This window comes from Antechinus flavipes, chromosome 6, assembly GCF_016432865.1.
Source record: "Antechinus flavipes isolate AdamAnt ecotype Samford, QLD, Australia chromosome 6, AdamAnt_v2, whole genome shotgun sequence".
Taxonomy (NCBI): domain Eukaryota; kingdom Metazoa; phylum Chordata; class Mammalia; order Dasyuromorphia; family Dasyuridae; genus Antechinus; species Antechinus flavipes.
The window spans coordinates 37373266-37517444 of NC_067403.1; the positions used below are offsets into that span (position 1 = coordinate 37373266).

At 37.5% G+C, this 144179-nt stretch overlaps 1 protein-coding gene across 2 annotated transcripts; it reads right to left on the reverse strand.

Annotated features, from left to right (window-relative positions):
* Positions 1-47860: 47860 nt before the first annotated feature.
* USP46 (ubiquitin specific peptidase 46) lies at positions 47861-107995 on the reverse strand. Of its 2 annotated transcripts, XM_051967493.1 has the most exons (9): positions 107900-107995; positions 83425-83505; positions 79594-79807; positions 74779-75008; positions 67787-67863; positions 61853-61936; positions 57128-57325; positions 55396-55474; positions 47861-52870 (listed from the first exon to the last, which is right to left on the reverse strand). In XM_051967493.1, exons 1-9 carry the CDS (start codon positions 107933-107935, stop codon positions 52769-52771), a joined length of 1101 nt encoding a protein of 366 aa, XP_051823453.1. In that variant the 5' UTR covers positions 107936-107995; the 3' UTR covers positions 47861-52768. The 2 variants fall into 2 exon arrangements, with proteins under 2 accessions (XP_051823453.1, XP_051823452.1); XM_051967492.1 differs by lacking the exon at positions 47861-52870 and having other exon boundaries at positions 52963-55474.
* Between the last annotated feature and the right edge of the window lie 36184 nt (positions 107996-144179).

The following is a 144179-nucleotide window of genomic DNA, read 5'->3' on the forward strand; positions in this document are numbered from 1 at the left end:
ATGGAACCATAAACTTCAGTGTCTCAGAAAATGTCTATAAAATTCCTTAACGAGCATCGATTCTGTGTTAAACAGATGCTTTCACTACTAAATTGAGTTGATCTCACTCCTCTTAATTCACTCGTTATAATATCTATGTCAAACTAGTTTATCTATTAGGTGACTTCTCTGATTGGAAGTTTTTGATACATCCTTCTGCTGAACCTGACTTCTAGCTTCAGATTTAACTGACACAGTTCTGAAATTTGTCCTTTTACCTTTTCTGCTCTTAATAGGTTTAGACTCTGGATCATGTCTGTGAATGACCTCAGGTCCTATGATGATTAATAGCCAAATTATCATCTTCTTTTTATAACAAAAAAGATTACAATTTTCCACAATCACAAGCCAATCCTGACGTCCATTTCCCCCATATGCTATAGTGAGTCACATTCAAAGTGAAATAATTAAACGACATCACAGAAGTCTTGTTTATAATTAATTGCTTCTTTTGGAAATCTGAGCAGATTTAACTCAGCAACAAATTACTCCATCTGAAAAGGACAGAATCTTAAAGGAATAGTGCTTTACACCATTCTAGATTGTGTTTGGATGTGGGATTATTAACTTACAGAATACAGTGTGATGCTTTTCTTCTTAGAGCATGTTTCTTCCTGGAGCTGTCTTATGGAAAGCTGTTTTGTTTTTTCCCCAGGTAGCCACAATTATCCAGAAGTAGCATTTTTAAGTCCTAAGTCCTTGACAGACTGAGAAAATTTTAATGAGAAAAATGACTTGCAATTCAAGGGTTTTTTTTTTAAGGTATATATCTGTTGATGTCACAATTAATTAAGTGTGACAAAATGGCTATGTAGTTGCTAAATTTAAGAAGTGGGAAACCTCAATATTTCAATGTAATATGCTTCCCACATACCCACAGTAACCCCCATATGCCTCCTTCCTACTTATCCAATTAGGTCCAAAGCTCCTTATCTTGGCATTCAAGACCTTCTACCTACTTGAGAGACTGAACATTACAAATAGTGTGCTGCATGTAAGGCTTGGATTTGAATTCCCTCTCAGACACTAACTTGGGCAAATTAATCTCCCTGAACCTCAGTTTACTCACCTGGAAGATGGGGATGATACAAATACCATTTCCTCATGAGACTGCTGTGAGTCTCAAATGAGATAATGTATGTAAAACATTTTACAAACCTTAAAATACCATGTAAATACCAATTATTATTATTCCTTACATCTAAATTATTCCTTTAGCTAGTGAGAAAGGAAAAGGCAGGAAGAAGCAAATTATTTCAGCTTCAAAGAATTCGCCATCAAAAGGAACAAAAGAAATGTTGAATACAAAGGAAAGTGAATGTTCTTGGGATAATCCCCCGGCTTCCCTTGTCAGTGACAGCACAGAAGGAAAAACACACCTGGCTTGGAGAAAGGACTGCTTGGCCCTGGGTCGGACAGTTTGCAGATTCTCTTCTCTCATCTAGAGCTCGGCTAAAAAACAAACACCAAAATAATAGCTTAAACACACACACACAAGCAAAATTGTCTTAAGTGAAAGGGCTTCAAAGAAATTCTCTATAGATAAGAAATGCAGATGATTACCCAAGAGACCTTGAATTTTAAAATTCAAAAGACAAATCCAAAATATTGATATTCAATCAAAAGCCTCAAAGGGTCAACAAGCATATATTATAGTTTAAGGATATAAGGCTTCTAAAATTTGGATTGCTTCACTAAAAGAAGATAGGAGTTTTTGTGGAAAACATAAAATGAGCTCCTTTTATGCTTCTTGAATTGCACATTTATTAAAGGTTTGGAATAGAATGCATGATTTGGAGTCAGGAAGTTCAAATCCACTCCTGACACTTGAGTACCCATTCTTAACCTCTCTGCCTCTCAGTTTCTAAATCGGCAAAGTGGTAAAAATAGTAGTACCTCTCAGGATTATTGTAAGGTTCAAATAGGATGATGCAAATAAAGTGCTTTGAAAAATGTCAATCATAATAGATAGTGATGATGTCAATCAATGAACATTTATTAAGTGTCTACTGTGTGGCAGGTCCTGGAGTTCACAGAGACAAAAGTAAAAATGACTCCTACTTTCAGAGAGTTTTCATTTTATTGAAGGACACATGGACATATATACAAAATCAATATAAAGAAGCTTATGGGGGAACACTGAGATCTAATCATTGGAAGAGTATTAAGTACTCGTGGGTAGACCGAGCTAATATAATAAAAATGACAATTCTGCCTAAATCAATCTACTTATTCAGTGCCATACCGATCAAACTCCCAAGAAATTATTTTACAGAACTAGAAAAATAATAACAAAGTTTATCTGAAAGAGCAAAAGGAACTGATTTTAGAGAACAATTTAGAACTATGTCCAAATGACTGTCAAATTGTGCATACCCTTTGATCCAGCAGTGTCTCTACTGGGTCTGTGTCCCAAAGATATCTAAAAGAAGGGAAAAGGACCGACATGTGCAAAATGTTTGTGGCAGGTCTCTTTGTAGTGGCAAGAAACTAGAGACTGAGTGGATGCCCATCAGTTGAGAATGACTGAATAAGTTATGGTATGTGAATATCATGGAATATTATTGTTCTGTAAGAAAGGACCAGCAGGAAGATTTCAGAAAGGCCTGGAGAGACTTACATGGACTGATGCTGAGTGAAATGAGCAGAACTAGATCATTGTACATGGGAACAGATTATGTGATGATCAATCCTTATGGATGTCGCCCTTTTGGGTGTGATGATTCAAGCCAATTTCAATAGTGTTGTGATAGAGAGAGCCATCTGCACCCAGAGAAGGACTGAGTGTGGATCACAATATAATATTTTCACCTTTTTGTTATTGTTTGCTTGTATTATGTTTTCTTTCTTACTTTTTTTTCCTTTTTGATCTCAGCATGATAATTGTGGAAATATGTATAGAAGAATTGCACATGTTTGACATTAAAAAAAAAAAAGGAGTTTGTGGGGGAAACAATTCTTTACACTCTGAGACAGTGGGACTGTGATCCCATGGTTGCCTGGGAGGCTCCTCAATCCTCATTAGGGAAAAGAGGCTGGGAAAGCACTGACTTCAAGAAGTCCTTGAGCAAACAAAGCATGAGTCTGCTCTCTGCGTGTTCTGCAGATTCTCTCCTGGTCTCCTTTCATGTTGGGTCACTGGCCACATGCCAGATCCTTCCTGCCATTCATTGCTTGCCTCATCTGATGTGACCCACAATCTAAGGGATCGTTTCTTAGAACTTAGAAACAACTTCCCCCAGAGAAGATAGAGCTCCTCTCTTCATACACAGTCTTATTTTCTCTTACAGTTCTAATGTTCAACAATCTTTCTTGTCGGCTTCCTTCTCTGAGCTGTGTTCTTCACCCTTTATTCTCCTAATGAGGTGATCACTTCCTTTTTGCCTTTTTTCTGTATACTTTTACCTTCAAGCACTATTTCCATTCTTGAAAGGAACACTTTATTCTTTCTGTTAACTAGACAATAGATATACTTTCTTCCAAGAATCTTACTTTCTTCAAATAAAGATGAGTTTTCACTTTCTATATGCATAGAAGACACAGAGAGAGAGAGAGAGATGCAAAAAGAAACAGAGGAGAAAGAAGAAGGAAGGAAGGGGAGGAGAAAGAGGAGGAGAAAGAAGAGGAGAAAGAGGAGGAGGAGAAGGAAGTGAATAAGACAAAGAAGAAGAAGAACAAGAACAAGAAGAAGAACAAGAAGAAGAACAAGAACAAGAAGAACAAGAACACAAAGAACAAAAAGGGGGCAGCTAGGTGGTGTAGTGGATAGAGCACTAGCTCTGAAATCAGGAGGACCTGAGTTCAAATATGACCTCAGACACTTAACACTTTCTAGTTGTGTGATCCTGGGCAAGTCACTTAACTCCAATTGCTCAGCAGGGAAAAAAGAAGAACAAGAACAAGATGAAGAACAAGACCAAGAACAAAAACAAATTTAATGAGATCCAACCAATTTATTTCTCTTTACCAATCACCTCCAGATACATTCCTGCACTTCTCTGGATGATGGGCTCATTGTCCTTTCTTGGGAGGATGGTGAGACTTAATTCATTTGGTATTCAGAAGCAAACAAGACACAAATTCATGAGTCATAAGGACACTAGAGACTAAAATACACACACACCCACACCCACACACACACACACACACACACACAATTCATTTATTTAATGGGATCTACCTCTTTTGTTTTACCTTGTTGCTGTTCTCCATATTCTTTCCTTACCTTCATGGACATTAGCCTCTCTCAATAGAAGTTTTGTCCTAGACCAGAAGACAATAGAGAATGAGTCATTGTTATTTTTAAAAATTAGCGTGGATAACTCATTCAGGTTGGCAAGGAGAGAAAGAAGGCAAAGAGATCAATGAGGAAACTATTATAATAATATGGTCATGAATTGTTGAGGACCAGCTCTAGGGCCTGGGTCTCAAGAGACACTGTTTAGGAGGACTTCATGATATATATATGAGATATGAAAGAAACTGAGAGTCCAAAATGATTTGAAGGTTGTGCTTAGTCCTGGATTGAAGTACTGGATTTGAAAGAGTATTGGATTTGGAGTCAGCTCCAAAGAAGAAGAGCTGGTTTCAAGCCTTGGTTCTTTCTGTAAACTTGGACAAATCACATGCCCTCTGGGGATACACTTTCTTTATCTATAAAATGAGATAGTTGAACTAGCTGATCTCTAAATATTCTTTCAGATGATATTTGATGATGCTGTAATCTTGAGACCAAGACCAACAGCCATCACCCCAAACTCACAGCTCCTTTCCCCCTAGAGAACCTTTGCAATAGCCAGAAGTCATGCCCTACAATGGAAAGTTGTCCTTTCTATGCCCTGTCCATGACAGGCCTGGAACCAATAGCCTACACATTAAGGGCACAGGGACACTAGCAAGACTCATGGGAATGGCTGGATGGCCCAGCCCCTACCATGTCCAGTTCTAAGTAATATTATTGCTCTGTTAGTTTCATTAGCACTTTAGAAAGATTATTTCCAAGTCTTTATAAATCTTCACTGGGTATTTCCAAGAGAGAGACATTAGACTCCTGAAATAAATCTGCCTCAAGTGTTTTGTTTATGAATTTTGCCCTTAGTGATCCTATACCTTTAGAATTGATAAACAGAAGTGTACATTTGGTTATGAATACAAATAAAAAAAAAAAAAAAGAAGAATAAGCCATCTCTGTGAAAGGCTCTATTTTTGTCCGGCAAAGACTAAATACTGCAAATAGCAGCTTAGAAAGGATGGCTGTTGACCCAAGGTTCCCTGGAGCCTAGTGCTTATTATAATAGAGGATTCTCAATCCATTATTCAGTCCATGCACCTTCAAATGCCTAAAGGCCTTTATCTAAAAATATGAAAAATGAAATCTGCTTGTGCTTTATCTCAGATATTATCCTAAACATGAGGATTTTACCTCTTTTCATTTTTTGGCAACTATATATTTCTGTCTACTTGTCTGAGAGTCCAGAGAGACTGAGGAAAATAATTCAAATTCCCATTTTCTTGGAGGGTTTCTTTACTGGCTTTCAACATCTACATGTCATACCTGTCCCCATTCCTATTCATTTCATCTTGTTTTCACCAAACCTAAACTCCATCTGCCTTTCAAAGTCTATTTCATTTCTCTTTCTTTAAGAAACCCTCTCTGGATCCTTCAGCCTATATTGCTTCCTTCCTTCTACAAAAGAAACAACGCAAGTTTAAAGTAAATTAATGGTATGGCAAGGCAGCCAAAAAAGAAGGGGAAAGACTGGGGCTAATCAAATCTTAGGGGGGCATTAGTAGAGACACAGTGTCAAGAACCAGAAGGAAAATCACAGTCATAGGGAAAGGCCACATTTTAACAAGGACAAAGATGATCTGAAGGATCTTGCAAAGACGGCCATCGGGATGCAGAGCAGGCTGTAATGTGTGGCATATGAGAAACAACGTAAGGAGTTCTGACTCTACAACCAAAGCATCTGGGTTCAAAAATTGATTTACTGGGCCTCAATACTGACCTCCATGGCCTCTTCTGCCTTTAAATCTGTGATCCCAAGTTCTATCTGTGGACCAAATGAAAGCAGTAAGAATGCTTAACCTAGAAGAGACAAGTCTTAGGAGAAAACAGGAAAGCTGCCTACTGGAAATACTGGAAGGATTATTCTACGTAAGAGGGGTTTGACTCATCCTACTTGTCTCAGAGGGCAGCAATGGAAGAAGAACTGATTAGAAGCTACAGAAGATTAGCTATAAGGAAAACCCTGAGGAAAATTCAGAAGGAGAAGGGGAGCACCACTAAATCATGGGAAACTCAATGGAGGCTTTCAAGCAGAGCCTGGGTGATCTCTTATCTGCTGATAGTCTGGGGGGAACTCTGACATTCTCTGAATTCCTCTAGTGTGCTCCCTTTGAAACTCAATTTTGTGCTTTTTTCATATAAACCTGGCACGGTCCTTTAGTTACTTCAGATGTATACATTTTTTTTCCTGACAAATCTCCATTTCTATGGGGTAGAGGTCATTTCCGATACTTCTTTGTGCGTAGCACAAAATTATGCTCATAATTAAATTCAATTAAACATTTGTTAAGTAATGATAGCTAGCATTCAAGTAGTGGTAGTAGTAACTAGACAGAGGTCAGGGGTGGATATATCAAATGTCTAATTCAATCTTACTACAATCCCACTATTTTTATCTTTAGAAAGATAGATGTAGATATAGATTTATGAATAGCTAGATAGACAGACAGACAGATAGATAGATAGATAGATAGATAGGAGAAAGAAACAAAGAAAGAAACGAGGGAGGAAGGGAGGGAAGAAAGGATAAATAGATAGGATAGGTAGATAGAAAGAGAAAGAAAGAAAGACAAGATAAATAGATAGAAAGAAAGATAGACAGACAGATGGATAGATAGGCACTTGCCCATATGGTAGAGCCCATTGATAGTGAGTAAAAGATAATACTTATATTTATCTTACCATATGGCTAATAATTGAGAGACAGAATAGCATATCACACTCTTAAAACCTAGATTCATCTATGGAAGTCTCTACACCAGGAGTTCCTCACAGCAATGAAATCACAGATCCAAAACAAAAAAGAAAAAAGATTCCAAAATAATTTTTCTTGTTGCTTTTAGTGTATACTAGGTGGTAAATTGCAAAGAGTACCAGACCTGGAATCAAGAAGACTATTTCATCTTCAGTCTCAATTCTATTTCAGTGATATGAATTGAATTTGAAGGAGTGTGTATTTCTAATCACTTACTAGCTATATGACTCTGGTTAAAGAGGTCATTCAACTTCTGCCTGCCTCAGTTTCCTCACCTATAAAATGGGAATAAAATAACACTTACCTCCCAGGAGGTTATTGTGAAAATCAAATGAGATAATATTTGCAGATTTTTGAAAACCTTAAAACATCATATAAATGCCACATAATAACTACCATTATAGTTTAAAACTGTTGACTGGGAAATTGGAATGTGTATCCAAAGAAGGGTTGTAAGATTTCCCCTTGCTAACTGTAGGAAACCAGGCAGACTACAGCACTGATAGAAAGCTCCTCTTTTTTCCCCTCCTCTTTCCTACGCAAAAGTAAAAAGCTCTAAAATCACAATAATTCACTTATGCCCAGCAACTTTTATTGGACATACAGCTCCTCTGACTCTTTCAGAATATTAAACCCAACAGCCACTAATTATACCTGCATTATGTTGTCTCTAACTTTCAGGGAGATCAGAAAGGTAATTTTCTCCAACTAGCTGAACATGTGCTCTTATTTTCCAGCAAGTCTCTTGCTATGGTTTCTTAGTCCCTACCCTAGTGATAAATCTAAGCAGTCACTGGAACACCTTGAGATGTTAAAGCATCATGATAGGAAAATGTCAATCACCCACATTCATTAATTATAATCATCCTAATGAGCAGACAACAAAGCCGGTCTTAGATTGCAGACTTAACTGTGATATTTCCTATTTTTCATTTCCTGCTCTCGCTGGCACAATCTTCAAACATCCATTTTGATTAGGGGGTTGCCTCCATTCAGAGATTGCCTCAGAGAAATTAAAATAGTATGAAAAGATTTATTCAAGTCAGCTTCTGTTTTTCTGAAGGTATACACCTATCATCAGGCATGATAATGTTATGCTATCAGAATTGTATGTACCTACCTTCTCCTATGTTCCCCCAATTTGTAGATGCCAAAAGTAGAGTCAGAATTTTTCATGCTCCTTATTCCTCTTTGTCATTTTGATACTTTCCCTCTGCTGCTATCAGTCTGAAGCCCCTCTCCCTTTGAGTTTCATTCTATCCAAAAGTTTCCCTCAGTCCAGATCCTGTTGTTTGTTATCACCTTGCCCTTGGGGCATTTTTTCTCCCTTCTCAGTGAGTTGAATGCCTGGTTCTTAGCCTTTCTCTCCACCCCTAATATACTCCATATACTAAAGAACCTCAGCAATATATGTTGTTGTTCCCTCAAATCCCTATCTCTCAATTCTTCAAATTATGCAACTCCCATGACCTACTCCTCTTTCCAGCTCAACTACACATAGGAATGGTTATCTACTTGATCTTGATCTAATGTTTTATTTTCCTCAGTTTACCTGTAAAACAATTTTTTACATTTGTTTCTAAAACTTTGATTCTCTCCCTTCCTCCCTCTCTGCCCCCATCCCATTGAGAAGACATATGTGAAGTTTTGTAAAATGTTTCCCATCATTTGCTTGATCTTGCCATCATTCACAAGGATTTTGTTTCCTTGGTCAAAAATCCAAAATTCCTTCATCCAGTCAAAAACTCTGATATTTCAATCTCCCCCCATGCCTTACTACCCTTAAACCTAGTCTACATTTTCATGATAATCTCCAATCCAGGCTTTGGGATTTCCCAAACTGTCATTCCTGTTCTAATTACACTGTTTTCCTTCTCCATCCTTAATCGACCCCGATCAATTCCATGCTCTCTTTTACTTGCCAGTCCTTTGTTTCTTTGTCTTATTGCCATTCATATCTTGCCAAACTTCAATTCTGAATGACAACCATTCACTTTGAGATCCTTCTTTCCCCCTTTTCCTTATCTCCCAACATTTGATATCATCTCTTACTCTCTTCTTTATTTCGTCTCCAGAGGATGACAAGGTGGCCCTTCTCATGGCTAGGGAAGGAAATTTTGGTCTAGGAAGGTACAAGGAAAGGGAGAGAATATCTTAATCCCATCTGTGGGATGTTCTCCCTCTTTATTTCTGCTCCTAGCTTCGCTTCTTTCAGGATTCAGCTCACTTTCTGCAAAAAGGCTCTCCTGGTTCCTTCATGCCTAATCTCTGAGGTCCCATTCCATCAACCCTGTATCTACCTTGTTTGTACACATGTTTGCTTGTTTTCTATCCTATTAGAGTGTGAGCAACTTCAGGAAAGGGCTGATATTTATTTGTACACCCACGTTTAACACAGTGTATAGCACATAGTAGTTTCTTAATAGTTGCTTATTAACTAAGTCCCACTCATATTGGGAAGGAGAGAGAAAATGTTTCAGTTCAGAGAGGAGGTAGCTGAAGAGAAGGGAGAAATGGGAAATATAGAAGAGATTTTCTGAATTGATGTTCTGAGAGATGATAGCTTATAAATTAAAAGTGAAGCCCCAGGGCAGAAGTTCCTTCGGGATATGGTCTCTGGTATAGATCATGAGGCTTCTGAAGTCCAGGAGTAGAGCAGATAACCAGCGAAGATGGAGCAAACTGAAGCTTGTTGGTCCTATGGTATTCAGGAAGGAATTCATTTATCAAATTATCTTATAATGTGACAGTTCACTGAGAAAAAAGGGAGAGAAAGGCAAGAAAGTTTGATTAGCAAGGAGGGGAAAAGAATAAATCTGAAGACATTAGGAAGAATATTTGTTCCTGCTGCCACAGAGCACTGTCCCCAGATGATAGCTCCTGTGAGGCACTGAGCCAAGAACCATAAATAGGAACTTTTGTGCCATGGACAAGCACCACAAACTGCTCAATCCTCAGTTGAAGAAGGGAGGATGCTGACTTACGGGGAGACAGATACTCCAAGACTGAGACTGGGATGCTCTATTTGCTGAAGTGGCTACTGTTCAGAAGGAAGAAGGAGCTTTCCCTACACTATCATGTAGTAGCTTCCTATTTAAACTATTCTTGTTAACTAAAGGTGTTTCCTTGTTGTTTCTGTAAATTTTGTGAGCGTCTTAATTGGGCACCTATGGGTGAAACTCAATTTCTTCATCCTAGTCATAATTCTGGATAGTAACAGGAAGAAGTGAAAGAAAAGGTCCCAGATCATCTGTGAGAATCCAGAGGAATCCTTTTCAGACAGAAGTAAGATGGGTTTCCTTGTTTCTGGGAAGGATTCAGGCAGAAGGGAAGACTCGAGCCAATACTATTGATAACTTACAGAGGGGTGTCTCTAACCATACGATACCTATAGTTGGTACTTAATATGTTTGTTAAATTGAATTAAATGAGGACACTGTGTTCCTGGCATGCAGAAGCTAGCTGTTCTTTATAAATCCCAAATCTCGTGTTTACAAAACTGCAAAATCATTTCCTCTGTAACATTTTTGTGGATATCCATGTGATTCACGGTTTCTTACAGCTGCAAATTTCATGGTATTTCAGATGCCCTGTAGCTTTTCAAAAGATGTCTTGGCAAGTATACAGTACTGGATTTGGACTCAAAGGACCTGGGTTCAAAGGTCATCTCTATTATTTACCGCTCCTGTGACTTTGTGCACCTCAGTTATTTAACATCCTTGGTCCTATTTCCTTATTTATTTAAAAACAAAAAAGGTGTTTGGCTTAAACAGATCTACCATCCAAAGCAAACATCTTCCTGCTTTTCCCCATGGGCTTCATTTTGTATATTTGGTTCTCACTTCAGATAAATCACCCCTCTTGCATACCATAACCAGAGCCACTAATTTAGCATTAAGAGCATTGGCCAACGGAGTAATCCTCATTCTCTAGAAAGTCCAGGGTGCCAAGACTTTAATTTAATCCACATTCCTCAAGTCACACACTGAGGAAAAGCCACATTCTAGTAAATAAATAAATGTCACCTTTTCCTAGCAAAGCAAAGTTCGTGTAAATGGCATCTGGGATTCTCCATGGCATAATGAGATTTGGAATTAGGATTAAAAGCCAGGATCCAGGGGGCCCCTGCAAAACATGGATTCTTTGAAAGAAGATAAGTGTTTTTAATTGGCCCAATAAAATGTGGTCACGGGAAGACTTTACAAGCTTTTCTGTCTGTTTATTTGAAGTGGTACAAATGTACCAAGGATTTCACTTTTAGTGCTCAACAGTGAAACACTCACTTGCTACCTAATTCTACTTAATGGGAAACAGAGCGAGGCAAGAAAGAAGAGAGAAAAGGAGTGGATTGTGCCCTCTTGCTCTTTCTGAACCTTAGTTCCATTGATTTCTGTCCCCTCTGGTCTTTTGTAGATACCGTATAGCTACCAATTCATATTCCAACTAAAGGATGACATTAGCAAGCCGTCAGGTTTGTTCTGGGTCATTTCCCCAGTGGCCATTTTTTAAAAGACACAGATAAATGGCCTAGATCCATTTACTTTGCCTTTGGCACATGACAGACTTGAGGTCACTTATTACCTATGTATCCTAGGGCAAATTTCCTTCTGCCTTAATTTCTCCATTAATAAAATGGGGTTTAGTTCCTACCCCCAAAAGCTGTCTGTCATGAAGATCAAAATGAGATAACATTTGTAAAGTGCTCCATAAATATTGTTATTATTATTACTAGTCTCTCTGGTAAAATGCTGTAACATTTTCATTCACTTTTTTAAAATGTGGGGGGCTTTTTTGTTTTTAAAGTGGAACCTTCCCTACCTCCCCTTTTTCAATATTTTAATTATTTTATGTCTGTTTTTTAAAGTGAAACTAAACCTCTGCTACTTTATTTGTTAATATTCTTTTTTTTCCTACATCACTATCAACCACCCCCTTCCCCAACAATAGAGCTCTTTCTTACTTAGAGGCAGTTGAATTATCTCAAGAAGGACCACATTCTCTACATAGAGACCAGATATTATCTACCTCGGGATCAGAAACCATTCATAAAATAGGGGAAGAGTGACAAAAACATTTGATATAAAGTAGGTGGCCATTATTTGAGGATTGGATGAATGAGTTGTGCTTTGTGTACATGAAGGCATATTATTGCCCCATAAGTAATGATGAATGGAAGGCAGCCTAATGTAGCCACACTAGAGTTAGCTATTAAGCTAATCAAAAGAAGGAGTCATCCCTCTGACCTTATCTGTGATCTTGTATTTTTAGTCCACCATCTTTCTGTTGAGAAAGAGTATATTCCATCCTTAGTCCTTGGAGAGTCAAGATCGATCATTGTGCTGCCCTGGATTCTCATTCCTTTTCAGTATTGTTTTCTTTTATATGATTGTGGTTTTAGGTCTGTTGATTTCACTCTATTTCACATTTATCCTATTTCTCCACATTTGTTTTTTCTTATCACTCTTTTTTTTGGTGGGATGTGGGGAGAGAAGGATAGGAAAGGAAGGATGGGACAGGACTTGTGATTTCATGGCTGTAGGGAATTACTTGGTGATCATCAACTTTCCTGAAATGTAAAATCTAAGAGAGTTTCCTTGGGGGAGTTGAGAAATTAAATGATTAGCCCAAGGTCACAGTTTATAGCAGAGAAAGGATTTGAATCCAAACAATTCTGGCTTCGAGATTGACTCTAAATTGGCTACCCTCTGCTGCCTTCCATTCATCATTACTTATGGGGCAATAATATGTCTTCATGCACACTAGACACAACTCATTCATCCAATTAACTGGCGCCTACTCTATTTCAAATGTTTTTGCCACTCTTCTCCTATGTTATGAATGATTTTTGATCCTGAGGCAGCTAATGTCTGGTCTCTGAGCTAAGATCCTGTATCTTTCTTCTTGAGCTAATCCAACTGTTTCTAAGTGCTTCTTAATCCCTCCCATCTGTGCTTGACCCTGCCATCCCTTCAAGCTAGCCCTCTGATATTTCTTTTCCCTTACACTGCCCAGTTATTTAAGAGTTGCCTACAGTCAACTCTTGGTGGAGAAAATGACTCATCTTTTTCATTCACTACTCACTCAGCCCTCTCTATATGGTTTCCAGCCCCTTCCACTTCATCCACTCTGCAGAAACTTCTCTGTCAAAGATTGCCAATAGCTTTTTAACATCTAAATCCCAAATATTCAATCTTTGCCTCCTGATCTATTCTTCCTTCCAAACCCAGGGCTGCATCACCAAGTGTCTCCTGCAAATTTCTCCCTGGAAGTCCTATATGCATCTCATTTATATAAACAGCATTTAGTTTATCCCATCCTCAAATCCACTTCTCCTTCATATTTCCCTACCTTTGTCCAAGACATCATTGTCCTTCCAGGTAGATAATCTCAAAATCATCCTGGGTTCTTTCCTATCCCTCAAGCTCTATAATTAATCAATGTCTAAAGTTTGTCAATTCTCTGTCTACAGCATCTCTCGCCTCTACTCTCTCCCTTCCACCTACACAGTCACTATTCTAGGTGAGGTCATCTCTGAGATAGCTGAGTGATCTAATGGATACAGTGATAGACTTGGAGTCTGCATGGCCATGTGCATGCCATTTAACTTAGCTTAATTTTCATTTCTTATCTTTAAAATGGGAATAATAATAGGACTTACCACACAGGATTCTTGTGAGAGTCAAATGAGTAAATATATTAAGTGTTTAATAAGCTTTAAAGCATTATATAAAATGCTAGCATTATTATAATCATCTCCTGGATGATTGGACTATTCCTAATTAATCATTCTGCTTTTAATCTCATCCTTCTTTAATCCATATCTCTCATAGCTGCCAAAATAATCTCCCAAAAGCCTAAGTCAAAACCTCACTCATCTCTGCTCAAAAAATCTTCTATGGTTCCCTATAGTAAATACAGATTCTATTTTAAAAAAACCCTCAGCCTGCTGTGGATGACTCCTTTCTCTAGAAGCTGATCCCTGCCCACCTTTTCATGATATCACGATCCTTTTCTAAGAACAGAGACTATTGTTGTTATTTGTCCTTTCTCAAAGAGGACCATGGGGAGGTGACATTGTGACATGCAAGTGAGCTGGATTTAAGCAAGGGAGGTCTGGGCAAAGTCACCAGTGATCCTTTCTTCTCCAGAATCATCTGGTTCCAGTGGCCACATATAGATCAAGATGACTGGAGGTGGCCCCAATGCAGTGGGAGATACTGAGTTTTTTAAGCTAAGTTCTTTAACAGGTCTCAGAATGACTGAGACAATACCAATCATTGATTAAGAGTAGGTAAGAAATGAGGCAGACAATTCCAGTGATCTTGGGATGAAGAGAGCCATCTACATCAAGAGAGAAGACTGTGGGATATGAGGGATCGCAATATAGCATTTTCACTCTTTTTTGTTGTTGTTTGTTTGCATTTCTTTCTCATTTTTTCCCTTTTTGATCTGATTTTTTATCTGATTTTGTGCAGCAAGATAACTATAAATATGTGTGCATATATTGGATTTAACATATTTTACCATGTTTAACATATATTGGATTACTTGACATCTAGGGGAGGGGGTGGAAAGGGGAAAGAAAATTGGAACCTTTCCCAAAGGTTTTGCAAGGGTCAGTATTGAAAAATCCATACATATGTTTTGAAAATAAAATGCTTTAATTAAAAAAAAGAAAAGAAAAGAAAAAGAAATGAGGTAAAAACTGGCCTCTTTTACCTAGTCAAAAAAAAAAAAATCAAATTTCTCAGGAGCTAATGGTTTTCTCTTCATTAGAGGTCTCTGTCAAATAGAAACCCAATAATCACTTGGTAGGTGAGAAGAGGGAGAGGGAATATTGTAGAGAGATTCTTGTTCAGATCTAGTTAACTAGATAGCCTCAAGTCCTTTCCAATTCTGACTGAGGACCTGATTCCTTCTATAACAAAACATGACATTTATGGCTCTTCAAGTGTTTCTGCATAATCTCATTTGTCCTTCAGTACATCAAACTCTAACCACATAGATGCTATCTAACCATTTATCTAGTTCAGTGCTCTCTATACTGGAAAGGTAAATTTTTATTAGTCTCAAAAAACTTCTGCTTCCTACAGTTCTTAATTTCTCTAACCTTAAAAACTGGATTCTTTCTTTTCTCTGGAGTTTTTCCTTTCCCTGCTCCACAGTGAGTCAGCCTGCAGAGGGCCATGTGGTCCTTTATAGAAAATTCTAAAATTTTCTGGGGTCTAAAGTATAGTTTGATGTGGAAAAAAACTGATTTGGTCTGCTCATATTTTATAATTGAGGACCCTGATTGCCACCAAATGAAGTGGCTAGCCCAAGATCACACAACTTGTTAGTGGTAGAAGTTGGGGCTACGACACATGCTTCTGAATGTCTAGATCATTATTCTCTCTACTGAATCATGCTGCTTCTGGATTCCCCAATGTCTGCAATTTATTACAATGTCTGAAGAAATAAATATCTGAGTCCCTTTTACTTTCTTCTTATAATTCCAGAATGAGTGCAGAGTTAGGAATGTTAGCGTAACACTCTAGTCTATAAACCACTGGGAACAGAGGACCTGAATTTGGCTTTCGCATATGGGGTTAATATTAATCAGGTATCTGATCTAAAGCCATCTCCTTCACAAGGAGGCACTAAGTTCTTGTTAAGTTCCCTGCCCAAGGCAATCTCAGCAAGTCCCAGACAGAGAAACAATTAGAAATGAATATTTAAAATATGAACAGAAGGGTCCAGATTGAAGATGTCTGGTTTCCTAAAAGCTACTGTGGGAACAGTTCACAAAAGCAGTGGGGCTCAAATAGAATTCCATGATTGAAACCAAGAAGTTTTAGTGATGATGTGTTGTTTCTTTTTAATTTTTCTTTTAAGGATGAGAAAGATAATGTGCTCTTGCATTTTCATTTTTCACAACCCAATAAGATCCTTTGAGTCTGGGATTTCTTAATGTCTACTGGAAGTCATGGCTGGAAGACTTTTGTCACTCCAGAGGCTAAAAAATTCTCAATCAGGAGAGCAAGCATCTTTTAACTATAGCGGGACTGGAAATCCTCAAATTTTCCAGAGTTCCAGTCTTAGACTTTACACAAAAAAAGCTGAAGCCCCCACAAGTGAGGATCCATAAAAACTACTTCAATACAACTTCGATAACTACTCAAAGTCTCTGTGTGATCGTTGGTGAGTCACTTTACATGTCTAGACTCATTTGCTTTCTGCATTCCAACAATAATAGGATAGAGATATGGACTGGACCTGGATTTCATGAGAAAATTCCCTGTTTTGATACAGGTCATAACCTTATCTACATCTTATCTTAGAGAGTGACCTAAAATATCAAATAGAAATAGGGGCAACTAAATAGTACCTAAGGAGCATAGTCAGTATGAATGTGCGTCAGAGATGAAACCTGAACCCATTCTACCGATTAGGACACAAAAGCTTGAGTCAGTTAAGTAGTTGTTGAGTTGTTTGTTAAGGTGCCACAAATATCAACTAGCAAAACGTGGGCTGGAAATCTGGAATCTCAGGTCTTCTGACTCTCTGACCACTGTCTTCCTACTCCATTACAATGACTCTGCTCACATCAAGGGGATGGTATTCCCATAGCAAAAATGTACTCCTTTCAGAGTTGTGTCCAAAGAGGGAACTTGAATGGTGTTCCCAGTCTGGGTCATAATAAATATTCTAGTAAATTTCTATATCATTAGAACCTTAACAAATAGATACCCAAATTATCACCACAATACATTGGAAATTGGATTCTAAACATGAAGTTTTTTATAATGATGACTGGTACTGATAAAATGTAAAATTCTCCAGAAGAAGATTTCCAACACACTAAGGCAATGTCTCAATAGAAGCCCTTTGGGAAAACATACATAGGTAAGAATTGCATATTGTGGCAAGTTTCTGTTTACTCTGATGGAAGGAATACTCATATTAATGAAATTTTAATTGTATTAAATGGAAATATGGAAGTAAAATTATGATCTTGAAACACGCCCAAATCTCAAAGTACCTTCTGACTCAGCATAGAAAGAATTGCTTATGTTTACTATGGCATGATTTTAGGTTTCCATGGATGCTACTGCATTCTCATTTCAATGCAAATTGACAACCTGTGAATGGCACATGGGAGTTTTGGTTTGGTTTATTTTGCTTAGGACTTATGATTTTGTCACTGTAAGGGACTCTCTTTGTCCACCTGCAATTTAACTATAATTTAAAGTCTCAGAGAATTGTTTGGGACTCTAGGAAATCAAATGAAATTGATGTGACTTACTCTCTTCCCCTGTCAGGCAGAAGCTATCATCAGATAATTCCCAGACTACCTAGGAAGGAACTCTTTATCAACCACATTGTCAATCCTCCACTTTGGGGTATCTTTAAACACCTGTGAGCTACTGATCAGCATATCTTTAGACACGTCTGGGACCCCTCTCTCTGAATTTCCCTCTTTACTTTTCTGATCTCCCTGAGAAAAAAAACCCCGAGGCTACATTTCCCCTATAAAAGATCTGGTTATAAGGAAAATTTTTGCCAAATTCTATTCAGGACTAAGCCCACTCTGAGGTACTCTTTTTCTCTCTTACAATGGCTTCCTTTTAATGGCACCTTTGTCCTTACTCTAGCTAACTGTGGTCTAGCTAACCTGCCAGTCAATGACTTACTCCTGGTTTTTCCTTTCTCTTGGTTAATTTTGAGTTCCCTTGGGGAACTTGTCTTTTTCTTTGCTAACTATATGCTCTCCCAACTTTATTTCATATTTGCCACTCCTGGTGTTTGTTTTACTTCCCATTTTTATCTGTAATCTATTCCCCTTTTGGCAAAGAAAATGGCCATTGTGAAGTCCTCACACATTATTTCAAATAAGATATTGCTATCCTGAAGCCATCAAAATCACTTGACCAAGGTATGTGTCATAGGTAAGATTTGAATCCGAACTTCCTGATTCCAAGAATAGTTCTCTAATCTACAGCATACTGCTTCCCAGACACATGTATAGAGATGAACAGAAAGACAAATGCTCACTTGATCCTGATTTTCAGTCATAGTGTTGTGCCACAATTCCCTTTTATTGTCCTGACTCAGTTTCCCTAATTGTCCTGACTCGGTTTCTTTAAATTGTCCTGCCTCCGTTTCCCTGAATTGTTCTGCCTCAATTCCTAATTGTTCTGTTCAATCTTGCTACACCACTCCTCCCTCCTAATCATGATGAACCAGATAAGGAGAAAGACCTTCTATCTTAGACATCATCAGAATGTTGGGTGCCTCTCCCCATCCCAATTTATCAGAATGTCCCGTGCCTCCCCCCACCCAGTCAGAACCGGAATGATAGTCCATCCCACTTTCAGCGCTCTGACTCTACCCCTGCCTCAGTCTACCCCCGTAGCTGAGCCACCTGCATATATATATGTCATAGAGAACTCCCATTGGTTGCTGGATGCTTTGGACATCAGCCTAGGGGCAGCAACACAATCTCTCCCTTTCAAATAAAATATTAAGTCTCTAATCTCTATCTTGCCTCAGTTTCTCCGGCATTACAATAGAGGATAATTCCAGGTTCTGTTTACTACATATGCAGGGACATTTCTCACTGCAACCATCCTGGTTCTTTTTTTAATCTGAGATGTGGGGATAAGTTAATGCTTAACATAATCTTAAACTTAGAATATTTGCATAGTTTCTTACCTTATCACAAAGGTACATACGAATATACCTTTATTGGAATTTTGGAGAGACATTTCAAGATAAAGAAGTGGGTATAGAAGTACATCAAGCTCATGTTTATTGTCAAAACAGAAACTAATGCAGCCCTTTTTTATTTCCTTTTGAAAGTTCACTAGGAAAAATCAAAGGTTTTCAACAGCTCTACAATGTAGTTTATATATAAACACAGTAGGAACAAAAGGTTTGCTCCATTGGGAGTTGCCATGGAGAAGTCCACAAAACTCTGCCTGCTACCCAAGTTTCTTTTAAAGGATGATGATAATTTATGTGGGGATGTGCAAAGAGCACGAAAATATGCCAAGATTAAAGAGCAGCTGTGGATGAATTAATCTGGCCCTCTGACCGCATGAATGAGAACTGGAAATTTACCAGGAATAAAAACAATTTAATGAATTGAAAGCCTTACTTGTCTACATTAAGCTTAAACTTATCATTCTCCATCTATTCCCATCATGGAAGAATAAGTCGGGGATTTGCTAAGAACAGAAACTTTATTCTTAGATTTATAAATATTTTTAATAATTATAAGACTATGCGTGCAAAGCCATTCTTTTGGAGAGAAGCACTGTGCCCCCAAGGCAGCAGGAAATAACAGAAAAAGCACTGCTTCTCCAATAAGAGGAAGTGGTTCAAATCTTAACTCTACCATTTACAGCCCATCATTGGGCTTTATTGTTCCTCAGTTTCCTCAGTGTAAGCTAAGGGGATTGGACCAGGTAGCTCCTAATGGAACTTGAACTTCTCTTCCAGCTCATAGTCCTGTGAAATCACGGCAATTTCACAGAGCCCCACTTTGAACTATGGAAACTAGGGATGCTCTCAGAAGGTACTAGTCAAGTATGTCCCTCCTCTTGCTTTGACTTCTTCCAGGCTGGGGGTATTTCAGGGAGGGAAGAAACCATTGTTATAAGTGTTTCTAACTGAGGCAGACCTGCTACTCCTGAATACAAGACTTAATTCTTTGCCTCAGTATCTGTTTTGCTTTAGATGAAGAGAAAGAAGAAGGCTGACCTGATGAGCTTTGAGAGATTCAAGAATTACGTCCCCAAGCTTTCTAGCCAGTTGGTCTAGCGTAGAGACCCTAAGGGATGAGGAACAAGTTGAGAAATGAGAGAGACAAGGGTTCATTCATGTTTGGATATGAATTTGGTACAATTAGTGGTTTGTGGAAGTCTGAGACTATGGGCTGAGATGGTATAGGGAAGAGTGTGCTCTTGAGGCAGAGGTAATTAGGTAGCATAATGGATAGAGTACTGGGATTGCTTCAAATCTGGTCTCACACACTTTATTAGCTATGTGATCTTAGGCAAGTCACAACTTCTTCTGCCTCATTTTGGGAAATGGAGCTGTAATAGCCCCCATCTTGCAGGGTTGCTGTGAGGATCAAATGAGATCATATTAGTAAGAAAAAAGAAACAAAACCCACTTAGCATAGGGTGTGGCTCATAGAAAGAGCTATATAAAAGCTCTTCCCTTTCCCTGAATCTGTATTTCTGTTCTTGCTTTATTCCAGAGCATAGCAAAGTCAAAGTATTTGCTTTAAGATTGCAATTAATATTGCAATAATTAGTATTTTATTACCATCATAAGTATATAGCTTCTCAGCCTTCATATTCATCCTTTTAACTTCTCAAAGGACATTGCTATCATATTTGCTATCTCTCTCTTCAATGATATTCCAAAAGCCCAAGTCTAAACATGTCACTCCTTTGCTCAGGAAAGTTCGGTGGCTCCCTATTACCTCTAAGATCAAATAAAAACTGTACCATTTGGCTTTTAAATTCCTTCACAATCTAACTACAACCCAACTTTCCAGGCTCACTGTGCATTATTCTACTCCATAAACTCTCCAGTTTGGCCAAACCTGCCTTGCGCTCCTATCTCTGTGGTATCTATCACATACTGTTTTCCATGTTCATGTTCATGTAACAGATTCCTTCCTCACCTCCACTTCTTCAAATCCCTGGCCCCAGAGCTCAGCTCAGGTGCTGCTCCTTACATGATTGATACACACAGAACTAGTCTGCTTCCCACCCTCCCAAACTACCTTGTATTTTAGCCCAGGGTTGAGAAGGGACAAAGAAATAGATAACAGAAATGTAATTTCATTGATCGTGAGGAAACTCTAAATAGGAAAGCAGGTCAGCACCAACTCTGAAACTTATGATCTTAGGGGATTACCTGACTGCAGTGAGAGGTTGTGATTTGCCTGTTGTCACACAGTAAATCAGGAGTTCAATCTAGATCTTCCTGAATCCAAACTTATCCTCTATCCCCTAATTCATATTACCTCTAAAATTGAATTTCTTTGGCATAAACTCCTCCAGTTGAATGAGGCTGTTGGTTTTCACAATGTCTAGCAGAGTTTCTGGTACATAATAATGAATAAATAAGTGCTTGTTGCTTGATTGATTCAATAAGAAGATATAGATGTATATAGAAAAGTATATTTTGGATATCTGACCCTTGGGAATAAAGACATTTATCTCTGAGTAAAATGGGACCATCTTTGGATCAGATGGAAAAACTACATGCCAAAATATCAGAAGCAAATGTAATAAAATTATAAAAATCCATCAGAAATGAAGAATCATTCAAGGATATTCCTTACCCAGCCCTACACGGAGGAGGAAGGTATCCAAGTGTTTGACTTTGCATGTGTTGTGGGACTTTTTCAATCAGTTGTGCTCATTTTTTTCCTCTCTAAAAAATACTACTTGTTATAGGAAATAACTTTCTGGGAGGAAAAAGAAAAGGATACTTGGGATAACCATGATGACATAATAAAAACCAGAATATATCAATTAAAAAATGATAATAAAAAAGAGACACTATTTAAGCAACATTTTCTGAATATTTGCTTTCCTGATCTTCATCTGCTAATTCTTTTCCCTTCCCAATTATCTTATAATGAACTACTTTGCATATATTTATATTTGTTCACTATACTTAAACTATATATATATATTTATATGTATTTATATCTACTATTAGGACATATACCTTGCAAATAGGTATTTATTCTTTGTACTTATATCCCAGCACCCGCACAGAGTTTAGCCTGTCGTAGATGCTTAATAAATGCTTGTGGATGTTTAACTCATCCAAACAACTTATCTCCCTCTCATTCCATCTCCTTTTCATAAGCATTTAATAAAAGAGCAATCCTTGGCCAAATCAAAATCGACGTCTTTCCTTTTAAAAATAAGATACAATAGTTGTCTATTTTCAGTCCTGTTGCAGAGCCAATACTGCTCCGGCCGTCCTTATTAGGCAGATGAATCAGATCTGGACAAAACTACATTATCAGGCCCCAGAGTTAGTCATTTTTCCAATGCCTTCAGGGGAAAGAACTACAAATTCGCCAGAGAAAGGAGGTCTTTCTGACAGGGCTACTGATCTGTTTCAAAGCCTATTAATACATTCCCCATGACCATAACATTAGAGCCAATGCTGCTGCAGACACGTCCGGCCAGTCAGCACATTCTGAGCTGCTGGAGCCATTTTGCTCAGTGAGAGGGAACCAGAGTGCTCTGCTCCTGTGACCAATCTTTAATCCTGCTGGGGAGGCCACAGGGCCTGAATTCCTAGCCTCGGTGTCTGGGGGATGAAATCGCCTAGGACTTTTCCCACCACGTTTTTAAGGACCTCTAAGATCTTAGACCCAAGAAAATCTCCTGACATAAAAAAGAGGCTCCTACCCTACTTGGACAAGCAAAATCTTCCCTTCCTTGTTTAAAAGTTTAAATTATAAAGGAGTATGGCTTTACCACCAATAGTACTGCATCATATTTTTTCTTATTATTCTGTACAACTTTTAGTACCTCAAAAATCCAGATGACAACACGCCCATAACTTAACGGACAAGTTTCAAAAATGTTTTGGGAGGTTCAGAGAAACAACAGAATCTGCTGATAACCCTGCAGATCCTAAACATGAATCAGAAGAGGACTTGGAAATCATCAAGTCTAAATTCTTCATTTTATAGATAAGGAATCTGAAGCCCAGAAAGCTAAGTTGGCTCACCCAAAGTCACACTCATAGTAAGGAGCAAGTTAGTATTTCAGATGCAGCACCTTTTCCAGGATACCATCTTGTTCCTTCCAGAGATGAGCCTTGAATTACTCTTCCAAATTCTAAGTCAGTACTCTCTCCACTATCCTACTTTTTTTTTTTTTTTTTGCTAAGGCAATTGGGGTTAAGTGACTTGCCCAGAGTTACACATATAGGGAGTGTTTAGTGTCTGAGACCAGATTTGAACTCAGGTCCTTCTGACTTCAGGGCTGGTGCTCTATCCACTGCACCAACTAGCTGCCACATGCTACCTTACTTTTGACCACATAAGGCTTCTTTTAGCCTAAAGAGTTAGAAGCTTAATAAACTAATAAATATCCCATCCCCAACAACCCAAGGTAGGTCATAGCTGATTGACTGACTATTACTTCTCACTCAGGAGGTGAAAATAACAGAATTTCTTACCCACAAGCTCCCTTAAATGACTTGCCCAATAGCAACTTCTTTGCAAGGTTTTGGGGATGCCATAATGGCTGGGGCCTTATAAATACTGCCAGACAGAAGCTGGAGTGCTGCTTTTATTCTTAAATACCAAGTTTTTCTTTTTTTCTTCCAAAATTCTAGAGCTGATCAAATATGAACATAGATTAGCAACACCTATCATGGGGGCCTATCGTTAGATCTTGAACCCATCTTACTGGGGCTGTATTTTTGGAAGCTTTGCATTGTGATATTTGAAAGAAAGGGAATTAAAAAGAAAAAAGAAAAACAAAATATTGTGATTACTTTCTTGATCTACCATTTGAGGTTGGAGATCCCTCCCTTAATATTTTATTGCTCTTCAATAGTCTTCAAACCAACATAAGGCCTTTTCTCCCTCCATCCCATTAAAACGGCCTCAACAGGAAATCAGACATGAAACCCTCTTCCAAATTCTCCAACAATGTGCTATTGGCTATGGAAACTTTGAGGATAGCCTTCACTGACTACAACTATCCCCATTTTTCAAAACAAAAATCGCTTTCACTCATCTGAAACATGGGCAAAGCTGAATTTCCTCATTTCAAATAGAATTCCTTCAAACTAGCTGGAAGTTTGTTCTGGTTCACAAGAGTGCCCTAATATTCAGAAACATCTGGATGTTGGAGCTCATGGATACGAAACTTCCAAACAAGAAATTGCATTTTTCACTTAATATCTCATGTGTAAGGACAAGCAAATAACAGCTTTCGGTATATTCCTTCCCACTCCCCAGAAAGTATTTAGATATTTAGGATGCAAATTATTTCCATGTCCCATGGCTAATAGGACTCAGCAATACCTTTCCCTTGAGGGTTCTCTAGGTTAAGTTTTTTTAGTTCTTGGAAATTTCTTTATTACATTCCTCTGTTGAGAGCTATTATTCACATGGGGCTTGCAATATAAAATCCATAATAATAACAATAATCAGCATTTATATAGCACTTGAAGGTTTGCAAAGTGCTTTACAAGCATTGTTGCATTTGATCTTCACCCCAACTCTGGCAAGTTGAGCTTTGCAAACAGGCCTGGCAAACTTTCAATGAAAGCAGTGTTAAATGTTTCACAACCAGCTCTCTGGAGGGAAAACATGCACACTTTGAAATTTAATCTGAATTATTAACGTTTTCTCCAAGACTTTCTTAAGTGTCGAAATCAACCAAACAAAATAATAAATCAAGTCCTGATTTATGGCATTTGTTGATTTCTAAGGCATAAATGCTCACACTGAAAATTTAACAATTGTCCTTCCCGGTCGGTTCTGCCCAACTACGGAATGCCCTTTGCCAAGGTCTGAACAGGTTAAAGCTATAGGTTTCTCTACCATTTAGAATCAGAGATTTAGATTTTAATGGAACCTTGGAGGCCCATATTCCAAATTCCTCATTTTACTAATCAAGAAAGTGAGAACCAGAATGGTCACGATTTATTTCAAGGTCCTCAGGTAGAAATTACAGAACTAAGATTTGAACCCTGGTCCCTTGAATCCAAATCTAGGACTCTTTGCACTATACCACACAATAGAGATATGCTGCTTGCTCATCTTGTCAGGTATACTGCCTGCCATGGATTGAATGTGTTGGAACTACTACCTTCTCTACCATTTACAATCATCCATATTTTCATTCTTTGGCTAGCACTTCTTTAAAACTTCCTAGTACTTTTTTCAATACTGCAAAGACATGCCCACTTTGTAAGCTCATACACAGCCTCCTGGGCCATGGCCATTCAAAGACCCTTTTTCTAATATATGAGTGCCTTTAAGTCCCAATGCACAGTGAAGATACCCACAGGCCAATCTGCATGATAAAGGTACATGTAATCCAATTTTCTTTCTTTTTTAAAAATTTAATTTTTTTTATTTTGTTATTTTCATAATAGCTTTTTGTTTTTCAAAATACATGCAAAGGTAGTTTTCAACATTCACCTTTACAAAACCTTGTATTTTATATTTTTCTCCCTCCCTTCCCACCTCCCTCCTTCCCTAGACAGCAAGTAGTTCAATATAGGTTAAACATGTACAATTCTTCTAAACGTATTTTCACATTTATCATGATACACAAGAAAAATCAAATCAAAAAGAAAAAAAAATGAGAGAAAAAAAACAAGCAAACAACAACAAAAAGGGTGAAAATCCTATGTTGCGACACCATATCCTCTCTCTGGATGCAGATGGCTCTGTCCATCACAAGTCTATTGGAGTTGTAGGCCAATTTTCAATGGCACATTGGTAGGTCATAACCCACCAGGCTTCTCTTCCACACCCTGTGTGAGAGTTGTATTTTGTACTCCTCCACCACTAAGTCAGCTTGCAGTCCTGCTTTCCACCTTCAATGATATTCTCTCCATAAGTTCACAATTAACATAAAACTTTTAAATACCCTTTAATTCTATTTTTTTTCCTATCCTGACCCCTGAGTATGGCAAATGTTTCATGATAAAAGTGAATCTACTCCCAGCCCTCTGGTTTCTGTATTTTTAGAGTGAGGCTACAAAGAAGGATCCTCCTATCCCTTCAGCCCCATAACTGTTAATAAAAAACCATTGCCTCCTATTCCTCATTCCTCAAATAAATGTAAACAAATCCCTTGGCCACAGCCTCAGAGCATCAGGAAAGTTGCTGCCTGTTTCTAATGAGCTTAAGCCAGTCAGGCATAAGGGGTTTTAGATAAGGTTTCTTTCTCCGTTCTGCTTTTGGTGGATACCAACAAAAGGAGTCAGGTGAAGTCTTTGGGACTTTAAGGGAGAAAAATTCAGGACTACTCTATTTCTAGGAAAGCTCTGCCTTCAAACCAGCATCCCTTCACTGTGGAAATCATTAACTGTTGGTTCTTACATCCCAGGAGGAAAAAAAAAAGTGTGACATTTTTATATCGTATTTGAAAACAGAGCCAATTCGCCAGATGATCCTCTGAGCATGAGTACGCAAATAAGGGCAAACTTCATTTGCAGTGTCTACACCCCTGCGGTCTTTACCACAGGAACAAGAAGGCTCAGTGCCATGATGTCATTGAATTGACGCCTAAAAGCCTGCCTGTCTGCCCCTAAAATATCTCACCCGCCAGTCTGTTATAACTGCCTTTATCAGAGTCTTTTCTGGGAGTTAAACTCCTATGTCTCCAGAAATTTCCTATTAAATGCTAATAATGTTTTAAGGATGCTATGCTGACCCTCTAGGACACGCTAATACGAAATAGACATTAGTTGAATGGGTTAGCTGTCACTTTGCAAAGTGGTGAGTAAGGACCTAAAGTTGTGATCACTTAACCTGTGTTCCTTATTTCTGAAATAAGAGTTGAATGAGATGACCTCTGAAGTCCCTTTAGGCTAAATCTATGATCCCATCACTCAAGAAAGGCAAGCTTTTTTTATAATTGAAGTTTTTTTTTTCTAATTAATTCATTTTTCTCTCTCTCCCCTTCCTTCCTTCTTGTAAAGAAAGAAAGGAAGGAGGATGAGGAAGAGGAGGAGAAGAAAAAGAAAGAAGAAGAGAAATGGGGTGAGGAGAAGGAGGAGGAAAAAGAGGAAGAGTAGAAGGAGGAGGAGGAGAAGGAGGAGAAAAGAGGTGAGGAGGAAGAGGAGAAGAAGAAAAAGAAAAGACCAAGAGAAAGAAGAAAAATGGAAGGATGGAAGGAAGAAAGGAAAGAGGGAAGGATGGAAGGAAGGAACGAAGAATGGAAGGATGAAAGGAAAAAAGAATGGAAGGATAGAAGGAAAAAAGAATGGAAGGATAGAAGGATGGAAGGAAGGAAGGATAAAAGGTAAGATGGAAAAAAGAAAGAAAGAAAGGAAGGGAAAGAAAGAAAGAAAAAGGAAGAAAGGAAGAAAGGAAAAAAGGAAAAAAAGGTAGAAAAAAGAGAAAAAAGAAGGAAGGAAGGAAGGAAGAAAAAGGTAGAAAGAAAGAAAGAAAGAAAGAAAGAAAGAAAGAAAGAAAGAAAGAAAGAAAGAAAGAAAGAAAGAAAGGAAGGAAGGAAGAAAAAAGGGAAGAAAGAAAGGAAGGAAGGAAGAAAGGAAGAAAGGAAGAAAAAGGAAAGAGAAAGAAAAAGAAAAGCAAAATTCTTGTAACAAATGTTCATGGATAAGTAAAACCAATATGCCTTGGCCTTGATAAGAGTTTTTTCTCAGCGGAAGTTTGCTGTACCAATGATACCACAAGGACTAGTTTGGTAGGGAAAAAAAAATGTAAAACTTCCAAGAGGTTTGCAAATATTGTATCCAAATGTTCCCTCTTTTGAGGTCCATATCAATTGAGCTCTTGGGGATTAATTTGGGAGGAAGTGCTTATTGAATCATAAAATTTGAGAGGCATAAGGGAAATTAGGAATCTGGTCATGAATTTAGAAGGGAGAGAGACCTTGGAGGCCACTGAGTCTGCATTTCTCACTTAAGATCAACATAACTAGTGTCTGAGGAGAATTTTGTGTCCAGGTCTCCCTGGCTCCAGGCCCAGTATTCTTGCCACCCTGGCTCTCTATATTTTGTCAACACTATCATTTTGAAGTTGGAAACTGATCCCAAGAAGGGTTAAATGATTTGCCTGAGACCACACAGGACATGAGTGACAGAAATAGGATGAGGTCACAAATCTTGTTTTTGTGAGTCACTTGGGGTCACCCAGCTAGGAAGCGTTAAGTGTCTGAGATCAGATTTGAACTCAGGTCCCCCTGACTCCAGGCCTGGTGCTCTCTCCACTGCACCTTTGACTGCCCCAAGGTCTCAAATCTTAATCCCACTTCAGTCCCTTATGATGTAGTAAATGAATAAATGAATGTGAATAATTGGTATATATTACCCCAAAGCAAGAGAGATACTGGCTGCATTGCGCTTTGTCTTCAGAAGACAATATCAATAATCTAGTGCTCGGTTCTGGATGTATTGGTGGTGATTTTTAACTTATCTCTTTTATATTTACATTACATTCATTTCTGAATGTAACCCTCTTCCCCTACCTTACCCAGAAAGCTTTTCCTTGTAATGGATCTAAGGTCTTACTAGTCCGCCTCTGAAGACAGGGAAAGAATGAATCCTTGCATCTCCAAAATGCTGTTGGGATTGAGGAGCGACAGACTCCGGGGGTGCACGTCTGCCCGTCTCTAAGAGGAATATTGGATTAGAATTATATCTGTGCCATACTTCAGATATCTTACTAATTTAGAGATTCAGAAGGAAACTTGGTTACTCCTAAAAGCTTATATTCCTCCCCACCTGATTCTCTTTCACAAAACACCACCACCAAGAGTGAAAACAGTAAATCCATTTGTCCAAGTGAACACCAAACAGAAATTAGAGGAGTTATATAGATTAAAATATACGAGTGAATGAGCTTTTCAGTTAGAAGTGAGCTGTGATTTCAGCTCAAATGCTCAGAAGAGAAAATAAATGTGTCTTCCCCCCAACCCTCCCCCAAGAAGATGTCTATTCTAAGTCCCTAGCATTTCAAGCAAGTTCAAGAGACCTAGTGGGACTCTTTCTCCACCATTTCCCTAGAGGATACGTGGTCCCCTTCCCATGTCTTTTCCAAGAAACTCTGAAAGATTTTCAATAAGTCTCTTACATTGGATTGCAATGTCAAGGTCAACATTTGTTCCATCAATCAGGTATCCTCTTCCTCCATATGTAGCACCAGGCTGTCTCTTCTTTACCTTGCTTGGATGGAGTGGGGAGAAATAAATCAGCTTTTACATCACATTTATATCACATTATATATTATATCACCACATAACAGGGCCACGTTTTAAAAGGACAGTCATGCTAAAATGCCCAAGATGCTGAGAGAATTCAAAATCTTGTCAAACAAGAATGATTCGCAGGGACTTGCAACATCTTGCTTGGAGGAGAGAAGGCTCAGGGGATCACAATTGCTGTTTTCACGTATCTGGAGAGATGTTCTATAAAAAGGGACTAGAACAGAAGACAGAAGAAGGAAGAATTTGACTCAATGCAAAGACAGTTTCCTCATGGAGTCTTCCTAAAATGGAATGGGCTGCCTTGGGAGGTAACAAGTTTCCCTTCAATGGAAATCTACAAGCAGAGATCAGAGGATTGCTCATTAGAGATGCTACAGAGTGGATTCCTTCTCTTCTCGATTGGCGGCAAATCCCCTTCCAACTATGTCAGTGTGTTTCACTAAAGATTGGGGAGGAGAGGGTAGCGTCAACTTGCTGTAGAATCACTTAATTTCCCCCAAACTCCTCAGATGGGCAATGAAAATACTAAACTCTAAATCTGGGTCTTCTGATTTGATCATTGTCATATGATCTCAGCCTAAAAATATTTCAGGATAAACATATTTATCTAGAAAGCCAGAGAACTCATACCATTTCAGGGGGTATTTATAATTATAACTTCCTAAGTCCCTTCCAAGCCCTCTCCTTCTTTGTTCAGATTCTGGAAAACTAATTGCCTCGATTTCACAATAGAAACAGATATTCCAATAATAGCAGAGTAAAAATATCAGCTTTTGTAGTGTTTATAATTTTTACTGTTTGACTTTGGAATGAATTGCAAAAGAAACAAACTATATCAGCTCAGTGGGGAAAATGTGGGTCATTCTTAAACATTTTCTTCCTCCACATATCCAATCTGTTGCCAATTTCCGATTGATTCTCACCTAGAACATCTCTCAATTATCCCATCTTTTCTCTTCTGACACTCCTATTATCCTGGGATAAGTCCTCATTATTTCACACCTGGACTATTTCAATAACTTGTAGGGGGTCTCGCTACCTCCAACTCTCCCCATTCATTCTCTCCTCAGCTCTCATATTGATCTTCCTAAATCACGGGATCCCTATTACCTCCAGAATCAAATATAAAATCTGTTGTTTAGCTTCTGAAGCCCTGTACCACTTGGCTCTTTTCTATCTCTCCAGTCTTCTTTTTTTTTTTCCCCTGAGGCAATTGGGGTTAAGTGACTTGCCCAGGATCACACAACTAGTAAATATTAAGTGTTTGAGGCTGGATTTGAACTCAGTTCCTCCTGACTTCAGGGCTGGTGCTCTATCCCCTGCACTACCTAGCTGCCCTCTCTCCAGTCTTCTCAAACTTAATTCTCCTCCACCTCTCCTCCAATCTGGTTACACGGCTCTCCTTGCTGATTTTGGACATAGCACTCCATCTGCCACCTGTGCACCTTTTCATAAGCTTTCTCCCATGGCTGAGATGCAGTCTTTCTTCCCCTCCAGCTCTTAGTTCCTTGGTGCCAGGTCCCAGTTTCAAGAGAAGAGCAGCCCAATTACAAGGGAGCAGGAGCCTTCCCTAGGAAAGACCAAAGCGAGTGGGAGGGCAACGACCAGACCCCTCTGCAGATCATACCACTTGGCCAACACTGAAAACTCACAAGCCCCCAGTGAGGGATGAAAGCATCAGAGACATTAAGAAAAAAGAAGCCGTTCAGGCCAGTCATTCCCTCACAGGTTAGCAGAGCCTAAATCTAACATAAAGACCAAAGTCAAGATATAGGCTGGAAAACTGAACAAAGAACAAAAAAAGACCCGACCATAAAAAATCACTTTGGTGATAGGGAAGCTCAAGACACAGACTGAGAAGACAATGACTTAAAAACCTACACGTAAAGCTCAAAAAAAAAAAAAATACATGCATATATTTTTGTATATAACTAGTTATTTACATGTGATGTCTCTTCATTAGAATATGAAGTCCTTAAAGGCAGAAATTATTCTTAATTATTTTTATATCTTCAGCATTTAGCACAGTTCCTGGAGCATAATAAGCACTTTATCAATTTTTTTGATTAACTTATTGATTCTATAGTTTTGGAATGATATATAAACTAGGGATGACTGAATGTTTCTAACAGCCTTTGATATTATAAGAAATGAAACCTCATGGCTGATGGCAATTGTTTGTGGAAGGAAAGTCAGCAATGTCTATGAAAGCTATGAAAGTCTTTGGCTATATAAAGATGACTTTCTTCTATCTTGTAGCAGTTACTATAGCGCTGCTCTTTGTGTCCCTTGAGCTCCTGAAGGAAATCAGAGACATGGGAATGGGTTACCTAGGAATAAGCTTGAACTTCCATGTGGAAATCCAGGATGCAACTGACCTGCACTGAAATCAAATCTTTACCACATGCTAAATGTAGGGTTGAAGGACCTCCTGAAGAAATACAAATCTTACTTAGCCACAACTAGAAAAATCAGCTCTCAAAATTGGCAATAACTTCACATCTCTCTAATTTAGTGGTTTAGAAATTTGACCAAAGGGGTGATGTTATTACTTGACGATCTCAGCTCTTTGTATCTTCTCTTTAAAGCTATTGAACATCTCGTGATCAAAATAGCATCCATCCATCATTCTCTTTCAATAATATAGATCTGCTGACTTCAGGGTGCTCTGGAAAAAACCAAAGTGCTCGCAGTAAACTTTAAAGTGGTGAAAATAGAAGGCAGCATGAGATTGATTTCTGCCTCTCTCTGAGAAAGAGAAACATGGATCAGAAGAAGAATAAAAGAATGGAAATTAATGACTTGCTGTATTCTCCTTTCCTACTTAAATTAAGTCAGAGTTCTTGACTTATAACCATTCCAGAAACTAACTTAAAAATTGAACTTTTTTTTGACTATGTGAGCTTATTTAGTAGTATGGAATAAAGAAAATACCACTGGACCACAAATCAAAAGGCTTACATTCCAGTCCCAGCTGGGAACATCACCTTTTCAGACTTCAATTTTCTTAAGAAGGATCTGAATTCAAATTCTGACTTTGCTGCTTAGAGCCTGTGTGAACTTGGGCAAATTACCTCTGTGACCCTCTCTTTCTTTATCTGTGAAAGATGAGGATTGGATTAGAAGGTCTCTGCAACTCATTTTGGCTCTATATTTGGTATCTCACGATAAGGAACTTGGACCAGTTGATTCTAAGTTCCCATCTACCATCTCCATTCCTTTGAACTGACTCTCTTCAATGTACTGACCTCTCTTATGAAATCCCAGCTTTCCTTCAACACGGAGCCACTTCCTGCAAGAAACTTTTTCGGACCCTTCCACTTCAAAGGTTTTCCTTCCCCAAAATCACTTTATATTAGCCATAGGATCATAGCTTTAGAAATGGAACAGATTTCAGAGATCCAAACTCATTTTATAGATAAGTAAACTCAGACTTCAAAAGGTTGAATGATTTACCCAGATTGTGTGAAGATTTACACAGCTGAAAGACAAGAGTGCTGGCCTTGGAGGCAGGAATCCCTGAGTTAAATTCTCACCTGTGTTCTCTCCCCATCCCCTTCCTCACCCAGAAAAGTACTTTAATGTCTTTCAGCCTCAGTAATAATAGTATCACCTATGTGTGAGGTTTATTGCAAAAATCAAATTGTGTGTGTATGTATGCACACACATATACACATACATGTATATATTCACATATCCACACATGCACAAGCCACAAAAACTATTGTGTATATGTGTGTACACATGTGTGGTATATATGTATGTTTACACATGTGTGTGTACATATGTGTATTTATACTTTGCAAACCTTAAAGCCCATAATAAATGAGGCTTACCATCATTAGTATCAACATCTGAGTCTGGATTTGAATCCATATCTCCCTAAATCTAAGTCCAATGAATAATATTGGAATAATATTTTTTCAAATTAGTATCATCCTTAAAAGGAGCCTTTTGCTTTACTGAGTAAATTTCAGACTCCTTTGCTTAGCATTCAAGGCTCTTCCTAATCTGGCTCTTGCTTTATTTTTCCTTCTCACAATGCCCTAGCCAAAGTGGAGCTAAAATAGAATTATAGTCCAATTTCACCGCATTTGGATTTTGATGCATGGAAAAATCTTCTTATAATAAAATCTATACAGAGAAATCCTTATTTCAAATTCAAGCACAAATCAAAGTTTTTCAAAGCATCGGTCATTCCTCAGAATTGCTCGTCATATGGCTTTGACCCTTACTAAGCTCTTTAAAATCACTTTCTAATTTGGGATCTTAAATACTTACTTTCTTGTTGAATTTATTTTTGCTTTCAAATGTCAACTGAAAATATCAGTTACCTCAATTAGAACTGTGGAGAGCTGCAGAATTCTTTTGGTAATCATCACTAAATAAGCATAATAAAGCATCCCCTTCCCTCTGTCATGTTTTTGTTTCTTAGTTAACATTCTTTCATTCCTTACTCACAGCTTCATTTCCCAGAATCATCACTTAGATTTCTGTCCTTCTTCTCCTAACTCCCCATTCCTAGTTAAACAAAGAAGAAAAACAGCTTCTGCTTTCAACCTCAAGCTTGTGGCCAAATAGCATTCAGATTCATTGCCGTGCTATAGTTTACAATCAGTATGTCACTTTGAGAAAGAGCAATAGCCAATGAAATTAGATTTAATTACATTAGCATTACATTGTATATCTGTTTCAGGCAAAGCTGCCAGGGTTATTTATTTATTTTTTGAGATAAATTTTATAGATGCTTTTTGTTTACTATCACAGTAATTTCTGGATATTTTTCCTTCCAATCTCAGAACAATTAAGTAAAAATAAACAATAGAGTAATCACAACTGACAATGTATGCAACATTCTGTCCCAAAAGTTCCTCACATCTCTGCCAAGAGGAAGGAGAATATTTCATTATTTTTCTCTAGGAGTTGTCCAAAAGATGGTGGAGAGGAAATAGAAAAGTCCAGCTCTCTCCCAACAATTCCAGAAAGGATTAAAAATAAATAAATAAAAAGAACCAGATTAAGAAAGAATCAAGACATCCAAGGGGAAACCATAAGTGTATTTTTCCAGGCCAGATCCCCACAAAGAGATAGCCAGAAGACTAGGAGCACTAGGCAAGGTTTGCTCCAGTCAGAAAAGTCTTGCTAAAGAACCTAACATAGTGCTGTCTCGGGGAGGTGGGAAATGGGGAGGGAGAGAGAAAAATTTGGAACACAAAGTTTTGTAAGGGTGAATGTTGAAAATGATCTTTGCATGTATTTTGAAAAATAAAAAGTTAGAATTACTATTTTAAAAACCCCAAAGGAAAAAAAAAAGAACAGCATATAGCAATCTTCTATTTGGGACTAGGAGCAATTCAGGAAGCTATAAGCTAGGAGTAGGGAGATGAAAGGCTATCTGAGATGAACTAGCTCCAAAATGGGGTCACAAGCCAATGGTACTAAGACCTGGAGAACAACAGAGTGTACTCTGATCAGAAGATCCCAGTGAAGATGCATCCCCTGCTACCACAAAATGTTTCACCATTCATCCTAGAAGAGCACAAAAACTCTCTGTCACAAAGTTACAATTCAAGAACTAAAGCAGGAAAAATTAGTAAAACCAATTTTAAAAACCAACAATAAAGAAATATTATGGAACAAAAAATATTTTAAAAAAACAATTCTCAAAGAAGAGAGTAACTAATTGCACATTAGGATAATCCAAAAGAACAACAACAATAACATCCTCTCTTTATCTCTCTATGCTGGCCTGAGTTTCTGCAAAATAAAGGGGAAAATATGGAACTGGAAGGAAGAAGGCAATGGCTTGGTTGCTTTTCCCTCACTTTTTGTTCTTAGCTGACTTCATTTGCATGCCAATCAAAGGGGATCTTAGAAGAGAAAGAAATAGCTTAATAGTCCATTATAGCTCGTGTATTATCTAGTTGTTGGTTTTTTCCTTGGGTAGAACACTCCAAAATGGTTATGGGGACACATAATGCCAATTGGGGATATAAAAAGGAGTTCAATTTTCTAACTAAGTTGTATAATTATCTGAGACCATGAGCTTTAAATCAGTGCCAAACATTTGTTGCTAGGTCTTTTCAGTTGTATACAACGTTTCATGACCCCATTTGGGGTTTTCTTGGCAAAGACATTGGAGTAGTTTGCCATCTCCTTCTCCAGCTAATTTTATAAATGAGGAACTGAAACAGGGTTAAGTGACCAAATGAACTACCCATATTTCAAAGTCTGCTCCAAATGTCCTTTCCTCCTTGGAATCCTCACTGGGTCACGTATTCCTCCCTAAGACTTCACAAAATATTTTATACTTTTGGTTTTTTAATTAATAAAAATTCACATTCTCTTCCCATCCCCCGTTAAAAGAGAAAGAAAAACAAAACCTTTGTTATATATATACACAGTCAATCAAACAAATCCCTACATTGGCCATGTCCAAAATGTAAGGGTGTGTGCATAAATAGATGAATATAGACAGGTAAATATAGGTATAGATAGATAGATATGGATATGAATGTGAATATATGTCCCCTGAGTCCTTCATCTTTTAAAAGATTTTTTCATTCTTTCTTTTATTTTATTCCAAACACTCCAGAAATGCACATTAAAAAATAGACCAGTAAAAGAACATTAGGGTAACCAGGTGGTAGAGCTGGATAGAGTACCAGGCATGAAGTCAGGAAGAGTTGACTTCAAATCCAGCCTCAAAAACTTACTAGCTGTGTGACCTTGGGAAAGTCACTTAAACCTGTTTGACTCAGTTTCCTCATCTACAAAATGAGCTGAAGAAGGAAATGGCAAACTACTCCCAGGTTCTCTGCCAAGAAAAGCTCAAAAAGGGGCATAATGAGTCAGACATAACTAAAAACAACTAAACAAAATAAAAAAGTTTTATTATATGAAATTGCAAATCTCTATTATTTGCAGCTTACAATTTTGCACCTTTATAAAGCACTCATCTTGATATAATATTTTGTCTTAGAGTTAATTGTATATGTGTCACATCCCTCTACTTAACTGCATCTCTCCAAGGCAAGGGTCTGTCTCTTAGCTAAACTTAGCATCCTCCCCTTCATCCTGTCATAGCACAATGTTTTTACATGCTGTAGATTGATGTTTGTTTAATTGAACTGACTTTCAGTCTCAGCTCTCTCAATTCTCAGCGTGATTTCATTCCCTAAATCTATAAAATGAGAAGGATAATAATACTCAGAGGCAGATATGACATAGTTGAAGAAGTGTTTAATTTGGAGACAAAAGATCTGAATTCTGATCCCAGCTTAACTATTTCTGACTATGTGATCTTGAATAAGTAATTTTCCCTCCCTGATTTCTTATTTTCTCATTTTTAAAATGAAGAGGTTGTCCAAGATCAGTGATATCAAGCTCAAATAGCTTGATTAACCATGCTTAAGGGGCTATACATTAACTCAGAAAACTACATATGAATATTATCTGTTTCTATTAAATTTTTATTTTATTTAAAAATTTCCCAACTACATTTCAATCTGGTTTATATCACACTGAAGAGTGTTGCTGGAGGTAATATAGTGAGTCGGGCACTTCTGAATTAAGTGACCTTTGGGGTCCCTTTCAGGTTTCAGTCTGTGATCTCTGTTGTTTGCTATTGTTCAGTCATTTCAGTCATGTCCAACTCTTTGTGATCCCATTTGAGGTTTTCTTTGAGAAGATAGTGGAGTAATTTGCCATTTCCTTGTCTAGATCATTTGACAGATGAAGAAATTGAGGCAAACAGGTTAAGTGACTTGTCCAGGATCACACAGCTAGTGAGTATCTGAGATTAGATTTGAATTCAGAAAGATGAATCTTCCTGACTCCAGAGTTGTTACTTTACTTGTACCACCTAAATGCCTATAATCCTTTATGATGCTCAAAATCTGTGATCTTTTGCTCCTTACCTTACAGTGTTATTTTGATAAGCAAGAGCTCTATAAGACATTCTACAAATGTGGTCTATTATTAGTATTCTGTTACTTATATGTACTTGTCAAAAAGAGGTATTAAAGTAGACAGGGGTAAAAAAATAGATTCTGGCTGAGATACCATCTGGCTTAAATTTTGGCTTGAATCTTATAGAAATTGTCAAAAATCAGTGATAAGAATAAACATCATCACAACCTGGCAACCCCCAAAATAACAGAGTAAATGGTTAGCTTCAAAATTCTTAGCTGAACAAGAGGATGAAGAACAAAATTGAATCTCTCAGTTCTAAGCCCATCTAAGAAAGTTTTTTCCTGATCAAAACAAGACAACTACCACAGGAAGGGCTTGGGTAAACCACAAGTCTCACACCTGGAGAAAAAAAAAATCCACTTCACAAGTACACAAGACAGAGATGCTTGGTTAGACAGCAGTTGTTTGGGGGAAAAAAAAGATGTGGGAGTTTTAATATACTGCAACTTCAGTGTGAGTCAGCAATGTGACAGCAAAGTCAAAAAAAGCTAATTGATCTTGGGTTCCATTAAGAGGTCCATAGATTCAAGGCTCAGCAAGTGATAGCCCCACTCTACTTTGCCCCAGTGAGATCTCATCTAGCTATTGAATTCAATTCTGGGCATCTCATACTGAGAAGAACATTAATCAACTGGAGTGTGTTCAGAGAAGGTTAGTTGGGGGATGGTGCTTTGAGTCAATGTCATATGAGAGTCCTTTGAAATAATTTGACATATTTAGTTTGGGAAAGAGAAGATCCAAGAGGAACATAATTGGGAAAGAAAAGATCCAAGTGTCTTCAAGTTGTTTTAAAGGAATATCATGGGGAGAAATGATTTGATTTCTTTTATTTGACTCTAGAAGGCAGAACCAAAAGTAATGGTTGAAAGCCTTCAAAAGGCCAATCGAGCCTTGATACCCACAATCGGAGCTGTCCAAAAGTGGAATGAGATGCCTTGAGAGGTGGTAGTCCCTCAATCTTGAATACTTCCTGAATTCACTTCGTGAACAACAACCTGTCATGTATCTTTAAATAGGGATTCCTTTTCTGTATAGATTGGATTAGATGGACACTAAGGTCCCTTCCATCTTTCAAAATTCTGTGATTTAACAATTACCAAATGTGCCAATTTCAGTTGACTTTGAGGAGTGGTAAAGATTTAATCTGAAGCATTCACCGCCTTCAAGTTGGGTCTTTGAGGTTCCGCTCACTGATCCTCAGTTTCCTCCCAAGCAATGTCCAATGGTCAGTTTTTCCAACGAAGTATTAAAACAAAATTGTGTAGCCTTCCTTCTCTCAGTTTTCTAGCCCTTCCCCAAAAGGAAATTCCAAAGGATAATTTATCACTATTCCAGTCCTCTTTGCTCTGCCTTCTAGCCTAATGAATTTTCTCAAGTCTAAGGAAGCAACAGGCTGAATTTGAGACCCTCCCTGCCAGAATGAATTAGGATCTTTGCAGGAAAACTCTTATCTTCTTCATAATAATTCCTATTTCTTTAGAGTAGAGGTTCTTGATCTGGAGTTCATGAACTTATTTTAAAAATGACTATCTCAATATAATTGGATTCCTTGGTAAGCCTGTGTATTTTATTTTATACATTTACAAACAGTGCCCTGAACAGAAGTCAAGAGCCTTTACCAATTGCCAAAAGGATCCATGAGACACATTAGAAGGGGTAAAGAACCTCTGGTCTTAAGCCTATAAAACTATATCCACCACAACAATCCTGTGAGATAGTGCAAGTCTACAATTGTTATTTTTTTAAATTTTCAATGAACAAATATTTATTTTCTCTACTTCTTACAACCCCCAACCGAAAAAAAGCCCCCAAACCCAAATCTTTGTAACAAATATTTGTAGCCACTTACATGAACTGATGCTGAGTGAAATGAGCAGAACCTGGAGATCATTATACAAGGCAACAACAAGATTATATAATGATCAAGTCTGATGGACATGACCCTTTCCAACAATGAGATGATTGAGGCCAGATCCAATGATCTTGTGATAAAGAGAGCTATCTGCACCCAGAGAGAGAACTGTGGGAACTGAGTGTGGTTCACAACATAGTATTTTCATTCTTTTTGTTGTGGTTTGCTTGCAATTTGTTTTCTTTCTCATTTTTTTTCCTTTTTGAGCTGATTTTTCTTGTGCAGCAAAATAATTGCATAAATATGTATGCATATATTGGATTTAACATATATTTTAACGTATTTAACATATATTGGATTACTTGCCATCTAGGGGAGGGAGTCAGGAGAAAGGAGGTAAAATTTGGAACACAAGGTTTTGCAAGGGTCAGTGTTGAAAAATTATCCATGTATATGTTTTGAAAATAAAAAGCTTTAATAAAAAATATATTTGTGTCAAACAAAACCAATTTCTACATTGGTTGTGTTCAAGAATGCATGTCTCAAATGTTGGAAGGGATGTGGGAAAACTGGGACACTACTACGCTATTGGTGGCACTGTGAATGATCCAGCCATTCTGGAGAGTGATTTGGAACTATGTTCAAAAAGTTATCAAACTCTGCATCCCTTTGATTCAACTGTGTTACTACTGGGCTTATATCCCAAAGAGATCTTAAAGAAGGGAAAGGGACCCATATGTGCAAAAATGTTTGTGGCAGCCCTCTTTGTAGTGGCAAGGAACTCGAAAGTAAATTGAATGCCCATCAATTGGAGAATGGCTGAATAAGTTATGGTTTATGAATGTTATGGAATATTATTGTTCTGTAAGAAACGATCAGCAGGATGATTTCAGAGAGGCCTGGAGAGACATGAACTGATGCTGAATGAAATGAGCAGAACCAGGAGATCATTGTACACGGCAACAGCAAGATTATATGATGATCAATTCTACTGGACATGATTCTTTACAGCAATGAAATGACTGTTGCCAGTTCCAATGATCTTGTGATGATGAGAGCCATCTATATCCAGAGAGAGGATTGTGGGAATTGAATGTAGATCACAACATAACATTCTTACTCTTTTTGTTATTATTTGCTTGCATTTTGTTTTCTTACTCATTTTCTTTCCTTTTTGATCTGATTTTTCTTGTGCAGCAAGAGAATTGTATAAATATTTTTACACATATTGGATTTAACATATATTTTAAATGTATAACATATATTGGATTGCCTGCCATCTAGGGGAGGAGGTGAGGGGAAGAGGGGGAAAATCTAAAACACAAGGCTATGCAAGGGTCAATCTTGAAAAATTATCTGTGCATATGTTTTGAAAATAAAAAGCTTAAAAAAGAGAAAATTAGTATCCTCACATCGTCTTATATGTTTCAAACTATGGACCCAACTAGCGTAACTCAGAGTAAGAATTAATTGCAAAATAATAATAATAAAGAATGTCAGATAATTGAGAAACTAAAAAAAAGAACGCATGTCTCATTCTGCATCTTGATTCCATCACTTCTCTATCAAGAGATGAGTAAATGTCTCATTTCCTCCATTATGAAGAAGTTTGATGGAGAATCCTTATCAATTTGATGAAGCTTTAGGAAGATGAGCCTTTGCTTGACACTTCTATTACAGCTCTGTCTGGAAAATATTTACGTACTTGTTGGTGCCCTCTTGAGAGAGTTAAAGATAGCTCTGGATTACTTAGATACCTGGAGTGGATACCTACTGAGAAGGAGTGATTACATTTCAGCATCCAGAGTTAATTAGATTGATCCAGGCTGTTGTAGATTAGAACTCCTCTTTACCTGGCCTGTAGAAGGGAATTTTGAAGCAATGGAAATACTGTAATTATCTCAGTTGTACAAAATGGGATTAGTGAGCTCCAGAGAATGTTGACCTAAAGCAGAGAGAAAAGATTGGACCTAGGAAAGTGGGTAGGGGGTGTGGATTTCCTGGTGGGAAATCCAACATCTCTACTCTGTACAACCTCTCCCATTGGAGGAGCTAATGGCAGCTTAACAGAACAATGTCCAAGCCCTCACTCATAGTCTGAAGAGGCATTTGTCATACAGTTACCCTATAGGAAAGTCTAGAGCCACATAACCAACTTCCTAAATGATTCCAGATCCTGATCTTTTAGAAAGAGAAGAGAGACATCTTGCCAAGTTCCAGTCCTCTAGAGAGAAGTGGACTGAGGATGTGGTCCCCAAGTTTGATACACAATTGAGCCAAATTAATGAAGATCACAAACCTAGTCTTTACCTGCTGCCAATATTGTGGTTTTTGGACAGCGCCCATCCATGGTTCGGGGACTGCCTCTCTATCAACTCTGAGTTCATTTTGCTTCTGAGAGAATTCCCATCCTTAGGTACTATTATGAGACTGGAAATCTGTATAAAAGTCCCAAGATGAACATTGGACTCAGAGGAAAAGGAGAAAGACTTGGATAACTAGGATCGTAATTCTTTTAAAATATTTCAATTTTTATTATTTTATTTTTTTTTTTGCTGAGGCAATTGGCAATTGCTTCTTCCATCTATGTTGGTCTTCCTGCTGCTCCTTGCATATGGCTCTCTATTTCTTGATTCTGTCTTTCCACTGACTGTTCCTTATGTCAGACTTGCCCAGAGTCACACAGCTAGGAAGTGTTAAGTGTTCTGAGGCCAGATTTGAACATGGGTGCTCCTGACTTCAGGGCTGATGCTCTATTCAACTTTTAATTTGAAAAAGTTATTAGGATTCTTGATTTTTACAATATTTTTATTTCCAGATATGGGCCTCCCCCTTAGTGTCTTCCCTTGTAACAATGACTAAATAATAAATAGAAAAAAAATGAGAGTTCAGCAAAACTAACAAACACAGAGAGGAATCTGATAGTATGTGAAATATTGGATACCCATAGATAATCTTCACTTTTACTAAAAAAGAAAGGAGGCACAGGTTCTCAAATCTGGGGGTCCAAGCTTGATCATTATCATAATAGTATTTGGTTTAATTTTATTATTCTTTCCATTTTCATTCTTATATCCATTGTTTACTGCTTTCCTAGTTCTACATCAATTCTTCTATAGTGTTTCTGTGAATTCTTCACATTAGTCATTTCTCACGTTACACTGCATAAGTGGAATGGGATGCTGATGCTTGCTGTGAAAGCCTTGCCCTCCTTCTCTTTTTCATCAATAAGTCTCACAGTTTAAGTACATACCCAACAAGAGTTTGTTTCTTAGAACACTGGGAAATGAATGTGGACTACTTGCATTTTTGTTTTTCTTCCCAGGTTATTTTTACCTTTCTGAATCCGATTTTTCTTGTGCAACAAGAGAACTGTACAAACATGTACACATATATTGTATTTAAGATATAATTTAACATGTTTAACATGTATGAGACTGCCTGCCATCTAGGGGAAGAGGTAGGGGCAAGGAGGGGAAAAATTGGAATGAAGTGATTGCAAGGGGCAATTTTGAAAAATTACCCATGCATATGTTCTTTCAATAAAAAGCTATACTAAAAAAAAAGTATATTTCTTAATCATTTTAAATTTCATTTATAATTTTTGTTCCTCAATTTTTATGTTGGACTTTCAGATTTTGTTTTTTAACCAGCATTTTTAAGCAATTACTAGGACTCTGGCATTATACTAAGTGAGGAGGATACAAGAAAGGCAAAGGGTGGTCCCTGCACTGAAGGAACTCCCATTCTAATGAGGGAAGATAACATATAAATAAATATGTACATACAAGACATATGGAGAATCAAAGGGAGAGAATCTGAGGGAAGTCTCTAGCAGTTGGGGGGAGCGGGAAAGATTTGTGCAGAAGATAAGGTTTGAGCTGAGTCTCAAAGGAAGCCAGAGGAGATGAGGAAGGGAGAGCATTTCTGATATAAATCAGTGGAAAGGCAGAATCAAAAAATAGAGAGCCATATGCAAGGAGCAGCAGGAAGACCAACGTAAATGGAAGATGCAAAGTGTGAGAAGATTACAAAGGTAAGAATGTGCCAGGTGGTAAAGAGCTTTAAAAGCCAAATAGAGCATTCTCTTTAATCCTGGAGATAAAACTGGAGTTTTTAAAGGAAGTTTTTTAAAGAAATACTGGAGTTTATTAAGGAAGGAAATAACAAGATCAGTCCAGCAATTTATAAACACCATTTTGACATTCAAATGAGAGAGAGATCCGAGAGACTTTAGAGAAGAGAACCAACAGAAAGCCTGAGTAGTCTGGGCATGAGAAGGTGCTGAGGGACAGCACCAGAGTGGAGAAGCGGAGGATACCTATAAGAAAGACTCCAAAGGTAGAAATGACAAGACTCGGCAAGAGCTTGGACATGGTAGATAATTGTGAGGGAGGAGTCTAGGATGATACAGAGATTGCACATTAAATGACTGGTGCAATAGTAGTGCCCTAACATGTAATAGGGAATTTTTTAGATAAGATGAGGGTTTGGTAGGAAAGATACTGAGTTTTTTGGATTGATTAAGCTTGCAGTGCCTAAGGAATATCCAATTTGAGATGTTGAAAAGGAAGTTGATGAAAAAAAAAATGGAGTTCAGGAGAAAGATGAAGGCTAAATAATAATAAGGCTAACATTTACATAGCACCTACTATATGCTGGAAATAATGCTCAACACTTTACAAATATTATCTCATTTGGTTGTCTCAACAACCCTGGGAGGTAGATATTATTATTATTATTATCCCAATTCTGTTGTTAAGGAAACTGAGGCAAACTGAGGTTTATGTGACTTGCTCATAGTCTGACAGTCAGTAAATGTCTGAGGTCCCACTGGAACTCAAATCTTTTTGATTTCTACTCAATCACTGCTCCACTAGCTGCCTCCTAGTTGCCTGTGTCACCTAGCTAGGTAGACAGATCTGGAATCATTTGCTTAGAGATGATGATTGATTCCATGGGAAGTGATGTGAACACTAAAGGAGATAATCTAAGGGGAGAAGGAGGGATAATTTAGATTCTTGAGGGGCCCCCATAGTTGCCAAGATGGAAATTGATGGGTCTAAGAAGCAGAAAGATAGAATGAGAAGAAAGAAAGGAAAGTGTATGTAGGAGAAGATGTTAAACCAAGGATGAAGAATGAGAAAAGGTCCTCAAGTTTGACCTTAAAGAGCTCGTTGACAACTTTGGAAAGAGCAGTTTCAGTTGAAGATTGAGGTCAAAAGCCACATTGCAGAGAGTTTAGAAGACAGTGAAAGGAGAGGAGATGGAAATAATATTAATTTTTTTTTGCTTTTACATCACATTCATTTTTCTTTAACCAATTTCCACCCTTCCATCTCAATTCTGAACCTTCATTTACAGCCACCAAAAGAAAAATCTCCTGTACAAAGTCAACCAGAATGGCAGCTGCAACTGACTGTACATATGTCCCTGGGGGCCATCACTCATCCCTACATCTCTGCCAAGAAAAGGATGGGATACTTCCCTTACAATTCTTGGAAACAAAAAGATTCATAACAAATCATGGCAGAATCAAGAAACTCATGATAATTCAGTTGCTTTTTAGCGTTATCGGCAGCTTTGGATATTAAAGTCAACATTGAGATTAAACTGGAGAAGGATCTCTGGAGTGTGAGACAGGATCTTTTGTGAAGACTTATGGAGGAACACAGTTAAGGATTCACCAAGGATGAAAAAGCATATGCAGGTTGTGAACAAGAAAACACACATGGATGACATCATGGCTGCTTGGCCATACCCAAATATAAATCCAATCGGCAAAGAGCCCAGCTGAAGGTAGAAGGTAGTTCAATGCCATCTCTAGAACTACTTTTGATATGTTTGTCTTTTGTTATATTGACAGATGCTAAGTCTGGTTGACATTTATATTTTGTTGGTTTGACTTCTTGGGGAAGCATTTGGAACCTAGACTCAACCCAATTTGTTCATCCTTGGACATTCTTAGATTTACAAAGATCTGCAAACAAAATTGTTTTAAATAACAGTTAATACTGAAGCAGAGGTACAGAGGAGTGGATCAAAAAGCTAAGCTTCAGCATCAGGAAGACCTGGGGGCATACAATGCTCCAAATCAATAGTAGCTGTAGGGCCTTATACAACTCCCTTAACTTGGAGGAGACTCTCTAAGATTAACTAGCAGAAGACTTGCAAATCATTTTTTGGTAGAAGGGCCTTACCAGGAAGCCTAATTTTAACTCCATTAGAAGTAATTTTTTTTCCCTGTATATCTTTTACCCCTCAAATCTCCTACTAGACATAGCCCATTGGGAAGAGGTTCTACTAATCTTCTGATACCAAGTCAATAATGGCTCACTTTCATCGACAATGGTTCTTTATAGGGCTTTTCAGTCATGAAGATTTCCTGAAGTAAGGGTCAGATAAAGGACTATAGTACTGGATCATAAAACTCACCTTACTTTAAATATACAGATAATACCATAAACAGAAAACAATGGCTCCAGTCAGCGAAATATTTCCCTTCCAATGATAATAATAAAATGCAAAGCCAAGCAAACATCATCTCGTTCTTTCCCTTCATTCCTACTCACACAGATGAGGCTCTGGGTTCAAATCTCTGTGCTGCCGTTATCCTCGTGCCTTTGAAAAAACTGCTTCCACACCTCTTTAGGACTCAGTTTCTCCTTCTGTAAAGTGAGGAGGTTATAATTCCCAAGATTCCTTCCAGACCTAAATCCATGATCCTTTAATGTGGGTCCCTAACTTTCCGGTAATAATGCCCTTTAGAACCTGGCTTTTCCAAGTTTATTTCATATACCTTCACACCATCTTTCAGCCAAAGAGGATCACTTCCTGTTCCTTCTATTCCCCAAATTCAGAATTCTTGTCTTTGCAGGCTCCCTAGGTCTGGAATGGCCTCCTTCCTCACCTCTGCCTCTTAGAATTCCATTTTATTCACCACTTGGCCAAGCTCAGTTAAGTGTTCACTCTCTTCTCCAGTTACTATGTACACAATTATTTTTTGATGTATTTTACAAAAATGTATCCCACCTCCAATACCATATAAGGTCCTTTAGGGCAGTGACTGATTTTAATTTATCTTTGATAGCTGACTGATTTCAGAAAAGCCTGAAAGACTTGCACGAACTGATTCTAGGTGAAGTGACTAGAAGCAAAAGAACATTGTCCACAGGAACAAGATTCGAACAACTGGGCTTGGCTCTTTTCAATAAGGAGCTTGAAGGCAATTCCAAAGGATTTGTGGAGAAAGCCATCTGCATCCAGAGACTAAATGTGGATCAAAACAGTATTTTCACCTTTTGTTGTTTCTTTGGGTTTTTTTTTCTTTCATATTTTTTTCCCTTTTGCTGATTTTTTTTGAGCAACATGATGAATATGGAAATATGTTTAGAAGCACTGCACATATTTAACATATTAGATTAATTACTGTCTAGGGGAGGAAGGAGAGAGAAAATTTGGAACACAAGATTTTGCAAAGGTGGATGTTAAAAACTATCTTCGCATGTATTGGGAAAAATAAAAAACTATTAAAAATAAAAGATATTTATATCTGTATTCACAGCACCTGGTATAGCATCTTGAACATAGTATGAGCTTAATACGTGTTTGTTGGACTGGCTGGAAGAATGTCATTATGAAAGCCAGTAGGGATGCTGGGCTTGCAGGTGCCAACTATTGTTTACCATAATCCCTCTAAATTCATTTTTTTTTTCAGATTGAGATGGTTATTTGTAATCCATAGCCTAAAAAGTGTGCCCCATACTTGGTAGGATTATAATTACACAAAACAGAAATGTACAAATAATTATAGCTTATGCCTGGAAAGGAGGTAACCGAGTCTCACAGCAAGAAGGCGGCACAGCAGATTGCTGCCCACGTCTGTGTGAGTGTCCGTATGACGGCAGGAAGCTCGGGGGTAGGCTCGAGCATCCTGGGTGACCCCTTGTGGCATATTTGCCAGAGAATATAGACGAGTAATAGAATGAGGAGACACGGAGAGGCTTTGATCTGCTCTGTGGGAGACATCACATTGATGAGAACATAGAGCCGTGGAAATAGGAAGTATTAAAATGTACAGAAAACAGACATGTAATTTGCCGTTTGTTGTTCAGCCTCCGGGTCCCCAGTTAGAGTTTTCTTGGAAAAGATACTGGGTTTGCCATTTCCTTCTCCAGTTCATTTTACAGATGAGAAAACTGAGACAGAGTTAAGTGACTCGTTTAGGGTCACAGAGCTAATAAGTACATGAGGCTGATTTGAACTCAGAAAAAAGTTCTTCCTTACTCCAAACCCCAGAACTCTCTCTACTGCACTCCAGGCACGACAAACATGAAATTCGGAATCTTAAAAAAAAAAAAAAGCCAGCTTCTAGTATCTCATATCTAAAATGCAGTTGGAATATTTTAGGAAGACAAGGAAATTTGAATTTTTCCTCACCTATTCTAAGGGGAAGGTACAGATTTTTAAACAAGTGTAGTGTGGGAATTTGTTTTGCTATTTATAATGAGAATTTTATTTAAATTTTTTTCTATTGGAGGAACAGATTAAAAATTTTATATACATACATACATATATATATATATATATGTGTGTGTGTGTGTGTGTGTGTATATATATATATTATATATATATATATATATATATATATATTTTTTTTTTTTTTAAGAATTCTAAAGAAAGTCTCTATGTCTAAATTTCCTGAAAGACTAGTGATAATAGTACCTACCATACAGGGCTGGCTAGGATGATCAAAATAGCTAACGTATGTAATGTTTTGCAAACTTGAAACTTTAACACGCTATGTAATTATCAACTTGGCAGAGGAGACAGAGCACCAGTCTGGAGTCTGTTGACCCAGACCGAAGCCCATCCTCAGCCACAGCCACGGACACGCCACAGCCTCTCATTAACTTAAGTTTCCCAAGCTCTACAATCGGGATACTATTCTGCTCCCTACCTCAGAGCTAGTAAAGTAGTTCAAAGAAAACGCTGACAAATGTCAAATGCGAGTTTATTTCATTTTCTCGTAGAGGGCTCCAAGAGCAATCGTCCACAATGAAATCACATTGATGAAGATAGAGTGGGAGGGGGCTCTCTATATTTAAGGCTCAAATCTTCCTCATCGCTGCAGAACCCTTAACCTGGACCGGAAGGGACAAACACTAATTCGGTACCTACTCTGTGCCAGATACTGTTCTAAGTGCTTTACAAACATTATCTCATTTAATTCTCACAAACATCTTATGATTATTCCAATTTTATAATTGAAGAAACTGAGGCAGGAGTTAAATGACTTGACCAGGGTCACATTAGCTAGAAAAATTAGATCTCAGCTCAGCTTTTCCTGACTCCAGGACCAGCCCTCTATCCACTACAATACTTAGTTGCCTCTGAAAAGATGGTTACAATGAATTTTATTCTTGAGACATGTATATGTCCTGAGGTTGGTGACTACACAAAGTGCACACTCCTTAGCACCAAAGGATAGGTAACAGACCATTAGAACACTGATGGTATCTCCAACATAAGATTTCCGATAAAAGGTTCCTTTTCTCGAGATTCTTCAGTTTATAGTGCACAACCAATAGCCCTCAACCTGCAGGAGAATTTGGAGCCAAAGTGGAGCAAAGGGCCAACGTTGATAAACACACCTGGGGAATTTTCTTCTGATACACCCACTGGAGAATTCCCATATACCCAAACATTCTCTAATAAGATCTGGTCCCATATAATAATCCAAAGCATAAACTTTATGCATTAAGCCCCTGGGACATAATTATTTCCAAAAGCCAAGTTTCAAAAGAAATGTACCATTCCATTTCAGAAAGTTACATTATAAAATCACTTTGCATTAAAAAAAAAAAATTCAAAGTAGATCCCAGCTGTGCAGTTATTTTCGTCTCTTAATTGCCACCTCTTGACTACTCTTTCTGTATTTTTTTAACTCAACATATTGTTCCATAGACTTTGGTTACAGGTTCAGTGTTGATTTTTTTGTGTGTTTACAAGAAAAAGCAGCAGCTTTCTCTTGGAAAAATGTATCCGTTCTAATAAGGACACAGCCATTACTGGGAAATAAAAAGGAACCAACTTTTCTTCAAATTCCAATAATTTCAAAATCAAATTATGAATAAGTTTTCCATGTCACCGTGTCCCTTTCATATCACTGTATTTTGAAGTCTTCACACAGAACATTACCCGACATAGTTCTCTACAGAGAGAATTTCCATTTATTTATTTATTTGTTGTTGTTGGGTTTTTCGTTTTGTTTTTTGTTTTTTGCAAACTCCATTTTAGAGGCAAGGGGTTAAACTGATTGAATTTTCACACGATTGAAATTATTGCTTAAAGTGCTTGGGTTGGTTACATTTTTTAAAAATGAAAGTACAGAGTCTTTAAAATTAAAACTATAGGTATTAGCAACACAAATGGAAACTACATGGATACAGCAAATACGTCAGTTATGCAGAAACAGGAGGCAGAAATAAATTAATATAACACTGGAAAACAATTTACTTACGTAAATTGAGCAAGAAAAAAATATACCTATTTTTCCCCGACTCACACCATTTACGAGGGCAAATTATTCGGAACGGTGCCTATGAACACCTTGGCTACATAATAGCAAACGAGGGCAAAACATTTAGTGCATGATATTTAATTTCACACCAATATACAAAATTGAACAAAAAGTCACGTTTGAAGATAAAATCCATTGATGGTAAAATGTAAGAATCCATGTACCTAAAATAAGCCTTAAACCTCAGTTAGAACTTGGTTCGCCATTATACAGCTCCATAAAATTCAAGGTATAGGAAATGTTTCTATCGCTTTTCCCATCGTATCTTCAGCTGCCTCAGTCTAGCAAACCCCAAAAGATGCCCGTCCCATTTTCAGATCCACCTTTAACTGGTGGTGTTTCTCTCCCCTCCTTCATTTTCAGTTGCATCGAATAGCATCTCAAAATGAGGAACGTCTTGAACTGAGCAAGACTAGGAGCTAGCGATCTCCCTTTCAAAGTGCATCCTTAAGTGGATCTTCCCAGAGAATGTTGTCCTGAACTCTACTATATTCTCATTCTTAACTAGGAACCCATAAAATCAAAAGATTTCTTTTCTCGCTATAGCACGATATAGCAGCTTGTTTTAAAATACATAACCGATAAGAATGATGCTGTAAAGCAATTTTTGCAGGGTCCCAGCAAGCCAAACACGGACACAGATGAAAGCCACAAAGTTGCGCTGGTCTTTGAAATGTGAATTCTTCACGTGATTTTTGAAGATGGGTTTATTTGTTTCATACCATTCTTAGGCTCTCTCATAATGGGAAGAATTTGTTAAAAAAGAATCCACTTGGGTGACGTCATCTTTAAATACAGCGAAAAGGTTTTTTAAAAAGATTATAGCTGATTTCTATTACTAATGGAGGAGAAATGGAAGGTGAGTGGGAATGGAAGAGTGAGCAAACAGAGCTAAAATAAAGTAAATGCTGATTAAATTTTGATAGTGGGCAAGTTAATTTTTGACTAGTTACCAATTGCTTACTTGCACTAGTCCACACGTCTCTCTAATATCTTCCAAAATACCTTCTTACAAATACCAGAAATCTGTTCATAAACTCTACATTCCCCTTTTTCTTTTGCATGAAAAAAATAAACTATCATAGTAAAATCATTGGAAAAAGCTGTTTGTAACCTCACAAAAGGTCAGACTGTAACCCTGGTTTAACATTTCAATATTGCTTCACTCGTCACAACTTAATTCCTTAACAGTTTATAAACCTCTTCCTAGCAAAATGGACATTTCTTTCCAAAAATCTATTTTAAAATAATTTTAACAACTTCTCTCCCCAAAGTTATCATTCAGTCTCCCAACTCTGATTGTGTAAGGTTCGCTATACATTTCTTGAGCTTTGCAACCTATAGCCAAGGATCTGGGGTACAATAAACATAGACATTCTTTCTTCATCTTCAGTCTGGAAAGTGCACTCATTCACAACCAGAGCCCAAGATTCACCTGCTAAGCAAGTGTTTGCTGTATAACTTTAATGGGGGAAAAAAAAATAATGAATATTCAAAAATAGGAATTCGCCTCTAAACAAGGTAAGGCATTTTATACTCTCACCAAGAAAGTGGGAAGGGGGAAGGGAATCACCCCGTTTTGGTCTTCGGACGGAAAGTTGAACATTTCCCCTTTAGCATGACAAAATGAAGCATGTGGGACTAATGAGTCACTTTCTGAGTAATAAAGAGTTCAAGGTATTTCAAAGATAAGAAATCCAGTTTCTCTCTGGTTAAAGTGCTATATTCCTTATGATACAAAATGGTGGTTCACCTTTCCCATTCCATTTCAAACCACATCATACCAAAGGCTTATAAATTCATGGATCATAAGGTACAAAATAATATCACATTCACAGTAGATTATAACATCGAGAAGTTAACTGACTTCCTCAACAGAAGCAGAAATCCAAAATGAGAATTTCAAACAAACTTTGCTAAGAGGGTTGGGGGAGGAGAGGAAGGGAAGGGATGGAGAGAAAAGGAAAAGACAAAACCAGCTAAGGACAGAAAGGCAGTTGACCCTTTTAATGAAAAGTACTGAACTGTCTAATAAATATACATTAAAAAAAAATGAAAATAAGTAAAAGTAAATATGTGAGATGAGATTCTTCCTTGGAAATCTGTCTTGTCTAACAGCCTGCGGGCTGATTGAACCCAAGAAAATGTCTGTCACTTAGTCCACTTTTCCTCCTCCTACTTGCCCTCCTTCCACTTCCTTGGACTTTGCCTCCTTCCTACTTGGATATTTCCAGTATTCCCCCTAGGGAACAGTTCTTTATTAGCCCTGACACTTGCCAGGTCCTCAGTAAACTAACTGAAAAATAAAAATTACTAACAGTCACATAATGTGGCTGGATAGCTGTAAAAATATGATTTCCTGTTTAGTCCCATGATATAAGGGCAGTGCGGGTACTAAATGATTTGGGGGGGACTGGAGTCAGGTGTCTTTTTCTTTAATCCCTACTATTGTAGGAAGTATTCAAGGATCAGCTAAAGTTACCCTGAAAAGATGAATAGGGCTATTTCCTACCCACAGGGCCTGATAAGAGAAAATGTTGATGATACTGAAACTCCTTGAAGTACATTTTTAAGCTATGGATCTCTGTCCAAAAAATTCTCTCCTGTTTCTTCCTTTCTTTCACCTACCCTTAATGCCATACCTTGTTAGGCCCTTGAACTTTGACAGTTGGTTCCAAGGCCCAAAGGGCTAACACTAATGTCACCATAAGAAGCTCTCTACCCCTCTCCCCTCCTTTGAGGCTATTTTTAGTACTGAGGTTACTCACTTCTAAAAGTTTTTCAACTTAAAATTATGGTTTTCAGCCCCGAAGGGCATGAAATCCATCCAGTTCTTTAAGCCTACTCTATTGAAAACTTGGCTTAGGAGCTAGAAATGGAGAGCCACAGAGCCTCTGACTTACACCATTAAGAGGAATGCATCGTAAGTTGGCCCCTGAAGCCATTTACAAAGTTCAGTAAAAAGCCCCAAAAGAGAACACGGCCATTTGTAGAAAACATTACTCTAGTTCACTGGGAGGCAGCGGATGGCATAGTGTGTACTCAATCCTAAAAATCTGTAAATGTTATTCATGTAAATCTGACTACAACTGGATAACATTGAATTCTACCTCGGACTGAAAGAAAACCAAAAGTGCTGCATATCAAAATGGCGGGAGGATGGGGGGACGGGGGGAAGGGGGCAACAGCCTAACACCATTAGACCATTCAGGCTCAGGGTGTCGATGGCGGGCCATTAAAAGGAAGGTGATTGATCTGTGGAGAAGCCAGTCAGAGTGGGCACTATGCCATTCTCCCACTTGAAGCAGTTCTGCAGTTCTTCACATCATTCTCTTGATTGATAGAATAAAATATATCCTGACTCCGAATTTTTTGATATATCTGATGTCAGACCATAGAATTCTTCGATAGCTTGAGCATCTATTTTCTTTGGGAAGGAAGGAAGGGGAAATATAAAAGAAGAGAGAGAGAGAGAGAGAGAAAATTAAAATAAACACAAATGTTCAAAATGCTAATTGGAAGAAAATAATATAAACACATTACAAATAAATGGCATATCATAAGGTCAAAACATATAAAGAAGCAATTCAAGGAGCCAGAACAATCAGTACTTTAAGTTCTTCTAATAGTTAAAAGAAGGGGGTGAGAGAGGTGAGAGAGCCAGAGGGAATATGAAATAGAGTCTAATTTTAATTGTTTCTATTTACCAGGAATCCATTAAGTGTTCTGAAGAATAATCTCATAAAATAGTCCCCTAGTCACCTCAGATTTAATGGGTGCCTCAAGCATGGAATTCACCCTTATAAATTCCCCTTACAACAAAATCATGACACAGAAAATATCCCTAAAACAACAACAAAAAGATCCTATGGTTCCAACTGATGGTCCACTTAACTTAAGAAATAATTAATACAATAAAATTCTAGCACAAGAAAAATAGTTTGGACAGATCTCTGAAGTATAAACAGAACACGATCTAGACTGTTGTGTCCATGGCCAATTAGTACAGTTGACTGTATAATACTAATGAGGTCAAGGTCACAAGTTGAATTAAAGCTCGGGTCAGTTAGTTTTATTTGGTTTCTCTGCTACAGACAGTAATCCTAACTCTTTTTTTGCCCTTCTGAAAATTTGTCCCCCTTGGCCCAAAGCGGGTTCTGGGTGAGGGGTTATTAATCTATCTCCACTACTGGAAAAATGAGTCAAAGTGAATGTCCTACCCACTGGTGGCAAGGGGCCATTAGTAAGTATATCACCTCATTAAGAGATTATTCATACATTAAATTACTTCTACAGAAGTTTTCTGTTATGACTATGGGACACTGATGATAACTGGAAAATATGTTACGAATATTTCCTAATAATATGTTATAAAGAGAATTTTTAGGAGTCAAATTTGATTACTGCCTCCTCAAACTTTCATTTGTTCAATGTTTTCATTAGTGTATTATCTTCTAAGAAGTTTCAAGCATTTAAATCCTATCTCCCAAACTGATCAGGGGAAGAAACAAGTCCCATCCTTTTTTTCTGTCCCTTCTGGTGCCCATCAGCGAACTTGTTGGACATAGCGGTTACTCAATAAATGTTTGTCGAATTGAATTAATGTTAACCATCCATTGCAGTAATTCAGGAATACTAGATTTCAATGGTTATTTGGATCTCAAATTTTCATCCTGAATTGCAAATGTAAAATTTGGGGGATGCTCAATTTGAAAGTCAAATGTTCTTAATTCTCAGATTCCTTGCAGAGATTGCACACAAAGCTTTCGGGTAATTGCCATAGAAATTTGTCAAGTTATGTCCTTTTACTGCTTTGTGAACAGGGGTGTGCAGCCGACTAGTCAAACACATCTACTGGGACCCATTTCCTATCTTCCTCTACTCCCAAGCAGAATTCATCAGAACAGGGGTCATGTAAGTCATGCAGTTTTATAGCTCCTATGGGCATAATTGGTAGTATTAAACAATGATTACAGACATTCTAATAATAATCCACTGGGATATAAAATGCCAAGTTAGATGAGAAAATAGAATCTGGCACATTTGAGTCACATTTAAGCATAAATTTTTAAAAATCTGCTTGACTTTAAAACCCTGCCCTCTACATGTTTGCTTCTCACTACATCCTAATTTCCAATCTTCAAAAAATTCAACTTGCTATTTTGTCAATTATGTAGCGTAACATAACTGCTGGCAGGAACTGTTTAGTAATAATCTTACTCTTTCCTCAGAATCTTAAAACTCCCTCATGTTCTATGCCAGAGATTCTTAAGCTTTTTTGCCTCATGTAACCCTTTGGCAGTCTGGAGTCTATAAAGCTTTTCTTACAATATTTTAGATTCACAAAATGAAATCTGTAGGATTAGAAAGAAAATCAATTATATTGGAGTAAAAATATAATCCTTTTCTCATTCAAGTTCATGAACTCCCTGCAAACTACCCTCAGGAGTCCACAATCCCCAACTTAAGAATTCCTGCCTTAGAGCCCAGCTTCTTTTTCTTTTAATTTAAATTTAAATTATTTTTTGTTTCTTTTTTCTTTTTTTTTAATAATAGTATTTTATTTTTCCAAATACATACAAAGACAGTTTTCAACATTCACATTTGCAAAACCTTGTGTTCCAAATTTTTCCCCCTCTCTCCAACACAGCAAGCAATCTGATATGGCAAACATGTATAATTCTTCTAAACATATTTCCATATTCATCATGTAGAGTCTAGCTTCTTAAACTGTGAACCCATGAGGTCTCATAACTGAATGTAGGAGTCACAAAATTATGATTTGTTATCAATAAATTTTTAATTTGTATACCTATTTTATATGCCTATATGCCTGGAGTCATGACAGAGAGAAAGAGGGGAGAGAGGGAGGAAAAAAGCAAAAGAGAGAGAGGGAAAGAGAGAAGAAGAGACAGAGAAAGATATAAACAAAGAAAACTTCTTCACACTGACCTCTACAATGTCATCATCAAATAAAAGCCAGAAGCCATGACTCTTCACAATGGTAATATAATGCCCACGATTAGGTCCACTGAAAAAAAAAAATTACAAAGAATTAGTTATGATTGGAAGAACATTTCCCCATTTTGCACTTCTATTTGTCTATGACTATTATCAGTTTTACTGGATTTGTGAAAGTGAAAAGCTTTGATTTAATTTTAGATGTGTTGTCTACACTGGAAAAATACAATTCCCCCAGGGTTTGTTCAAAAATGACATGAGATCTTCTAAGTACGTCCTAGAACAACACAATAGGACTTAGGAGGTTCCCTTCAAAAAACTGTTGATTTAATAACATTTCTCTAAAGAATTAACTATCTGGCCAACCCTTGGAGCCCCCTACATTGAAATCACTGGCCAAGAACAATTCCTTAGGAATTGATGAAGTTTCAAAAGAACTTAGATTTAATGAAAAATGGAATAACTGGCCAAGAACTTTATGGTGTGAAACTTAAGATGAAGCTATCATTACTACTTCTTAAAATACTATCTTGAATACTACAGTGACAAAACTCCAAATTTGGTGTTTTCAAAATTATAGAATACCAGGGTTGATAGAAACTTCAAAAAAACAACTAGTAAGGCTGATGAAAATATATCTCAAAAACACAATTGAATCTCCTCAACTTTGTGTTTGTTTGCTGGATTCTTCCAGTTTTGTTTATAAATGCTCTAAATAATCTGTCTTATAATCTGGATCTCTTCCATACTTTCCAATGGGCACATCATCTATTTTTTCAATGATTGTGATCTTCTGTTGGTCTTCTGTGTGATGGTCTATGAATGAGCACTGTATATGAGAGAGCCTTAACTAGGCTAGGGAAACCCAATACCACTGTGGTCTCCTGCCTACATTCAGACTTAAGGAAAAATGCTAGCTGGAGGTGAATGAAAACAAAGATATAATTTTTTTCTCCATTCAAGTTCATGGATTCCCTAAAATTATCTTCATGGACTACAAGTGAAGAACTTCTGCACTAAACCATTAGTATCCTTGGGTCATGTGTCTCGGTTGGGCAAGCACATATGTCTGCCAGCCAAGGATGCATCTGAGCTTTCTTTTAGCTATTAGCTGTGATGACAATTTTCCTTTGTTTCAAGTTTTCTTTCTATCATTCCATTTAGTCACTATTTTTTTCTGTTTTCATTTATAGTGGGAATGTAAAAATAGGTATAGTTTATATTTTTCAGTAGTATGTCAACACACACTTTATAGGTCACATATGAAGAGGATCACAGTTAAGTTAAATTTGCATTAATTTATTGTACTGTTTACAAATGCTCTAAAAACTGACATTCTTGTACTCCCTGGTGATTCCTTCAGAAAATCCTTACAGAAATATAAGAAATATTATTTTTTTTAATTGGGCAACGTACACTTTTCTCAAAAAAAAAAAAAAAAAAAAAAAGGCTAAATCAAGCCTGTGCAAATAAAGAAATGAATAACATGGATTAAGATTTTCAATTGTTCTAGATTTTTGTTATCTTGAAGAATAAAGACATCTTTGCCCTTTACTTGGTGGAACAATCTGGGGGACCTCTATAAAAACAGGTACCAACTTTTCCTATGTAGGTCAGTGGTTTTCTTCAAATTGTACTCAGAATTTCCCTAGACTATGTCTTTTTAATAGCCCTTCAAAACATGAATAATGACCACTCAAGATGCAATGATTCTACCCTTTACCTGCCACAGTGGACTACTACAGCCACCAAGTCATACATGCGGTCCAGGTTCACTGCGTCACTGGATGTATTGAACAGACGGAGCTCCAGCGGGAAGACCACACGGTAGGAGAGCTTGGTATATCTGTGGAGTTGTTCCATATATTTGAACCTCTTAAGATGTAATGCTAGGATCATCGGAAGCTTTTTTACTCTCATCCTAGAAAGTCATAAATAAGTTGTCGGTCAAGTCTCTCCTTTTTAAGGGTTAAAAAAAAAAAAAAGCACAACCTGTTTTCTGTGTTGGCTCATGGAGGGCAGACATGGCCCTGGTAACCTAAAGTACAAAGTACTAAAACAAAAACTAGAATACTTCACTCATCTACTAGATACCATCTTGTATAGTAACCTCAACTATGCAAAACATGGCTGAAAAGATCTCTGAGCAGCCCAAATGGTCAGCACCCATCAGGCCACTAAATACAATCCACATACTTAATAAATAGGACCAGTCCAGGACTCAGGTCTAACAAACATGGTTATCTGGTTTCCCTGCCCACTAGAGATGAGAATCATCCAGTTGATGGGAAGAGTCATATGTGATTCTCTGGAGAAGAAATGGCTAACAGGATCAAAATTAGAGCTAAAAGGAGTCTTAAGAGGTTATCTAGCTTAATTCTCTCTTGCAGTTGAGGAAACGAGCACAGAAAGGTAAGGGGATGTGACTTGTAGCAAGGAACAAAACCCAGATTCTCTGATTTCAAATCTAGGGTCCTTTTCCATTGCACTATAGTGCTTTCCTCTTGAGGCAGGGGAAGAAAGAGAGAATAAATAAGACGCCAACTATCTCACATAAATCATTCAGCGCCTTAGAATTGTTAGCATCCCTTTAATGAAGTTTTAGTATAAGACATTTTGCTGGCAATGTCAGTGATGAAAACTGAAGTTAGCCCAATAGGTAGCATGTGCCTTATTTCCAACCTCGAGTTAAGAGAAGGTTCACGAATATACCTCTGCCATGTGCTAGTCTTGCATCATGGTACAGAATAGAAGAGAGAGCTCCTTCAGAGTAGGGAAGGCAGGGCTGATCCCCCTGTTTCATTGGTTTCAACTTAAGTCTTCCATTTAATTCATTTACTCTCAACCAAGCTTCTTCAATTCTATGGCAAGATGTGAGATCCAATAGGAAACAGACAGAAAAATTACAAAAAGCAGAAATAAGAACCTAAAGGTATAGTGTGGAGCCACTGAATGTAGGGATAAGCAAACCTACTTATTTCCCAAAGCTCCTAAGGGCATTATATTATTATAGTAGAGTGGGCAAGGATTCACAATAGAGATGGGGGAACCTTATAGATTCCATTCCCAAGTCTTCCATTTTACTGAAGTCAAAATGCATTAATCCTGAGTATCAATCAGTAACTCAAGTGATACAATAATACCCTGGAATTTTCAAGGTAAGATCAAATTATGTTCAGTAAATGCTTTTTAAGCCTAGGGTATGCTATGCCTCACTGGGTCTCCTTTGTGGACCATCTTCCATCCATCTCCTATCCATTAAATGATTTCCCTTGGTGCACCATCTTCCATCCATCTCCTATCCATTAAATGATCTCCTTTAGTGGACCATCTTCCATCCATCTCCTATTCATTAAATGATCTCCTTTGGTGCACCATCTTCCATCTATCTCCTATCCATTAAATGATCTCCCTTGGTGGACCATCTTCCATCTATCTCTTGTCCATTAAATGATCTCCTTTGGTGGACCATCTTCCATCCATATCCTATCCATTAAATGATTTCCCCTGGTGCACCATCTTCCATCCATCTCCTATCCATTAAATGATCTCCTTTGGTGCACCATCTTCCATTTATCTCCTATCCATTAAAGGATCTCCCTTGGTGGACCATCTTCTATCCATCTCCTATCCATTAAATGATCTCCTTTGGTGCACCATCTTCCATCTATCTCCTATCCATTAAATGATCTCCCTTGGTGGACCACCTTCCATCCATCTCTTATCCATTAAATGATCTCCTTTGGTGGACCACCTTCCATCCATCTCCTATCCATTAAATGATTTCCCTTGGTGAACCATCTTCCATCCATCTCCTATCCATTAAATGATCTCCCTTGATGGACCATCTTCCATCTATTTCTTATCCATAAATGATTTCCTTTAGTGGACCATCTTCCATCCATCTCCTATCCATTAAATGATCTCCTTTGGTGGACCATCTTCCATCTATCTCTTATCCATTAAATGATCTCCCTTGGTGGACCATCTTCCATCCATCTCCTATCCATTAAATGATCTCCTTTGATAGACCATCTTCCATTCATATCCTATCCATTAAATGATCTCCTTTAGTGGACCATCTTCCATCCATCTCCTATCCTTTAAATGATCTCCTTTGATAGACCATTTCCATCCATCTCCTATCAATTAAATAATCTCCTTTAGTGGACCATCTTCCATCTATCTCCTATCCGTTAAATGATCTCCGTGGTGGACCATCTTCCATCCATCTCCTATCCATTAAATGATCTCCTTTGGTGAATCATCATCCATCCATCTCCTATCTATTAAATGATCTCCTTTAGTGGATCATCATCCATCCATCTCCCACAGTATGTTCCAAGGTTTAGGTCTAGGCCTTCTTCTCTTTTTTATGTTGTCTTGGTGACCTTATAATCTCCCATGAGCTCAACTAATTGATATATAAGATTTGCAATGTAACTGATGATCCAGAGAAGGAGACTGAGTAAAATTGGTTACACAGGTGGGAAGAACAGGGTATCCAGTAGTGAACGCTCAAGAGTGTGAAACAGGAATGAGGAGTGAGAAAAAAAGCCAGTGAATTTGAAAATTAAGAGATCATTAAAAATCTTAAAAAGAAAAGCATTAGTCAAGTAGTGAGCTTCAAAGCTAGTTTACAAGGGTATGAAAGATAAAGAAGAGAGAATGAAGATAAAACATAAATTGGATCTACATATTACTGCAGAGAATCAAAACATTTCTCTCATTTCTTGCTTATCAACCTATCATACTTATTTAAAAACATTTTTAAAAATAAAACAGAAGACAGTATCTGCAATAAAGACTTCCTCTTTTGCCTTACATTCTATGGAATAGAACCTTTGAAAGATTCTACAAAGCTGGAAAGGTTTCAAGCACAAGTTCAATCAAGAATCGTATTCATGGTCTAGTCTAGGCAAGTTTGCAGAGATTCATCTCCAGACTGGCTGCAAGGTCCTGAATGATCAGGTAACAATTCTCAGGTCCCATTTCCTAAGTTACAGAGGCTTGCATTCGGCACCATTGGAAGTAATACCCTACTCATCAAATCCCAGATCCCTGAAGCATTTAAGTATGAGGAGATGGTGTGGGAACAATTCTTGAGTCTAATGATTCAGAGAACAAAGGAGTTCTCTTCCTTCAGCTGGAAGAAATGGTTTGACAGAAGGTTATGTTAGAAAGCTACAAAGATTTTAGCTGACTACAGGTTCAATAAGTATAGTGTACAAGATGGCGGCAGCCTCTCAGACTATAATAAGGCTCATCTTTTGACATCAGACACAGAGTGTAGTCAGTGGCCTTATATTCACTGCCTGAGAAACTTGTTAGAATCTGCCAGACCCTGAGAACTCCTAAATCACTATAAGGATTTCAGAGCAAGACTTTAATGATCTTACTCAGCATTTACAGATAGTTTCCAGAATAAGCGGGATAATAGTAAAATTTCTTAAAGTACTTCTAGATTTCACATTTTTGCAAAATATATTCAGAGAAAAACAACTTAAAAAAAACACTATTCTATAACCATGAAATATAAGGACTAACTGAAGAAAATGGGGGTAATAAAGCTGGAGAAAAGATTTGGTTAGGAGGTAACGGAAGAAAAAGATTAACCATTCCAGAGGGTCCAAGAAGGGAAAACTGGACCAAAGTTTGTTAGTTAATTTTTGCACATTTTGCCTTAACATGAGAAAGAATTGTCTAATGTTATAGCTTATAAAAAAGGAGACAGGATGCTTTGTGAGCTAGAAAGCTTCCTGTTGTAGAAGAGGGTCAAGTAGAAGTTTGACATCTCCATTTGTTTATAAAAGGGGTTTCCGCACCAGGAATTGCCTATGACAGAAATGATTATTAATAACAAATGATTTGGAGAGATTCAGATTTCCCCCTTTTTCAATCTTCACTTGAAGCGCTCAGTTTCCGAAGGTCGAGCTAACTTCTTCTTCGACCCCACCCAGGTGGAGCAACTATTTGTTCGACTTGAGTTTGGGTGGGGATAAATTCTCTGAATAGATTGCTCAAAGCTGGGAGTAATTTAAGAACTAAATGACACAATCAAAGGTCAGGTCCTCCTCCTCACTGTAATATTCATTTTCTCATTAATTGTTAACCAATCAGAGTTGATTGCTACTTTGGGGAATATCAACTAGCCAAATGAGCATCCTTTTATTAAAATGCTGAATATATTAATAAAATGATTAAATTATCCAGAAATTATATTTTTTCAAACCTTTTAAAATGCTACACCTAGTTGTCATTTTAGATAACTTCCAAATCTAAAATTCTACAATCCCCGTAACCTACCATATCTACGTCTAAGGCTGCAGATTCCCTGTCCCCTTCTTATTCGTCCCCACATTCCCACTCCCAATCAGGTGAGTATCCACATCCCCTGCCCTTAAAGAACAAGACAAATTAGGAAGTTGTATCTGAAGTTTCCACCTACCTTTTCTGGGCCTCCTGTTTACTGCAGCAAGTTTCACAGTAGTATTTCTGTTCACTACATAGTGTCTCAGTGTTACTGAAGTCTCTGTAGAGAAATACAATCTCATTTTTAAAAGGGACCAGGATATATTTTGTTTACTGGATCAAAGACACTTCTTATGTCACATTGCAAAATCCATATAAGATGATTTGTAATCTGAATATAGAAAAACAAAGTAGAAGACTTCTGAAAAACATAAAAAATTGAAAACTTTGAATTATTTTCATCTGAAGCCTGGAGATAATGTTCATAGCATTATTACTTCCATTGTCCGGGCTATTATTTCACTAGACAAGAAAATTCGAGTCACTCAATGGATCCTAGAGCTACAACCTTAAATCCCCTAATGGTTCAGAAAACTCCATTGTTCAATAGAATGGACTTTTAATGGAAGATCAAACAGATATACAAATAATATTACTGGGTAACTTGAAAAACCCTTCTTCAGGCTTCTCCTTTCAAAGCTCCTTAAAATAGTCTTTAAATCATTACTTGAGGGAGTTACTGGGAACACTATTTTTAGGCTATTGACAACAATATTTAGCATCTTCAAGAAGACATGGACAAATGGGTGGTTTTGTTATTTTCACATTAAATTTAATATACTCTCTTTAAAAAACCCACAAACATCACAAATCTGAAGACCCCCTTTATTTTCTTTTTTGTGTATTGAAATGTTTATGTTTGTTAAGATCATAATAAAAACAAAAAATCATTTTAGAGATAATATTTCCATTTGCATATATCGATGCAGAAGTGAAATCAAACCAGGAAACACCACATGTCATCACCATCATAGATATTTATGAAGTATTACTATGGGACAGGCACTCTGCTAAACATTGCAATCATCATCTCATTTGATTCTGAAGGGAGGTGCTATTATCATCCCCATTTTACAGATGAAGAAATGAGGTGAAAAGAAGTAGATTTTCCAGCTTAGTAGGTGTCTGAGGCCAGATTTAACTCATCTTCCCGATTCCAGACCCAGTGCTCTATCCACTGAGCAAACTAGTTGCCATGACTACAACAAAATATAGAAGAACAAAGCTGAATATTGTAAAATTGTAATGATCATTTGATCGCAGAGAAGAGGCAAGAAAATATACTTCCCTTCCCAATCCCCCACACCCCAGCCCATTTCCCTATAGCACTGGGGGACCACGGCTACAGAATGCTGCATACAACTTTGATGTACTGTGTAGCTCCTGCTGTCCCTTTCCTACAGCTCCCACCGTCCCTTTCCTTTGCATTCCTTGCTTTGAGGGACAGGCTCTTCCTTGTTTCGGGGAAAAGATATATTTAGAAATACCACATGGATCCTCTCTCCAGCTCTCAGGTCATACATATTAATACCATTAATGAACAATTCTGCTATATTCTGGGTTAAACAGGCTTTGGTGACCTAACTAACCTAATCCTTAGGTAAGGCAATGTTGCTTGGACTCTTTAATTAAGATGCCTTCTGTCTATTTAACACCGCACACAAAACATAAAATACAAATAATGAACCTATTATAGAAGACAACTAGCTATCAGGAGGTTTGTGGGTTGTTAACTTTGTAGTTAACAAAATGATTGACTCAACCAGGAAGTCCTGAGTCACCACTTCTGACACTTCCTACCTCTATGGCCATTTTATTTCAACTCTGAGTCTGTTTCCCCATTTGTGAAATAAAACTAATAATCCCTCAGGGGATCGTTCTGAAGCACAAATGAAATAACAGATGAAAATACTTTGCAGATTTCCTTTACAAATTTCAGTTATTTTTGAAAAGTTGTATAAGTAATCATTTTTTGAAGGGCACAATTTATACAATAACAGCAGTCTTGCAAAACTGAACAACTCTGAAAGACTTTTAAGGGCTCTCATCCATACTTCCAAAGTGCTAATTATGAAGAGAGATGGGAGGCAGAGAAAATAAATGCATGTTAATTGAATAAAAAGTTAACCGAAAAATGCCAGAAGGAAACACAAACAAGCGAGACAGCTTTGAAAATGACATGTATAATTCATTATACCTTTACAAGAAAAAGCAAGCTATAAGTAAGAAAAATGATTCTGAAAAATATATCCTTTTTCTGTTCTGGGTCCCCGAGTGGGCTTTGTCATTTTGTGTTGATTGAGTCTATCAGCCTCACTTCTGGAACTATGAAACATATTTTGTTTTGTTTCATCTGTGTCTTCCCACTCCTGCCAAACCAAGGTTCACTTGCCTGGTTGGTGAGAAGAATGGATATGGGAGTTTTTGTTTTGTTTTGTTTTGTTTTGAATGAATGAATGAAGCCATGTGAAGTAGTGTAAGGGGCCCGGTTCCCCAGTGAGTATTAGTACAATAGTTCTAAGAGTGACAGATGAAGAATAAAAAGCTCCTTCTTCTTTAATGAAGAATGGTCTATGAAAGCATAGCTGAAATTAGCTCTCTCAAATACTTTGCAGAACACAGGAGTTCTGACCCCTTGTACTTTTTTTTTTAAATAAAAAAGATTCTCAGTTCAAAAAAGGTGTGGATATGATAATACGGAAGACCCTTCAAGTTTCTTATGTAAAGAGATCTCAACAAACACAAGCAGAAATAAAACAGAAAACAAAGGGAGAGACGGTCTCCCCGGTCTAGCTTAAACCTAATTTCTCCAAGTAGGGCAGGGACTGTCAGGGAGGTTCCAAGGAATTTGCAGAGTTCTGAAATAGTTCAGGAGAGATAGTATATGGAGGAGGAACTGGGAATTTCCAGTCCACTTCCTGACTCCTCCTCCTGAAGGATCTTAGGAACACAGATAAGAAATTTAACATTGAGGGACCTTGGAGTTATCTAATTTAATTGCTTTATTTCATAACTGAGAAAACTAAGACTTTAGGAGATAAATTACTTGGCCCAAGGTCACACAGGAAGTAAGAAGCAGGAGATGAACCCATCCTCAGATTAGAAAATCTTTCCAATATAAGCACATGACCTTCCACTGGTTATCCTGCCTTGCATCTTTCCCTAGAGCCCTTATGACTGGTTCAAAAACTGCTGAAACTGTATAATCCTGGAGACTTTGAGAACATGTGTCTATCAGGAACAAAAGGTTTGACTATTAATGGGAAAATAGGGAGCATAAGAAACAGGATCTAATTTGTGAGGAAAGAAAAGATTTCAGTAAATTCATTGGCCTGAGCCACCCCAGAGAGATGGGAATCTCAGCTATTTTTAAAGGCATTCAGAAAAGATTCCACAGTAACCCACTTGAATGTTTAGTATGTTTTTAACAATTCCACATGTTACAATCTTTCTTCTCAAGCACAGCTGACCAACAGGGGGCACAGATACGGTTTGCAAAAACAAAGTAGAAAAAATGTGAAAAAGTCACATTTCTCTGAGTACCATCTCCTTGCTAGGAATCCTGTTAATGACAAAGTCATTACAATTTTGAGTTGTTTGACCCAAAGCATTAAATTGTAAAAATCAAGGGGGAAGGAAAGGGAGCATTCCTAAATACAAGAATGTTTACAACAGCTTATTTCATTGTTGCTATACCAAAGAATTGGAAGAAACTAAAGAAAGGGGTGCTGATCAGTTGGAGAATGGCTGAACAAATGATGATATGTGAATATAAGGAAATAATCTATTATCATCCTATAAAATGGGGAAAGGGAGAATTCAGAGAAATCTGGGAAGATTTATATGAACCAATGCACATTAAGTGAGCATAACCTGGAGGAATCATTTCTACAATAATTAAATTGGAAAGAAAAAAAACTTTGAAAGACTTAATAATTGTGTTGGAACAATGAATTAAGAAGATGGACTACACATTGATGATCAAATACGCTACCAGTCTTCTTAGAAAGAGTAGATGAATTCAAAATGTAAAATGAGACATACATTTTTAAATATAGGCAATATAGGATTTTTTTAACAATATTTGTTATAAGGATTTTTTTTTCAAAAGAAGAGTAAGAGAGGGCTAGTGACAGAACTGTCAAAAGAGAGAGAGAGAGAGAGAGAGAGAAAAGGTCACTGAAGCATTTTTAAACTATTCAAGAGAACAATTTATAAAATCATAATCATATAAAAACAAACTCTGAAAGAATTATGAATTCTGATCAATGAATTCAATGACCAACTATGATTCCAAAGAAAAATTGAAGGATTTCCCACCAATTTTCCTACAGAGAGATTATAGATTCACAATGAAAAATGAAACATACATACTGGAACATAACCAATCCTGGAATTTGTTCTGCCTGATTGTGTATATTTATTACAAGAGGTCTTTTTTTTTTCTTTTTTCTTTATTTTTTTCCCCAGTGGGGGAGTTGGTGTGGGAGAGAAAATAAATGCTAATTAATTAGAAAAAATTAATTTAACAAATAAAATGTACAGAGGAGAACAGATGGAATGCCAGTAAGAAATACAGATAAGCGTTAGGCCATCTCTGAAAGTGACATCATGAAGTTAATTTTATATTTTAAAAGGAAGAGCAATCTATAAAAGAGACTAACAGGATCATGTAGAATCCTCTTTTCCTATTCTATATTGTATAATGGAAATAGTCATTTTATTTAGTATTTATCTAGTTCAGATTTTTTTATTTCAAATTTTTAAAAATCACCAAGCCTTACTTAAGAGGCACTGGATTGGCTGCTGCTGCTACGTCCCACCCCTTTCTGTAGTTTACTTAAATTGAAGTTTGGGAGTGTCACATAGCTGACAGAATCTTTCGTTCCTGGGCATCAGTTCATACCATTACGAAATCTTCACTCAGTCTCCAGGCAATTATCAAAATGAGGGCAGCTAAATGGCGCAGTGGATAAAGCACTAACCCTGGAGTCAGGAGGATCTGCGTTCAAATCGACGTGACGCTTGACCCTACTCCCTTCACAGCCTACGATATCCCCAAAGTGAAATCTTAGCATTTTCTGTTTTTGTCCCCATCTACCAAATCTCTGTAACTTTGCTCACTTGGTTCCTTCTGAAGGTCAGAGAGTCAATTAACAAGCATCTATTAAATGTCATTATAGTTCCCTGCCAGATCCATCTATTGGGAATTGCTCCCCTCTTTCAAAAATGGGGAGCTCACCCACCTATATCTCTCCACAATATCTCCCCTGCCTTCTCTCATTGGGAGTTTTTTTTTTTTATTTTACTTTTTTTGCAAGGCAATCTTGGTTGCCCAGGATCACATAGCTAGTAAGTGTCAAGAGTATGAGACTATTCATACTCAGGTCCTCCAGACTCCAGAACCAGTGCTCTATCCATTGCTCTGCCTCTTGGGCTGCCTCTTGGGGAGTTCTTGAAATAGAGAGGACCAGAGTCAGCCAGCCTTCAATTCCTCTCCCAGCCCAATTCCTAACTTCCTCTAGATTTCAAAACTATATCGCTCCCCAGCTCTGTGTAATTTCAATTGCTCCCTCCCGGGCTTCTTAGTTGCCTATTATATGAAGTCTCCCCCTAAATTTGAATGTAGGGTAAGTGCTGTCTTTTTTGCTTTTTTGTTTGTACTTTTATCTCCAGCACTTAGCACAGCATCACACACAAAAAACTAAATTATTCCTTTCTTCCTTTCCTTCCCTTCCTTTTCTCCTTCCTTTCCTCTTTCCTCCTCTTACTTCCCTTCCTTCCACAAAGCCAATATATTTATACAATTGAGATGGATATAGGCAAAAGGCACACATTTCATATTTAAGGGATTAAGCAGAATATCAAACATTTAAAACTTCAAAAAAATTAATAACTGGTCTTACTCTCAACACATTAGGAGTGAAGGAAGATAATGAAATGATAAATTTGAGCAGTGTGGGCAGAAACATCTCCTGAACAATGAGAATGAATCTTTGTTTTGTGTTGTTTTATTTGTGTGTCACTAACTTTAGCCAAAAAGCATAGAGACATGAGATGATCCATTTACCTTAGACAGTGTGTGATTGATGTGTTCTGTTCCACGTCAACAGAAAGGTCAAGAAAATCTTCATCTTTGCTACTAACCTGTGTAAGAAAAAAATCATTAGGTCCAAGGCTACACCATGACTAGGATTTTCAATGAACATGTTTTACTTGCAATTAACCAGACTGTATCTACCAAAATAATCACTGTCAAGAATTTTAAAAGTTAAAAGGAGATTTTACAATGAAATATAAAAACTCTGCAGATAAATCTGAAATTCTCTATTCTGGAGAGCAATTTGGAACTATGATCGAAAGATAATAAAACTGTGCATACCCTTTAACCCAGAGATATCATTACTAGGTCTACATTATACACACACACACACACACACACACAGAGAGTAAAAAGGAAAAAAGACCTAAATGTACAAAAATATTTATAGCAGTTCTTTTAGTGGTAACAAAGAAATTGAATGGATGCTCATTAATTTGGGAATGACAGACCAAGCCCTGGTATATCATTGTGATGTAATATTGTTCGGCTATAAAAAATGATGAAAAGGATGCTCTCAGGAAAACCTGGAAAGAATTACATGAACTGATGCAGACTGAAGTGAGCAGAACCAGGAGAACATTGTATATACACAGGGACAGCAATACTACGTGATGATTAGCTTTGGATGATTTAGCTATTCTCAGCAATGCAATGATCCAAAGCAGTTCCTAAGGATTTATGATGAAAAATGCTATCCATATTCAGAGAAAGAACTGAAATCTGAATGCAGATTGAAGCATACTTAAAAAAAAAAAAAAAACCTTTATTTTTCTGGGAGATTTGTGTGTGTGTTTATCTGTTTTCTTTCACAACATAACTAAAATAAAATAGAAATATATTTTATATGACTACACATATAACATGTCAAATTGCTTGCATTCTCAATGAGAAGAAAGGAGAGAGAGAATGCAAAACTCAAAGTTTTAGGAAACAAATGTGAAAAACCGTTTTTCATATAATTGATGAAGACTAAAATATTCTCTTTTTTGTTTGTTTGTTTTAAAGACAAGAATGACAATCTAATGACTAAATTCAAAGACTTTTTCTCAGTCCTCATCTTCTGACCTCTCTGAAAATTTTAACACAGCTGGCTACCCTCCTCCCCCCTTTTAGGTTAACTTACACATCACTCTAAATTCTAACCTAAGCATGACATTCCCTACTGATTTTCTTCCTACCTCTTTAGTTGCACCTCTTTTGTTTTAATTACTATCTCTTTTTCTCCCAGTTCATTAACAGAGATGTTCCCCAAGAGTCTGTTCTTGGTGTTCTTTTTTCTCTAAACTCTCTTCCTCAGCAATCCCACTTATTCCTATAGATTCAACTACCTCCTTCTATGCAGATGATGCCCAAATGTCTATGCCCCGCGTTTCTAAATTCCTTCAAGTCAAGTCCTTCACCTGGAAATCCTCCACACAGTAACTCAGCTTTAAAATATCCTAAACCAGGATTATTACTGTTTCTGTAAACTCATGCTTTCTTCTCATGAGTTGAAAATACTGTCTACAAGAAAACTTTCAAGCCCAAGAAATGGTAGATATATCATATATATGTATTACCTATAGACATATAGATATATGTGTATATGTGTGCACATATACATACATATATATATTAAAAATGACTCCTGCTCCTTTTTTCTTCAGTGAATCATAGAATTAAAAAGCTCTGAAAAAGGAACTTGTCCAGATTCCTCGTTTTCCAAGAGAGGAATGAATAAGAGTGGTTAATGACCAAGAATGTATAAGAAGTAAATAGTGGTCAGGATCCAAATCCAGATCTTTCCTCTTCTCTATCTAACTTTAGATCATTTATCTTTTAGTTTCATTTAGTACCTCGGACAGCTAAGTGATGCAGTCATTGCTATTTGCATAGAGAGAGGGACTTATGGGTAGAGGTAGAAACGGCTTTCTTGCTACAGTACTACCCAGCTCTTTTTCTACTAGAAAAAGCAGAATGCTGGGTATGTTCTACTGGCCAAGAACTAAAAGGACTTTCTGACCCTAAGTGGAGACCACTAAACTGAGAGACTAAGAGGGGTCTATAGACACCAAGAGAGCACTGAAGAATCCAACTAAAGAAGTCAAAGAATAGATCTGACTTCAAGCTAAGCTTCTGCATTTTCTAGTACGGTCTGAATGAAAGAAGAGCTCCAATTCCTTTGCCTGAGAACCGGACAAAGGACTTCATAGTCACCGTTTGAGAATGCTGGCTAAAGAACTCCACATCCCTTCCTTCTGGAAAGGGGGATTATTTTTCAAGTGGGTAGAAGAACAGGTGCTTCTGAGGATATTCCCTCAGTGGAGAACCACAACTGAGATATAAGAGGAAGTTGAAAAAGTGAAAAGTTATAGCAAGTCAAGAAAGCAGTAAGTTCTTTTTGTGGTACCAAAGGATTGGAAAAAGAATGGATGCCCATCAATTAAGGAATGGCTGAACACACCGTGGGATATGAAGGCAGCTGAATATTATTGTTCTCTAAAAAATGATGAAGAAGCTGATTTTAGAAAGGCCTGGAAAGATTTACATCAACTGATGCTGAAACAAGCAGAACCAGGAATACATTGTTCACAGTAACAGCAAGAGTATGTGATGAAGAACCATGAAAGACTTAGTTCTTCTCCTTGGTTCAGTGATCCAAGGCAATCCCTATAGACTCTGGACAATGCCATCTGCATCCAGAAAAAGAACTAAGGAGACTGAATGTAAATCCACACATGCTATGTTTACTTCTTTTTTCTGTTTTTGTATCTCTCCCATGATTTTTCCCTTTTGCTCCGATTTTTCTCTTTCAACACGATTTATAAAGCAATGTGTATTAAAAATAAATAAACTTACTACAAAAAAAAAGACAAGAAAGCAGTAGCCTACCTATAGAAGAGATGTTCCATCTCCATCCCCCACCCCCATTTTTGGCATAGCCAAGGAGACAGCTGGGGCAGAGACATGACACCTACCAGGAAGTGGGCTCATTCATCAGGGAGCACCTGAGACACACCATTTGGCAGGTAACCAAAGATAGCAATGCTTGTGGGGAGAAGTTGAGCAGCACAATAATATCGGTGCAAGATAACGGCAGTCTTGCAATATCAGAAGCATGAGTTTTCCTTCCCATCCTCCATGTACACATATTTCCTGTGAATATTCCCCTTTAGGAGTGTACCCTGGACACATTTCTTCTCCCTAACTGAATGTCCCACATATGACTCCCATGAAGGTCCTGTGAATATTCCCCTTTAGGAGTGTATTCTAGACACATTTCTTCCCCTAAATGGATGATTCCTATCAAGATTTGTTCTTCTCATTGAAAATGTTTACAATTGTGGGAGAATGAATTATGGAGGAGTTATTAATGTTCTTTTGTTATTGTTAGTACATTCCTAGTTAATTAAGCCTAGTTAACTAGTAAAAGTGAACTATCAGTAGGGACTAGTAAGCTATGATTTAGACAAGGTTCTGGCCAGAAAGTATCTAGAACCTGGTATAGCTAACGGAGTAATATGAGTGATAAGTCCCTAGGTATTAAAGATTATTTGGAAGAGCCATTAGGTGACACAGTAAATAGAGCACTGGGCTTGGAATCAAGACATCTTTCTAAGTTCAAATCTGGCTTTTAGGCATTTACTAGCTTGTGACATTGGGTAAGTCACCTACTGTTGTTTGCCTCAGTTTCCTCATCTGCAAAATGACCTGAAGAAGGAGAATCTTTCACAAAGTCAGAAACATAACCCCAAAACTACTGAACCAAGCGGAATGGGACTTTCTATCCAGATCCCCCATTTTACAGGGGATGAAGTACTGTAATTAAGTCTCAAAGATGAAACTAGAATCCGGAGTCTCTTACTTTCTCGTCTAACCTTATGTTCTTTCTAGCATACTCCCAGATTGCAGAAGGAAAGGGAGGAAAATGAAGATAACTTTTTATTTACCTAACAGGCGCCACCAAGGTACTGAGAATCAAGTCATAATGACAATGAGGTAGTCTTATTAAGTTAGGAAGAAACTGTGTACAAACCTGCCACTATAGACCAGGAACTAAATAAAGCAAGAACTTATGAAACAAGGTCCTTATTGCATAGGGATAAATCCACCTTAAAAACCCTAGGAACAATGGGTGTGGCAAAACTAGTTGGCAGCCTTAATCCAGCAGACCTTGGAGGCAAGAGGATAAAATTTAAACATAAAGAAAGTATGTATATTAAGATTCAACAGGCCTAGAAAATGGAAGGGAGGAAGCAAAAGAGTAACCAGTATAAAACTAAGGGAAAAGTCGCAGCTTTTCAATTCTGAAGTAACTTTACCAAAGTTAGTTGGAAAACCCTTTCTCTGTGGCATTTCTAAAAGGGGACTGAAAGCAGCCCTGTCTCTACAAATCTGTTGACATTTTTGCAGCAAGTTCAGGCAACAATCCCAATTGACTTCCAAAGGGTGAGAACCAGAAAAACAACATTGTTTTCCAGAACATGAGGCTGAAAGCTGTTTCTCCGTAATTAGAAGAAACGTTGAGTTCTTTTTATCACGCTGACAACTCTCCAGAGGCTAATCTACTCAGCACAATCTCCTCCAGTTTGGTCCCACTGTGAGATTTCACAAATGCAGTCATTGATAATTTTTTTCCCTTAACTCTTGAAGTATCTTCTATTCCATAACTGCCCTGTATAGAAACACCAAACATTAATATGCTCTCCCTTTTACATCTTTATTTACTCTTAACATGGCAACAGTAATTTAAGCTTTCCACAACTTGTGGAACAGAAGTATAACAAACTCGATATGTTGTTGTGCCACGGTTCTCTTTTATTATCCTGCCTCAGTTTCCCTAAATTGTCCTGCCTCAGTTTCCCTAATTGTTCTGCCTCAGTTTATAAGTGTTCTGCTCAATCCTGCAAAACCTCCCCTCCCTCTCTATCAAAATATTTGATAAGGATAAAAGATCTTATATTTTAGAATATCAGAATGTCAGATATTGTCTTATCAAGATGCCTCTCCCCATCTCTAGGAGGACAATGCCTTCCCCCCACCCTGTCAGAGTTCCCGCTCTTAGCACTCTGACTTTGTCCCTGCCTCAGTCTACCCCCTGTATGTGAACATATATGTCACTGAGAACTCACATTGTGGCTGGATCCTTGGAGATGATAGTCTCATTCAGCCCTGGGATCAAACCATGATCCATTTGGTCCCAGTAAATCTCTCCCTTTCAAATAAAATATTAAACACTCTCTCATCTCTATCTTGCCTCAGTTTCTCCAGCATTACAATGTCTAAGACCAACTTCATCATCTTGTTCCCCAAACCTTCTGATTTCAATATTTCTTTCAATTGCACCATCTCCTTTCACTTAGTCTTCAAACCCATTATGCTAACTCAGAGTCTCCCCCCTTCACCTCTCATACTTAATGGGTTGCCACATCCTGATGATTTTACCTCCACAACTGTAATCTCTCCTGACTGCGTGCTCCTACTCTCCATTATCACTGTCATAACTCCCACAGGTCCTGAATATCACCCACCTGTACTAATAGAATAATTGCATAAAAGCTGTTCCTGCCAGTCAAAACTAATAATCATGGTGCCAGGGGCAAACAGCACCAACATGCCCTCAAACAACTTTATAATTCATACTGTGAAAATGGCATAACAAATTTAGACAAGTGAGTGGAGTGGGAAGGAGAATTAGAGGCTCCAAGATACGTCTTATTAATCGTGCCTACCATCTTATAGTTTCCTATTTCAACGAACTATCCTTGCTACTGATGTAATGTGACTTTGGGGTCTTCTGATCTTGGGGCTTCTGTTCTCATGAGTCTTAGGTCTTCCTTTGGAATCTGCCTCAGGAAACAGCACATCCAATCTATCAAGTCCACCCTTAATTCATCTGGAGATTACTTCCTAGCCCTACCTTTGAGCTATAGAATTAACATATCTATGACTGAAAGCTGTAAAAGTGTATCTCCTTGGTACTGCTTCTTTACTGCATTTGCTTAGATTTCAGTCCCCTCAGTAATGGTGTCACATTGCTTTTAATAAACTTTGCCCCTTAACTAGGAGATGGGTTCACAAATTCTTTTGAGACACTTCGGCGACACTGGACTGGTCTGGGACTTTTAACGTCCCCCTTCTCAACCTCAACACGACCTAGATCCTAAACTTAGTTGTTTCTACAATGAGAAGAGTACATGTACTTAATGGAACTAATTTTCAAAATTCACAATCTTTTATAATCTTTATTTTATATAAATAAAGCTTCTCAAGATATTCCTAAGGAAAAGATGCAGAAGGCTAAATGATAAATGAGATCAATTCAAAACTGTACAAATAGATAGACTCAAAGAATAAGTCACTGATACTTTTCTACTATTTTGAAAGGAAGTCTCTAGTACAAGTGCCCCAGGGATATGAGGTTGGCCATTTGGAGTTCAATCTTTTTGTTAAGGCCTCAGATAAACATAAATGGGATGTCATCAAATTTGCAAATGACCAGGATGGGAAAAATAGCTAACACATTGAATAACTGAGCAAAAAAACAAACAAACCCAAAAACCAGTGCAACAGAATGAATCTAAGAATATTAAATTCACAAAAATAAATGTAAGGTTTTATATTTGGGTTCAAAAAAATTAACTTCATAAGTACATGATGAGAAAAATATGACTAGACGACACGAAATAAAGCTCTGAATTAGCTAGCTCAGGCAGATTTACCTAAGCATTTATATTTAGTAGAGATGTAAGCTCCTAAAGGGTAGAGGTCATGTTTTATCTTTTATATTTTCCATATGTGCACATGTGGATACTGTACATATATCTCTAATTTGATATTTGGACAGTTTGATGTTCTCTTAGAACACTGTTTCATCTACAGCTGGTTTGGGAATATTTTTCTTGCTGTTTAAGGAAAAAAAATACATGTAAATGTACATAGACACTTCAAAATGGAAAAAAAAAAATTCTAAAGCTTACAGTTTCACAGTTCAAGCATCGGGTTTCATTGGTCAATGTTCCCTGAAAGATTTCATGTACCCAAGTGAGTTCTGGCTTATTGTTCTCCACAGGTTCATTCATGTTGCCATTTTTTAACTTCCCATTTTGTTTTTCCTGCTTTTTCTCCTCCTGCAGGATGTCTGCAATAGTGTTTAGCAAATAATTTAAAAACTCATGGGCATCCTGCTGCATGTAGTTGTCAAAGAGATCTGGAAAAAAAAGAAAGAAAGAAATTCATTATTTTGCTCTCCATTTTTCACTGGAAAAAACAAAGCATATTTAAAATCAAGTACCACACCTACTCATTTATTTTAAAAGATGAACAAGTATAGAATATTAGTATACTTACCTGTGATATATAGCTAAGGTTTAAGAAAACCCTTAACCATTTCATTTTATTTTCTAAGGTCTAAGCTCTCCACAGAGCTGCATTTGAATGATAAAGAAAATCTCCAAGGTAAAATGTATGATTTTTGCTTTAAATATGGATTTTTAAAAAGTTTACTTTCTTGATAAAACAAATACCCTCATCGATTGAGTATTGAAAAAGACCATTCATCCCTTCATTTTACAGGTGAGGAAATTAAGGCAGAGAGATGAGGTGACTTACTCAAGACCATAAAGCTAGCTAGTGTCTGGGCCAATATTTAAATCTGGGGCTATCTGCTCCATAGTCTAGGAAACTATCCCCTGTCCTACTATATCAGAAAAAAAAAACGGAACTACTATTATATTGTTATGGGTTATTCAGCCTACTGTGAATTAGCTGTTGCGAATCGAGGTCTCTCCTAAAGATTCTAGCTGCTGTTCTTCATTTTCAAAGAGCACCATTATATCAGGGAAGTGATGTCATGACATGCAAGTGAATTGGATGGAAGGGAGGAAGGACTCGGCAAGATCACCTGCCTCACTTTTCCATCCAGAGCCATCTGGGTCCAGTGGCCAGATATAGACCTGGACTATGGAGATGGCTCCAGATGCAGTGATTCCAGTGACCCAGAGCTAAAGGACATTGAAACAGGGCATAGAAAGAAATGAGGCACATTCTCGTGTGAGGAAGGAAGATTCCCCAACATAAATTTCCTTTTCTGTGCTGTCTCCTTAACTCAAGCCTCTCCTCCTCCAATCCATCCTCCACTCAGCTGCCAAAGGGATTATCCTGTTTGATCAGGTCATCCCTCTTTTCAGTAACCTCCAGCCAGTCCATTTGCCTCCAGAATCAAATATAAAATCCTCTATTTGGCTTTCAAAGCCTTCTATATCACCCCCCCACCCTGCAGTCTTCTTATAACTAACTACACATGCTCCAATCTAGTACACTGGCTCCCTTGTTTTTCAAACAAGATCCTCCATCTCCTGACTCTAGGCAATTTTACCGGCCATCCTGCGTGCCTGAATTCCCTCTCTCCTTATCTCTTGCTCCCTCCGGCTTCCATCAAGTCTCTCTAAAATCAGAACTCTAAAGCATCTCGGTCTCAGCGTTCATTACACACTCTGTCATATCTGCTTGCTTCTTTTTGCTGTTATCCATTTATCCAAATCTTCCCAAATTTCTCAAAAATTAGCAGCCATCTAGTAATTAAGTGCTATGTGCCACGCACAGTGCTAGTGTGGGTCAGGTAAGGATGAGGAAAGAAATGGAGGTGAGTATTTGGGCAAGGAAGAAGGCTTGCAGCGGTCATAGAACTTGCTGCATTAGGGAAATGATAAGCAGGAAAGTGGGAAAAGATCTTACACTATGGAATTAATGTTTGATTAGGATATGAAAGAAAGTGAATGAAGAGTGAAGCAATAAAGAAGCAAGATTACAAATTAATCAGGACGGATCTGTTTTGTACAGGAACATAAAATTAGCTCCTAACTTTAAAGCCAGATTCGGAGAACCAAAGCCAAGTGGTTCTACTCTGAATTTAAATGTCATATAGAACATGTATAACTGATGACACATACAAGGCTGACCCTGCTGTATACACAGTCAGTACTACATTACAGACGTGTCTCCTCAAGTAGTTAATGGTGGTCAACATTGTTCCAATCAGTGAGCATTTATTAGGCAATTACTTTGTGTACCAGGCACTCTGGTGCGCTCGGCAGAAACAAATATAAAATGAAATAATCCAAGAAGCTGTTATTGTGTAAGTGGAGACAGTTTGTGCAGATAAAAAAACATCCCGGAAAAATATACACGACAGGATACATAAGGAAGAAAAGCAGAGGGAGTAGTGGGGGTAGCAAGAAGTAGGGGAGGAATCGGGAAAGGCTTCGTGTAGAAGGCAGTCCTCAAGCTGTGTCCTGAAGGAAGGGGTTCTGTCAGCTGATGGGAGAGCATGGGGGCAGCTAGCTGGTAGAAAGACCAAAATGTCGCTGTCCTTGGTTCTCAAGGAGGACCAGAACGACATCACTAGGTTAGAGTGTGTGACTGTGGCTGATCAGACCAATAGGAGCTTGAGTGCTCTGGCGGAGGTCGGGCACAAGGGGTCCGTGTGAACACTGGGTGGATTCTCTCAGTCTGCCTATCTTGCATTTCTTTTGGGCTATTTTAATTCTGCTTTGTTCATAGAGCAGAGCACCTTCTGTGACGAGGGCGCGCCATATTGGGAAGTGGAGAGTCATTTGAGAAGCTATAGACTACTGAAGAAAGGGAAAGAAATGGCATGAGGTTGGAAAGAAGAATTGGCCAAGAAAGGCTTTAAAAGCCAAATATGGGGCAGCTAGGGGGTGTTGTGGATAGAGCAGCAGCCCTGAAGTCAGGAGGACCTGAGTTCAAATCTGGTCTCAGACACTTAACATTTCCTGGCTGTGTGACCCTGGGTGAGTCACTTACCCCCAAATGCCCCAGCAAAAAAGAAAGAAAAAGACATGGAATTTGATGAAATAGCAAGGATTCTAGCTATGCCGTATTGTGGAGAATGAAGAATTAAGGATAATATCAAGATTATGAATCTGGGAGGCTTGAAAAATAATAATGGCTTCAACAAAAAAAATAAGGAAGTCTGGGAGGGGCAGAGAAATGATGGTGGAGATAATAAGGGCTACTTTGGGCATATTGAGTTTGAAATGCCTAGATCATCCAGTTTGGAATGTCCAATGGTGATAAAAGGCTGAACCATCACTAGAACACTTCACTGTAAAGCACAAGACTGCACCATGTGCCACTTGAGTTACTGTCCATTTTTACCATTTATGTCACTGTTCCACGGAGTCTTACTGCTTCCTCTAAAATCATTTCATCTAACAATGAGCTTTTGCTAAACTAAATAGTGCTGGAGGACAAGATATTCCTGAATACAGATCAGACAACCACCTTACTCAAAAAAGTGTATAGTTTTCCATCCCATATAACTCTTCTCTTATTTATTTATTTGTTTGTTTGTTTTTGTTTTTGTTTGTTTTAGATCTCCTCAAGGAAAAAAAAATTAAAACACAGCAAGAAACCAGTAGCAAGTCAACTAAACAAACACCATATACAAGAAAAAGATTCTTTATTTTGGGGGAAAGGGGACGTCCCTAGACAAGAAGCAGAGAATTTTTAGAGTAGAAAGAGCTCTCTGCAACAATCAAGTCTAAATTATGCTAGTAAAAGGATCTCCATGATATTACACCCACCCTCTACTTCCAGACCACCAATGGGGGGAAATCCTTGGAGATTGCTCCATGTGATCAAAATTTCTCCTTTCCTCTCCAAATTTCACTCTGGACTTCCTCTTCCATACCCAAGAAATCTCTTCATCCTAAAGCTCCCTCAGACCCCAGAAACCACACATTACAAGTACCAAGCTTGCCCGATGGCTTTTCCTTGGAAGGCACTCAGGTCAACTAACACCTCATCACACCCAGGACTGCACTCTTTACATCTTCCACAAAGCACAAGAGCCACAGATCTTTGTGTCCGCCCCCAAACCTTTCCAGTTTATTCCTTTTGTCTTCTCTCAAGAGAACATGAGTGCCTTGAAGTAGGAACTATCTTTTTGTTTCCTCAGTGTTGAGTACAGTGTCTGGCATATAGAAAGTACTAAAAAGTGCTTGTTTACTCACTCACTTTCATCAAAACTTAAAACTGCTTCTCTATCTTCCACCCAAGGCTCCTGTTCCTTCTCACTGGGACCAAACAAAACACATCTAATCCTTCTGAGAGCATTCTAAAACTGAGGTGCTTAGCCTATTTGTATGTCATGATATCTTTTCACAGCCTGGTAAAGCAAGTAGACCCTTTCTCAGAGAAACCTTTCTAAATGTCTAAAATAAGCTACAAAGAAAACCCATTTTATTGAAACATATTCCCCCCAAAAATTCATAGACCTTTCTCCTCAAATGAAATTATAAATTTTGTCCTGATATGGGAACCAATCCTCCATTAAAAGTTTATTTTGAAGCCTTTTTTAATATAAAAAGCTCACTCCTCAAAGGCCCTATCAGTGAAAACTTTAAAAAAGGTCTGTCAAACTAAGAGAGGCTTTGAATATTGGCCCAATAATGAACTTTGTTTATGGCTAGAGAGATCCATCACTAGGTGAGCCAAAGGCTAATGATCAGCGGGATGCACTTAGTGGGAGGGAGGAAGAAGGAACCAGTTTTTAGGAAAAAACGAGTAAGTCAATTTTGTTTTAATCTAATAAGAATTGAAATCTCCATTGGTATAAGGAATGCTACCATCAAGAAAATGACAGACCCTGAAAATAAACCTTGAGATTGAAGGAATTTGATCTACTCCATCCTGTTATTAACTTTTTCTCACTTTATGGAAAAGCCGGCAAGACCAGTCATGCTTTAAACAAGGCGTTCCTTTATACTCACCATTCTCCTTTCTTAACCTTGAAATGAACTTCTTTGGTGGAATCACGCCAACTTTTTTCTTCTGAGTAGCAATACTATGAAAAAGGTCTGCCAGGCAAGTCAACAGATTTTCCTTCTTTTTTTGCTGGGCCTTGTACGCCAATACATTTTCTCGAAATGGCCGACAGAAGTACAATGCTTGAAGGACAGAGTTACAGTAGCATGTGTTCCCAAACTGCAAAGGAAAAGCAGAATGTCAGGAATCATTTTTCAAAGAGACCTGAATTCTAGAAAACCTTCGCCTATGGAGATCTTAATACTCAATCACCAACCAAGTATGACATTTGTACACAGTCTGCTCATTTTAGCAGAAAGTACCATCTTTTTATGTGTCAATTAAGTCGGTATGGATCAATATAAATAGATGAAAAATGCAAATATTCCCAGTGATGGTCTTTGGATCTTTCCTTTAAGTACAGCAAATTACTTGCTAAATCACTTAGTATTCTCCCACAGATATAATATTCTTTTTTTTTTTAATTAAAGCTTTTTATTTTCAAGATATATGCAAGGATAATTTTTCACCATTGACCCTTGTAAAAATATAGTGTTCCAATTTCCACCGCCTCTCCCCTACCCTCTCCCCTAGATGGTAGATAATCCAATATACATTAAACATGGTAAAAAATATATGTTAAATCCAATATAGGCATATATATTTATATAATTATCATGCTGCACAAGAAAAATCAAATCAAAAAAGAAAAAAGTGAGAAAGGAAACAAAATGCAAGCAAACGACAACAAAAAGAGTGAAAATGCTCTGTTTTGATCCACACTAAGTTCCCACAGTCCTCTCTCTGAATGGCTCTCTTCATCTTAAGATCATTGGAATTGGCCTGACATAATATTCTAAGGTGACAATTAGCATTATTCCCTGATGGGAAAAATGGTTGAGTCTTGTCGGCTGGGACAATGAGCCAAATCTAACAAATAAAAATGACAGATTCAAATCTGATAAGGGCAAATATTTAAATTCTATACTTATGTTTAGGACATTACAGGAAGAAAAAACCTTTTTCTCATAAAAACGATGTAAGGATTTTGGTTAACTGCCAACAACATACAATAAGTATGAAATGATGAACTAAAAATGGCAAAGCTGTCTTTGGCTCAGAAATAGGTCCTAAGAACAAAGCATCTCAATAGCAATCTCTGATATGGCCGGGCCACATCTAAAGAAAAATTACCAACAGGTGCATAGTAAAGAGAAGGGTAATGAGGATAATTAATTTGAAACCATATCAGATAAGGAAACATTGACGAAACCAGAGACATTTAACCTGGAATAGATAAAACTTGGGAGGGGGGAGAGAGAAGAGGGCAAGATAGCTGTCTTTAAACATTTCAAAGGCTGCCATATGGAAGGGGCATTAGACAATCTCTAAAATCCCAGAGGGTGAGACTAAGATCAATGAATGGGAGCGATAGAGAAGGGAGAGAATGGGAACTGATAGGGAGAAATTTCTAAATGTTACAGCCTTTCCCACAAAAGGGGTGCTCACGGTTCTCCCTCAAAGGAGACATTTCAGCAGAAGCTGAACACCACTCACTTGTGAGGGGCAGAGGCTCTTGGAGATATGGAGACATTCAGGTAACTTTGAGCTTTTGAGAACCCTAGCCACCATCATAACACAGTACATAAAAATAAAATAGGACACACAAAAAAGGAATCATTTAAACAAATTCTTCTCTAGAGTTTATCTTTACAAGTAAACTAATTGAAGGAGGGAGTGGAGAATCAAGCTTTGGTACAATGTCACAGCAGACATTATCACAGCCCAGAAAGACTATTCAAATGTTCTTGTCTCCTAACTGAAGACTCTGCCTGCTAAATTTGAGCTCACTCTAGGCCAAACAGCCTTTATGGTTTACAAAGTACTTTATATGGATTTTCTCACTCCATCCTCAGATCAACCCTGTAAAGGAAGTAGTACAACTATTGGGCTTAAGGATTCTTTGTTGTTGCTGTTTTTGTTTTTGACCAGATCTGTGATTTCACTGGTATAAGAAACTTGATGAAATGAAGAAAATCCCTCTGTCATTAAAAGATGGGACCCTTATAATATTAGAGGGTTATTATTCCACAGAAATTTGGCCCTTATTCAACAGACAGTGTCAGGGAGAAAAGGCTTTGATGGAGAAAGTTTCTGGAATATACTTCCCTTTTCTGTATTTGATGGTCCTGCCAGGTTTGATAATGTGTATACATAAAAAGAGGGAGATGGAGGAAAAAGTAGAAAAGATGGAGAAAGAGAGAGAAAGGAAAGAAGTCAAAAGAGAAGGCATAAAAGAAGAAGAAAAGGGAGAGGGAGGAGAGGATAGGAAAAGAGAAAGAGAGGGAGGGAGGGAGGGAGGGAGGGAAGGAGAAAGAGAGAGAGAGGAAATGACTTCTTTTAAGAAACTAGACAGAGCTGTGATATATCACATTAGCTGTGAATACGGAAAAATTAACAAGTCTATGGGGAAAGAAAATAAGCATCAATTTCCATAATTTTTTCTTCCTTCATTCAATGGCCTAAATTTTCATTCCTCCCCACATACCATTAATATATTTCTCTTCATTAAGGCAAAAACTCCCACCGACTTCAGTAACGGTCTTCACAGACCAATTTAAGCCAAGGACTGATGCCCAAGGTCCAAGACATTATTTAAATAAAATGTTCATATTTCACTCCCTTTTATGCTTCTTTTCCAACCCACAAGCATCACTTTCAGTTCTATAATCTTCCTTCTCTCCTCACTAGCCTTTCCCTATGACTACTATAAGAAAGGCCCAAAGTGGAAGCCACACACTTTGTCACACACAGGGAAAGCGGCTGCATTCAGGGGGCTTCTGGGTTCACTGGAAATTCTACATAAGCCTACAACCACACTGTCAGAGAGTGCTTCCAGAGCCATATACAGGAGAGCCAGGTGTTTCTGACAGAGTGGTTATGCTCCGTTAAGTCCTGTACCCAGAGAGGCAGATCAGGAAGGGAAACTGTAGGGGAGATGGCTTATATTACTTGATCACTTGGCTATAGCCAGCTGGTCAGGAAACCAGAGCCTGGTGGATCTTGTTATGTACAAGGTTTTGTTCTGGGGCAGTTCAAAGAGGATATTACTACAACAGAAATGAAATGGGACCAGGAGTTTGCATAGAATATCTAGTCTAGCTTACCCCACCAAAAGCTGGGATACTTTCTACGTTCATTCCATTTAGGTTAGGAAATTACAGATCAAATGTCACTTTCTCCATAAAGTCTGACCTAATTATCCCCACATCTCCCCAGAGCGGGAAATGGTACTTGTTTCCTTGTATTTTGCATAATAATTTGGTAGTATTGCTTTATAGGATTATCTTTTTCTATCAGGTTTTATATTTATTCCTCTCTGTGTCCTTACCCTCAGTAATCTTACAATCTAGAAAAAGAAATATGTTTTATTTAATCTTTCTTTCTCTTATACTTCATATAAAATATAGTATTTAATAAATATTTGTGAAATTCTTATTATAAAAAGAATTCGGTATTAACCTAAGATTTTATCCATATGATTTGGGAACCTTTGTAAGTGGGGGGGATTCTATAAGTACCACTCCAGAAACATTAACCCAGATACAGTAGCTAATGCCTATTTTAAGGCATCTAAAATGGTCTTAAATTAATGGATTGAAGTTGTCCTTCTTATACCTCCAACTTGCCACTTTCTAATCACTACAATGGAATTACTGCAACTCAACCAATGAAAACAAAACTGTAGACTCTACGTGGAAGACTAGACCAGAACATTTAACAAGAACAATACTTACGTTGACCAATCCAAAGTAGTGTTCATTGATTGGAAACTGCTCTGGACCAATGTCTTTTTCCAGAGCAGAGGCATTGGTGCCCTGGAGAAAGAAAAACGATATGTTCAGTTTAATGGAAAATAGACAAGATGAAAAAGCAAAACCTGAAAAAGCTCCCAAAAGAAACATTTTCTTTGGTCAGAGATGTACAGTCTAGTGTGTAGAAAAATGAATTCCAAGTAGTGGGACTTGGCCAGCCTATAAGGTACAGAAATAATGGGCAAACATGGTATTATCTCCATATCATTATTTCTCATGCTGGATAATAAGGGATCAAAAATGGGAAGGAACAAAAATTAAGAGTATCCCTCACATCCAGCTGCTCTTCCTCAGTCTTGGTAATTTGTGTCTCTTTTCCTCCAACCTTTTGTTCCCTTTCCCCATTATGTCCTAAAAGAATTCTAGGAAAGAGGAGGCATGAAACAATTAAATGGGGAAATCAAGAGTACAAAATTCCTTTGGAATAAAATGCTGGATTTACATGGGAGTGAAAGTCCATCAGCTAGAATAGCATATAAGTTACACCATCAATTTCAAATTTTTATCAAAAGAGAGTAAGAAAGAAAAAGAGGAAGAAGGGAAGGAGGCAAGGAGGGAAGGAAGGAAGGAAAAAGGGAAGAAAGGAAGGAAGGAAGGAAGGAAGGAAGGAAAGAAAGAAAAGGGAGGGAGAATAGGAGGAAAGGAAGGAAGAAGGAAGAAAGGAAGGACGGAAAGAAGGAAAGAAAGAAGGCAAAGAGGGGAGGAAAAATGGACAGAAGGGGAAAAAAAGAAGGAAGAAAAGGAGGAAGAAAGGGAAGGAAGGAAAGAAAGAAAAGGGAGGGAGAATAGGAGGAAAGGAAAGGAAGAAGGAAGAAAGGAAGGAAGAGAGGGAGGAACAAAGAAAGACACACTTTGAAAAAACAGAAGTTATAAAAGCTTTTTTAAAAGGGCAAGTTTCATTTACCTCATTTGATCCTCACAACAATCTCAGGGAGCTAAGACTATTATTAACCCCATTTTATGACTGAGCAAACTGAAGCAGAGTTGAGTTGCCCAGGATCACACTGCTAATAAATTTCTGAGGCTGGAATTGAGCTCAGATACTCCTGAGTCTTGTTCCTATGCTCTACACAGCGTGCAATCGAGCTGAATCAAACAGAGTAATATTTGTAAAAGCACTTAGCATGGTTCCTGGCACATGGCAGGAACTTAATAAATGTTTCTTCCCTTCCCTTCCCCCAGGCAGAATCTAGTCATTCCCAATGACAACTACTCGATGAGCCAAGTAAAACAGTCTACACTTTTACACAATAAACAATTATTTCTCTTCCCTGACCTTGGTAAAGCTTCGTCAACAATGAATCTATTACAACAAGGAAAAGTGAAGCAAAGTTTATGCAACAATGTAAAATGAACAAGGTCAGAAAAAATGGAATTCAAATCAAATAAATGACCAAGTTCTCTTTGTCACAGACCAGTGGCAAGGAGAGCCTCAGGAACTCATGCAAGAATATCTCTCCCTTGAGAGCCTATTCTCTGGACAGCCAGCCTGCCTGCCTGCCTTCTTATTTGAGCACATATATTAAAAGGCTTAATTCTTTTAACCCTCCAGAGATCTATGATATTGATATTATTAAGGTAAGAATTCAACCTTTTAAAGAAATGTTTCTAAAAGAAAATAAACATAATAGGATGGAACTTCACACAGATCTGCAAGGGGACATAGAATAAAAACCTTTTTTTTTTTTTTAATTAGTTGGTCATTAATGTATTTGTTTCTACTTTATTGAAAGTTAAAGTTCTCTGAGAGACTGTACTCATTTTGTAAGCATCTGTTTTGGTTATTGGTTAAGTTTACAATAAAAAATTTGTTTAATCTGATTTTAGCTTGTATCATGCTGCATACAATTAGCACCTCCTGCCAACAGAGTGAAATCACTTCTGAAGAACTGACTGGATGGGGTGAAAATAGCCACAACTGCCAGTGGGGACCTCAAAAAGCTGAAATGCAGAAACAATGTGCTGTAAAGCAAGTATCTACTTGAAGGGATGGAATTTTTCACCCTCCTCTCAATTGCCTTTTCCTCCTCATTGAATTTCTATATTTTATCTGCTGTTTCAATAATCCAGTTTCTTTTGCTGTCATTTAGGAACAAAGCACTGTACAATACTGCTTAAATCTATTTTGTCTCTAGTGATAAAGGAACCTATAATTAACAGTTGCTCTTCTTAAGACTGTAAAAGACATCAAACGAAATTCACATCCCCTACAATATTCTCAACTTTTTTGTGTCTTGGACATCTGGCAGTATGGTACAAGCTAGAGACCCCTTTTCTGAATGTTTTTAAATATATATAAAATAAAGGATTACAAAAGGAAACCAATTATGCTTAAATAATTTTTTAATCATATGCATGATGTATAATTATCTATGTCAAATTACATAACATCTCAGGGAGGGAAGAAGGGAAGGAGGGAGAGAATTTGGAACACAAAAAAATTTTTTAAAGGAAGGTTGAGGGACAGATAAGTGACACAGTGGATAGAGCAACAGCCTTCAAGTCAAGAATATCTGAGTTCAAATACGGCCTCAGACATTTACTAGTTGTGTGACACTGGGCAAGTCATTTGACCCTGATTGCCTCAAAAATAAAAGTTAGGAATTATTTTTACAAGTAATTGGAAGAAAAATATAATTCATAGTTAAAAAAAAAAACAATCAAGATTAAAAATCCCTGCCTTAAGTGATCAAAACAAGTGTTCACTCCCCATCACTTCAATCTTGTAATTCCATTTCAGTTTGATGCAATGAATAGGCCTTGAGCTTCAAGTACTACTTCTAGCTATGTCACCTTCACAAACTACTTAGCATCCCAAACAACATTCCAAGTCTCTTAATTTCTGATGATTTGCTCTGTTCAGCATCAGTATTGACATGAAATCATAGGTCAAAAAATAAAAATAAAAATTTCAAATAAAAAAACCCCACCTATTTACCAAGTCCCTACTATGCTGTAGGCCCTCCAAGGTTTTATAAATGCAAAGATCATCCCTATCCATCTCTGCTTTTGAATCCTAGCTTCCTTCTGAGCTTAGCTACTACACTTTCATTTATTAATTACCCTTTCCTTCCAGAAATTATTTTGAATTTGCTTTTTATAAAGTTTATAATTGCTTCTCTGCATCTATGTTATACTCCTTTGGTAGAAAGGAAATTCCTTGAGGTCAGGGACTATGTGATGTTTTTTTCCTTGATGTCTCCAGGACCGTACATAGAATAGAGATTGAATAAGTGCTGGTTAAATTATTGGCCAGGTATGGGTTCCACTTTGTGATTCCGAATGTTTTTGCAAGATACACATCTAATATAAAATCATAATGCTTGGAGCTCACAAAATGTTTCTCCGTAAGACAGAAATGTTCCTAACCCCAGAAATGTAAACAAAGAAAAAATAAAAACAAACTACACACACACACAAATTTATCTTCTTATGATCAGTTTTATCTCTCTTGTTTTATCACCTAAGAAACATGTAGTTGAAAATTTCTGGTCTTAATAGAAAAAAAAAAAAAAAGCTATGTAAGGTTCTTACTGAAAAGAGTGATCCTGGGTCCAAAGCCCAAGAGTCTAATGTAGTGAAGTAACATTCATAGACAAGAAGCAGGCCAATAAAATGAATTAAATGGACCATACTTCTCATCCTTCAGTTTCTGTTTGTTTTCTTTTAGAACAGTTAAGTAGTCATCACGTCAGTGACACACCAGTAAAACTTCCTGACTCCAAGCCCCAAATTCTCTCTACTGCACTCCCTCGCTGTGCCTTTGGGGAGGCAATAACACTGGGTCCAAGAATACACAGTTTAGCGGGGGCCTCCTGAACAGGGCTATGACATCAGGGACGTGCTGACAAGACATGCAAGTCAACTGGACTGAAGTGAGGAAGGGCTATGCAAAGTAGACCCACTTTCTCCTCCAGAGCCATCTGGGTCCGGTGGCCAGATCTAGATTAAACTCTAGTGGCAGAGCTACAAACTGCAAAGGTCTTCAATGGATCTCCTGCACATCATCCCATCTCTCCCCACTCCAATCCATCCTCCTCAAAGCCACCAGTGATTTTCCGAAAACACAAATCTAGTCCATCAAGCCCTACTCAAGCCCCAGTGGCCTCCAACTCCCTCGAGGATCTACAAATACATCAAGGAACTGGAAACGGAGCAGATGTCCATCAGTTAGGCATATGAATGTTATGGTTCGATGAATGTTATGGAATATTATTGTTCTATAAAAAATGACCAGCAGGATGATTTCAGAGAGGATTGGAGAGACTTACATGAACTGATGCTGAGTGAAATGAGCAGAACCAGGAGATCATTGTACACGGCAACAAGACTTTGTGATGATCAATTCTGACGGACGTGGCTCTTTTCAACAATGAGATGATTCAGGACAGTTCCAATAGACTTGGGATGGAGAGAGTCATCCACATCCAGAGAGAGAACTATGGGCACTGAATGTGGATCACAACATAGTATTTTCACCTTTTTTTGTTGTTATTTACTTGCTTTTTTCTCATTTTTTCTCCTTTTGATCTGATTTTTCTTGTGCAGCATGATAATTGTGTAATTATGTATAAAAGAATTGTACATATTTAACATATATTGGATTACATGCAGTCTAGGGGCAGGGGTGAGAGAAAGGAGGGAGGAAAATTTGGAACACAAAGTTTTGCAAGGGTAAATGTTGAAAACGATCTGTATTTTGAAAATAAAAAGCCATAATCAATTTTTTTTTAAATTTAAAAAGCATTTAAATTCTTCAGATCTTGGCCCCTTCTCTTTCTTTATTCCTCTCCTACATAACTGCTATTCCTCACACAAACACTACATTGCCTATCCATGTGACCTGCACACTAGCTGCCCCCATATCTGGAACATCCTCTTCCTCCTTACCTCTCTCTCTTGAAGTGCTTGGCTCCCTTCAACCTACTCAAATGCCACCTTTTGCAGAAGGTTCTTTCCCAGTATCCTCAGAAGCTGAAATCTTCCTCTCTAAACAAGTCTTCCACATATTCTATGTGTACTTTGCATATGCTTTTAAAAAATAGATATATACACACATATATTGTATTTAACATATTTAACATGTAGAGGTAGTCCTACCTTCCATCTAGGGGAAGGGAGTGGGGGGAAGGAGGGGAAAAGTTGGAAAAGAAGGTTTTGCAAGGATCAATGTTGAAAAATTTGAAGAATTAATTCAACAGAACAAGAACTGGATTTATTCTGCTTAGTTTTAGAGAGAGCAACCAATAGTAATGGACAGAAGATGCAGAGAGGCAGATTTAGGCTTGTTTATAAGAATAACATCTTAATAGTTAAGAGTTATTCACAAGTAGAAAGAGCTGCCACAGGAGACAGTAGGTTTCCTTCTTCCTGGATGTCTTCAAACAATGGTTGGATGACCCATTTGTTGGAGCAATGCAGGTTTCAAAATCCCACGGAGAGATTGATTACTCAACACACTATGCCTTTGTGAAGAGAGAAGTGGGAGCCAGAGCTTGGGAAGAGTCCCTCTTTTTCCTTCCTGCTTCAAAAAAAGACCTAAGTGACTTCAAACCCTCTGGGAGGAAAACCAGAGACAAAGAGAACAGAGTTGGAAAAAACAGACATGTTGGAGGGCCAGCTGTCTCCCCAAAGCCCGTTCTACTTTCCTACGGGCTCTTCCCCTAATAGAGTCAGCAACCACTTGTATCTTTTCTCAAAGCAGAAAAAAGAAAGAGTCCTCTGCCCAATTCTCCTGCCAATTCGACGCCTGGTGCAGGCATTTGGTGCTGAGTAATCTCTGTGTCCATAAATGCAGTCTTACCTCCACAGCAGCTCACAAAACCCAGGTTACCTTCCTGATTTCCTTTAAACAGGAAACAAAGCTTCCAACTCCAGCTGAATGTAAACAACCTATTTGGACATATCCAACCTACGGAGACAACACATACCGTACATGGAAAATGTCTGTCAGGAGATTCTGGTTTTACACACATGGAGACCATCAGGCAGCCTCAAGTCTCCTCCAGTTCTTGAAATGGCATGAAACTGAGTAGCTGAGCTTGGCAGCCTACCAGCTAAGGAAGGCACTACCCTAGGGGAACAGGAAATGCTGCTCCCTGACAAGAGCTTTGGGAACACAATTTGCTTCATGGCAATGCTGGCAAAGTCAATTAGACAAGAAGGACGGACTCATAAATGAATGAATGAATGAATACAAAAAAGAGCATTTGTTAAGTGTTTACTATGTGCCAGGAACTGTGCTGAGTTGTTTTTTTTTTTTCTTTCTTGTGAACTTTCCTGTTGTTGTTTAGTTGTACCCGGCTCTTCATGACCCCATTTTGAGGTTTTCTTGGCAAAGGTACTAGGGAGTTTGCCATTTCCTCGTCTGGTTCATTTTACAGATGAGGTAACTGAGGCAAACAGGGTTAAGTGACAGGATCCCATAGCTAGTACGTTTTTGATGCTGGATTTGGACCGATGAAGATGAGTTTTCCTGATTGCAGGGCCAGTACATTACCCACTGTACCACCTAGCTGCTTCATTCTACAGGGTACTGGATACCCAAATGCAAAAAAGAGAAATAAAGAAAAATAAGATACATGGAGGGGACAGAGATCAGGAAATGGGTAAGGGAAAAGAAGGGGACACATCAAAGGAGGTGCTTGAACTGAGGAAGAATTGTAAGAAGCAGCAAGAGAGTAAATTCTACCCATTATAGACAAGAGTACAAAGAGATGAGAGACGGAGTATTTGTTTGGAACAAACAGGCCAATATGATTGCATTGCACAGTGTGTCGAGTAGAATAATGAGTATAGAAAACTGAACAGACAAAAAGGGAGCAGGCTGTGAAGAGCTTTAAATGCCAAATAAAGGAGTTTATGTTTGATTCCAGATATAATAGGAAACCATTGGACTTTCTTGTTAGGGAGGGGTGAGGTGGACATGGTCAGACCTGTCTGTGTGTTATGAAAATCGCTTTGGCAGTCATGTGGAGGATGTTCTGGAGTGAGAAACTTGAGCTAGGGAGAGCAAAGAAAAAGCCACCAAAATAATCCAGGTAAGAGGCAGGTCCTAACTAGGGTCATGGCTACATAAGCAGAGAGGAAAAGATGAAACTGAGGGAACCTTGTAGAGACAGAGGAGACAAGATGTGAATAATGACTACCAGATTTATAGAGTAAGGATAAGGAGACAAAGATAACAAGAAGATTTTGAAAATAGCTGCCTGGGAAGAGGGGATACTACCCTCAACAGTAAAAGGGAATTTCAACAGACAGATCAATTTGGAAGGAAAGACCTTCCTTTGGAAGGAAGAGCAGAGTTCTGCTCTGGACATATTAAGCTTGAGATGATTATGGAATATCCGGTTTGGAATGTCCAAAAACCAATGGGATTGAAGCTCAGAAGAGAGAAGCGATCTGTATATATACATACGGAGCTGGGGGGCGGTGGGGAGGGAAGAAAGACGGAAGGGAGGGAAGATGGAAGGGGAAGAGAGAGGGAGGAAAGGAAAGGGCGAGAGAAAGACGGATAGACAGAGAAGAGACAGAAAGAGAGAAGACAGAGAAAAGAAATAGAAAAAGGGAGAAGAAAGAGAAAGAGAGGGGGGGAGAAGGGAAGGGAGGGAGACAGACAGAAAGAGGGAAAGAGTGAATGATGTCATGGGGCAACTGATTTGAATATTGGTAGAAGAATAAGAGGTGTGGGGGAGAGAGGTAGTGATATATGTGTAGTAGCAGGACAAGAAGAGGATCAGAGAACAGTGGGTCTGGAGCCAACCAAATAGGATGAAGGCTCACTCACCACTCAGGAGAGCTGGGTGGTAGAATTTCCTAGGGTAAAAGTGGGAAGCCTTGATCAGTAGATGGACCTATGACATCATGGGTACTTTCATCTTAAGGAGTGCAGAAGAGGAAACATTAATGAAGGAGATGGAAAAGGGGTTAAAGAAATAAAAAAGGAAAGTGTGATGTTTCTGAAGCCACAGAAAGAGCAATTATCTAAAAGGAGGATGATCACTATGAATGTCAAAAGAAATGTCATGAAGAAAAAGTACTGGTAATTCGTAGTTCGCTGATGTCTTTCAAGAGAATATTTTCTATACAGGGTGGAAATTGGAAATTTCAGTGAATTAAAGAGAGGATTTGTGATAAGTAAATGGAGACAGTGATTGATGGGATATCACGGAAAATTATAATAAAATTTAGTAAGGGAACTGCCACTTTTTGTAACCCCAGCACTTAGCATAAAACCTGAATTATAATAAGCATTTAATATATGTTTACTGTCATAATGATTTTAAAAAGAAAATATATGAAATATTCATATATATGAAAATATGTATGAAAGAAAATTACTCAAAATAATGCAAAGTGAAAAAAGCAGAGCCGGAGTATCAGAATACATATTGGCTATAATTATATTTTTGTTTTAGGCTAGATTTATGATTTTATGAAATCATATAGAGAATTCCCAATGAAGAAACTTACTGATTACAAACAATATTTGCTCTGAAATTTTTTTGAGAGTAACTTGCCCAAGATCACCCAGTTATAATTATGTAGATATAGATATTTTAATACAGAAATTTAACGTGAACAAAATTTTATGTCCACAAATGTGGACAGTGTGGTCAGAGATAACAAAATGGAGCAGAGAAAAAAGTATTAACTGTTAAATTATTATAGATATTATACAGATTTGTTGAAGCTTAATTTGTTACATATTAGGTTTCATTGACTTTCCATTATGTAAAAGTTAATCTCACACACAAAAAAAAAACTTGTAATTGTATAAAAGTTAGTTTCACACACACACAAAAAAATTACTTTATAAAAAATAAGGCATTTACCTCCTTTTATCCTACTTGTTTGAAACTCTTGATTCAGGCATTTTCTGAGGAAAGAGAACCCAAAGTAGTTTATATATTTGAATAAAAATAAATTTCAAGGAAAAAAACCACACTACAAATAGATCTGTCTAAAACGCCAGAAAATCTATGTGTTGTTTCCATTTTCAGAAAAATAGAGACAAAGGGTCAACTAGTTTAGGACCAATGTATCCCAAGAGTTATTAAGGGATATGTGGAATTCTATCATTTTTTTTCCTATTTAAAAAAAGTTTTCTCTTGTGTATACCCTTTGATCCAGCAGTGTCTCTACTGGGTCTGTATCCTAAAGAGATTATAAAAGAGGGAAAAGTTCCCACGTGTGCAAAAATGTTTGTGACAACCATTGTTATAGAGGCAAAAAATTGGAAATTAAGTGGACGCCCCTAAGTTGGGGAAGAAATGATGAAGAGAGTGATTTCAGAAAAACCTGGGAAGTCTTATATGAACTGAGAGAAGTGAGCAGAATCAAGAGAACATTATACACAGTAACAAGATTATGTGATGATCAACTGCAATGGACAATGAGGTGATTCAAAGCAATTCAATAGTCTTATGGGGAAAATATCATTCACATCCAGAGAGAGAACTATGGACACTGAATGGGGATCAGAGCATAATATATATTTTATATTTTAAATAACTTTTTATTGACAGAACCCATGCCAGGGTAATTTTTTACAACATTATCCCTTGCACTCACTTCTGTTCTGACTTTTCCCCTCCCTTCCTCCACCCCCTTCCCCCAGATGGCAAGAGTCCTTTACATGTTAAATAGGTTACAGTATATCCTAGATACAATATATGTGTGCAGAACCGAACAGTTTCCTGTTGCACAGGGAGAATTGGATTCAGAAGGTAGAAATAACCCGGGAATAAAAACAAAAATGCAAGCAGTTTATATTTATTTCCCAGTGTTCTTTCTTTGGGTGTAGCTGCTTTTGTCCATCCTTGATCAATTGAAACTGAATTTACAGAGCACAATATTTTCAACTTTTGTTGTTATTTGCTTGTTTTTTCCCCTTTTGATCTTTTTTTTTTTTTTTTTGCTCAGCATGACAAATATAGAAATATGTTTAGAAGAATTGAATAGATTTAACCTATTTTTAACCTATTATAACCTATTGCTGTTTTGGAGAGGAGAAAGGGAAGAAGAGAGAAAAACTTGGAACACAAGGTAATTGCAAAGGTGAATGTTGAAACCTATCTTTGCATGTATTTGGAAAAAGAAAATACCATTACAAATGTTTTCTCTTCCTTCTACCTCTCCTCTAGGAAAGGAAGAAGAAAACAACAACCTTGTAACAAATATGCATAATCAAACAAAACAAATTCCCTCCTTGGTCTTTATTACTTTTCAAAAGACATTAAGGAATGAAAAGAATGGCTGTGAGGGAAGAACAGATTCAACTACCTAACCACAGCCTAGGACAAGGCAACTAGGACTGGATCCAGCACTAAAAATCCTGTTCCAGGCAGTATTTTCCTTTCACCACATATCCCACACACATATATCCCAGCCTAGCTTCTCTAGCCCCTCTCACTTATCCTAAGTGCATAAAATCTTTGCATATAACATAAAAACTAACTGAAGAACTGGAGTCATCTAGGGTAAACCCAAGTCTAAACCAATTTGGAATGGTCTTCTAAACTGAGAGTTTGAGTGATTCCAAAGTGATAAATTTGGGGCTGGTGTACAAAAAGCTGAACAAATGATAAAGACACTACTCCTAGATATATTCAGTTGGTTGCTGGCTCTATTTGTTGAAATATGTAAGCTCAAGACCCAGAATAATGTTCGCTTGTCACAAACCATCCACCACACTGAATAACACATCCAGACGTCACTCTTATTCTAAATAACTATAGAGAGAAAACAATGTATGGGGTACAAATTTCCATAGGATATTAGTCACTTTGAAAGAAATAGAACCCAAAAGGTTATAAGCAATGTCTGTTGAGTCATATTTCACGTTTGTATAGCTCTTCGTGATCTCATTTGGGGTTTTTGTGGCAAAGGTACTAAAGTAGTTTGCCATTCCCTTCTCCAGCTCATTTTACAGGTGAGGAAACTGAGACACATAGGTTTAAGTGACTTGCCCAGGGTTGCACAGCTAGTAAATGTCTGAGGCTGGATTTGAATCAGGAAACTCAGGTTTTCTTGGCTACAGGACTGGAACTTGTAGGCAATACAAGGAAAAGAATGTCAATATTGTTCACTTTAATCTGATTAAGAGACTAGATCCAGGAAAATATTAAAATGAAATCCTGTACCAAAATGATTTGATTATGGAATTATCCTCAAGAAAAAGATCTGATTGGGAGAATTATTAATTTCTGTATTTAATCTTACTCTTCAATACTTATGAAGAAAGCATGTCAGAACACAGGAATGTATCTATATCATTTACAATGATATAAACCAAAGGCTACACTTGAAATGTTACTAATTTCTGGCAACAGCACCAGGTTTAACAGAGGAAAATTAAAACAACAACATGTAGGATACTAAGTGTTTTTAACACTATGTTCTATGATATTTTTGTTTCTAACTATACTTATCTGATAATAGTTATCACTGAAGACTGGAAATAAACAGGATAAAAGGTGAGGGAACTGGGCTTTATTACTACTTTGATGTAGCTTTTAAAAAGAAAAAAAAAACTTTTGAAAGGCACTTTTTAAAATAGCCTGTCATTGTGTGAGATCTTGGCCACTGGCTCCCCAAGTGCCTCAAATCACCCTTAGATTTATCATCTAAGTCACAGGTAGGGTGGAATCGCCCATATAGATTCCATATAAATCTTCTTATCTCTCTTTTTAATTTATCTTCACATTATGCTTGTAATACAAGTAGAGATATGTATTATTTATCAGGGCTTCTTAAACTTTTTCCATTCTTGACTCCTTTTCTCCTGAGAGATGTTTACGTGGCTCCAGGCATATAAAATAAGTACACAAATCAACTGTTTACTGAAAATAAATCATAATTTCATGACTCCCACATTAAGTTATGTGACCCCATATGGGGACTGACCCAGTTTAAGAACTTGAGACGAAAAACCTGAAACCCAGAGATTGTAAGTGATTTGTTTAAATGCCAATGAGCGGTAAAACCCAAACCGGAGGCTTAAGTCCCAGCCCATCACTCTTTGCCCTGTACCATACTCCTTCCAAGCTGTCACCCAGAACGGATGTATGTAAATGCAAGCCAGTGGCACTTTGGCCTTCTACCCTATTTTCAAAACTTAATGATTTGTGAATAAAAAAAAAAAAAAAAAAATAACCAGCAAGTCACTGATCTGACTTCTTGTAAACAGTCTCTACTTCATGCACCTGAGTTACAAAATCTCCAGCCAAAGAAAGATGGCCGCGGGATATGAGAAAATAACCCGAGGTGTAGCTGAAACACAGAGAAAATACAACTAAAATACGCCTAGGGGCTTTGGTCAGCAAACCTAAAGTTAAGAGACTAAGCTCACAAAAAGGCATTCCTTGCAGGCACAGGTGAAAACAATCATTAGAAACAGCAATTAACTTTAAAAAAAATGTATTTCCACTTGGCCATTATCAAGTACATTCTATTTGTTATTTAGTAATAACCTTCCGATCCTCAGTCAGATTTTGCTGATTTCCTTCAAAGCAGAATTAATTATGTTTATTTTACTCGTGGAAACTGAAAAATATAAAATTGCGTAGGCATTGATCACAGGAAACAGGATAATGGAGCAAATCCTGAACTTTCCTTGGTCCCTTAAATTACAAAATTTATTGGCTATCCTTTGCCTAATCGGCTCATACTCCAACCTAACTCATTCCTACAGGGATTGTATCTGAATTATTTTGGGGAATGAAGGCTCACAGATGGAGAGCAGGAAGGAATCCTAGCATTTCCCTGCAAAACCCAGACCTTTTGAGATAAGTACATTAGGATTCTAGAGATGAACCAACAGGCTGGGTTTAAATGGCAGGAGTTGAACCAGCTCCTCGAAGTCCAAAGTCAGCCTTTTTTCTACAGCATCATGCTGCCTTTCTTTGGATCAGGGATTCCATAAATAGCATATCATTGGAGAGATTTTTTTTTTATCTTAACTAAACCAAGTCTTAATTAACTAACCCAATTACTCTTGCTCCAAACCCCCTCCACCCCAAAATGGAAGAATAGGAGTGAAAGTTTTTCTCTTTCTGCTCTAACCCCCTCCTCTTCCCCAATTATTTCTCTATTTTCCTTTAGGTAAACAACTAAACATTTTAATGCAATTGAGCTTATCTGACTTATTAACTTCTCCAGCTAGGATCACTTAAACAACTGTACCAAATGCTGATTTTTGAACCAAGCAAATGACTAAATGTTTTAGGCTATAGACCTGACTCCACCCCTGCCTCGGTCTACCCCCTGTATCTGAGCCACGTATATAATATGTCATTGAGAATTCACATTGTGGTTTCTCCAAATGGCCGGAGCTCTGGGTATGAATGGCTGACTAGAGAATTCACATTGTTTGCCGGATTCTTGGAGAAGATAGTCTCATTCAGCCCTGGGACCAAGCCATGGATCTGTTTGGTCCCAGTAAATCTCTCCCTTTTAAATAATTTTTTAAACACTCTCTAATTTCTATCTTGCCTCAGTTTCTCCAGCATTACCTCTTGAAGGGTTATTAGAACTTTTTTGCCAAATACAACACATTTCAGTCTGAATTTAGAGACTGATTTTCCTTTACTCTTCCAATTATACTTTTTAAATCCTCTCTTCCTTTAGAATACATTTCTATACTAGCAGGCAAACTCATTAAAGATCCTTACAAACCCAATATCCCCTTATCAAATTAGTTTTCAAACCACTATCTTCCAAATTTTAATTCTGCCTTCAAAAACTGAAACCACAAAACTCAGTCATTCATTTTTAAGACCCTAACTGTCCATCCATTAATTCTGGAGGAGGACAGTGAAAAATGTTTCTTAATAGCTTTTGATACTTTGAATAATTAATCTTCACAAGTAACTGGGGTAATTAGATGTAGACACAGTCATCTTTCTATTCCCCCTGGCCAAGGAGGACTAAGCTCTTGACTGATGTTTTAAAACCTTCCACTATCATAGGTTTATAGATGTATATGTGGAAGAGACCTTAGAAGCCCTCAAGTTCAACCCCTTCATTTACAATAGAAAGATCTTCATTTGTAAAATGTGATATTTTCAAGTTCTTTTTGTTGTTGTGCAATCATTCTCATCACATCCAATTAATTCTTCATGACCCCATTTGGAGTTTTCTTGACAAAGATTACTGGAGTGGTTTGTCATTTCCTTCTCCAGATCATTTTACAGCTAAGGAAACTGAGGCTAAAAGATTATATGACTTGCCTGGGGTTGAACACCTAGAAAGTGTCTGAAGCTACATTTGAACTCAGGTCTTAGTGAATTTAGGCCCAGGGCTCTATCCACTACATCACCTGTGGATTTTATTTCATACATTTAAACATTTTAAAACATTTTTCTGAGAAAAGGTCCACCCAGGTTGCCAAAAGTTCCATGACACACACAAAGATAAAAACAAAACAAGCAAGCAAAAAGCCTGATCTGGCTCAACTTTCTCATTCTAAAAAAAAAAAAAAATAAAATGAGGCCTGAGGATGTAAAGCGACTCATTTAAAGAATAATCATCACCGATATCTTTTCCACCTTTTTTTTCTGACTGCTTAAAAGAGCACAGCTGCATTTTTGGGAAGAAGGTAAAAAAGATAAAAAAGAGATAGCACAAAATCCATTGTGGCTTATTATGCTTTATTATTCCATTCTCATTAGGAAACCTGACGTTCACCCTAGAAGAAGTGAGCCTCGGAAAGTGCTTTGAGTCAGGAGCAAAATTCATTGCCAACATTGTTTCCATGATGGAACCTGGTGAGAAGTTGGTTCCACCTGGCCTGGCTGCAGTTTTTAGGGAACAGGTTAGAACAGGGTTTGCTTCTACCTAATCCCCTAATCACTCCTCACCCAGCTAAACTCTGAGGGGATTATTTAAACCACAGCTTCATATCTGCAAATTTTGTTTCCTACTTTGCCAGTCTAGTTAAAGTGAAATGTAAGTATGTGTTCTTGCAGCAATGTCATTGTTTTGGAGATACTTCTCAGACTCAAGCTTTTCTTCCTGAAAAGCACAATGGAATGATCCAACACAAATTACATAAACCATGAGCTGTCCTTTCAGCCAATATGAGGTCATCTAAAGAGCCAATTATTCAATTTATGGATTGTTCTCTAGAAGGTCCCTTGCTGCCTCCTAGAATTCATCTTTTATCCATTAGAAGGAAAGTAAAATTGAAATGGAGAAGTTAAAATCAGTAGAATATTTATAGGTATGGCAAAGTTTTATTGAATGAAGAGACAAAATTGAGAGCCAATATTAAGTTTCAAAATTTTAGAATTACCCTTGGATTTAACTCATTCATTTTAAGAAAATTATTCTGAATTTAACAAATATTTCAAAGAGAAAATGTTTCAAATATACAAGAGCCTTTTCTGATCCAAAAACTGCTAAAGCAACCCCTTCATATACATATAAATATGTGGGTATGAATATGTATGTATGCATATGTATATATGTGCATATGGCTAGATTGAAAGAAAGAACAAATAAATAGTCTCCCTAGATAGAATGTAAGCTCTTTGAAAGCAGGAGTTATTGCATTTTCACTTGGTATCCCTTTTACTTAATGTCTAGCATATATTTATAATTATATGAAAAAAAGTTCTATATCACCACTTATTAGACACATGCAACTTAAATAACTCTCACCTCACACCTATCAGATTGGCTGACAGAAAATGAAAATAATAATGGTGGAGGGGATGTGGAAAAGCTGGGACATCAATACAACAGTGGTAGAATTGTGAACTGATCCAATCATTCTGGAGAACAATTTGAAATTATGCCCAAAGGGCTAAAAAAAAATTGTGCATACTTTTTGATCCAGCAATCCTACTACCAGATCTGTATCCCAAAGGGATTTTTTTTTAAAGGAAAAAGAATCAATTTGTACAAAAATATTATAGCAGCCCTTTTTATAGTTGCTAAGAATTGTTAATTGAGGAGATGCCCATTAATTAGGAATGGCTAAACGAGTTGTGGTACATGAATGTAATTAGATTGTATTCTTGTGCCATAAGAAATGATGAGCAGCTTGTGCAGCATGATAAATGTGGAAATATGTTTAGAAGAATTGGACATATTTAACACAATGGATTATTTGCTGTCTAGGGGAAAAGGGAAGGGAGGGAGAAAAATTTGGAACAAGTTTTTGCACGGGTGAATGTTGAAAACTATCTTTGCATGTATTTTTTAAAATAAAAAGATATTTCTTTAAATCATCCTGATGAGCAGGAGGATTTCAGAAAAATCTTAAAAGTTACATGAAGTGATACAAAGTGAAGTGAGCAGAACCAGGAGAACACTGTAAATATAAAAGCCAACACCGCAAGATGAACGACTGTGAATGGCTTTGCTGTTCTAAGCCATACAATGCTCCAAGAAGATTCATGATGAAAAATGTGATGCATACTCAGAGAAAGAACTAGTAGGGTCTGAATACAGACTGAAGCATACTATTTTTCACTTTCTTTTACTTTGTTCAAGGCTTTTTTCCCTACAAAATGACTAATATGGAAATGTTGTACATGATTACACATGTAAAACCTATATCAGACTGCTTGCTGTTTCAGGGAGGAGAGGAAGAGAAATAGAATTTGAAAATCAAAACTTTTTTATATGAAATTGTGGTAAAAATGAAATATTTTTTAAAAATTAAAAAGGCAATTTACCCAAAATAAGCACAAAAAAGGAAATCTAAAAGATTAGAGAAGAAAGCTATTAATATCATCACTAGGCCTATACCCCCAAGATAAAAGAAAGCAGAAATGGACCTGTAAGTGCAAAAATAATTATAATGGCTGTTTTTGCAGTGTCAAAGAACTTAAGAAATACCTACCAGCTGGGAAATGGTTCAACAAATTATGATATATGAATATAATGGATTACTATTATGATAAAAGAAATGACATGAGTTTCAAAGAAACTTAGGAAGATTTATATGAATGATAGCAGAGTGAAACAGACAAAACAAGAATAATTTATCCTATAAAAATAAACAATCTTGAAAGACTTTTTTAAAAAGTCTAGCATTTAGGAGGACTTGGTAATAATTGCTGATTTTTGCTCCAGTCCTCAGTTGCCATCTAACCCTTGAACTTCTCTCACAGGCTGAGACCTCCTCCTGGGGGAACCTCCTTGGACCTAACTGGCCCCCTGCTCCCCCTGATGAATTCCTCACACAAGCTTTATTTGGGGATGAGGCCTAGGCTATCCAACCTTCAATCCCTTCTTCTAGTCTGCTTCCAACTTCCCATAATTTCAGTCCTTTCCTTGCCTTTATTATTTTCTATTTATCTTGGATGTAACTTGCTTTGTCCGTTTCCCATTAGACTTTAAGTTCCTTGAGAGGAAGGACTGTCTGTTTAGCTTCATTTTGTATCCCCAGCACTTAACACAGTGCCTGGAATATAGTAGCTATTTAATAAATGTTTTATCGATTGCTTGACACCATCTTCTATGCTGGTACCTTCTCTCTTGCCTTTCAGCTTTTCAGTTTCCTGTTGTATGGCATCCTTCCCCATTAGGACATAAGTTCCTTGCATCTTGAGTGTTTTCCACAGTGCTTAAAACCTAGAGAGTGCTTAATTAATACTCCACTAAATAGATTCAAGAAGTATATAGTTATCTTGAACTATTATAGATTCATATAATTACAAAAAAAATTACATTTTCTCAAAAATGGAAAAACTTAAGACACCATCGAGTCAGACTCAAACATGACTGAGAATCCACACTAAAACAATATCACTGGCAATCAATGCCTCAAAAATCCTCGGTGAGGAAGGGCAGGATATCCAGTATTTCTCCAAGGATAATCATTCCAGTTGGGAGACAATTATAATTGTGAGGAAGGTTTTCCCAAGGTGACATCTAAATCTACCCCATAACAACATCAACCTGCTTCCTGGGACCAAACACCCGTTGAATAAGCTAGTAACTGTTGCAACTCAATGTAGCTAGAATACAAATTTCCAAGAAAACACAATATTCTGAAACATATAATGTGGGCTAAAAAAAAAAAAAAGTGCACACAAGATACCTATCACATATGCGTGTTCAGGCAGAAACTGAAAAGTCTTATTACACCAATCTCAACTGAAGAGAAAATTTCTTAGGTGTAAGTAAAACTATTATCGAACTTCATTTTCTATAAAGATAGCAAAGAGCTTTGGAGTGAGTAAATACGAATCTAGAAGCCATCTACTTCTCATAAGTTGTTAAAAAGATATTTTCCTCTAATGTTCATTTTAACTGAATACAAATTACTTTCCAAAATGAACAATACTGAGCTAAATTGAGATCTGATTTTGAATAATAATAACTTTCATTTAAAGACTAGCAAGAAATAACTAACTTCTGTCCTGTGATTTATAACCTTTCTGTGATACCAGCTTGTACTTTTTCTCACCCAATCATCACTCCTTCATCCCATCCCCTTAGCTACCACAAGACAGTCATGACCTCTTCCTTGGGACTCTTACCTTTTACTCAATTCCATATGTGTACGTACACACACACACACACACACACACACACACACACACGAAAGTGTTTCCTTTACATCCAATCAAAAAAGTATTTACTAAAAAACTATTATGTGCAAAGCACTGGGAAGAATTACATTATTCTTGAGAATTGCAGAAAGAAGTCTTAACAGCTAGGGAACACCTTCAACGACTCAGAATTGGAAGGAACTTCAGTGGTCACCTTAAACTTTTAAGAGATCATCCAAAATCACTGCCTTTAATTAGGCTAAAAGGTGATTCCAGCTTGGATTCACTATGAAATTCAGAATGAATCATTTGAAACTTGAGCTAAATTAGAAGCCAAAAATCAATGCTGGAATTGTAGGAAGCATTCTGATCTCAGAGTTACTTGTCAACTGAGATTGTGATTTAAAAAAAAATTTTTAATAGTATTTTATTTTTCCAAATACACGTAAAGATACATACATTTCTGCAAGACTTTGTGTTCCAAAATTTTCTCCCTCCCTCCCTCCCTTATGTCTCCCTTTCCCAAGACAGTAAGTAATCTGACATTAAATACGTGCAATTAGATGGTATTTTAGATAGACTCAGATATATCTTTGCTATTCATCTGAATAGGTCAGGTCTTGCATATAGATAAATATCTAGATATCTACATTTATATAAACACATGTATGTATGTGTATATGTATGTGTATATATCCCTGATCCAAAGAGAGGCAGCATGGTGCATATGCAATTAAGAATTGCTGTGCCCTTTTTCCATACTCTACCAATGTTTCACTTTACCACCATTATAGGCTTGAATATTGCAAAACTACAATAATAAAATGTGAACTGCTAATCAGAAGGACAAATTAGGAAGAGAATATACAGTGAGGTCACTGAGGGATCTTGGGAAAGGCATTTTGGTTTTTATGAGCAAACCCTTAATAAACCTCTTGTGTAGTATGGAAATGTCCATGATGACCAGTGCTAGGATAACTTGGGCCAGTCATTGGATTTTGCTTCTATTTCTAAAAAATGGACATGATAGTAAATATAAAGTAGTTAGAAAGTTTTGTAAAGATAATGTCATATAAAATAAAGGACTTACAAAACTTTTTTTAAAAATACTGATTGATTAGGAGAAAGGCAAGAGTGAAAAGATGAATAGTCTAAGTCATAGAACATTAAAAATAAACAGAAATTATTTTCAAGTATATGCAATCAAATGTCACAGAAATCTACATGAATAGTTTTATTGTGGATTATTTTTAATTAAGTACAGTTCACATTCAATATTATGACAATGGTACAGTTAGCCAACTTCCAAATATAAGAGATTGAATATAGCTTAATAGTTATATCATGAGGGGGGAAAAACTGATCTAATTCCCTTTCATTATGCTATTTTATTTGACTTGCATCTATCTTACAAGAGTCTCCCTTTAACACAATTTCCATTCTCATATTTTAGATCTGAACTTCTGTCATCTCCCATTCATTTTGCCCACTTTCAGGTTTCAGTTTCTCACATCAGTAAACTAAGCAGGTGAAACCCCATATGCTGATTTTCAAGACTTAGAGCTGATTCTCCCAAAATAACTGAACACAGTTATCTACTAGGCTCCGTTTCTAATTATTTCAAGAATACCATGGAAAACTAGCAACTAATTATAACTACTTCCTAAATTAAATTACTTCTTAACTACTTAAAATTAAATTTGCTACTTTTTAAATTAATTTTTCCCCCCAACTATGACTTCAGCAAAATCGTTTATTTGTCCAAGTGGATGAAAAAATGTCCAAAGAAGTCCCCTAGATTTAGGGATTTTTCAAAAATTCATTCATTTTAGCTGGTCGCTATCTGGATATTCAAAATGGCATTCTAAGGCAATAATGTCCACTTTAAAAAAAATAACATATTTTAATGATTACTAACATTTTTAATATTTAGAAAGAAGCAGTTAAAAATTTTAGCTTAGGAAGGGATCTTAAGAATCACCTAATCCAATACTCTCACTTTACATATGAAGAAAATAAGATCTAGAGACATGAAGGAATTTGCCAAGTTTGTACAATTGGCAAAGCCAAGCTGAATCAAGGATTCTTGCTTCTCAATCCAATGCCATCCCCTTCATCATGCAAAACATAATGATCTATAATGATTTACAGAAGGAAAGCACTCAACAAATATTTACTGACCAGGTAGTAAATACATATCTTTTTATAAAGCCTTTGCCTAACTGTGTCTGATCATTTAGCAAACAGAAATCTATATTAAGTACTTCCTTAGCTTTACATGGTAAGAAGCTGAGCCCCATAAAGAAGTATAGTAATTTGCCCTAGATCATAAGCTAAGCCAGCTGTATAGAGAAAAGGCCTGGGTTTTACTAAGACTACATCCTAACTAGATTTTATCACTATAATTAAATCTCATCTAAATACAAAAGCCATAAATTCAGAATGCATCATATATTTTTCAAAGAAAGAAGTATCACATCATGATAAATATTGGCTATAGAAAGGGACCACTAATTAATAATCATGGCGATTAGACACATTTCAACTAATTTGTGTCTTAAAGTCACATTTTGAAATGTCATTTAACTTCCCCAGCAAAAGCTACTTCTGAAAAGTCCTCAGATTCTCATTTTTCACCTGTCAATATTTTAAATCTCAATTCATCCATTTCTGGGAAACTGACTACGCTGAAGATTCAGTGAAGCCTTCTTTAACCAACCATGGACATTTCAACATACTTTGGTAACTAATGCATTCTGAAAATCTCAACACACCAGCCAAGCAAGCTTTATTACCTTTGAACAAGACACTGTGGCCAGGATGACATTCCTTAAGCAAGTTTATCAAGAAGTGCTATGGCAAGAGTTCAAATGGAGGAGAAAAAAAATTAATATAAATAAGATCTAGCCTTAGCCTCCCAACAGACTGAAAAAAAAACCTCTGGGTTTTTCTCTTTAATGTATATTGAGATTGTGTAGGATAGAAAAGGAAAAATGTTTACTTCTCAATAAAGTGAATAATACTGGATGCTATTTTCTTGTGTCTACTCATTGCCATTTTAATCAGGAAAACAAATCTTCTTAATAAAGGTCTTAATTTTGTTAAATCTTAAATTAAAAAATGAAATCCTTTTATTACATCTTTCCTTAATAGAATTCAGTCTTTTCAGAACGTGCCCAATCCAACCTGTCTAAAAATGTCACCTCCAAGTCAATCAATTTTCTCTGCTATTTGTTACAGAGACTGAAACTGGACCTGAACAAACACCTTGGCAAGGAATAAGATCTGGATTAATAAAAACAGATTCGGGAATACAAATCGAGGGAGGAGGAGACTCGTAAAAGACCTACCTGAAAACAATTCATCATCAAATGCAAGCCCTAAAGTGAAGTCCACTGAGCATTTACGTCTGATCAGATGAAAAAAGCAGCATCCCAGTCAGAAGTAAGCTCATCTCACTCAACATTCTCCTCTGGCTCAGTCAGATAGGGAGGGGCTGAAATTACTTATGTGTTTTAAAAGGGGGAGTGGTCACGATTTTCCACTCCACCTCCCTGTGTATGTTATTATTTTGTTTGATTAGCATCTATTTTGCAAAGTACCAGACACCGAAGATGGTTTACTTTGGTAACTTTTGCCATTAAGCCTGAGGTAACAGTCCAATTTCCATTTAACACCAGGAGGAAAGGGAAGCCATTGAGTAGCTTGACCACCATAGGAAAAATGAGCAGTGAGGAGTTTCCAACTCATCATTTACGGTTCTCTATTTAACTGAGAGAAGACCATTAAATCTGATTCTTCCTTAGCTTCCTTTGTGAGAATTTAGGGAGACTGTACTGCACACTCCACAGGCCCACGATGTGTAACCCCCAACGATTCATTCATTGGCCAATCCAGACGGACGTGCTACATGGAATAGCAAGAAACAGGTTCTCGCTGGTCAGAGATGCCCATGGCTTCCCCCTATCTATACTAGGAATAAAGGCGGAGGAGGATCAGGGAGATCCTAAACCATCACCACCAATTTTTGGTCAGTTTCCTCCTCCGCTTTCTTGCTTGGCCATCCGGCCTTTGATGCCCAGTGGAGAACAGCTCTGCAGCAAAAGGAACAGAGCACACTCCAAGAGAGACCACAAGAACCTTGCACGGCGTCCCATGAAAAAAGCCAATTTCCCTTTCATTCCCATGACCACCCCTGCCTGGGAGGCTGTGGCCAAGCCAGGCTGAAAAGTATCCACTCTGAGCCATTAAAAATGAAAAGTCGGATTAGGGAAAAATAACAGTTTTGCTTTATCTAGCAGGTAACAGTTTTCTTTCCCACTCCGGCACGAATGCACACACAGGCACAAGACCAGGGGGAAGGAAGATGAAAATTAAGAAGGTGTCTGTAGTCTCACCCCAATTCTAATTCTCTCCGAGCCAGTAAGCATTGCTGCTTTCTCTTTAGTGAAGCCCTGGGGTGCAGGCTGTAAGCGGTGTCAGTGACCGCTAAGGGTGCCCTGTTCCATCCTGGGCGTAAAGCAGGGCTCCCCAAAGCTCTCCTTTGCCATATGGTAGTCTGGCATCTCAGGTGTGAAATAGAGGATTAAACTGGGGGGAGGGGGAGCAGGCGGGCCTGATCACCTTACCCAGGGGCTTCCAACTCAAGTCTCACTTTTCATGTGGCTATTCTCATCCAAGCCTTCTCACATTCCACCTTCGAAGCCCGTTCTACCAGTTCCCAGAGAGCTTCAAAATAAGGCGATTAATAAATGAGAGAGGAAAAGAATCGGAACAAGGGTTCCCAGAAGTAGTCTAGACACCCCGGGACGGCTGAATGGATGCTGATAGGAACCGGAGGGTAAACAAACATGGCACACCCAGAAGAGGTTCCCAACGCCGGAGGGAAACGGCATCCAGCAGGTTGGGGAGGACAGCCTTGCTCCACGAGCAAGCTGGCATCCCCTGGGGCACAGATGCAGAGCAGGGGCGTCGGGGCCAACAACGTGCCCACGGGGTGTCCAGTGGGGTGGGTTCGGCTCGGGGAAACGGCCGGGGAAGAACCTGCGGAGAGTATGGAGCACAGGGGAGGAGGAGCCCGAGTCAAAGTAACTGTTAAAGCCCCACCTTAGGGCAAATAATAACTCCACTAGCTTGGCGACATCCCCCCCACCCCCGCCCCCGATCTGCTAAAAAGTGCCAGAAAAGGACCCCAGCTGAACCGTATTACGCAGTCCACTCCATCAGCCAGGACCAGAGGGCCTCCGAGTGCCATTGATCTCCCGAGAACAATATGCCCCCGTTTCACGGATGGGCAAAACTGAGGCTGGCTGGTGGAGAAGTGCTTTCAGGGCGCAGAGGCAGGAGTCCAAAGGAGAGGTCGGCAGCGTACTTTGAGTTTCAATGACAGCAGATCGTTCCCAATGGCTAAAGCCCAGTGCATTTCCAAAGCAGCTCCGCGACGCAGTCCCCGAGCCCGGGGGTGGGGGTGGGGGCGGACGGGGGAGGGCCGGGAGTCCAGAAGCGCATTCTCCCACGGCGGGGGGTCACGGAGCTGGGGTTTCCCCCCGACGCCGGCCCGAGGTTGGGCCCCACCCCCAGCCCCCTCCGCCGGGAGCCGGCCGGGTGGAGGCTCGGCGCGGGAGGGGGCGGCGGCGGCAGCGTGGCGGGAGCCTGCGGGAGCGGCCGCCGAGCGGGCAGGGAAGCCGGTCCCCCGGCCGCTCCCAGAGCCCCGCCAGCGCCCGGGGCACTGAATGCAGCCCCGCGTCCTCCCGGCCTCCGGACCTCCCCACCCCATCCCCACCCTGCACCTAGCCCCGGCCCCGGGGCCGGGGGCTCGGGCTGGCCTTTCTTTCATTGCTTTTGCTCCTCTTTCCTTCAGAGCCACCTCCAGGCCGGCTGGTACTCACCATATTACAGATGGAGGCGATGTTTCGGACAGTCATTAGTCTAAAGGTTGCAGTGATCCCGCACCGCCATCTTTATAAGGTGAAAACAGAAATGCCCATGGTCTAGAGCTCGCGGGGAGGGACGGGCGGGGGGAGGCGGATGGGGGTCCGGGTTTCGGTTTGGTTTGGTTCTGGGCTGGAGGGGGTGGGGGAGGAGGAAGGGAAGGCGGGCGGGGAGGGGGGGAGTGGGGAGTGGCGGGAGTGAGCAGCGGCAGCTGCGGGAGGAGCTGGAGGAGGAGGTGGAGGAGGAGGAAGAAGAGGAGGAGGTGGGGAGAAGCTAGATCAGCCTCCCAGGCCAGCCCACTTCCCAGCGCAGCGTGCTGCAGGGGAGCCCCCGAAGAGTCGGCGCTGGCTCCTCCGCCCGCTTCCCCACCCACAGCCTCCTCTCCTCCCGCTGCGGGCGCCGGCGAAGGCGCGCCCCTCGCTTCTCGCCCTCTCCCCCCGCCGCTGCTTGGCCGCCGCCGGCCCTCCACGCCCCCTAACCCCAGCCCTGCCTCGCCGCCGGGCTTTCTGCTCCTCCGTTTGGGGGCTGAGCCGCCAAGGAGCCTGGAAGGCTACGGCCTCTCCTTCCGGACTCTGCAAACTGCCGGCCTTCGGGAGCGGCCGCGGCGGAGTCCTGCCACCCTCCTCCTCCTCCTCCCGCGCCGCCTCCTTCGCGGGCTGCTGGTTGCTATTCTCTCCATTTCAGCTCATAGCCTGGCGATCAACTTTGACAAGCGCCGCCGGGGAGGAAGGGGCAGCGGCAGTAATTGGCATAGGCTGGCACCAACCCGGCCTAGCAGGCTGAGGGGAAAGCTGCCCACCCTTCAGCCAATCGGGTGCCCGGCCAGGGAGGGAATCCTCTGTTGTTCGCCGCTGACACCCGGGGGGTTGAAGGGGGAACGCGGGAACTTTTCATTGTAATTAAAAATTCTGCCCTTCTCCCCCCAGCCCGAACGGTGTGGGGCTGCTTGTGAGTCCGGCGCGCTTTTGCACCATTTTGGGGGGGAAGTGGAGGACTGAAAAAAACAGGGCCAGGGGCTTAGGTTTAGGTTTCCCTCAGTGGTTCTGCCAGATGGCATCGTTGGGTACTGGAGAAAGCAAAATAGGGTCAGGACATGGGAGTGGCCAGGAAGCTTCTAAACGCCTGGAGCTGACTAGTTGGCTGGGGGGGAGAGGACCTGGTAGGAAAGAGAAATCGGGGTTTGGGCAGAAGCCAGAAATAATGTGCCCAACCATTGTGTCCATGACATTAACAACGGGAAGTTCTGGGCAAATATTGAACGGGGTTCAATCACCGCCACCCCGGTCCAAACACAACAGCAACATCCAGTAAGGTCCGAAAAGCTACAATTCTTTCCCTGTCTGTTTGCCTCCAGGGTTACACATGAACTAGAGCATTCATATGATGGAGTTATTAAGTACCTGATAAGGGCCCTCAACTGTTCCCAAATCCAGTTGGATGATTGGAGGAGGATGGTATGGTCAATCTGTAGTAGGTTGCAGGCCTATTCCCAACTCAAATTGAGGGTGGATAAAATCAGAATTAGAGAAATCTGAATCAGTTCTGTTGGCTTTCGACTCAAAGGGCCCTAGTTCAAATCTTGCCTCTATCACTTACTATAACCCTCAATTTCTTCATTTATACAATAATGGTAGTTGGACTAAATAATCTCTAAGGTTCCTCTATGACCTTCTGATCTTGAATCAGAAGAAAGGAACAAACTTAAAGATGCCTACTGTGGTACTTGAAGCAAAGAACACCTTAGCAGACTACCATTTCCTCTTTCTCTAACTTATGTTGTGTCAGTAATTTCCTATGATTAGACATAAAAATAAAAGAAACTAAATTCAACCTCTTGCTATATAGCATTTGTGTCCTAGTAGTTATTTGGGATCTTGGATTTGCTCTATGTTTCAAAAATATTTCTGGAACAGAATAGACTGGGAGATTACTTGAAATATTAACTATTCTAAAAATCTTTGAAGGTGTTTCTGAATATTTAATCCAAATCGTCACAGTACGGAAAAACTTACATTTAAGTTGACAGTTAAAATTCTCTCACCATTAGGGTTTAATTTTTCTGCCAGTGTTGATACAGTAGGCTGCAAAATTCATGGATCCATGTAGCAAAAGTAGAAAACCACCGTAATTACCAAATCATTTTGTATTAAGCTTCCATTCCACGTGGCATGACATCATGTCACTGAGCGCTATATAAGCAAGTAAAACGGCTACGTTCAGTATCCTCCTAAAAGCTTAATGGCTAAAACAAACATCATCAGTATGAACAAACAGAAGGAAATTCAAGCCAAGAGATGTACAACAAATCAATAGAACATAACAGACCTCCCAGGATCATGAATAATTAAATGCATTTTTACACTGTAACAGAAGTTGGCTAGCAATGGTGACTTTAAAGCTGAGGAGTCTTGAGTAGAAAAAGTCATTCACTTCACTACAAGGGAAGATTCTATAAAACTCTGAAGTAATGGGGAGGTCCTGGCAGAGCTTAGAGAGAAGGATGGCTCATGTCATCATTGCTATCCTGTGTTCCCTTTGGGATGTTCCATGTATGTGACCTCATGGATTCTTCATAACAAACCTGTTATTCTTTTTTTTTTTTCCTATTTCCATATCAGCTTAATGTTTCCAAAGCATTTCCCTATTCACAACTGTGTCAGGGAATGCAAGTATTATGAAGGTTCAATGAAGTCAGACTTGCCCATCCTCAAACCTGTGTCTTGTTCAGTCACACAGTAGCAGTGCCTTCTTCTTCTTTTTCTTCTTCCTTCTTCTTTTCTCTTCTTCCTCCTCCTCCTCCTCCTCCTCCTCCTCTTCCTCCTCCTCCTCCTCCTCCTCCTCCTCCTCCTCCTCCTCCTCCTCCTCCTCCTCCTCCTCCTTGTCCTCCTTCTCTCCTTCTTCTTCTCTCTCTAGCTGAGGCAATTGGAGTTAAGTTACTTGCCCAGGGTCACACAGGTAGGAAGTGTTAAGTGTTCCAGATCAGACTCAGCCCTCCTGACTTTAGGGGTAGTGCCACCAAACTGCCCTGGTAGCAGTGACTTCTTACCCAAGTTTTCTGACTCTTTCTATTATACCACATCTCAGGAAGCCTAGGAAACAACAGCACATGTAAAGGCTCAAAATTGGGTCTGACCAAAGTGGATGATAAGCCACATTTTCTCATCCTCTGTGATTCCTGGCCATGGCTTTATTCAAATTCATCACTGAGGATCAATCTATCTTATGCATTAAAGCATTTCTTTGGTTCTCTTATCTCTGAGCAACTTCTTCCAAGCCTCCCTGATGCCTTTTATTCAACTCATCACAGAAGAATTATCATTAGTAACAGGATGAGTGATTCATAATTTTCATTCTTCCAAGATCATGGTAGTGTTCTGACTCACAACCATATCCATATCCATTGGGAGGATATTAAAACTTAAAAAGAGAGACTTCTGTATTAACAGACATTTTAGAATTGTTTTAAAAAAATTACTGCACTGCACAATTTCCCCAGTTCAGAAAAGAGTTCAAGCTCCCCGTGGTACATACTAACTGTGTGACCTATGGGCAAATGATTTAGCCTCTCAGTGCCCCTGGATAAAGCTGTAAGCCATTACAATGCAAAGTGTGTGTCGGTCTGCATTAGGAGAACGTGTTTCCACATCAGGAATTCTGTCGCAAAAAAATTGTATGTTTATACACATGCTTGCTTACATGGACACATGTCTACATGCATGTATATATGCACTGGTTTCTGTGGACTAACTCAACGGGCTACTCATAAGTGGAGTAACCCTTTTGAGGAGTACTCATTCTTTTACTTTGGGTCTCCCAGAAAAGAACTATCCAACACTCAAAGTATTTTGTTATTCCACACTCCTACAATGATAGCTCCTGAGGACTTAAGATGTTCAAAGAATTAGTTCAAAACAAAATCATTTGTTGAAATGGGAAAGTATTACAAAACATTTCTGCCATGAAATGGCAGAGGTACACTCTGCTACAAATGTCTCGAGCATCAGTGGGAAGAGTGGGCACACATATACAGAATAAACTAATAGAAAGCCATGTGGAGGGAATCCACGCCACTTATACCTTTGGCACTATAGGACCCTGGTAGCTTCTTTTGTCATGTCGTCCTCACATTGCTTCCCTTGGAAGCAATATCTGCTAAACATGGCACTCTGCTGTTATCTGGGGGCTGTGCTCTTGGATCTGGCAGGATCAGCCCCTTCTGGGCTGGGTGTCTGATGACTAGATGCTTCTGCCACAAGATTCCACTGGCAAAGGAAGAAGAAAAGAAAATCCTTCTCCCCTCTGATGTATTTTCAAAAATGTGCAAGGGATGTTGTGTTCTGGAAATCAGGGCTTCTTCAACTTTTTCCACTGGTGATCCCTCTCAATTATAAGGCCCCATATATATATACAAAATAGGTCTATAAATCAAACATCTGCTGATAATAAATCATAATTTCATAGTCCCCATATTGTGGCACTTGTCACAGTCCCCATATGGGGTCGCGCCAATTTAAGAAGCTTGTTCTAGAGCTGTGTTCTAACCCCACATCTCACCATCTTCTCAACTACCAGAGATGACTCTTTCACAAGAACTTGCTATTACTTTTTTAAAACCACCAGGGATGTGAGTAATCCTTTGGCCAATCTGTGATTCTGACCTATAATTCCATCAAATTGATTGAAGAGCTTTTTTATTGATCTTAAAGGGAAAGAGAAATATAAAGATTTCTATAAAGTTCACCTTATTACATAGTAGTCACTGACCCATCCAGATCTGACCAATCCTCATATTGAATTATTTCAATTACCTGACCCACACATGCTATAAATAGAACTACTCAGAATCTGAAAGAACTAAATCGTAGACTCCATTGTTTTTATTATTTGCCCTTTATATTCCATGACTTATTCAAGTGTGTGGTGAGGAGGGAGAGAGGGAGTCAGTCCATCAAGAGTCATACCAGTCACATATGTCTGCATGTGTGTTAATACGAGGATGCTTTAAAAAAAAAAAAAAAAAACGCTTCCTGTCTTTTTGAGCAATTCCTTTTGAATTCCTAGGGGTTTCACCGAGTTTGCCACATTACTACACTTGATACAATTAGTACAATGTCAATCCTTTGCACTTACCTACTAAAAACAATTCCCAATATGGTAATATAATAAGTGTGACTGCTTATAAATGATTCATGTGCCATAAAAGCATAAGATAATGACTGTAAAGTGAATAATTAGCATTAATGTAAAAGGGAAGCATCAAAACCCATAAATGCATTTACTTAAGAATTATTAAAATATGCTTCTGTTTCCACTGGAAATTTTAATATAATCCTGTCAATAAGTCCTCCCCACCTTGATGATTCCTGTTTATATAGAAACCATCAGAAAATATATAGACAATGAAAATATTCATTGTTCAAAGAAAAATTACCGTACTGCACGATTCCCTCAATTCAGACAAAGATTCAAGCCTCTCTGGCTGTGTGACTTATGGGCAACTGATTTAGCCTCTCAGTGTCCCTGGATAAGGCTGTAAGGCATTACAATGCAAAGTATGCATTAGTCTGAATTTCTTGATAATACTACTGTCAGATAGTGATTATAGAATTATAGCATATGAGAACTCTTGTTCTAAGAATCAAGGGCCTTAAACATTATCTAGTTCAGCTTCATTTTACAGAAGAGAAAATTCAAGCAAAAAAGATTAAGTAACTTGTCCAGTCATAGAGCTAGTTAGTGGCTGCACTGAGATGAAAATGTAGCTGTCCTGACTCTTCTCCTAGTAAGTCACTGAATAATTTTGATATAAAAGGTAATTGCTAAAATTAATTGCTAAAAAATGCTAATTTTTAATTGCTAAAAATTGCTAAATTTTTGCTATTGCTAAAAAATTGCTAAAAATCATTGGTCAAAGAGTCTTCAAAGATCAACAGCAATTCTGAGTCTATAAGTCTGGCATCTGGCTTCCCAGTCTTGTGTCCTGAATATCCTTAAATGCCATCTTGATCTAAAAATGTTTCATATATATGAACATGTATACATATCTAAGCATATATATATGCATATCAGTGCATAGATGCACATAAATAAAGAGAGAAGGAATCTATTATTTGACATTTCTGCTTGTATTCTTTATTATACCTCTTATTTAAGGATTCTGGAAGACGAAGATTAATTACATAATAGCAAGAATAATATTTCAACTGTAGTTGTGTCTACAATTTCAACCACTTTGACTTTGGCATCAATTTAAAAAGAAACTTTAATTACGAGAAAGTACAAGAGAAAGCAAGAGGATGAACTCCTTAATTGGTATGGTGGAACCAACGGAAGATGTAATAAAGGAAAAACATCCTTTGTCCATTTGCAGTCCTCTCTTGGCACTTGAACAATAAATTGACAAAATCACTCAGCAAAGGCTAAAACTAGTATAAGCATCAAACCTATTACTCTTGTCTTTCAACAGTGCTAAAATTATGTTTCAAACAAATGCTGTAGTACCAGTTACTTCAGTTTAATGACTATTAATTTACTGATGTGACAAGTCTTATTATAGTTGCCAAAGTTAATATATCGTGGTCCTAGGATTTATGATGGGAATGATGCTTTATATTATTTCTCTAAGAAGGAATGGTAAATGAGTAAAGCTTACTTAACCGGAATGCCTAAGGAATGAGGTATTCTACTAAAATTTCCAGCTTAATTTTAATTTTTAATCATTATTATACAATCCTTCCTTAAAATGCATTAGTCCATTTTTCTGCCACGGTAAGAAGAGTATTTTGGCCACATAATTCAATCTTTCTTCAAAAAAAGTATCTTATCTCATTGAAATTATTTCAAAGATCATTTTTCTCTTTACTATATTGAAACTGTCCACAGTACAGAGTGATGTTCTTAAGATGTAATGGACCAAAGGCAGCCCCTAGAGATGTTTTTAAAATCTTGTTGTGATCTTTCTCCTATTTCTACTGGGAAATACCAGGAGAAATAGACAATGGAAGTTAAGTTCCAGTTAATCAAAGTTTTCTTGTAGAAGAATCATTTAAAACTCTATCACAGCTATAAAATTGTCTTTATTGGCCTTGCCAACCTAAAGCCAAATGAGAGAATTTATTCACATTTGTGTGAATGACTGAACCTATGTAAAGAGCTTTGCCTTATTTCCCAAACATTTATAACCCATAGCCCAAAGGGAAGGAAGGAGGAACTAAGTATTTAGTATCTGCCTGCTATGTGCCAAAAATATGTAATTTTTTCTGTTAGTAATCATTTATTGATACATGATTTAGAATACATGTATAGCTTTATAGGAATACAGTAAGCATAGGGACAATCAGATATTGTAAGATTCTAAAGGTTAAGTTCCTTTTTCTAGTTTTAGTAGACAATTTCTCTTTTTTATTTTTCTTTTAAAAATAAAGGTAATCACCTTCCCTTCCCCTCCACCCTTCCCCTTGGTGCTACTCCCCCCAAGAAGTTCCCCATTAAGCATAGATATATTTTTGTTTATATATTTTGGAGAGTTATACCCTTCTAGATATGCATACATACACACAACATGGATGGATGGATGGATGGATGGAATCATTGTTCCCTCTTTAACCCATTTCTAATGCCTGTAGGATTTCAGAACTACCAGCATTCCCCCAACCTCAATCTAATTCCTCTGTTAGTTCTTGCTCTTGCACCTCATTTGTCTAACATAATTACCTTTCTCTACACAATTTTATTTTTTATAATCACATCATTTCTACCTCAATCTACTACCTACAATTTCTACCTACAATTACTAATAACATTCTAGTTTACGTTTCCAAGTATATAACAGTTTGTCCTTATTGAGTCCCTTAAAATTAGTCTTTGATGTTGGTTTTTATGTCAGTTTTTCTATTGAATTTAGGTTTGTTTGCAACAAATCCTGAAAATCTGACAGTTCATCGAATGGCCATTTTTTTCATTCAGCATTATACTTAACTTTGCTGAATATAATATTTTCAGCAATAACCCTGCTTCTTTTGATTATTGATATATAGTATTCCAGGATTTGTGGTCTTTTATTTTAGCTGCTGATAGGTCTTATGGGATTCTAATTGTAGCTCTTGAATCATTGTTTTGTTATTGTTATTATTTTTGCTTGTAAAATTTTCTCTTTGATCTGGAGGTTTTGAAATTTAGCAACGATATTCCTATATATTTTCCTTGTAGGATCTCTTTCAGATGGTGATCAACAGATTTTTTTTTCTATTTCTACTTTTCAGAATAATTTTCTTTAATGATACCTTGTATTATTGTAAAAAGGTTCTTCTTCTTCTTCTTCTTCTTCTTCTTCTTCTTCTTCTTCTCTTCTTCTTCTTCTTCTTCTTCTTCTTCTTCTTCTTCTTCTTCTTCTTCTTCTTCTTCTTCTTCTTCTTCTTCTTCTTCTTCTTCTTCTTCTTCTTCTTCTTCTTCTTCTTCTTCTTCTTCTTCTTCTTCTTCTTCTTCTTCTTCTTCTTCTTCTTCTTCTTCTTCTTCTTCTTCTTCTTCTTCTTCTTCTTCTTCTTCCCATAGCTTTCAGGTAATCCAATTCTGAACCCATAGTCCAGGCAATACTCCCTCTTCAAGAAGCCTCGGATTCCCAGATACTTATGCCCAGGACTTATAGTACCATTCTGAGATTAAGCTCTTTCCCCTCCAAGAGAAAGCACTCAGTATTGCTAAAGATTCAAACAGATCACTCCTCTAGGAAGCTCTAATCGCCCCTCCCCCCCGCTCCGAGATTTGTACATCCTCTAGACTCACAGAACTATGCTAGTCTTTAAATCCTTCTTAAGTTCTCAGAGTCATTAAAGATCTTTCCCTAGATCTGCGTAGTCCACATTACTCACAGTTCCAGTAAAGAGCTTCCATATTATGACTCCTTCCATAGGTATATGAACACCAGGAACTCTTCTTATGTGTGTACTAGGTTTGTCCCAGGAATTCTCTCATGCACTCTCATCTCTGGATCACTTGGTTCACTGGAAGGATCTAGTGAATGTTCAGACTTCCTCTCCAAGGAATTAAGTTTAAGTTTCCATGCAGATCCTTTTATCCTGATATTTTTTCCAGACACTGGGTCACTATATTCTCCTATCAAGGCTTTACAAAAAAACAAGACACATCATCCCTCTTTTTCCCCCCTCTATTCAGGTATACTAAATATGGTGATATGATTCTCCTTTGTTTTGAAAAGGATATATAACTTGTACCCTTCTTGGATGCAGAGTAGGGAACTATATGGTATTAGAAATAGGTTTGTGAAATATGAGTAATATCACTAGGAATCCATAGTGAAGGTGTTAAACAGTGTTCAATTTCATTGGAAAGTTCATGGAAGAACTTAAATGACCTGATGCTGAGTGAAGTAACCAGAAACAGGAGAACACTGTACACAGTTAACAGCAAGATTATTTTTTGATCAACTATGATAGAATTAGCTCTTCTCAGTAATGCAACGATCCAAGACAATTCCAATAAACTTGGGATGGAAAATGCCATCAGCATCCAGAGAGAGAAAACTAAAGAGACTGAATGTGGATTGAAGCATAGTATTTTCATGTTGTTTGTTTGCTTTTTAAAATTTTTTGCACAACATGACAAATATAGAAATATGTTTAAAAGGACTGTACATGTTTAACCTATATCAGATCATTTGCTGTCTAGGGGAAGGGTAGGTAAGGAAGGGAGAGAGAAAAAAATTTGGAATACTAATTCTTATAAAAATGAACTTTGAAAACTATCTTTACATATATTTGGAAAAATAAAATACTATTGAGAAAAAAAATTGTTTTATTTACATGTGATGTAAACACAGCTTTAAAGCTAACACTTTGTTGGTTTATGAGGCACTTATAAGTCATTGAGCAGAGATTTGCTTTGTTTAAACACAGCTTAAACTCACATATAGTCAGGATACAACGTCCCTGCTTCTCTGATCTCTGGGTCATTATCTCAATCAGAAATGTGTCTGGTCAGTGCACAGTCAAGGAATGAAAGCTTACCCTGGTCACAGGCAAGCACCAAGTTTGAGGGGTACCAACTACACCCAAGTGAGATCTTTTATTCCCACAGGGTGAAATCTGAGAGCTACCAGGTTGCATAAGAAAAGGAAGTCAGGGAATTTAGGGATTCTGAGGCAAAAGAACAATAATCCTATCACAATCTGAAATAAGTAGTTGTACCTAATAAGCTAAAACACTTGATCCTAATTATGTCAGAAGTTATATGCTGAATATTAGAAAATACTGGTTCAAAAGGAAAAATAATACTGGTTCAGATTTACCTGGAGCCTTTAGAAAATGAGAATGTGACTTCCACTAATGCCGAAATGTCATAACATACCACAATCATCACTATTACTAGGATTTTTTAAAATGTGTATATAATAGTCATATATTTTACAAGCCCAGACATGAAATTTCATCCATGTAAGAAACTGCTATAAATACAGATCAGTAGCTCTTGTAGGGTAGAGTGTTATAGTAACAGTCTCACTAAGAAGCCAAACAATTGGCCCACAGCTAGTAGTATGTCGAAGGCAAGATGAGATCTGGATCTTCTTGACTTCAAGACTAACCCTCTATAAACCACATCGTTATCTTACATGTCTCACACTCTCCCATCTTTTTTTCTCCATTTCTCTCCCCCCAACAGCGAATTGTTTATTTTTATACATAACCATTAAGCTTTTGGCCCATTAAAAGTTTTATAGAATGGTGAATTATAGCTGTAAACATGTTGATTTAATTTTTAAAATTCTATCCTATAGGTTGGTAAAATGCTTTAAATAATAAAAGGATCATTGTTCCTACAAAGTACTGTGTTTATTTTTACCAAAACAAAAACAAAAACAAAAAAAGTGCCTGTTTTCATTCTAGAGCAAAACTGGGAAAACTGTTTCTAATTCCATGTTATTAATGAAATTACTTTTGTCAGGATGTCCACATCCACCTCTTAGTTTTCTTTTAGTCTCATCTTGATCATGTATCTATGTCACAATTAATACAAAGATAAAAATTAGAAATGTAATAGGTTCATCTGCACCATCTGGCTACCTGTGCTGTGCCACAGTTCCCTTTTAATGTCTTGACCCAGTTTCCCAATTGTCCTATTTAGTTACTCTGCCTCAGGTTATAACCTTTCCCTCTTAATGTTTGATGAGATAAAGGTTTTATATCTTTAGGCACTAATCATTCCTTCTTGGTGTTTGAGAGGATAAAGGTCTATCCATTTTAGACATCATTAGAATATCAGTAACCTGTCCAGTACCTCCCTCCATTATGTCATCCTAGGTGCCTCCCCTCCCCCCCATTAGGTTATCCCCATCCAGGTACCTCCCCCATTATGTCATTGTTCTTGTTATCCTATAAAAATCTTGCTGTCCTGATACTCAGGGCTGGATTCTTTGAGACGATAGTCTCATTCAGTCCTGGGACCAACCATGGATCCATTTGGTCCCAGTATATCTTTTCATTTAATAAACTATTAAATTGATCTCTAATCTCTGTCTTGCTCAGTTTCTCCAGCATTACACCTGAAAGCTGCATTTGATATTTCCTTGACACAAAACTTACTATAGAAATGAGAATCAGCTTACTAAAATTATAAGACTAACTTAAAACAAAAGACAAGGCTACTGCTCTCTTTTTTCTTTTACCCAAAGGTAAACAAATAAGTATCATTCAGAATTATACTATGAGACTTGGAGATAAGTTTTTAATTTCCAAAAAAGTATAATTAATTGTGGATATACTACCTGAACAAAGATTTCCATATACATATATTACAGTTAAATGTCCAACTCAAAAGTTGAACTATGACCTTACCTTGGAAAGAAACAGCAATTCTCTTGCATTTTTACTGTCTTGCTAGTAGGGCAAGGTTTTGTTTGTTTGTTTGTTTTTTGTTTTTGGTTGTTGTTGTTGTTGTTTTTTTTTTTTTAAGATGTATAGTCTCTCTCTCTCTTTCTCTCTCTTTTTTAAATTAGTGTTACTTGTCAAGGAAAGATATTTCATTATCCTTGCAAGCACATAAGGGGAGCTAGCTATGCAATGTGATATCTTTTATATAGGAAAATGTTACCAGTAACTCATTTCTTTGACTTGGTTAACAGTTCTGAGACATCACTGGGTTTTGAAGAAATACACAGTGTCATGTGATCTGGAGTCAGAAGACTTAGGTTCCACCCCAAACGCTTTATCCTTTCACTGGATTGCCTTAGGCAGGTGCCTTCACCTCTGGGCTCAGGTGTCCCATGGATAAAATGAAGAAAATTGTTAAGACTCCTTCTAGTGTCCTTTGAGTGTTCTATGTTTCATGGTTCTGTTTGTGCTGATCCCATTCTCCTTAAAATAAATGATATCCAGATAGACAGAGATAGATGTGCACACATGATAAATAGTATTTATACTTGCAAGAAAGCTTTCTACTATCCAATTCCCACCAGTCTTGCCAGATTTATTTCACATCAGTCCCCATCATTCACACTGTGTTCCAGAAAAACTGGTCTACAGGCTCTTCTGAGGACTTAGTGCTCCATATCCTGTCCCCTCTGTATGACATGCCCTCCTAGCTTCCGCCTTCATATGTAAACTCAGTTGCCAATTCCCACAGAAAACTTCTCTTGATTTGTCCTTCCAATAGTTCATTTTCTTTTATTCAACAACTGCTACATGCAAGATACTATGCTAGACATTGAAGATAAAAGAACAAAGATGAAATTGTCCCTGCCTAAAGGAGCTGATATTCTGAAGTTGTTGGTGTTCTTTTTGTCTCTCTCTCTCCTTCTCCCTTTCCTTCTCCTTCCTTCCCTCTCTTCTCTTCTCTTCTCTTCTCTTCTCTTCTCTTCTCTTCTCTTCTCTTCTCTTCTCTTCTCTTCTCTTCTCTTCTCTTCTCTTCTCTTCCCTTCCCTTTCCCCCTCTCTCTTTCTTTCTCCTTCACTCCCTCCCTTTTCTTTCATCTTTCTTACTCCTTCCCTGTCTCTGTCTCTCCATCTCTGACTCTTTCTCTCTGTCTCTGTCTTTCCCTCTCTCCCCCCTCTCTCTCCCTCTGTCTCTCCATCTCTCCCTCTTTCTCTCTCCCTCCGTCTGTCTGTCTCTGTGTCTCTGTCTCTGTCTCTGTCTCTCTCTGTCTCTCTCCATGTTCCTCTTTCTCTCCCTTTCCCTCTTCCTCCCTCCTTCCCTCCTTCCCTTTTGTCTTTATACCTCTGGTGCTTTGTTCACAATTTATACCTAATAAAGGTTTATTGAATGGAACTCAATATTGACTGAGATGTAATTTTAGTCTACAGCCACAGACAGAGAAAAAATGATTGTCTCATACAAAAATTCCTTCTGTGATCTTCACTAAAGTGGTATCAGCCAAATAGAAGTCCCCCACCATTTTTTTTAAATCTAGATGTTAGTTTTGGTACTTTCTGAAGCCTAACGAGGAAACAATCTATCTACCTGATATTGTAGTTTCTAAAAGAAGATGAAGAGAATATTCTTCTATAATCAGCTGTATTTCAGAAAGAAATGATGAAAGGATAATGACAGCAATCTGTACAATCTCAAAACAGAATAGAATTAAAGAAATTAATTCTGATCCCCCAGCATTCCATGCTACTTGTGATAGCTGTCTGCTAGCAAAGCCTACCGTGATGTTACATTCATCCAATGGAGGAGGAAGGGGATGCATTTTCAGAGCGGCTGATCCTCACCCAAAATATAAGTATGTCAGTGCTAGAAATGTTCATTTTCTAGAATGTGCAATGAATCTTGTTGGCAAAGATATCTGTAGGTTTGCCTTTTTAAGAAGTATTTACTTTTATGGAGGTCTTTTTATTCAATGGGCTTAGTTTATAGCCAATAAATAAATAGTAATAACATTTCCAGAATCTGATCAGCACCTTTATGGAATACTAAGTATACAAACGTTATGCTTGAAATGTCAAGTATTGAAGTACTAAAAAATTGAAAAATCCATTCAGTAGAGTAGATGGACAATTCAAAAGGTAGAAGTCCATTATAATGATACAACTAGCACTTTTTTTCTAAACATGTTTATCAGTACTCTAACAAAGAAAAAAAAGCAGGTAGTTCTGAATTTGGGGAGTAATTTTAATTGCCTTATAGCCAAAGAAGATTAGGGGGGAAAAAGGCTATTTTATAATCAATAATGCAATTATGTGATACTAATTAAAACAAAACTTAAACAATCTTCAAATGGAACACACAAAACACATTGCTCAACTCACGCTGCCCAATTTGTGCCAACCCATGGTCTGTTAAATGCCAAAAGGAACTGGTGGCGACAAAGGATATGAGAGATCTTCTATAATAAGATCAAAAAAAGAATATATGTTTTGAAAGTGGCACAAAAATGCTTTCATACTTCATGCTATATTTCAATTTCATCCAATACATCAGCAATTGTCCAACATGTCCTGCCAACTGACAGGACCAGATTTATCTATTGTAAGGATGGAAGTTGAATGAATATATCAAATAAATTATTTCAACCCACCTAAAGTAAATTCTAACGGTTGATATTTTACTAGGTTATTGTCTTAATCAATTAATCATAGCTTTCAGATTAAATTTTAGGAAAGTCCTTAATCAACAAGCAATAAGTTCACTAGAATTAAAAAAAATTGGTAACACCCTCTGGGATCTGTGTAAAATCAAGGAAGTAGGTCAGAACAAGATTTGAGAAAGTGGAGAGGAGAAAGTATTTCAGCTAAGCCTCTGAGAAGGAATCATTAGGACGGGGTGGGGCTAATCCAGAGCCTCAGTCTCTCACCATATTGTTTCCTCATCTTGATTTGTGTACTTTGGACATATAAAGAAGACTTGTATTAGTGTCCTAATCTCAAGGCTTGTCATGTTCCTTTTCCTTATGGTTGAGGGAGAAAAAGTTATACAATGAAATCCAATATGTGGTTTGGGAACTTCTGGGATGGTTTATCATGCCTATGCAAGAGCTAAGATTATAAAACATAGGAATATTGTATTTAATGGACTCTACAAGTAGACACTGAATAAGCAAAGTGCTCTATCCATGCTGCTGGAAATACTTTTGAAGCATAAAAGTTTCCTAAATTTTTAATAATATAGAACTTTGATATCTCTCATCCAAAATATAGAATCTCTTTAATAACATAGTACTATTCTTCTCCATTGGACCCTTACTGAAAGGGTCTGTGCATCCTTTTGAATAAACAATTATAAGATCCACCAACCCTGTAAGAAAAAATGTGTCTTTTCTTATAGAGTTGGTGTAAGAGAAAAAGTTTGCAAGAAAAAGAATATTATCCCATTTTATAGATGAAGTGACTTGCCAAGGGTCAAATAATCCATAGTGTTTAAAAGTGTGTTTGAATTTGGGACTTCCTGACTTGAAGCTCAGTACAGGATCCCTGTACTACCTTGTTGCCTCCATATTAATTATAAGATGATGGTTGTATTCTGTGAGAGCCTAACTTAACCAACTCCAGATTATATGTATACTATTAACCCTGAGATAAAGCTAAAAGTTTATTTGTCTCCCCTTTGTCATTCTTAAAAATAACATATATTGGCATTGAGTTGCCCTCAAAAAGTTGGAGTATTGTGCAAGCACGTACACACACATTCATTAGTTAGCAAGCATTCATTAAGTCTCTACTATATGGCAGGCACTGTGCTAAGCTTAAGGATACAAAGAAAGGCAAAATAAAGAACAAACAAATATCTAGTCCTTGTTTTCAAGGAGTTTACTGTGTAATAGAAGACAATGTACAAACAACTATGTTACAAACAAAATATATACAATACTTAATGGAGGACAAACTGGGAGGCCAACTAGCAAGCTATTTTAATAGTTGATGTTGATGAAAAACTGGACCATGGCCATGGCAGTGGCAGAGGGGTGGGGGGGGAAGGGGTCTAATGGAAAGATATAGGGGGAAAAAGATCTATTGGAAAGATGTAGGTAAAAAAGACCTATTGGAAAAATGTCATGAAGGTAGAAATGAAAAAACTTGACAACAGATTGGATATAGCCATAGGTACAGAAGAATGAGAAGTAAATAAGAACACTTAGGTTTCAAAACTAAGTAACTGCAAAAATAGTGACATCCTCCACAGCAACAAGGGAGTTTAGAAAAGGGACAGTTTTTAGGGGAAAGATAATGAGTTCAGTTTGGGGCATGATGAGTTTCAGATATTGATGATCCACTAAAGGCACATATCTTCACTGGAACATGTTATAGGACATTATAAAAAAAGGAAGAAAGGGCAGGAACAAGTGTTTATAAAGCACCTATTATGTGTTAGGCACTGTACTAAGCAAACACTTTATAAATATTAACTCATTTGGTTCTCACAACAACCCTGAAAGATTGCTATTATCCCCATTTTATAGAATAGATAACTGAGGCAGAAATTCAGTGACATAGCTAGAAATTGTCTGAGGCTGAATTTGAACTCGAATCTTCTTGACTCATTCCCAGTGGCCTAGCTAGTGGTCCAGCACATACTTCCAAATAAACAATTTTAAGATGTATTCCTATGATAATGATGCCTTTGTTATACCCAAAGTCAGACAGTGTTGCATAATCAATAAAGTATTGGTTTTGAAATCCAGAAGACCTGGGCATAAGCATTTAGAAATACACATATCATGAATTATTCTTTCTTCTATCCATAGGCATTTAGTTCCTGCCATTAAATCTTTTATGTCCCAAGCTCATCAAATATCTGGGTACCTTCCATTCCCACCAACAAACCATTGCAAAAGCAGAAAACTATTTCTTTTCTTAACTAGTCAAAATCTCCCTCATCTAACTTCAGGCTGTAGAGTCATTAGGGGCAGAAGGCTTACTTGGAGATAGGAAAACCTGAATTCAAATCTTGCTTCAGACCCTCACTAGCTGTGTGGCACTAGGCCAGTTAACTACTCTCAGCAGCTACAGTTTCTTCATCTGTAAAATGAAGATAATAATATTATTTTATAGAATTGCTGTGACACTCAAAAAGATGTATTTGTTTTTATTAGATGGAAAAAATATTCCTCTAATAATTATGACATTTGCTAACATGACTGAAATGCATTCTATCTTCCATCACTGCCTTTTAAAATCTTCTAGGCTTTGTTCAAGTGCCTCTTGCTCTGCAAAGCTTCCTCTGAATTTTCTTCTCCCACATGCTCAGAAGAAAGCATTCTCACTCTTTTGACATTTTCTTAGCAAAGATGGCTTACTTCCATTTCACTCCAGTTTGTGCAATATAAAACTATGGCCATACATTTTCACCCTAATAGAATTTAAGTACAAGGATGTTAATCTTCACTGTAGCCACAGCCCGGAGCATGGTGCTTTATGCATAGCAGAAAACTAATAAATGTCTGTTGAATTCAGGTCCTCTGGCAAAGCCTCTCTAAAAAACTGAATTTTGGAAACACAAAGTGTGATTTGCTATTCTGAAATCTAGTTACAACTTTCAGAGCACAGGAATTTGAGTCACATTCTCAAATCATAATCCCTTTTAAAATAGTTTACAAGAATGAGCAAAATAAATGGAACCCGACATTTTAGTCATTGTCATGGGCGTTAGCCTTAAGCATCATTTGTGATGGAGCTTATCCAATATTTTGTTAATTTGTAATGTCACCATGGCACCTATAATTTTCTGTTCAATCTTATCAAAACTATGAATTCTTTCTCCCACTGATCTTGTGCTTTGTTGATTTGTTAGGCTAAAAAAGGTCTCCAAGGTCTTTGAAATTAGAAATAGTTTCTTTCTTTTCTTTTTTAAAATAATATTTCTAGCTCTAGAAACTAGCACTGTATTTAATAGGTATTTAGGAAATTTATTGAATTTGAAATTGATTTTGATGATCTTTATTCAGAGATATTGAGGAGCTTTGAATAGATAAGTAAATATACTTCATCTTCAGATTAAGTAAAGATCAAGGGACAGAAATGTTGAGAAAGAGATTTACTTCTTTAAAAATGCTTTTCAATGGAAGAAATAGAATTAACAGCAGCAACACTGCTTTAAAACAAAACAAAAAAAAATTGCTATCTTAGGGAAGGCATGGGTAAGGGAGGGAGAAGGAAAAAAAATCTTACCAAAATGAATGTTGAAAACTATCGTTACATGTAATTGAAAAAATAAAATACTATTGATACTTTTATAAAAGCTTTATTGATGCTTTTTGGTTTTACTTCTTAGTCATTTCCAGATAGCCTCCTGACATCATTTTTGCCTAAGTTTTTCCTTGTAAAGAAACTGGATCCAGAGTCATCTGACAACATTTATCCATTCATTACCTTCACCTAACTCTTCTTTGGAGCCAAGAGTGGTCATTTTAATTACATTATATTTATTTCGTTTATAAGAGCAGCTCTCAAAAATGATCAATTAAATCAAAGGGATTAGGATCCTCATTAGTTGAAGAAGAACCCACACTGATTAACTAACAAATCTTTACAATATTCAAGTATCTGTGTAGTATTCAATAAGCATTTAATAAGTGCTTAACAATGTGTTGAGGGCTGGGGCTGCAAAAAAGGGGGCAAAAATAGTCCTTGATCTCAAGGAGCTCACAGTTTAATGAGGGAGACAACATGCAAATAAACGATTATGCACAAGAGCAACTATATACAAAACAAAATGGAGGTAATCTCACAGGGAAGGCACTAGTATTAAATGGGATTAGAAAGGGCTTCCAGAGAAAGCGAGATTTTAGCTGGGACTTGAATGAAGCCAGAAAAGCCAGGAGCATGAGTGAGGAGGGAGAACATTCTAGGGATGGGAGAAGCCAGTGAAAATGTCCATTTGGAAGATGGAATATCTACTTAAAAGGACATCAAAGAAGCCAATGTCCCTGGATCACAGAATATTGGAGCAGGAGGTGTAAGGTTCAATAAGACTGGAAAGATGGAGCCAGGGGAGAAGTCAAGTTATAAAGGACTTTGAATGAAAGAAGGTTTTATATTTTGATCCGGGAGATGATGGGAAATCATTGGTGTTGATAGGATAGTGACAAGGTCAAACTGGAGTCTTAGACTAACTTTGACAGCGGATTGGAGGAGGAGGAGACTTGAAGCAAGAAGCCCGATCAGCAGGCTATTGCAGTAGTCCAGAACTAGGGTGGTGATGATGTCAGGGGAGAGAAGAGGATGTTAGAAAGGTGAAACTGACTGCCCTTGGCCACAGGTTGGATGTGGGGGATGAAAAAGGAAGAGGAATCAAGGAAGACATCTAGGTTGCACACCTGGGTGCTCGGAGAGTGATAATACCCTCAATAATAATAGGGTGGGAAGGAAAAGAGAAGCTTTGGTGTACATAGGAGGAAATATAAGTGAGAGTGAGGATGATAGTGAAAGAGAGCACAGGATGAGATCACTTGTACATATAGAGGGTTTACCTGAGCAAGGAGATACTGGGCTAAAGAGGAAATAGTGGGAGAAGGCGTCTGGATGATACAGGATGAGGAAGAAGGGAAAATAAGGAGTCTCAGGTGCATGACCTCAACATCTTTAGCAAACTATGAAACAAGATCTCAGTTGAGAGAGGAGGAGAGGGAGAGCCATGGGAGGTTTGAAGAGGGATGGAAAACTTTGGAAATCCTTCCATTGTGCATGGAATAGTGAGTTTCTTAGGGAAGCAGAAAAGAATTGTTTTGCAGCAGTGAAGTCTCAATTAAAGAAACGTAGCATAAATTTGTAGTTTCCCCAATCAACATGACTTCATGATTTTTTCCAGCTTTGTTCAATAATAAGAGTGAAGGAAATAAATGATGGAACACAGCTTTGCAAAATCAGCAATACAATAAGGGGGCAAGTGTTTCAAGAGATGAGGACAACTCAAGTAGAATTTAACTGGTTCACCAAAGGGGCAAAATAGGGAAGAGAGGAGAATAACTGGTGAGTTGGTCGTGGTATTGTTGTTATTGTTTGTTCTTCGTTCTTCTGGACTCTTCTTCTTTTTTGCTAAGTCAACTGGAGTTAAGTGACTTGCCTAGGGTCACACAGCTAGGAAGTGTTAAGTTTGAGGCCAGATTTGAACTCAGATCTTCCTGACTTCAGGGTGGTGCTCTATCCACTGACCCACCTAGCGGCCCCTGTCCTTCATTCTTCAAGAGAACCATGATATCAAGGAGATGATGTGATGATAGGCAAGTGAGTTGGATTTAAGTGAAGGAGGACTCCAGGGCCAGATATAGATTTGGAAGCAGTGGGAGACCTTGGTAATAGGTCTCAGTTAGAAAAGGAACAGGATTTAGGGTTCGCAAGACTCTTTGTCTTGAGAAGTAGAATCACAATAGTTTGTTATCAGATAAGGGAATTTCAGAATTCATGAACATGGGAGTGGTGTATTTGTGAGTATGGCAAGTTAAAGCATATGACTGACAGGTTTTGTGTATGAGGTAGAATGGTGGAACAGGTCATGTGAAATAAATAAGCTGAGAAATTGTAAGGTCAGGCTATTGGAGATGTATCTTTAAGTCTCCTAGTATGAGAGCAGGAGTAGGGAAGGAAAGAAAGACATTGAATTAAGAGGGGGGAAGTGGGGTGTCCAAGAGGGCAGTAGACCACAGCTACAAGAATTTTGACTGAGTCGTAGATATGAATTGAGTGAATCGGAAGGGCAAAGAGATTACAGAGTGATGATAGTAGAAGAAAACGTGGAAGGCACAATAGAAAGCAAAAGCCTTTTCCAATTCTCCCCATCTCAACCAGTGAATTAGGGGGAATAAAAGTATAGCCATTTGTGGAAAAGGCCAAGAAAACTGTGTCAATGGGAGGAGCCAGGTTTCCGTGAGAGTCCAAAGGGCAAGGAGTGGGAAAAGAAGAGATTGCAGATGAAAGCAAGTTTAGTAGCTCTAGATATTTTATTATAGTACATTAGGCCTTCTCCTATAATCATTGTATATATTCATTTTTGCCCATTCTGTAGTACTTTTAATAGCATTTTTTACTATTTTAAATTAACATAATTATAGTTTTCTACTCTTATAGGGTATCATTAATTCTATTTATAATTCATTTGATTCCAAATCTTGTTCAGGAATGTGATACATTCTCTCCCAATGATACACTATTTCTATAGAAAAATATTGCCGCAGTGAGGTGATTCAGGCCAGTTCCAATGATCTTATGATGAAGAGAGCCATCTGTACCCAGAGAGAGGACTGTGGGGACTGAGCATAGATCACAACATAGCATCTTCACTTTTTTTGTTGTTGTTTGCTTGCATTTTGTTTTCATGATTTTTTTCCTTTTTGATTTGATTTTTCTTATGCAGCAAGATAATTGTGGAAACACATATAGAAGAACTGCACATGTTTAAAATATATTGAATTATTTGCCATCTAGGGGAGAGGGTAGGGGGAAGGGAGGGAAAAATATTTGGAAAACAAAGTTTTGCAGGGGCAAATGTTGAAAACTATCTATGCATATATTTTGAAAATAAAAAACTTTAATTAAAAAAACTAAATAATAAATAAAAATAAAAATCTTTTTGTTTATCTGATCCAAAAGTAATATTTTTTTTTCCATTCCTTAGCTAGCAATGTTAGGCAAACTGTTATGAGTAAACTAGTATATGTTTCCTCAGAGAACTGAATTCTGGTTAGAACAAAGAAATTCCCCAAATTTTGAATGCTTTAACTTTCACAGTCCCATATGTCCCAAAGTCCCATCAATTACCTGCTGCTTTCCCCTTCCTTACACTACTGCAAAACCAATCTAGATAGCAGCCAAGCTGTCTTGGAATTATGGTACCACTTGTACATTGACATAGGAACTATCTCTCCTAGTACTCCTCCCTAGCTCTATTATCCCATATTGTGAAGTCCCAGGTAGAGAGCCTCAGGAGTAGGAGCAGACTAGCCCTGTCCTATCTCAGGAATATTTAGGGTGGGGCTAATAGACCATCACCTGAGTTAGTTCAACTTTAGTGCTAGGCCAAAATTAGGTATTCATTCAATAGTTAACAAAGGAAGGTTTACTTAGCTAGAGTAAAGATTTTCAACTAAGATACTCCTACCCTTAAATTAGGTAGAAGGGCTCCACTTCTCTCCAAGTGGAAATGTTTCTGATCAGCTAGACAGCATGTGGTCACTCGCAGGACATCTGCCCATCTGAAAGGCCCTGATTCCAGAAAAGTGGGCCTTTTTTGCTCCTAGGTGTCCAAGAGATCATAGCAATGTGACCGGGGCTACAGGGAGGCCACCAGAGAGGCACCTGGAGTCTTTGGCAATCAAATCTAAGGAATATATTTTTTTTTGCCTTTTAGGAAATAAAGGTAATTTAAGACAAGTGGGTGGGATAGGAGAGCCCTAGCCTCTCACAGGAAGAAAGGATGCTAAGAAAATGCACCTTTGACAAAGTTTGGATGAAGAGCAGACAAGTACAATGTACCTTCAGAGATAGGTACCTGGTCAAAACTGGAGATCTGAGGGTGAAGATTTAGTTTCTAGGAGTGAATCTGAAAAAAGAATAGAAGTGTAATCTGGTGCATTTAAACAACGCCTACCATATGCAAACTGATACTGTTTTCCTAATTGACCAAAACCAAACTCAGCTTCTTAAACTGTGGATTGTAACCATATACTGGGCCTTGTAAATGAATGTGTAAGTCATGAAATTATGATTTATTACCAGTAAGTGTTTAATTTACATACCAATTTTATCTAAAAATTTCTTGGGTGAAAGGGATTGGAAGTAGGAAAAGTTTAAGACGCCCTGAGCTATAGAAATATTCCTCATGCCCTTATTAGCTTCCATGGAAACCATGTGGTGGAATGATCTGCTCCCACTCCTATCAGCTGAAGTGCTCTCCAAACCACGACTGTCCTCAAGTGAAACAAGAGGAATAGACACTTATAGATGTCATGCACACGTTGTCCTTCCAATTTTTCCATTTTCCCTGCCTTTAGTTTTCTTTATTCTACTTCACGTATTTTTTAAACATTCTTTTTAACCTCTACCCTTTTTGTTTCACTTTCCTGGGACTATTTATTTAATTATGTGGCTAGTAAGCATAAAAATTGTGCTAATAATAAACCTTTAGCAAATAAAAGGAAAAACACAGTTTTTTATAAGAAAATTAGACATTATAAAGAATTATCATTAAAGCATTGGAAAGGATTCAGAAGAGTCAGTTCAAATTACCAAAAAAGTCTACATATATCCCTCATGATAAAGAAAACTTTTTCATTAAGTAGAATTCTTCATTCATTAAACAGTCAAACACACACACACACACACAAATTTTTTATTCAGTATTATTGGGGTTTTTCCATGTTAGTAAATTGCAGGAATTTTTTTTTTACCACCTTATAATTTAAAAGCATAGCATTTCATCAGCGTTATAAACTAAATCAGACCTTTGTGTGCTATGGGTGCTATTTTTTTTTCCTGAGGTACATTCTAAGCTTCCCTTATGGTTTTTTTTTTTAATTTTATTTTATTTAATAATAACTTTGTATTGACAGAATCCATGCCATTCCCTTATGTTTTAAAAACATAGCATTTCATTAGCATTATAAACTAAAACAGAATTTTGTGTGTGAGACATTGGTGCCATTTTTTGAGGTAAATAAATTCTAAATTTCCCCCAAACTGACTTAAAAGTAAAATCTTCTATCATGAACTAGAAGTTGATAAATGCCCATCCAAATATAATTTTACTTTTGAAAACTGTGATGAGGCTGGGGAAAAGGAGTAATTAAAAATGAAATCCTTATTGGATAAATAGCTGAGAACTATTCTTGTCAATTTCTCTAAGATAATTACTGTTCTCCATATTTGTGCTTTAATTCAATCAAATCAACCAATTAAGTCACAGCTCATTATAAAATATTTTATCTTATTGGTCTCTTTTAAAAGGCTGACTAAATAAAATGGGCTTAACTTTTATGGGCATACCAACTATACTTTTGAAAACTCAATTCCATCAGATTAGCATTTAAAAATCTGCTAGATGCTTTTGCAATATCCTGAATAGGCATTTAGCTGACAATAAAGCCCCCTCTATTTTCTAGCTTATTGCTTAATTACATTTGACAAAATTGTTTTCTCTATGTAAATTAATAGCTCTGTGCAACAGAAACACTGAATCAGCTCTTGCCTCTGGTTGTATAGCTCACTCATTCGTGTTATCTAGCTTTTCTAGGGCATTACCCAATAAAAAATATTCATTGGCTTCCATAATTAAGGAGCCTGCTCAGCACCACGCGAATTGCATCACACAGATGTCTAACTCAGCAAAAAAGCAAGCAAACCAAGGATTTAAAATAATCCTTTTTGCTTCAGGTAATTGTCACATTAATGAAAAATGAATAGCGGTATTTTTGTAGGTGAAAACTACCAACAACAACCTATTCCACTTGCACGTGGACAAGACCATCACTACCAACATCTCTCATTCATTAGGAATGGCCTCCCTATTCTCTCACCCTCCTTTTTCTATGTCATCTTTTACTCTAAAACCTGGGCAGGACTCAAATTGTAGATTTATTAGTTGTCTTCAAAGATATTTTACTCACCTTGCTTCCCCCACTCCCTCAGCTCAGTAAATTATTACCCAGGTGCCTAATTGTGACATGGTAATGATACTGGACTCTCAAAGGCTGTTTGTCACCAAAAGATAAAAAAATCAAACAAGATGGAAAAGACTCAAATAAAGGTCTGACAATGGGTTGCCATCCATGCTTCAGATTTAATCATTCAAGAGAAGCTCAGAACAGGAAGGTTAACAAGTGACAAAACTTTTCTGGATCTATCAATTCATAGTCACCTACTAAGATGTGGATATGAATTCTGTCAACAGAAGAAGTGTCAGCACTGATGGAATCACATGGTCTGGGGTTTTCTTTCTTTTTTCTTTTTCTTTCTTTTGATACTTGATAGACACTAACAAAATGGACATTTCTACATGCAAAAGAGAAAATAGGGATTATACATGAAAGCACAAATCTCTTGTCACATAGTTTAGCCCTCCTTTCTTTAAAGTATACAGTAAGTTCAGCATTATACTACCAAATTTTGTCTACATTTTGCCATTCCCTTCTTTCTTTTCTACTCAATGGCATTTTTAAAAAGGCAACAAATTCTGAAATACTAAATTAAGTCACTATGGGTAATAAGTTTAGGGAAGGACATAATTTCTTTTCCATACCCAAGTCCCTCTAATCTAAATGTACTAACTATATAAGGGTCCATCTTTATGAAACCCTTCCTATTTTTTGAATTTTATTTGATCCTTACATTAATTTTTTTATTTTCATCTAATTTTTCCCCATGAAATCCGGTTTCAACCTCCTATTGTGGAAGAGAAGTGAACCTGAGTTCTTGAAAACTATTCCAGGAAAGCAAACGCCTTGACAAGTTCTATTATGTTGAGAAGCAATATGGGACAAAGGTAAGTGATATTTGTAGATAAAGAATCTGGGTTTGATTTCAGGTTCTGTACCTTACTATCTGTTTGACTTTGGAAAACCACCTTTACCTCGTGGGCTTCGTTGTCCTTGTCTGTAAAATAAGAATATCCAATCAGATGTCTCTATGGTCAACTCTCAGCATTGAATCCCCTTGCTGAGGATCAATCCAGCTGAGTACTGGATGGCTTATTATCAGAAGGCACATGACTAAGAGAAGAATTCCTGCTATAGATGTTAAAGGTAGAGAAATTCTATGAAAATGCTAAGAACTGGTGAATATCAGCATAAAGCAGTATGTTAAAAAGTTTATGGGAAAATATGCTTTGTGTTTAAAAAAGTGAAAAAAGATAAAAGTCTTGTAGAATGAGCAGAAGCAACATATCAATATATCAAGACTTTCTTCAAATACAACTGGAAGCTGTTGCTCACAGCAGCAAAGAGCATCAGAAAAAATGAAACTATGTTTCAGCAGCCAGGAAATGACCAGTGGAAATCCAGATGTGGAGATTATATCATAATCATTTGTCATACACTGTTTGCTAATTAGAACAAAGGCCAAGATCAACATGAAATTAAAAGAAAGGCTAATAATGACAAGATGGCAATGTATATAATTGCATCAGTTTCAGCCTGACCTATTTAAATAGATCATCTGGGTTTTAAGAAAGGAAAAATTTTTTAAAGTAAAGATATTGACTTTATCACCATTTCCCACAAAAAAATTTAATTTGCATAAAGCGATCTACACAACAAAATGGCTCTAAAGCCCAGAAATTCTTTAGACAACACCAGTCTGGACAATCAGCATTTTTCATCCACTTGGATTCTTTTGCTCTGTGTGGATTGTTCAAATAAACTCTTCTGAGGAATTATGAATCTCATTTAAAAGAATCTATAGCATTATAGTGTTTGATTTAATCAATGCATTTGTAATGACAGTAGCTAATGGCATTGATGAGAATATGTCTCCTTTTTTTGTTCCTCATTTATAAAACGATTGATGAACAAAGCAAGTCTGTTGTAATGTCTTTCAGAAAATCTAGAATGATTTTGATAGCTATGTGGTAGTCATGTTATTGATGAACAACCTGTAAGGTATTAATTTGATCTGTGGAATTTAATGATTTTTTTAAGCCAATAAATAATATGCACAGGGTCTTGTATTCCTTATGCTTCAGTCAATCACTGTGTTACTCAAGAGCTATGACCAATGGAAGAACATTAGGAAAACCTTCCCATTTCCTTCTCATTGTTTCTTGATTAATGCCATAAAAATGCTGAGAAAAGGAAAGTAAACATATGCATTGTTTAGTCATTTGATATTTTTTAGCAGCCATTTTTGATAATATTGTTTGGTGAGATTTTTTTCCCCAAGTTTTTGGTACTTTCCTCTCTTTCAGAAACAATGAATATGCATTTCTCACACCATATATGATCTCCAGCATAGACTTCCTATTGCATTTGTTCTTCTTCTCTTTGTTTTTTTAGATTTCTCCTTCCTATTACAACACCTTTGAGACTTTTCTGTTAAAAGTCCAAATGGGTGACTTCACTGTCATAGATCCTTAAAAAGTTTGTTAAATCTTTATAGATTTTTTTCCCCCAGTTCTTTGTTTGTTGTCCTATTTTCAGCTTTATGCTTAAATATCCACAGGGTGATTATTCTTAATTGGGTCTTTCCAGACTTTCTACAAGCTTTTCCCCTCTGCTGCATCTTACTGTTTTCTCATTAGGTAATACTACTCATAATCTTCCACCAAAGTCCATAAGATTTCACAAATTAGTTTCTATTCTCAATTAATGTTGCTCTTGGAAAAGAGATTAAGCATTAGTTGGCAGTGTTTCTAATCTTTAGTAAATTCCTCATTGAGGTGACCAAATTGCATCCTTTAGGCTTCTTTGTGAAATGGTGATAATCTGTTAATCTGGTTTTTTTAATTCATTTCCTATTTTTAACCATCAAGAGTAAATAGGTCAGGCTGGAGTTTCTATAATTGTATGTCATATCTTTTCATTTCTATTCCTTTTTAGTTGATATTTTTAAAAAATGTTGTGATATGTACTTTTCAATCCAGTGACAATGGCCTCCTTGCTCCTCTACAAACAAGGCATGTCATTTCTTGGCTCCAGGCATTTTTCCTGGCTTTTTCTCATAAGTGGAATGCTCTCTCTCTTTATCTGGCCTATTGGCCTCCCTCGCTTCCTTCAAGTCCTGATTAAAATCTCATCTTCTAGAGCCCACCTTCTGAAACTGTCAGTCACAACCCCATAAAGGGTCTCATAACTGAATGTGGAAGTCACAAAATTATGATTCATTGTCAGTAAATGTTTTAATTGCATACTTATTTTATGTATCCATATACCTGAGGTCATATTAAAATTTCTTGAGTGAAAAAGGGTCATGAATGGAAAAAGTTTAAGAAGCCCTGTTCTAGAGGAAGATTTTCCCAATCTCTCTTTATTTAGTGCCTTCCCTCTGTGAATTATTTCCTATTTATTCTATATTTAGCTTGCTCTATATATAATTTGTTTGCATGCTTCCCTAATTAGATTAAAAACTCCTTGAAAGCAAAAACTGTCTTTTGCCTCTTTTTGTATTCCCAACACTTAGCCCAATTAGTAGGCCCCTTAACAAAAGTTTACTGATTGATTGATGTTTAATAAATTAATGGCCTGATGTCAAATTAGGCAGCTGATTTGAAAATAACTCCAGGAGACTTACATGAACTGATGCTAAGTGAAATAAGCAGAACCAGATCAGTGTACATGGCAACAACAAAATTATATGATGGTCAGTTCTGATGGACTTGACTCTTTTCACCAATGAGATAATTCAGGCCAGTTCCAATGATCCTGTGATGAAGAGAGCCATCTACATGCAGAGAGGACAACGGGAAGTTAGGGTATATCACAACATAGTATTTTCATCTTTTTGTTGTTGTTTGCTTGCATTTTATTTTCTTTCTCATTATTTCCCCTGATCTGATGTTTTTTGTGCAGCAAGATAATTGTATAAATATATATATGCCTATATTAGCTTTAACACATATTTTTTTTACCATGTTTAACATATATTGGATTACTTGCCATCTAAGGGAGGGAATGGAGGGAAGGAGGAGAAAATTGGAGCACAAGATTTTTCAAGAGTCAATGTTGAAAAATTATCCTTGCATATGCTTTGAAAATTAAAAAAAATTGAATAAAAAAAGAAAAAAAGAAAGAAAATGACTCCAGATATTTCCTGTTGGTTAAACTGTAACCAGTGTCATTTTTGGTCATGTTATTTGGGGATCACTACATCCAATGGCTCCCATCTCTCTGCTCAAAGATAAGTATAATATACAACTGTGAGGCTTCAGTATATTTGCAAATATATATGTATGTGTATGTGTATATATATATATATATATATACTCTCATTTCTTTCTCTCAAACTGTGTTTACCAGAATACTTATCACTTTCTTCCTTATATCAATCTTTGCATTAAAGTCACCAAATAAATGTAGATTACAGTGAGGAGTCTTCATAGGTCTTTATAGAATGTCCCTTCTTCATCCTTTGTAAGAGATGTTGACAAGTAATCTGAAAATCTTTTCATAATGGTCTTTTTATAAATGTTTATTGCAGTCATTGCAACAGGAGATGATGAGACCAAATAAATGATATCTTATTACCTTTATAAGCACAGTAAAACCAACTCTGCCAACCCCATTATTTGCATTTCCAAGGACAGTCTGCGTGCCATCTTTCATTTAGCTACAATTACCTTTTTTTCTTCTTGGCTTCATTTTTAGCATGTAAAGATTCATGTAATTCATTTCTTCCAGAGCATACTTACCAAGTCCCTGGACAAGGATGTCACACTTAGAGTCCTGAGAACTAAGTTATGTCTGAAGATGGTCTACTCCTCAATTACCAGAGGGTTGTTGAACAAAGTGTGTCTGTGATAATATCTTCCAGGAAATCTTGATTGATTTTGATAACTATGCAGGAATTGCATTGTTGGTGAACCATCTGCAGGGTACTAATCTGATCTATGGAATCAGATGATCTCAGACACAACAAATAAGTATTCCTTATACTTCGAGCATTCTTTTTTTTTTAATTTTTAATAGCTTTTTATTTACAAGTTATATGCATGGGTAATTTTACAGCATTGACAATTGCCGAACCCTTTGTTCCAATTTTTCCCCTCCTTCCCTCCATCCCCTCCCCTAGATGATAGGATGATCAATACATGTTAAATATGTTAAATTATAAATTAAATACAAAATAAGTATACATGACCAGTTATTTAGCTGTACAAAAAGAATTGGACTTTGAAATAGTGTACAATTAGCCTGTGAAGAAAATCCAAAATGCAGGTGGGCAAAAATATAGGGATTGGGAATTCAATGTAATGGTTCTTAGTCATCTCCCAGAGTTCTTTTGCTGGATGTAGCTGGTTCATTCATTACTGCTCCACTGAAACTCATTGCTGAAGATGGCCACGTCCTTTGATCATTCTTTATGCTTCAGTCAGAAGCTATAATCAATGGAATAACATTATTTGTGAAACCTGGCTATTCTCTTCTCATTGCTTCTTGATGAACATCATAAAAATTTGGGGAAAGGTTTCTTCTATACCACAATAAGGCATCAGAGTAAAACTTTGTAAAGGCAAACAGACACACAGAGAAAGATAATAATGGTACATTTGTGGTAGGGATAAATTTAGAGTTCACAATGATAAATTTGTAGCTGCTATAGATCCTGCCCTCTGAGCAGTTATAGCTACTGAAAACCTAGAAAGTAAATTCTTGCATAAAAGTCCTGAACATATGAAATGGTTCAACATCAAAAATGGATAAAATTTTATTGGAGTGAATGACATTAAAGAAGATGCATTACTTTGTGCTTTGAGTTCAAATCCAGCCTTAGACAACTGTGTGACGCTGGACAAGTCATTTAACCTATTTCTGCCTCAGTTTTCTCAGTTGTAAAATGGGAATAATAAAACCACCTACCTCCCAGAGTTGTGGGATTAGAATTAAAGGAAAGAACATTTAAAGCACATAATACAATAACAGTAGGTGCTAAATAAATGCTTCCTTCTTTGCAATTGTTCTCTATAGCCCTTTCCATCTAAACCTATATGTATTATCTTCTCTTGAGATTAGGAACTGTAGGGATAACTAGATTGTGCAATGAATAGAGCACCAGCCCTGGAGCCAAGAGGACCTGAGTTCAAGCCTGGCATCAGACACCCAACCTAGCTGTGAAGCTCTGAGTAGATCACTTATTCCCAATTGCCTCGTGAGGAAAAAGAGAGAAATTAGGAACCATCTTCACAATTCTGTGTGTTTTTAATGTTGATCACAGCACTTTATACATTGTTCAGTCATTTTTCAATCATATCCTATTTTTTGTGACCTTATTTGAGGGTTTTTTGGCAAAGGTACTAGAATGGTTTGTCATTTCCTTCTCCAGCTCATTTTACAGATGAGGAAACTGAGACAGACAATAACTTGCCCAGGATCCCACAACTCATAATTACCTGGAGTCAAATTTGACCTCTTTCTGACCAGGCAGTAATATGCCATTTGTTTATATATTATATATCATAATATATGTTATAATAAATGATTGTCACTCATCTACTCATTTAATATAATAATGGTTAAATTGATTTTAACTGGATAAGTGGTAAACTATTCCACAATAATTAAACTGTGAGTTCCATGTAGACAAAGACTGTATTTTATTAAAAAAACAAAACAAAACAAAGCATTGTGTTCTTCCCAGTAGTGACCACAATACTCTGCAAACCGTGGATATTCAATATTATAATTAAATTGAATTATGGTAGAATAAGAGTAACACCTAAAAGTAGAAGGAAAGAGAAAAAAGGCTTGGGAGTAGTCTAAAGAACATACAAATGGGCAAAATGTATACCACTTGTTCCATTTAGGATGCTTCCTTAACCACCTCCTGGTATCACTGGTTTCTTTAGCCTCAGCTAAATACTCACTTTCTACAAGAAACTTTTCCTGATCCCTTTTACTACTAATTTCTTTCCTCTGATGTCCCTTTTTTTTTAATCCTGTAGAATTTATCCTGTAAAGATCTTATTTTACATGGTTGTTTGAATATAGTCTCCCTTTTAAAGTATGAGCTCTTTTAGAGTAGGAACTGTATTTGTCTATCTTTTTATCCTCTGTGCTTTGCACAGTGCCTGATACACATTGTCCAGGTACTATTTTATAAGTGGCTTTTGTTTGCCACTTTGTTCTCCAAGGTTCTCCAAGAGGACCATGGTATCAGGGAAGTGACACTATGATATGCAAGTGTATTGGATTTCAGTGAGGGAGGGCTGGGCGAAGCTACCATCATCTCTTCTCCAGAGCCATCTGATCCAGTGGTCAAATAGAGATCAAGAAAACTATCCAATTCTGAAAGCCTATACTTATAGCAATTGCTCACATGGAATTAACACAGGGAATAAACTTTGGGTGAAGAAATGCTTCAATCCATTTGAAATTCCGATGGCCCTTTCCTGACAGTTGACCCAAGACCCAATTTTTAAAAAAAATTTCCCATCACCCTTTGCTCTACCTCTTACTTAACGCACTCCATCAAAAGAAACTTTCTTGCAGATTTGAGTCTGGACAGATACTTAATAAGGTTTTAATAAAAACAGGTATCTTTATTGATTCTTGTACTCCGAGCTCAGTAGGTATGTGATTGCCCACCACTCTAGCACAATTTGACAAAATAACAGGAAAAAAAAAAGATCAGAAAGGGAAAAGAAGTAAATGATATCCTTTTGTTAAAGTTATCTTATGCACTTTCATTTTTAATTGTTTGTGATTAATGATATTTTAAAATATGTTCTTTCTCTCACCAAAAAAATGAATGGAAATCGAAGATTTTGTAACTTTGTGTGCTTTATGTAGGGGAATTTTTACCATTATGGTTACTAGCAACATTTCTTTCATACGTTTTATAAACATCCATTTATTTGTAGTCATAATGCTTTTTTAAAAGTGAAATCATTTGGACAGAAAATGCCATCTGCATCCAGAAAAAGAGAACTAAGGAGCCAGAATATAAATCAACACATGCTATGTTCACTTTTTTCCTGTTTTTTATCTCTCCCATGATTTTTCCATTATGCTCTGATTTTTCTCTCCCAATGTATTTCATAAAGCAACGTGTATTAAAAATAAATTTACCAGAGTAAAAAATAAATGAAAAATGGAAGCCATAATTATTCCTGTATGCTTATTTGGAATTTTGAGGAATTATTTCATATATTTTCTAAGAACTGAAGGCATTCTTCATTTCCTATTCCCTTTCTTTTTCTATCCAAAGGCCTTTCTTTTACCAGGTAATACCTCTACTACAATATACTTTCTTTGAGTGATTCTCAGGATCTTTGGTCAGGAACTGAACAAAATGAGAATGGACAGAACACACATTTTCAGTTGTCACAATTCTTTATTGAGCCACGAAAAAGATAATACAGATGAATATGTACATACACACAAACATGTAATTATACACATATATGCACACAATACACATATATCATGGAAAAGATATGTAAATATATATTGTATTTACATAATAACATAGCAAACATATATAAACCATGGGAAAGAACCAAAATTGGATTCCAACCCCAAGTCTACATGTTCTTAGCTCTGTAACCTCAGCCAATTCATTTAAATACTTCAGTTTTCTCTCTTAACTGAGCATAACATTTTCACTATCTATTTTTGTAAGGATCACATTGAGTGTGAGTACAAATGTACACGCCAGTAAAACAGTTCCAGGGTTCAAAATTCCTTTAAAATAGGGTCACTTTGCTTTTTGTTTCAGCCAATCACTATATGGCCTTTAAGTCTCATAAACTTCCTAAATCCAGTGGCTGACACCATAATCTCAATCAGATTATTTGAAAATCTTAATTCAATGCTGTGTTATAAATCAAGGATGCTAAAATATGATCAATAATAATCTATCCAGCAGGAAAATGGGCATTTAATGAAATAAAAAAATTTCAGGAATTCATGATGAAATAAATAAGAGCTGAACCAAATATGAGACCTTTATTTGAGAAATTGTCTCTATATATTTTTTTCGATGTTCTTCTTTCCTTCTAATCTTGGCTATATTTATTTGTACAGAAACTTTTAAAATTTAATATAATCAAATTTATCCATTTAAATCTCATTTTGCTATCTCTTATTTTATTTATTTTTATTTTTCTTTGTAGTATGACTATTGTACAAATATGTTTTGCATGCCTTCATATGTTTAATGGTTACCATTATGGTTGTCTTCTCATTGGATTAAAGAAAAATTTGAAACTGAAAAAAAAAAGAAATATTAATTCCATTTATTAAACAATAAATAACCCGTACTCCACAAGAAAGGTGTTAAACATGCCCAGGTCCCCCAGTGCAGTCTGAACCAGATTAAAATGTAATTGAGAAATATTTTTTAAAATTAAAAAATAAAACATATACAATCAGTCTTTTCTGATATGTGGCCCACAAGGATCCTTATGTATAGTTTAGTGGATGATTCTGTTTGACATCACTGTTCTACAGTGTTATCAAATGGTTTCAGAAAATATCCCTGTTTCAACAAAAACTGTTATGACCTCCTTTACACCAGGGCTTCTTAAACTTTTTCCTCTCACGATCCCTTTTTACCTGAGAAATTTTTATGCAACTCTGGGTATATGGACGTGTTAAATATACAAACCAAACATTTACTGATAAAAAAAAAATCATAATTTCATGACCTCTACATTCAGTTACACGACCTCCTATTGAGACCCACAATTTAAGAAGCTTTGCTTTACACTAAAGTTAAAAATGCTCTTAAACCACAGATATCTGAAATTTTCCATGGCCTACCAAACTAAACTGATGGCTCTTTCATGGCTTTGCAGCTTTCCCAATCTCAAGTGAAATCAAGTTCTCCCTTAAAAGTTTTGCAGATTTTGGCCCTCTTATTCTTTATCCACATTTCGACCTTGTATCACATTTATTCATAACTATATTTATTTGGGAAACGAATGTGAACTATCTGCATTTTTGTTTTTCTTCCCGGGTTATTTTTACCTTCTGAATCCAATTCTCCCTGTGCAACAAGAGAACTGTTCGGTTCTGCAAACATATATTGTATCTAGGATATACTGCAACATATCTAACATATATAAAACTGCTTGCCATCTAGGGGAGGGGGTGGAGGGAGGGAGGGGAAAAATCGGAACAGAAACGAGTGCAAGGGATAATATTGTAAAAAAAATTACCTTGGCATGGATTCTGTCAATATAAAGTAATTATTAAATAAAAATTTAAAAAATAACTATATTTACTTTATCATTTCTCCTTAGATTCTAAATTCTTTGATGTCAGTTGTTTTTTATTCTTTGAATTCCCAGCACCAGCATAGTTTCTTAAACATAGCAAGTACTTTTTAATTATTTGTTGAATTGTCAGAAGTGATATGGTTGGATTCTTGAAATATCCTTTTACTTACCTAAAATAATTAGATGAAATAAATAATCTTAACAAAACCCATACATTCATCAGTCTTTTAAAAAGAATCAGCATACTTTAGCTAACTGTAGCTTTAAAATGCCTTAAACTTTTATCAGAGGGATTCAAGTAGATTAGCTTCTCTTTTAACACAAATGTAATGAGGCCTCCTTCACTGGCTCTGTTCTAACTCAGAAAAAAGAACACAAACTATTTGAAATTCTGTTTCTGGCTCAACCATTGATTTGGCTACTCTGTGCTGAGCCAGAGAGATTCATTTTTCCACTTTCATCTGTAACATGCAAACCACGTTTTTAATCTTTTTCCCTGTGGTGGTAGGATTAATGAGCCACCAACCTGACATTAAAAGTCATTTCTATCAATAGATATTTAATGACAAAGGCTAAGGATAGAACTGAACAATTTTTAGATTATAGCCAGTAGGTCCTTTGCTCTGTTTTAAATTTCCAATTTCTAAATTTAAGCAAATGGGCAACAGATAAATCTTTCAAGTGATAACACAACTGAAAAAGGAAGTGACAAATGTTCACCTTTAAAATAATGAGTTTCTCAACTTTAAATAATTTTGTCACCTTCAAATAGATTTTTCATTGTCAGAAAATGTTTCATGTGCTGGGACAAGAATCAATAAAATGTTTTATTCTGAGAATGAGAACATCATAAATTGCAAATGATAATTCTCCACTGATGCCCCAAATACTTTTTTATGTACTTGCAACAGGGAATAGATAAAGCTGATTTACCATTTCATGTGCTTATTAGAGTTTTTACCCTAATAAGACATACCCATCAATACAGATCATTAAGCATTATTAACTATTTTACAATATAAACATCTAGTCCTCTAGGAACAACCAGCAACTTGATCTATAAAGGCCCTGGTCTGTACTCATAGGTTCCTTCTGTGAAACCTGTGACCTGTAACTTCCTTTAAAGTGATATTCTGTCAAATACCCCATGAAATAGTACTGCTTTCTAGTGAACAAAGGATGTTCACACGTCCAAGTGCAAGGAGTAAGATTCTGTCATAGTTGCAGTCCAGAAACAGGCTGGTGTCTATGATAGGTTTTTATGGTGCTAAGAATGTTTAGAAATTACATATGGGGGGATTACATATAGGTAATCATCAAGAAGAGCAAATTCCCCATCATCCATGTCCAAAAAAAGATGTCTCCATCTGCAATCTGATTCCATCTCTGTCAGGAGGTAGGAAGCATGCATCATCATAAGTCCTATGGACTATTG

Coding starts and splice junctions, on each gene's coding strand:
- USP46 (XM_051967492.1), bottom strand. CDS start 107,935: ATGACTGTCCGAAACATCGCCTCCATCTGTAATATG. Junction 67,864..74,778: donor GATGCTTGAACTGTGAAACT/GTAAGCTTTAGA, acceptor TTTCTTACACAG/GTTAGTAGCAAAGATGAAGA. Junction 55,475..57,127: donor GTAGTAGTCCACTGTGGCAG/GTAAAGGGTAGA, acceptor TTTTTTTTTCAG/TGGACCTAATCGTGGGCATT.